The sequence below is a fragment of the Manacus vitellinus genome, unplaced genomic scaffold (genome assembly GCF_001715985.3).
Source record: "Manacus vitellinus isolate BGI_N305 unplaced genomic scaffold, ASM171598v3 scaffold_6_pilon, whole genome shotgun sequence".
Lineage (NCBI taxonomy): Eukaryota > Metazoa > Chordata > Aves > Passeriformes > Pipridae > Manacus > Manacus vitellinus.
The window spans coordinates 6,289,292-6,426,962 of record NW_021940750.1 but is presented as its reverse complement, the minus strand read 5'-3'; the positions used below and the strand labels follow the sequence as shown (position 1 = coordinate 6,426,962).

The 137,671-nt window shown below is 37.2% G+C and overlaps 5 protein-coding genes across 13 annotated transcripts in view; 2 read left to right on the top strand and 3 right to left on the bottom strand.

Annotated features, from left to right (window-relative positions):
* Nucleotides 1-308, bottom strand: part of ELMSAN1 (ELM2 and Myb/SANT domain containing 1) — a 60,183-nt gene extending 59,875 nt beyond the window's left edge. Inside the window, exon 1 of the mRNA XM_008926734.3 lies at nucleotides 217-308. The gene's annotated coding sequence lies outside the window, so the exon portion shown is untranslated. The remainder of the gene's footprint in view (nucleotides 1-216) is intronic.
* Nucleotides 309-16,297: 15,989 nt separating this feature from the next.
* On the top strand, nucleotides 16,298-29,507 carry PTGR2 (prostaglandin reductase 2). 3 transcript variants are annotated; one of them, XM_018082556.1, is made up of 11 exons: nucleotides 18,687-18,701; nucleotides 20,431-20,498; nucleotides 20,893-21,121; nucleotides 21,505-21,623; nucleotides 22,616-22,807; nucleotides 23,726-23,896; nucleotides 24,913-25,122; nucleotides 25,907-26,028; nucleotides 27,259-27,346; nucleotides 28,120-28,159; nucleotides 29,286-29,507. In XM_018082556.1, exons 4-11 carry the CDS (start codon nucleotides 21,621-21,623, stop codon nucleotides 29,348-29,350), a joined length of 891 nt encoding a protein of 296 aa, XP_017938045.1. In that variant the 5' UTR covers nucleotides 18,687-18,701; nucleotides 20,431-20,498; nucleotides 20,893-21,121; nucleotides 21,505-21,620; the 3' UTR covers nucleotides 29,351-29,507. The 3 variants fall into 3 exon arrangements, with proteins under 3 accessions (XP_008924972.1, XP_017938044.1, XP_017938045.1); XM_008926724.2 differs by lacking the exons at nucleotides 18,687-18,701; nucleotides 20,893-21,121 and adding an exon at nucleotides 16,298-16,338; XM_018082555.1 differs by lacking the exon at nucleotides 20,893-21,121 and having other exon boundaries at nucleotides 18,628-18,701.
* Nucleotides 29,508-34,038: 4,531 nt separating this feature from the next.
* Nucleotides 34,039-54,651, bottom strand: TMEM62 (transmembrane protein 62). Of its 4 annotated transcripts, XM_025896126.1 has the most exons (14): nucleotides 54,601-54,651; nucleotides 50,748-50,859; nucleotides 49,907-50,044; nucleotides 48,788-48,833; nucleotides 45,232-45,373; nucleotides 44,277-44,401; nucleotides 44,019-44,141; nucleotides 42,996-43,151; nucleotides 41,677-41,836; nucleotides 40,344-40,457; nucleotides 39,320-39,404; nucleotides 37,678-37,782; nucleotides 36,752-36,870; nucleotides 34,039-35,841 (listed from the first exon to the last, which is right to left on the bottom strand). In XM_025896126.1, exons 3-14 carry the CDS (start codon nucleotides 49,944-49,946, stop codon nucleotides 35,515-35,517), a joined length of 1,542 nt encoding a protein of 513 aa, XP_025751911.1. In that variant the 5' UTR covers nucleotides 49,947-50,044; nucleotides 50,748-50,859; nucleotides 54,601-54,651; the 3' UTR covers nucleotides 34,039-35,514. The 4 variants fall into 4 exon arrangements, 3 of the variants coding, with proteins under 3 accessions (XP_025751911.1, XP_017938043.1, XP_025751912.1); XM_018082554.3 differs by lacking the exon at nucleotides 54,601-54,651 and having other exon boundaries at nucleotides 50,748-51,040; XR_003212908.2 differs by lacking the exons at nucleotides 34,039-35,841; nucleotides 54,601-54,651 and having other exon boundaries at nucleotides 36,757-36,870; nucleotides 39,320-39,345; nucleotides 50,748-51,055.
* Nucleotides 54,652-57,921: 3,270 nt separating this feature from the next.
* UBR1 (ubiquitin protein ligase E3 component n-recognin 1) lies at nucleotides 57,922-125,373 on the top strand. 4 transcript variants are annotated; one of them, XM_029964110.1, is made up of 47 exons: nucleotides 57,922-57,956; nucleotides 70,073-70,329; nucleotides 72,359-72,437; nucleotides 73,691-73,801; nucleotides 78,732-78,862; nucleotides 79,471-79,609; nucleotides 81,222-81,284; nucleotides 81,617-81,740; nucleotides 83,592-83,699; nucleotides 84,148-84,236; nucleotides 85,045-85,143; nucleotides 85,822-85,979; nucleotides 86,591-86,690; nucleotides 86,991-87,119; nucleotides 87,335-87,515; nucleotides 88,414-88,475; nucleotides 88,696-88,806; nucleotides 89,711-89,776; nucleotides 89,973-90,074; nucleotides 90,662-90,725; nucleotides 91,124-91,248; nucleotides 92,437-92,489; nucleotides 93,500-93,602; nucleotides 94,157-94,205; nucleotides 96,255-96,409; nucleotides 97,360-97,459; nucleotides 99,076-99,185; nucleotides 99,667-99,756; nucleotides 101,303-101,490; nucleotides 102,627-102,832; nucleotides 103,971-104,064; nucleotides 106,376-106,528; nucleotides 106,950-107,047; nucleotides 107,626-107,719; nucleotides 109,003-109,151; nucleotides 111,634-111,689; nucleotides 111,990-112,086; nucleotides 113,300-113,367; nucleotides 114,247-114,397; nucleotides 115,237-115,324; nucleotides 117,016-117,149; nucleotides 118,378-118,486; nucleotides 120,562-120,618; nucleotides 121,074-121,151; nucleotides 121,792-121,962; nucleotides 122,160-122,261; nucleotides 122,734-125,373. In XM_029964110.1, exons 1-47 carry the CDS (start codon nucleotides 57,954-57,956, stop codon nucleotides 122,873-122,875), a joined length of 5,196 nt encoding a protein of 1,731 aa, XP_029819970.1. In that variant the 5' UTR covers nucleotides 57,922-57,953; the 3' UTR covers nucleotides 122,876-125,373. The 4 variants fall into 4 exon arrangements, with proteins under 4 accessions (XP_029819970.1, XP_029819971.1, XP_029819969.1 ...); XM_029964111.1 differs by having other exon boundaries at nucleotides 79,468-79,609; nucleotides 101,309-101,490; XM_029964109.1 differs by having other exon boundaries at nucleotides 79,468-79,609.
* A 4,035-nt stretch (nucleotides 125,374-129,408) lies between these two features.
* LOC103760911 (photoreceptor outer segment membrane glycoprotein 2) overlaps nucleotides 129,409-137,671 on the bottom strand; it is a 19,819-nt gene continuing 11,556 nt past the window's right edge. The window contains exons 4-6 of the mRNA XM_018082956.2: nucleotides 135,814-136,482; nucleotides 132,009-132,255; nucleotides 129,409-130,584 (exon numbers count right to left, since the gene is read on the bottom strand). Coding sequence (XP_017938445.1) covers nucleotides 130,318-130,584; nucleotides 132,009-132,255; nucleotides 135,814-136,394 — 1,095 coding nt within the window. The 5' untranslated portion in view covers nucleotides 136,395-136,482 and the 3' untranslated portion in view covers nucleotides 129,409-130,317. The remainder of the gene's footprint in view (nucleotides 130,585-132,008; nucleotides 132,256-135,813; nucleotides 136,483-137,671) is intronic.

The following is a 137,671-nucleotide window of genomic DNA, read 5'->3' as shown; positions in this document are numbered from 1 at the left end:
GCCAGCCGCCCTCATCACCTCCACAGGTACTTCTGCTCCTCATCCTGCACCCAGCACCCACACACAGAGCACGCACCACCACCCTCAAAAGAAAAGCCCCAGGAAAGTCACCCCTCTCTCCAAAATGGCAGGAAAACGGAAGCAAATCGTGCGAATTAAAAAAAAAATAAAGGCGCGGAAAACAGGAGAGGGAAGAAAGAGAACGTGCTGGCTCACCTGCGCAGCGGGGCACGGCGGGCGCCGCGAGGGACGCGGGGCGCCTGTTCGGAAAGGGGGGCGGGGGCGCAGGAGGAGGGAAAAAAACCAAACTTTGTTTCTTTCTCTCCGGGACTCAGGGAAAGCGTCACTTCCTAGTGCAGTAAGCGGGGAGGCTCCCGGGCCCGGGCTCCTCAACTCCTCCTCCTCCCGCCCTCCTCCTCCTCCTCCTCCTCCTCCTCCTCCCCCCGGGCGCAGCTCCCCGCGGGCTCTCAGCGCCTCTGCCCGGCACCGGCCTGGGCCCCCTGCCCTTGTGCACACATCTCGGCTTGACCTTCTGCGCTCGGCTGTGGCTGCTGGCAGGGAAGGAGGGGAAAACCCCAACGAGTGAGGGGCGGGCAGAGAGTTTGCAGCACTGATTTGGAAGCCAAGCCCTGCAAAGTACTGCCGTGTCCAACACCTGGCGGAACGCGCCGCTCTGATGCCGCGACTTCAGTGCCGGCCTCCCCAGCAAAGTTAGGCTTCATGGCTTTTCTGTCTAAAGAAAAACAAGCTAACACATTTCATTTTTAAGGAAGCATTTGTACCGGAGGAAAGCATGTTTTTCTGTTTCCCCCTTTTGGGCCCTTCTTTCACAGCTTTTTCAGAAGAAAAAGCGGAAAAACTGGGAAGGGAGAAAGGATTTTTGTCTAATGCAAATCCTCAGGTCATGTCTATACTGTTGGCTATTTTACCAAACACCTGAAATGTACTTTCACAAGAACACGTACTGCTGAGGTTTCTAAAAATGTTCAGCTCGTCTACTGGAATATGGCTTCCTCTGTTGCCTTGGTCCGAGAATAAAAAACACAGTGTGCTGGCTAATACAGGCATGCTACTCTACCCTACTAAGGCAGGAAATAAAGAAGCTGCTTTGTCATTGCTCCCTCTGTAGACTGCTCTGCTACTCGAGTTTGTTCACAATCGATGAAACTTTTAGATTATAAAATGACCTTTAGACAGCATTCACAGATTATACTCACATTCAGTGAAATGTGCCAAGCAACACGAAAATGCGAAACATTTTTCTCCAACGTGCACGTTGCCACGTGTTTACCTTCATCCAGACTCATATCATTCAGTGCACGCAGTAGCATAGCTGCTTTCTTTTTTTTTTCAGACCAGCAGGGCAGTTTCCCTTCCAGCATGTATTGCTCTATAGAGTGAAATACAGAAGTAATTTTTGCACTGCTTACTGTAGTTTGCATTTCTTTCTCAATAGTTCCTGCAGAACTTTTTACCAGGGAAGCTCAAGATGTGTGGAAACAGAAGCCCAGAGAAGTGACTTGCCCATGACTACAGGACATATCAGATGCATAACCAGGTTTCTCTGACGAGTCCCAGGTCAGTAGTCTAATTACCACACCCAATCTTTTCCTGTCACAGTGCAGAGAATAACAGTGAGAGACACATGGAAGTAAAGAGCAAAATAGTAGCCACAGGTACTACTGGTAAAGTTTTTTTTCTTTCTTAACCATGGATATCATTTGATGCAATTGTCTCAATAGACACTGCCTCAACCTTCAAGGAAAACTCTTCATATTACCATTAATTCATTTGCTCTTCCAAACTTCTGAATAGATAGGAGTAATAGGTCTATAACTATATAAATCAGTACAAAAAGAATATTCACAGGTGTTCACAAATTACCTAATATGTAAAGCAAATATAAATAATTGAACATATAATGACTAGCTGTAGTCAAAGGCATAAAACCCATTCTCTTAATTTGCCCTAGTAAAGATTGAAAAGACAGGTTTCATAAGCTGGAGTTATTTCCTCTCTGTTACAAATGTTAGGCAATCAGTGCCTCCCATGAAGCACATCAGATATTGATAAGATTATAATTGCTTATCTCACTTTTCACTGGAGGGAAAAAAAACCAACAAAACCAACAACAACAAACACAAACACCACCAGTCTTCTGCGATTGTAAATCATATTGTTACAGCAAAGTGTATCTCTTCCTTGCAGACAGAACAAATGCATGTTGTACTTCACCTCTTTGGAGGTTGGAGCAAAATGATGACCAGTGTCTTGTGTTTCACAATACTTAATCGTGTAAAAGCAGCAGACAATGGCAGAAACGTCATCATCCGGCTACAGCAGCTAACATTGCGCAGGCCAGGGAGTGTGCTGTCTGCCCTGCTCTGGGAGACATTCTAACATTGTTGGTTTTGATAATTGCCCCCTAAATAACATATAAGGTAGATAGGAATCCTGCTGAGCCAAAGAAAGCATAGTAACCACAAGGACAAAGCTGAAACACACTATAAGGTGCAAAATCTGTAGGAAAGGATGGTCGTATTTCCAAAACATACCAAATAGGATAAGAATAAAAACAAGTGAACTGGTAGGTACACCAACTAGTTTATAGACCTAAAATAGAAGCAGCACACTTAGACAACATGGTGTTTATAGAACTGTATGTTACTGTTTTATCTTACTGATATCTTACTGAGCAATAAAAGTTTTATGAAGTGTTTTGTAAAAATTTTGCCATTATACAGTCACTCTTAGGTGTATAATCTAGTTCCTAGACTGTTCCTCACGTTACACAGTCCCTACATCTTCTCTGGAACCAGCCATCATAATTTCTTCTTTTCAGTAGCAGCTTTTGCTATGCTTTTTAAGTTTACTTTTTCTTTCTCCTTTTCTCAGCAATTGCTGATGCTACATGACAGCTGCACTTCCATCAGTTTTACAGTAACAAAACTTAATACATACACATTCCCTGTTACGTCGTTATTTTATTGCTACATTGAGGAAGGAAGATTTCCTAGCTATCAGCATATAAAATCTCAGGTTTCTTTGGCTTGTACAGACACATCTTGTAGTGTAACAGCATCAGCTCATATCATTAATAAACTGGATTGCACTGAGTCAGAATTTGGATTAAAGGCTATGCTTTACATACTTAGGTTTGCAAAACTGGGCCACAGGCTCAGTAGGTGGCACTCTTTCCACCACGTCAGAGTAGAGCCAAGGTGTCATCCTCTTTCTAGCCCTCAGAAGCTGAACTATTGCTCCAGCATGATAGGAGACAATAAGGAGCTAGTAGTTCTCACTGAAATTCAGTATAAAATGAAGGTCTTAACCACTATGGCTAGTAAGAAAGTATTTACTCCCTTTGTAATAGGAGTTTCAGATTCCGATAAACCAAAAATTTCCACCTCACACTGAAATTTCCTCTAAAATTTCTATTGGATGTGATATTTATTTTAAAAAACTAATGTCAGCATAAGCCAGTAATGAATAGCTGCAATGTTTATCCCATAAATATATTCAATGCTCAAGGGCAGGGCTGTCTCTAGACAAGGTAGAAAATGGACTGACAGGAACCACACGAAGTTCAACACAGACTAATATAAAGCCCTGCACTTTAACCAGACTAATCTTTTGCCATTGCACAGGCTGGGACTGACAGGCCACCCAGCACCACTGAATAAGAGCTGGGGAACCTGGTGGACAGTGGGTAAACACCAGCCAGCAGTGAAGGCTCACAGCATCCTGGCTTGGATAAAGAAAAGCATAGCTAGGTCAAGGGAAATGGCTATTCCCCTTTACTCATCATTTGGTAGTCTGCATGTGGAATACTGTGTCCAGTTTTGGGCACCCCAATACAAAAAAGATGTTGATAAACTAGAGCCAGAAGGAAGCCAAGATGCTGAGGTGCTGGCAGATGTTCTATGAAAGGAGAGGCTGATGGAAGCCAGAGTTCTACTGTGGCAGGAACAGGTAAAAGAGACCTAACACCAGTCTTCTAGTAGCTGCAAGATTAGATCTTTTCCTACAAGAGAAGACAAAACAAGGCCCTTTGTTGAGGTACGCAGTGGGAGAAAGACAATTATCATAAATTGAAACAGTGGAAATTTCAATAGCTAGTGAGGATAGTGAAGCAATGAGCAATGCAGTCTGATTTCAGTGTTGACCCTGCTTTCAGCAGCAGATTGAACTGGTGACCTCCCAAAATCCCCTCCAACCTGAGTGATAGTGTGATTCAAGAAGCAAATCCCCTTATCTCATGTAAGAGGAGACTTAATTAAAAATAGTAAAATAGTTTGAAAAATTATCATAGGAAATACAAGTGATTGTATGTGTTTCAGGTTTGTTGGGCTTTAGTTTTGAGTTTGTCAATTTAGAAGACCATCAGCCTAAATACAAAGAAGCTCATTCCCTCATAGCCACAATTTTCCAGCATTATTACAGAAGAAAATGTTTATAAAAATGTTTTTTATACAAGATCAATTACTGTTTACTACAGAGAAATTTTAATTTCCCCAGTATCAATGTCTATCTCCCATCTCCGTCATAAGTAAAATTAATTACTCAAGATTTACATTTGAAATATTATTCTAGGGTACAACTTCTCTAGGGAAACTTGATGCAGACAGAGATAGAATGTTCGGAAAGAAGAGGTTTGCCTTTTCAAAAAGAGTTTTCAAAATGAAAAAAAAAACCTTGCACATTTATTTGACTCTTCATATCTGATTTTAAAATTAAAACACTGAGTTTACTTCACTAACTTGAGCAAGAGTCAGCTTCTTTGATCAAGGAAGAAAATACATGTATTTACTTATAAAGCATGTGTGTGTAAATACAAATGCATACACATCCACATACACTATCATGAACTGGCTCCCTGAGAACCAGGATTATACCTTTGTTACATGAGGGAAAGGGAGAGACACTGTGGTTTAGAGAAGAAACCACATGTAAAACAAAATTATTCACGTTGCTTAAATGCTGCTGAAAGAAGCTCAGACACTGGGGTGAGAAAGACAGTGCAAGAATCTATGAAGTATCAAATTATATGGCATGCTGAAAAACAGAACTATTGACCTTTCTTCCTAATTTTGCTAGCTTGTGAAGCCTTAAAAACTTTACAGTCCTTTCTGCATTTGCTATCACTTTTCCCAGAATCCCACATTATTTGTATACAAACAATAGTCTGTGGTAACACTGTTCACTGTTCATTACAACTCAGAAAAATACAATATTTGAAGAAGCTAAGTGGTGAGCTGAAGGCCACAGAGGGGTTCAATAGCTGAGTTTTGGTTAGCTCCAAATGCTCAAGTGCACATGTAAACTCATCTGTTACACTATACTTTTCCTGTATTTTAGGAGCTTGGAATGCAGATTGTACTAAACTACAACATGTCTTCTCATCTAAGTGTCAGTAGTCTACCAAATGTTTCTTGCTCTTCAACTGACTGAACAATGACACAAGTTCTTCTGAAAATTAGGTTCAAATAACCTTAAGCAGGATGATGTTAAAAAAACAACCAGCCAAACAAACAAAAAACCACTTAAAATAAGACAATTTTTTAAAAAGCTGGCTGCAAACTTCATCTAATTATTTCTTAAGTATTTAGAGATTTTATTTTCTTATCCACTGTGTGAGAGGAACTGTTAGAAAATGAACTAATTAATATACATAGTATTCTATATTAGAATTCTGAAAATGTTAAGCACTGTAAAGTAATTAGCTCTATTTAGCTATTTACCATTAAAATTTAGATAATATAAATAATAATACTACCACTTCAGAAAAAGTGCATGGACTAATAGATCTCAGCAAGATCAAGAATACTTCAGATCAGTGGAAATATTCCTGAAAAAATATGGTGGGCAAGAATTATCAAGAACTGGTGGGCATATGCATATTTTAAATTCTAATACATATTTTTAATGCTAGAATCATTAAATGCTTTGATGACTACTATTATAGCAGATTTCTTTCTGGAATTTACCTCTCATTATGCATTACAAGAGTGCAACACGTCTTAAAGGAACACACTGCTACTACAGGCCACATCCAAGAGCCTTAGCTTAAAGCAGCTCCCAAAAAAATATGGCAGAAGCCCCCACTGAGGCTTGTTTTGGCAGATGACTTCCAGTAAAGCTTATTCTGTCTCTTCTTCCTCAAGATAACCAGCTGTGCTTTCTTTAGGTTGGCTTTGATCCCAGGCAGAGAAACCCCCTAGAAGCACTCAGAGTCCCAACAAACAAAAGAAAAAGAAATATTGACAGTATGTACTGTGGAGTAAAGTCACAGCTTGGTTGAATTTAGTGTAATAACAGAAATAAAGACTGGAATTTGAAACTACTCATAACTAATGCTGTATTGTATATAAAGATTTGCAGGATTCTGGAATATTTCTATTATGTCTTATTTTTATGTGCAATTTTTATATATCCATTTATGTATGTGCATATGTAGAAGAGCATCCTTAAAATCATCTCTTAATCAACCAGGAACTTCTGAGGTTCAGTAGCTGATATATTACAAGTAGCAATCTCAAAACCCATTTCAAATCATTTGACACTTACAATCATTCAAGGAGCTTTCAGCACAGATTTTAGTGGCAATGACTCAGTACCATGGCAATTACATATGCAGTATGTTTCAAATCCAGGACCAGCAGGGGAATCAAAAAGCAAGCGTTTGCTAACATCAGGTTCCACAGGTAGCACATGGTACTCTGTCTCATGAGGACTCATTCCTGTTCCATCCCATAAATAAATGGTAGAAGGGCAGGGAGACATAAATCAATCATAGCGGGAGACACAAACATGCAAGATATATGACATGCATGTACCAAATAATCTGCAACCACTTAGTTATGCATCTTGATGACCTTGTCTGTCCCTCTACTCTTTAATCCTTCTTTACTGACACTCCGTGCCCGCCTGTGCTGGCAGTTTGCATTGGTGCAAGCCAGGCTGCAGAGCTTTTCCTGTCATCACTGGTATGCTGCAGTGTATTTGGTGAATTGCTGTGCAGTTTTTATTCTTTTTGAATTCGTGTGCAAGTTGCATCATACTGATTTCCAGGCCTGGACTCCAGAAGTATTTTGGCAATCCTCCAGATGCCTTCAATACCAAGTTGTGACCTATCCCAACTAGCTGGTCTGCTTGTCTCCGTGATCTCTGATTATTCCTTAGTTCTCTTTTAAAGTACATAGCATGTACTTGCCATTATAAGGAAAATTAATTCACTTACTCTCTGTGTGTTTATCACCACAAATGTCATTATTCCTCTTTTTTGTCTCTCCTTCTCTTTTTTTAATAGAAACCTGCTAATTTTTTTTTCTTGTCAACAGGAACCTCAAAAGCCTTGTACTCATAGTACAGTCTACAACTAGACCTATTTATCAATATCTACATAGGGCATAAAATGCAATTTCAAAGCAACAGTCCTAGTTAGGATGTGGTATTCCAAGGCAGAAATATGGGTGTGGTTATACTGGTATATTGTCCACTGAGCATTTGCACATTATTAGTGTATTTCTGTTAGCCAACAGAAACACATACCTTCATGCTGCCACGAGATTGCTAGCCTGAAGAGAACAGGGAGCAGCAGTTCAAACAGGCAGCAAGGATGTCTTTCATCAATGCATCTCAGACATTTTGCAAGTGCCCTCAAAACCCTCCCCTGCTATAAACTAAGCATGATCTTTCCTCTCTTGCAAATGCATGCTCCTCCCTCATCTCCCCCTGCCCCTGCTCCTGCAGAGACTTGTCTGGTTCCTTGAAGCCACAATGGACTGAGAAAGCAAAGGATATGAGCTGCTGGAGGATAGTGTAACTGAGATCTGCAGTAGAACAGACAGGAATACATATGACCTACAAAGGCAGCAATTGAAAAAATATTCAAATACCAAGCAAAACCACTTGCTCGAGTGTTCTGTCTCTGCTGGATTCACCATAGCCTCTGTTTATTAGATACTTGTAAGTTAGTTTATTTGCTCTTTCCTCATATGGATGAGAGAGGCATCCTCTGATATCACCACTGCCTCAAGCAATAAAAAAAGCAAACACTATCTTGCTTTCAGCAGAATCTCCTCCCCACAAGAAGTGCTCTGAATATGCTTATGTTGTCTTCATGGTGCCACTCTAACAAGAAACAGCAGAAATCAACCATGTTCAAGGCAAGGAGTAGCAAATCCATTGTCCACCAGCAGTCACTGTAGAAGCATGACATTGGGCTTTACATATCAAAGTGCATCACAGAAAAGATGGAGAAAACCTATCTCTTCTAGAGTTTCTCAAGAATGGGAAGTGGTTCAGGAAAATCGCATCCAAAATCTCCAAGGGAAAAAACCAGCCTAATTAAGAAAAAAACCCAAAACAACAAAAAATCCCAACCCCCCCAAAACAAACCAACAAAAAGCCCACCACAGACAACCCTCAAACCTCCTCTTATCTTGAAACTATGTATAGTAAGAAAAGTTATAGGATCATAATTCATAATATCTGCACTAGTAAGAAAACAATGTTACTGCTATTCAATTCAGGTAACTATAACAGTTGGGTGTTCAGGGATTTTTTCCTTTTTGTGAAAGATTAGTGGAGGCTCTTGAAAGATGCAGATTGGCTAAGGAGCAGAAGACATTATCAGAGGTTCAAAGCAACAGAGAGGACAAGAAAGAGGACTACCTAACAACAAAACACTGTCACAATTCATTATGACAGATGACTTTCTAATTGCAGGGTGGAGCTTTGCTGCATAGGGGGCACACACAAAAATGAACAGGGACATAAAAGAATCAGGTAATGGTGTTAAACAGGAACATATTTTTGGAGAGCATTGGTTTTAAAAATTGAACTCTCTCCTACTGCGTGTACTTCAGTCTTAGAGTCGTCAGCTGTGATACAAGTATCACCAGCAGACCCTCAGCCACAATTCTTCCAGTCTGTTCCAGAAAACAGCATCCTGATTACATTTCTCTGACATCCAAGCAAAATTCTGTAATGCCATTTCAGCTTCCAAAAAGTAGTGCTGGGATCTGTGAGAAAAGACTAATCGTAGAAATAGTGTCACAAGTTTATTTGGACAGCTCCTTGATTTGTAGACCTGATATCTCCAATTAGTCATGTATTGCTATAATTAAAATATCCAACATTTTTGCCAGAACTAAGATACAGCCTATTTATTCCTGTCAATTTTCATTCACCATTCTACCTTAAATTAATGCAATTTGCAGTGTTTGTAAAGCCAGTACCCACTAAGTGGCCTAGAGGAGTATCCTGTTACTACTATCCTGCATGGCACATCACAGAAAGCTGCACAAAGTACTCATTTCCTAAGAAGATGCACAAAAGTTTTCCCCAAAATGCCCTGAGTCAGTCATTTAGAAATGGTATGAAGCCACTTCACTGCCTACCAGCTACGCTGGTGAAACTTGGTGTGCAGTTTTGATCTGAAGCCTGTTTTGCTGAGCTGCCTCAGCCCTGCCAGCTATCAATTGTTAAACACCCTCTAAAAGACAACCCTCACACTTATCCTACAGCTGCTAAGCAGAGACTCAAAACAGTTGTCATCTAAGTTTCACATGTCAAATAAAATACTTTATCACCCATGATAATAAGGGCAAGCACAGTCTTAAAGAATATAGTAACTGGCATCGTTAATTCCTTCCAGGCCATTTGTGCTTACTGATCACTCTTCTTTTCCTTGGAGAAAACAGGTGACTATCTCTGCAAATTCTCATTTCCAGGCCAGTGAAATATAACAGATGATTTACTGATATTATAGTCATTAATAAGTGGCTGATAACAACCAAGTGCTGTAAATTTCCAGAAGGGAACATCCATATGCTGAATGGATGAGAAACTTTTTACTTCTATCCAGCAGCTCTGGAATAAGCCCTACACAGAGCCCCAAAAATATCCCTTTGGTTATCTTGAGACTCTGCAAATCTGCAAAGTCCTCTTCCAAAAAACAGTACTTGCTTTTCAGAAATAGCACTGCAGAAACAAGATATTAGTGCAAGGAAAGTTCCTTCTTCCTAATTAATTTTTCTCTGTCAACACCTGCCTTTATTCACCTTTTATCAGCTTCCATCTTTCATCTACGTCCCAAATGTGTTTTTTCATAAACAGATAGGTTGAAACATGGATTTTTCAATTCTACTTGATCAAGGATTAGCATACTGAGAAGTCTTATAAGGAAGCTATACCACATATACTACATGTAACTTCCCACAGCCCCATACATATTCCTCACATGAACAATTTTTTTCTGATTCTAGAAGACTCTATTCTCTTTGTGCTTCTATAAGCCATTAGCATTAGCTCTCGTAGCATTGGGATGCATAAATAAAATAGAACAGAGCAGTTTTACAATGAATTTTAATTTCAATTACAAAAAATAACAGAAATACTATGAAATATTCTATTAATATTAGGATTTCACCATGCAGCACAGTCTGTCACACACTGCTGCCTCTTGCTCTGATGCAGCAATTGATAGCATTCTCAACAAATGGTGTTCATTTGTTTTCTGTCCTCAGAAACATATGATAGTATGATATGTATGATGGTGTTCAAATAGAAACACTTGTCTTGACCATTTGCTGCCAGCAATTTTAAACTAAAGAAACATATCTTAGCACAATGTTTGATTGTAGAAAAATAATTTTGTGTTCTAAATAAGTAATTGAGTTTTTGTGACCACATTTCTTCCTTCCTCACATTTTTCAGGATGGTCTACTATCTTGGATCTCACATAATGCAGCTTAATTTACAATAATCTCAGTTCTTTCTAAATGACAAATTTAGTTTTCTTTTCAATAAATGTTTCAAATTTCCATTCACATTAGTGGGAAACAAGACAAAATAAGAGATCACTTAAATATAACAACTTTGTTTCAAATCTCGCAGCATATTTTAGACAAAGTGGAAAAAACAGCAGCAAGAGAAATACTTTCAAGATTATCAGTATTCTTCATTTAAAAACCCTTCAATCTTTCCTGTTTTGAATTACAATTTTGCATGACAAAGCATGTACAACAACTACAGGCCATGACAACAACATTCACATTTTAACTGTTCAGTGGTGTCTTTTCTTCTAATTTCCTCAACTGTTCTGCAATAAAAAATGAAAGATGTGATCCTGATATGATGCTGCACAGCAACAGGATAGTTTTCATCTACAATATGCTCAGGTCATTTATAAACAATAAATAAGTAGTTATACCAAAATGTAGCTTGGATTTAAGAAACTGTCACTAAAAAAATAAAGACAAAAGGAAAATCAGTCTCTGCAACAAGCATTTCAGTATTTTATTTCTTCTCTTAAGGATGAAAAAAAGGCACAGACATATAAGGAAGCAAAATTATGAATAAAGTTTATGATGGTCAAACAGTAGTAATCAGTATCAATTAAACTGATAACATATTATGCTCACTTTTTATGGTTTTAAAAGCTATTATTAAATACCAAATAGTTAAAGATCAGGCCCAACATCATTTATGGAAAGACCTTTTAAGCCTGTGTTCTCCTTACAGAAGCCACATATGAAGGTGTGTTACTGACATGTTTTTCTTTACTAATAAAAGAAGTTATTTACCTTAAAATGAATGTGATTCTTCAAGATGTGACCTACAGATAGTCTTCTGTGTAAATCTGTATCAAAATCAATAGTTCTGACTGGCAAAGTGTGTCTATAGAGCAAAGCTTCTTTACCATCACAAAAATTGTAAGCAACAGAGCAAATCCAGATCCTGCCTATGCCCTTCGGCCAGTCAGAACCCAGATGAAAGTTTTGAAATGATGACAAAGAAAGATGGGTTGGGGCATTCCCAATCATTAAACATCAGAAAAACAAATTATCATTAAAAGTAGCAATTGCTTCTTATCTGTATTCTTACCTGTACAGATGAAGCTCACTTTGTGATTAACCCAGCAATTAGCACCAGAAGACATTAGTCTCTTATGACAGCTAAGAGTCCACCTGCAAAACTTTCCCACAAACAACTCTGCCTCAAGCTAATGCTCAGTCCACCAGGGATACATTGTTGGATACATTGTAGGACATGCATAAATATGAACTGCAAAAGCAGAAACAATTCAGAAGTGGATGGCATAACTTGAGTCAGCTGATAACTTGCTTTCCCCAGCAGTCTACCCTTTCTAACATTTTCAGCTAACAGGTAGCTGAGCTGCTCATAAATCACTTTTAAACTGCACTCCATGACATGGGATGTCACTCTGAAGTGATGGCAGCTGAATAGCTCAATTCAACCTCAGCAGCTTTCTCAAGCTAAAATTTTTCCATTCATATATTGCATCACTTACACTGATTCAAATAGTCACTGCAAATGGCTGTAATGACCTATGGTGTTACTGTCCTCTGCTGAAGTTATTGCATCCACAGCTCAGCTGCCAGAATGAATCATCTGCAAACTCTTAAGCCGTTTCATGCAAACATGCATGGATTAGCTCAAACGACACTCAGCAGCACTTCAGGCTGTTGGCTGACATTTCATTGAGTGAACAAGGGAGGTCTCTCATTGTCTGGTCTTCTGGCTCAGCAAAGAGGGCACGAAACTTAACTGAAGACTGGTAAACTAATAGTTTAGAAAATCAGAAATATCAAGTCTACCACAGAAAATTTTGCAATAGTCTTTCCTACCGCAGCCTGAAACAGTGTTTTAGAATTTGTAGGACAAGTGAACTGATTTTGTTAGCCAAGAACATGGGGTTCACAGAGCTCTTCCACAAGGCTGCTTTGTAAATGGAGAAACACACCTTCTCTCAAGATACCTCCATCAACATTTCATCACTTCTCCAAAGAACAGTTTAAAAAATGTTTCTCTAACTTTCTGCACCCTTGGAAAAAAATGCTTCCCCACAGCAGAAGATGACATCTTGTTTTCCTATCATGAAAGAGACTTGTTACATCAAAAAGAAAGATTTAAATTGTGCTGGACTTGAGTAATCTAATTGATCATTCCTATGCACAGAATCCATGAAGGTTGTTTCCTGAGAGACCTCATAAACCGCTTCGCTCCCTAACACATAGGCTAAAGCGTCTGGTGTCATTTAAAGCTCATGCAAACCCCAGAGGATTTTGATTGCCAAAACCCACCTGCACTTCAATTACATAAGCAACATCTGTATTATTCATCTAGACAGATTTAAAGACTACTTATTATAGTGACATTTATTAAAAATAACAAAGAAAGGGCACACATCTGCCAAGAGCGAGTTACCCATGAACATGGCAATGTGTAAAAGGTGAATTATTAAGATGTAGACTCATCAAAATGACCCATGAGCCCAGCAAATCTTGGAAAATGAACAGGATTACTTTATACTTTAAAAACATCTAAGCCTCACAGTATAGGCAGAACATGTAACTTTGTTTCTATATTAAGGGCAGGTAAACAGGAACAAAAAGGTAATTTGGAGTCAGACAGTCAGTTAAAGAAGGCAAAAAAAAAAGAAATCCTGGAGACTTTGATTTTTGACTTCTATTTTAACTATTGCTTTTGGCTTCACTAAAATTGATGGCAATATGATTTTTACCACTGAACAAGGCAGCTGTTTCACTTTTACAGTTTGTCCAAGTTTACACATGATTTTGCGAGGTAATGACTTTGTATCCATGAGCCTTTTTTGGTTTTTGTTTCCTCTTTGTTCTAAAAGGATCAAATGGGACTAATTTTTTATCCCACTAGGTGACCAAGAAATGTTTTTACTTTCTCAAATTTGCCTGAAGTTGGTCAGAGAATACCTCGAGGATCTGTTCAGTGAAGTAAGGCTCAACTGAATGACATTCCCTATTTGGGTAGGCAGCAATAGTTTGTTGACAATTACCTCAACCATCTCCCAGCTCAAACACATCTTCCATTTCATCTCTGCCCCATCTCTGATTGACTTTAAAATTATTACATCCAGGTTGGTGTAGCCTTATTTATAAGTGGTAACAACCCTTAATATCTGTTATGTAACAACTATTCTAAAATGGCCTGCTTGCTTAGACAGTTTTATTTCACATAAGGGGTGAATTTGTGTGTTTGAGTCTGAGGTGCATCAAGCTGAACCACAAAAAGGGATTTTTAGAGTAGAAACTGTATCCAGAAGGCAAGTCAGTGCAGAATAGCTACTGCAGTGTAAGTACACACCTAAGCTTATTTTATAATAGCTTCACTTAACAATTACTTAACAAAAGAGACAAGGGGGAGGTGAGCGTGACCATAAGGGTTAAACAGCAAAATGCAGATGATTGCTGTAACTACCTTCCAGGATAACCTTGTTCATGGAGGAAACACAGCCAGTCTGCTAGGCAAGAGAATGTAGGGTTGTACAGAACTTTTGAAATACTATTTAATGTGTTTGGGTTTAGGGTTTTGGGGTTTTTTTTTTGGTATTTTTATAAAATACCTAAAGTTGTATTGTGGTCATATAATACAGAGGAAAAAGATAGGTACATGTGCCTTTATAGAGCATACCTTTTCCCTTTCCCCATTTTTCTTTCAATTATTACTAGTTATTGAGATACACAACTTCTAAATTAACTGGGTGCTCTCCAGTAATACATTCATTTTCCTGTTTGCTCACGTAGTGACACGTAACATTGTTTTCTGAAATAATTATTTCTGTAATAATTGTGCTGCTTTTTTCTTGCACAAGTATGAGGCAAGTCAGTGCTCATTCATTTGAATGCAGGCCTCCTACATGCAAGATATGCCCATCCGAAACTATGAAGACATATTCAACCCTGAAGACCTGCTTTCAGTGCATTGCAGTCACAATAAGTTGACCTGTCATTAGATCAACTGATTCAAGTTGGGGAAAAAAAAAAGTATGGAGGTATAAATGCCCTTATTAAGACTTAATTTTTCACCCCCTAGACCATCTCAGTTCCAATTATGTCATTTTAACTAATGTGAAATGCAAAGTTTTATATATTATGGTGGCACAAATAAAAACCATATTACAGTGCCATGGGTAAAGCTACAACAGAAAGGCTTTGCCTGCCTTTATGTGAGAGGCAGAGTACAAAGTCATTGGGATTATTAGTCAGAGCTTTTCCAGTCTTAAGTGGTCACTCCAAGCTTTGCAGTAATTGCCACCGACTCAGTGGCCACTTCACAGACCTGTTTGCCCTTCCAGCATGGTGAGTCACTATGACATAGGGCATACACATAGGAATCCTGTCAGGCAGTGCCAAGGACCTAAGCCCCATCCCAGGAAAGTTATGGCTCTTCCTGCAGCCTCTTTTTTGAAGAAAAATCGTGTATATAGTAAACACATTATATTGCACACAACAGCAATTTTACTGGAATTTTAGGAATGGCTATAAACAGCCCTATATCACAGCAATGAACAGAATCTCATCCACTGGAATACGCAAGGAGCAAACATCTCCTGGTGTTAACTGTGCTCTCAAAGAAAAAACCCTCACAAACTCTAAGCGCCTTTTCTCAGTGACTCAGTTTAATAAATTGAAGCGCTAGGTCCTGCACTTAGGTCACAACCACCCCATGCAGCACCACGGGCTTAGGGAAGAGTGGCTGGAAAATGCCCAGTGGAAAAGTACCTGGGGTGCTGGTCGACAGCAGCTGAACAGAAGCCAGCAGTGTGCCCAGGTGGCCAAGAAGGCCAATGGCATCGTGGCTTGTATCAGAAATAGCGTGGCCAGCAGGAGCCGGGCAGTGACTGTTCCCCTGTACTCGGCACTGGTGAGGCCACACCTCGAGTCCTGTTTGTACTGGCCCTCTCTCTTCAACAGGGACATTGAGGTGCTGAAGTGAGTCTAGAGAGGGGCAACAGAGCTGGTGAAGGGCCTTATGAGAAGCAGCTGAGGGAGCTGGGCTTGTTTAGCCTGGAGAAAAGGAGGCTCAAGGTGTAGTGAGGTGGGGGTTGGCCTCTTCTCCCAGGCAACAAGTGACTGGATGAGAGGACATAGTCTCAAGTTGCACCAAGGTAGGCTCAGGTTGACATCAGGAAGAATTTCTTCACGGACAGCGTTGTCAGGTATTGGAACAGACTTCCCAAGGAGGTAGTGGAGTCACCATTCCTGGAGGTGTTCAAGAAACGACTGGACGTGGCACTTAGTGCCATGGTCTAGTTGACAAGGTGTAGATCTGTCAAAGGTTGGACTCGATAATCTTGGAGGCCTTTTCCAGCCGTAACGACTCAATATGATTGTGTGTGACTGCGATTCAGACGACGAGCCGCCATCCCCCCCCAGCTCGGGCCATCGCCGCTTTAAGGGGGTGTCCCAGCGTTTCCCTGTTTAAGGCCCGCGCGCGCGCGGCGGGCCCGGGGCGGTGCCGGTTGTGGTCGGGCGGTCGGGGCGGCTCAAGGTGAGCGGGAATTTCGGGGGAACTGGGGAATGGAGCCGTGCCCAGGGTCCGCCGGGGGGAGCTCGGCAGAGTCCACTCGGTCCTCCTTCCCGGGAGTCGTTTCGTCAGGGATTAGCGCCTCCTCGCTGCGGGGCAGGCGGGGACACAGGTGTGGCGCTTGGAAGAGGCTGCTGGGATTGCCCGATCCCTGGAACGAGAGCGGGAATGGAGCTTTACTGAGCTCCGGGATGCCGGGGCGGTGGAGCGGTCACGGAGGAGAGGAGAGGAGCCCACGGCACCTCCAGATGAGCCCGCAGGACCGACCCCCCTGCGCTGCCTCTCCCCCTCTCGGTTTCCCTCTCCGGGGCTGTTCCGCCTGCAGCTTCTGACACTGGTCACGACCTGCCTGCAGGGGCTCCTCCACCTTGGGCAGCAGTGATTTCTAACGGGGTCTTTAGGCATACCTGCGAAAGTGGATAATCAGTGCGCTCTCTGGGATTGCTCTCACGTGGGAGCCTGCATACTGCACCATAGGCTGCCCCCAAAAAAATCCCGTCAGGTGATACACCTGCCTTTCTGGGAACAGTCTACATTCCTCATGTGAAATTCTGCTAAGAAAAAAATAGGCCTTGTGTATATATACTATATAAATATATGGTATTTAAAAATAATTTTCAGCAACTCCAATACAACTATTTATATATAAAAAAAAGCCTAAGATGCTGTACCTGAGAACTTTTAGTTTTGGGTTTTTTTGGCACCTAAATCTGAAAAAGTAAAGTTTATATAGTCCTATTGTAGGTAGATATGAATGTGTATACTTACTGGAACTTTTGCTCTGTATGTCAGTGAAATCTGATAAAAAGCTCAAAAATATTAGGCTTCTTGGAATATAAAAAAAAAAAAAAAGATGGCTGGATCAAGGTTCTACTACTGTGGTAATTCTTTCTTTTTCATCTGCTTCTTTCTTGGAGGAAAGACTGCATCTTTCCTCAGCCCTTAACAGTGTGTCAGAAAGCCCACATGAAGAAAACTGTGGGAGGAACTTCACACCGGAGAATTCAGTGATAAGACATAGAACATTAGGAAATCTGGATTTATTAGTTCAGTTCATGAAAGTACTCAACCTTTTTATGGCATGTGCTTTTCTCCATTCATGACAGTTAGTATTGATTCTGGCTTGTGATTAATTAATATTCATCAAATGTAGAGCTCCTTAGGGATGTGGTGAAGACTTTGGTACTTAATCCACTACATTTTCTTTTCCATTTCCATTTACCTCACCTTACTAGTTACACTTTTGTGTTTTTTTTTCTTTTTGACCAGTCATTCCTGTCTCCATTTCCTTGGTTCTGTCCCATTCATCATTCCCAGTTTCTTCAGTTCTCTCTCCCCATGCTGTTTCTCTTTTGTGTGCTTTACTGACCTTTAAGTTGCTATTCTTGCCACGTTTCTCTGTTCTGATTCCTAGTCCCAGTTCTTCTTCTCATCTTTCTTTCTTGCGCATTCCTCATTCAGAGTCATTCTTTCCTGAAATTTCTTTTCTTGAGTTTCCTCTGAGGATCCTTGCTCCAGCCATTTTAACACTGCAGTTTCAGAAGACTTCCAAATATTCTTGTCCTCTGTTTAAATTGACTGCTTTCTTCCTTCATGCTGCCTGGGCCTAATACAGGGCAACCTTCTCTTCCTTTTCCTTTTTTTTTTCTAACTAGGCTGCACGTGGCATGGGCTTTAACAACTTGAAAGCAGGTGAATCATTCTGGCAAAATATATGTAACTGAAAAGCGTGTCTTACAGGCAGTCTCAGAAACAAGAAGTTCTAGGAACCAAGCCTAGGACAAATGAACAAACTGGAGCATTTTAGCATTGAGGAATTTATTTAATGCTTTTAAAAGGAGTTGTTGTGTGTGTCTGCAAAAATGGGGAAAGGCAAGGGAGCAAAGGGATAAGAATAAAACTGGGCTAAAACATACTTATACTCCCATGCAGATACTGCTGTTGTGCTGCTTAATGGTCCTGTTGTACTTATAGTATGGGTCAGATAGTGTAAACTTGGCATAGAATGATGATGTTAAAACTTGCTATTGATTTTTACTCTATTTGATGTTAAAGTGTAAAACCAACTCAGATTGCTTTTGCTTGGAAAAGCTAAACAATGCTAATGTGTGTTGCTTTGTGTTGTCTTTTAAAAAAAACAAGAGTCAAAAGCATCCTTCATGTTGGCATTATGCATGTATTGGAAAAGATTGTGTATATGATACAAATCCCCTTTATTTCACTTTTAAAAAATCTGTTCTCTCTCTCCAAAAGCTTTCCTCAGTTTACAGTGCTAAAGGATGGTGCCTCTACTTATTTTCTTAAGTCACTTGTGTATTGTTTATAAGGTGAGGAAAGCTTGATTTACAGTATGCTGTGGTGTTAGTGTGACCATTTGCTTGCATAATGGTGTTGCTGACTTCCACTGTAAGTGCACTCATATTTAGAAATAAATGGTCCATCTGCAGTGTTGTATTTATTGTGACAGTTATCATAAAATGAGTGACAATTCACTTACCAGCTTAGCTTTCTGTCCACCCACTCACAATGTCTGGAAGATCTTCAAATTAAATTAGTACACATGCTCCTCAAACAAAAGCTGTGAGAATGACCAGGGAAATAAACAGCATTTTTGTTCCCTCAAAATGTCAGGCATTCAAAGAAGTAGTCAAAACTTATATTGGATACTTTTTCCACTCTTTTTCTAGTCTTTTTCCAGACTGTTCTAAATTGTTTTGTCCAAAGAACTCTGCAGGTCACTTATTTTTCGCTGATGTGATACTGTAAAGACACATTTGAGGTTCTTTCATTATAGCTTGTAGCCTCCTTAGGTCTTGAAATACTGAAAAGAAATTAACTCTAGAATAAATGTTGCCAAATAAGTAGCTTTTCAAGTGCAAACACAATCAAGTGCTCAACCTTTATCTTTTTTTTTTTTTTAATAAGATACTTGTGTTTTGAGTCAGTTGTGGGTTTTAGAGGAGAGGGAAAGGCCAGGGACACCTTTTCTCCTGATAACTCTTTAATTATGTTTTCAGGACTCCAGGCTGTAGTTTTTGATGGTTTGTGAGTGCTGTAATGTAAACGCTGTAACGATACAGAAGAAGGTTCTGTATTTTGCAGTGTTCAAAGAATAAAGGTGTTGGATAAGTGGTGATGACGTACTCTTTCAGGGCTCATCTTTTAGCTTCACTCCAATTTGCCATTCTTGTCAGCAAAATAAACATTATGACAAAGACATCAGCTATCATGTTTCATTCCATAATGTCCTTGGTTCATGTGGATGTTGTTTATTTATGACACTCTGCTGAGAACAGTAGTAACACTTTTATTTTGTATTAGCTCTGAAAGCATGTAAGATCATGATTTTTCTCCTGTTAAATCAGTTTAATTCCCTCTTAATCACTTTGCATCTCACAGGTGCAAGACCACAGATTTACAGTCCTCTTTTAAACAGTTTAAAGTCAAGGAAAAATTATTCTGTAGATCAGATCAAGTGGAAATCTAATTCTTTCTTATCTCTGGGCCAGACCATTTCTTAGGAGAAAATGCACTGCTAGTAGAAAGAATTACTGTTTCACACAACACATCTTACCCAACAATCTCTTTTTATCAAGTACCTGCAAACTGATATTCTGAAGTGCCTGTGTGCCTTTTATTGAGTGGCACCTGACTTTGCATGCAAAGCTGTCTCTGTGTCTTTTGGGTGGGAACAGAGTATTCTCAGTCAGCACCCGAAAGCGAATCAAACACATTTCCTGAAACCTGGTAGGAGGTGGTGATGGTCTTAAAGGAGCATGGGACAGTATAATTTTCAGTCTTTCCAGCATGTGCTACTGCAAAGTTGTATAAAATCTGGGCTTTAACAAGATATACAGGGAAACTCCTTACTCACACATTTATTTATTTTATGTGTGAGGTTGGTTTAAATGATTCCTTATATGATTCTTGGGCATGGATGCTGAAGCTGGTGGGGCCCGTGTTTCATCCACAGTTTCCAAATTCTTTTTTTGCCCCATATTCTTTTTTTGAAGAAAACTTATGTTTCAGTCCTTCAAACAACATTTTCTTTTGTAGAAATCCAGTGCGAAATTGCTGCAAAGCAGGGATGATTATACAGAGAGTAGTGCTGAATTCACGGCCTGGTATGTATTTCTCTCCGATAAAGAAGCCATTGTGTGTTATGGTTGCCTTATGCTCCAACATGGTGAGGGTAGAAACAGGCTCTAACATGAGATATTGGCATTTGAATGCCTTAATATTGCATGCAGCAATAAATAAAGTTTATTGTGAAGTGCTTTTTATTTAGTCCATATATACAGATTTCTAAACTCTTGGGTGAGTAAATTTTCTGTTGTAGAAGACATTAAGTTTTGCAGGGAGTATTGTATGCTGCTTAATGCCAATATAGTCCTAAGCAGTAAGAATTGTTGTTTGACCTGCAAATAAGTCTTTCAAAATGTTACAACAGTAGCCTGCTGGAGTTGTGCAGTCACTCTGACTTAAAATATACACGCGTGTCTGACTGTCTCCTTTTAGTGCCAGTGGTTCCAGTTGTCAGTCTGATTGATCTGCTGCATGTGGTACCAACCCGAGGATGAAGGCTCCAGTTCTGGGGCTCTTGGCACAGTTTTACAGGTGTTTCTGGGAAGCTTTAATTTAAAGAGGTCTGTCTGTATATGCAAAGGGATGCTCTTGAAGCATATGCATGTGCAGTGGCTGTGATCTGTATTCCCTCAATCCTGCTTGTGTCAAAAGAGGCAGAAAGGTGAGAGTTTAAAACTGGTTAAAATTTATGGTCATTTGCTATTGGCAGAATAGTGCATGATGATTTTGTTGTGTGTGAGAAGTCCCAGTGCATATCTTAGTTTTGACCACTAGGGGCTTTTCAGTGTATAAGAGTGTACAGAACCATTTTTAAGAATGGGAACAGTCCCTGATTTTATTTTTTTAAATTTGCCCTAATTGTTCATAACGATCATGTGTAGCAAACAGCATGGAAACTGAAAGTTGGTAGGTAGTTTTACACCTGAGTAAATATATAACCTAACTTACTCTAAAAAGGACTAACTTGAAAAAAGGCCTTCCTGTATTGATTAAGGGAAGCTCTATATTGAGTCATTTATTTGTTTGATTTTAAAATAATTCTAGGGAAGAATGGAGTGCCAGTGGCTGAAAACTTCCGACTAGAACAAAGTACAATAGCGGATACGGTCCAAGCAGGACAAGTGCGTGTTAAAACCCTCTATCTCTCTGTGGACCCTTACATGGTAGGTGACGGACTTAGGGCTAAGCCAGAATTTGTTTTATAACATACCTTCAACTCTGTACCTGTCATGATGTTTAACACTGAAGTTACTAATTATAGGACTCCAGTATATCTCTAGTATAACTTAATAATTGTATTCATTCTGATGGAGTTATGTTGGGAAGGAATTCGGCTTTAATGTGCCTTGGATATATGTAGAAATATGACTTTATAGAACCAGGAAGGGACTGTGAGCCCTGGTATACCATTACAGATTTGTTTGTATCAGCTTTTCCTTTAACCTTTAAAATTCTATAAGAATTTTGCCTTTCCTATATACGTATTTTCCAATTCTATACAATTGTAAAAATCATGTGGTTGGGAGAGTTGGGGTTGAAATGAAAGTGAAGGTGGAAGAAGAACCAAAGAGACACAGTCTGTAAAAGTTTGCTATAAAGAGAATTCTGAGCATTTATTACCTGCATAGATGGAGATAGTAGAAAAGTCTACGTTTCTGGAAAGTAGGTTTAGCTTGGGAGTTAAGAAAAAGTTTAATGATCCTGAAGTACTAACTTAGGCAACAGGGGGAGATGTAAAGAAAATACTTCTGATTTCAAGATGTTTCATTAAACAGATCTGTCAAGGATGGTCTACATATGTTTGACTGCATTTCAGTGCATAGGCATGGACTAAGTGATTTGTGGGGTGTATTTTTCAGTCCTGCATTTCTAAGATGCATTCAGTTAAGGAATGGAATTTGTAGTATTCTTGTCAGATCTGAGCCAGTTATCTTTGGTTGCATGGGTGCCTTTGAGGTAACATCTATAGAATGCGTTGGCTTTGGTAACACTGCCGGAGGAGAACAGAATGGTCCATCCTCCTTTTGTACTGAGCAAACAAGGGGAAAGATAAGACAAGATTATGAATATTTGGGGCTTATTGAGAGATTTTTGAGGAGCCCTTTGTGTTTGAAGTTTTACGTACATCTCCTCAAGTTAAAGCCTTGTCTTTCAGCGCTGCCGAATGAATGAGGACACTGGCTCCGATTACCTCCAGCCCTGGCAGCTCTCTGAAGTTGCTGATGGTGGCGGTGTTGGGGTTGTGCAGGAGAGCAAGCATGATAACTTCGCTGAAGGAGACTTTGTAACTTCCTTCACCTGGCCCTGGCAGACAGTGGCAATTCTTGATGGAAGCTTGCTACAAAAGGTAATATAAATGCAAAGCCCGGATTGTCTTTTACTATTTCTTTTACTAAACCTTTTTTTTTTTTCTAAATAACTGCTGATACTACTAGTGTTAACTACCGTTAATGATACTGGTTTTTAGTCAAAAACAAACCAACGTTATTCAAACAACTAGTTTTCAGAAGGCAGATCCAGTCATAGGTGCCAAAAGAAAAATTTAGATGCTTTTGTTGGTTAGCAGGCATGCCACTATTATTTCAGTTGTTGTTTTTTTAATAAATTTGCCTGAAACTCCTTCTGTTAATTAATTCTGATAATTATTCTAATTCTAGTAGAACTCCTGATCCATGAGAGTGTAGTTGCAAGACATGAAAAGCTTTCAACATGTTTAATTTAATTTATTTCACTCATATATGTTAGTAAAAGCTTTTACTTGAGATTTTACATCCACAGAAGAAAAAGTATTCAATATTAAGTTGAAAGTGGAGAGGGAACAGTGCACTAGATATATTGTGTTGCTCGTTCTCTTGTAACACAGAAAATTACTGTAGTTAGAGAATTTATACTTTCCAATAAACTCCTCCCTTTAGGGCTCTTTGCCACTGATCTGCAATCACAATATTTGATAAAATGGTGAATTTTCATTCCTTATAGGGATTGTTCACTTGCTGGAAACTTCTTGTCTCCCAACTGCTTTTTGACACTTTCATAATTTAAATTTTTGTGAGTGGCTTTGTTTAAAAACTTTTTCTAAAACTATGGAAATATAAAGTTTTTGTATGAACTTGTTGTTAGGATAGAGCTAGTCTAGAGATAGCTCCTCCCTGCCAGTTGTGCCTTGCCTGGAAAATATCCTGAGTTAGTCTTCTATCCTCAGGCAGTCAAACAGCAAAACTCACCTTAAAAGCAAATGAAGACCACACGCGTTTCTGTTTTGTAGCTTGTTCCACAGCTTGTAAATGGACGCCTTTCCTACTTTCTTGGTGCAGCTGGGATCACAGGACTGACGGCCCTGCTGGGTGTCAGGGAGAAGGGACACGTGGCTGTGGGTGCAAATCAGACAATGGTGGTGAGCGGAGCAGCCGGTGCTTGTGGCTCTTTGGCTGGCCAGGTAGGATGGGCTTAAGACACATGAACATACTCTGTGACCGAGTTTTGTCTTCTGGAACATGCTGAAACATGCTGGTTACTAAACACGTGGATAAAATCATTGTAAACATGAGTAGGTATAACCACATGGGAAGAGCCAGTTTCACAGATTTGGCACACACTCTCACTGGGAAAGATTTTAGATGTGAAACTAAGTGTCATGAAACTGGGATAGGAGAGAGCAGCCCATGGTGATCACTTGTTGCTAGCATAAGTAAAGTAGATGGTGTAAATACCTGTATTTTTATATATTTAAATAGTAGCCTGCCACCTCAACATTCTTTGTATTGACTAGAGACTTTAATTTTTTTTCTGTGGTCAGTAGAAAAAAATGTGGTAAACCCTTCTTTGTGCTGTGTTCTGTGACATTCTTTGTGTTTTGAGGTTTACAGCCGTTTTGTCCTCCTCAGTTTGCTTTGCACACTGTTGCAGTGTGTATATGCATATCTACAAATATATATATATAATACATACTCATATATACACAAACACAATAGCTATTGAGCAAGCTTTAGACTTACTAATAGAGAGAAGCTACGAAGAAACAATGCATAAGCAAATGGATGAAGAATGTATTTACATTCATTATTGTCTAATTTTTTCCCTTTTATTAGCTAAGTTATGTTACTTAGCAGATGTAATTGTATACTATATTTGGTTCTCAAGTACTACCAGTCATTGGTGACTCCACAAATTAAATCTTCTGCAGTCAGTGAGTTATGGAAAGATGGCAAATTGTACCTGCCCCTTATCTAGGTGTGAGGAGGGAGTGACAAGAGGCAATTGTGTCACATGGGATAGGGGCATGCACTGGACTTTGCTGCCTGCAGTTTAGTGGATGGGGGATAACTGTAACATTCTCTAAGGTCCCCTTTCTCCCACTGGTACCTGTATGCAGATGAATGGTTTGACTTGTCTTTATAGTTTGGGGGTTTTAGTTGGTTTGTTGTTATTTTTTTTTTAACTGTATGCCTACAGATTGGCCGTCTGGAGGGCTGCTCTAGAGTGGTGGGAATCGCTGGCACAGATGAAAAATGCTCCATTTTGGTCCAAGAAATGGGGTTTGATGCTGCTATCAATTACAAGAAGGGAAATGTAGCAGAACAGCTACGTGAACTCTGCCCAGGCGGCGTGGATGTTTACTTTGACAATGTTGGTGGAGACATCAGTGATACGGTTATTAGTCAGGTGATTATTCCAGCTGTCAGGCTTATTCTAGTTATTCTGCAGTGTCTGCATGCCCAGCTTTGAATCAATTCATACTAGAGTCCATCCTGTAATACAGCAGAGCAGATTTTCCACTTCAGTGATCTAATCCAGGTGCCGATCCTGGTCTTGAGGAGAAAGCAGATATTTGAAATCAGTATCTGTCATTTGGACTAACCTGGCAGTACAGTAATTGAAACACGATTTCTGCTTCTTGTCTCTCACATCTTAGGCCAGGAGACTTGGTAATATTCTATAAAAATTTTGTCTATCAGCACAGTAATCTTGTCTTTTGCCAGCTTTCGTTTTCTGGCTTGATGCAAGACTAGTTCTGCAGGGCCTCCATAAAGACTTCATTGTTAACATACAACCACTCTGTGTCGTGACAGGGAGGCTTCGGTGGCAATGCCATCTTTGGGAGTTCTAAATCACAGCTGTATCCAACAGCTGTATTAAATTTCTCTGTCCTATTATCCCTCTTCTGAAAAAAGGGCACACAGTAAGATAACAATTTCTCATATTCCTTTTATTTAGTGCCTTTTAAAATTACAGTAGGCTGTATAGCATTTATTTTTCCACTATTGCCTTACATTTACCCATTTGAGTGCTGTCATAGGTTGAATGAGACTGCATGCAATTTTCCCACTCTTTTACAGGAAGTGTGGTTCATGTGAAAGTTTTGCAATATAATCTATTGCATCTCTGAAAAATTTAGTTTTTGAGGCAGAGGAATGTAATTTTTCCCACTTTGTGCTGTCCCAAACAGATGAATCAGAACAGCCATATCATCCTGTGTGGACAGATTTCTCAATATAACAAAGATGTGCCTTATCCTCCTCCGCTGCCTCCTGACATAGAAAAAATACGGAAAGAAAGGAACATCACAAGGTACATTTCTCCTCCAGAACTAATGACCAGGTTCCAGGTCGATTGCACATGTGTTGTTGTGACTCTGATGTTTGGAAGGTAGTCTGTAGATCCTCAATAGACATGTGTAATCTGAGCAGTGTGTTGCCATGCCTAAAAAGGAAACTGTAATCACAATGTCGGTAAATCCCTTCTCTTACATTTATCTTTATCAGCATAAAAAATGGGAAGTGATGTTGTTACACATGCTCATACATATCTATTGTTACACTTTTTTTGTGATGGATAGATGTAGTCCTGGAATGTATAGCAGATTCTTTAGTACAAGAGAAGGTGTTGCTGTGGTTCTGTAATCTCCAATGTGCCTTCTCAGAGTGCCTTCTCACAAAGTGTAGTAATTCAGGCAGAGAGAAAATCAAATATTTTTTGAAGTAAGGATGCAGCTGATGCAGTTAATTTTATTGAAATTACATTTTTAGTATTTGGAGGTTTTTTTATATAATGGGACTGTAGGTGTGACATATACAGGTAAAACAGTTTTGTTATGACTCTGGGAATTGCTGAATCTCCTATCAGGATTCAGATGCAGCCAAAATAGAGATTGGGAGCCGAGTCTTAGGAGAGTTTTCAGTCATTGCATTGCAGAAAGTTGGGGAGACTTTTGATTTCTGTGCAAATGGATTGACCTCTTCTAATTAGAATTCTTTTCTTGTCCCCGTTACTCTTGTCTGCATTTCAAAAAATGGATAAAATTAGTAGAATACAGTGCAGAATTTAGTCAGTATGTTGCTAGAAGTAATTATGATTTTTGATGATCATTTCAGTTTCTTGATTGCTATAGAAAGCTGTGACAGCAGGATATGCAAAATTTTGAGTAGCCTGAAGTTAATTTATAGTCACCATCTAATTGCAGCCCCATTAATTATTCTCTCTACTACCAAAAAAAAAAGGTAAAAAATAATAGGAATTTGCTTACATTTTATGGACATTTGCTTATTCTGGTGATATCAGTTTTATTACTCTTATCTCTGATACTTTAACATAATTACTTGTCTAAGACAGATGTTTCTGTCAAGTTCCCACTGCAGGGAACTGTCACAACAAGCTGGCAAAGGTCTGAGCTACATCTCATTGTAATTTGTACTCATAACCCTTCAGTTTCAACAATGCTGTTTCCTGAAAATTTTTTGTAAATATTTTAAAATGTTTACCAGTGTTTTTTACATCAAAACTCATTCTTTTCTTTCACAGGGAAAGATTCTTAGTGTTGAACTATATGGACAAACATGAAGCTAGTATATTACAACTCTGCCAGTGGATCCAAGAGGGTAAACTGAAGGTGAGAACTTTTAGGTTTGATCTATGGTCTCTGATACTATATCCTCAGATCATGGTCTGACTACAAGAAGACCAATTTCTTTGTCCTTGGCTCTCTTACTGTGCTCAGAATTGGACAGACTTTCTTAAGAATGTGTAAGTATGATTGAAAGCTTATAAGATAGCACTGTTTTAGAAGGTACCTGTGAGGATGGTCTGACTAATATGACAGACTTCTCTAATTACATGCTGCTCATGTCTTTATTTCAGTTTTCTTTATTTCAGTATAGGGTGCACTTTTTACTTAAAGGATCAGGCCTTCAAAAATATGACTTTCAAATATCTGATCAGTTAAGTGTCCAGAATGCTTCTGAGGATCTTGTCTGATTTTTTATTTCAAGCTTTATAATCATCATTTATTATTTTGTGATAGGTATGTGCTTAATCTATACCTTCAGACAGAGGTCTGTCTGAATTAGTTTTTGTTTCTTCTAGTGATCAGTAAATTTTCCTGGGAAAATCCTGAGATGTGAAATTTTGGCAGAGGCAGGGATCTAATTGAAGAATTAAACAGTTCCTGTTCTGAATGAAGAATTAAATCACCTGCACACTTCTGAGAAAATATCCATGTCTCTCTTGATGAAAGAGTCTGGTCCAAACAGAGCACTGTCCATTGTAGCAAGAGAAACCTTTAGATTTTGGTAGTTTCTGTGGCAGTTTCTTGGGGTGTTTCTAAGAAATGTGAAATGCTAATCTTATTTGAAAGAAACTAAAAGGACTTGTTTGCACTGACAGGTCAGAGAGACCATGGTAGAAGGCTTAGCAAACATTGGTGGTAAGATTTTTACATCATTTTCTAAGAATAATAATAAGCTTACTAAATACAATGGCATTAGAGATTAACTACCTCCTTTGTTTTATTTGGCAATTCAGATTTTTGTATTTTTCAAAACCATGATTTTTGTTATAATATTTTTAATGAGGTATTAGTTTTCTGTAAGAAAATTAATTTACATTTATAAAATCACTGAATATAAATTTAGATTTTTTTTTTTTAGGCTGCTACCTTAGCAGCTGATGATAGTCATCCTGATCTTACTGGTTTAAAGTGCTGCCTGTTTCTTAGAACTTGTGTGTGGAACTTTTAGAACTTTTGACAACTTTGAAATTATAGTTTAAAAAAACCCAATATCTAACAGAGGTTGTTATTAGATTTGCTAACAAAAAATAAAATGAAATGACCCCAAGAAAGGGCAAAGCATATTAGAGATTGCTAAAGAAAGTAAATTTTTTTCAACAGAACAAAATATGTAGCCTGTTCAAAATATTTTAACAAAGGAAATATAAAAATAAAGGAGGTCTTGTGACATGAGCCATGTGATCAAAGATGTACTGTAAGAATGCTTCCCTGTCAAGTAAGAGGAAAGAGTATGATTTAATCCATTTAGTCTTTAGTCCCACAAGATTGGAACTCATAGAATTAAGCAATAACCAAATCTTAGAGATTCCAATTTATTCTAGTCATTGCTAATTGCTGCTTACTGGTATACATATGTATTTTGAAGGAATTTGGTCAAATACAGCAGTCATATTTCATACTTTCGTATTTTGTTTATTCAAGGTATATTCTTTTATACCAGCTTCTCACACTATCATACAATATTTATAAGCCCTTTCTCTCACAAAGGCTTGTAAACCCCACAGCATTTGGGGGCTCTCCAGTCATGCCTTGTCTCTCTTTGGTGTTTGCATGACATATTACAACAGCAGCAATGTAATTGTTAATTTGTATAGGGTCAAACAGTTGCTTATAAATCAGATTTTTTTAATTATGACACAAAGCTGCCCCCAAATGGGATCTCTCCTTTTTAGGGAGCTGTTTAATACATTTGCTTCTACCATTTTTGATTTCTTTTTTAAAGGTTACTTGGCACTAACTTATTTCATTACTTCTCTTGAAGCTGCTTTCCAGTCCATGATGAGTGGAGGCAATATCGGAAAACAGATCGTCTCAGTTTCTAAGTAAAAGTCACTGGTTTGAGAAAAATAATTGCACTCTGTCTCTAATAGTGAGGAAGCTTTTACTTATACCAATTTCCATTTTTTAAATAAACCATCAAGTTGTTCTGTGTGAATTGAAAGCAGAGATTTTGGGATGCTAATAAACTAAATAGAACTGCAAACAGGAATGCAATCATTTATACTCAAAATGAGTAATACATTCTTTGAGGTGGTTTTTTACAGTTGCCAGCTATAACCCTTGCATGTATTTCATGGGTATGGTTTAAAAGTTAGAAAATCCCAGTGTTGCCCCAAACACAGGCTCATCACCTGGTCTGTGTATGATGGCACTTCACACACCAAGGCGGTAACCCTCAAAGGGCTGGCTCACCATCATCAAAACTTTACACTGTTTACACGTTTTTAGCAATCAGCATTCATGGGTTACAATTTACATGACTTTTTCATTAGTTAGTGCTCAAACCCTTATTTGCTGGTTGTATCTCTTGCTTCTCATGCTAATTATTCTGCACATAAAAGTTGCAATGTCCTATAACATGCATTTCCCTATATATGGCATCCTCCAATCTATCAATTTTATTTCCATTTCAACAGTCTGTTTTGAGAGAAATGTCTTTTATTCTTCAAACTGAGGACTGTTCTCTTTTATTCCAGCCTGCTTGGAAGGAAGTATACATAGGATAGTATTCAAAGCAAGCTAATTAAATACCTGTATATTTTAAAAGAGACTTCGGCTATGAACTGTGGTAAGTTTGTGTTGTATGAATGTAAGAAAGCAACCATAGTAATAACCACTATTAAACAGGAGTTAAAATGTTAATTTTCTTTCACATGTTATGGGTGAAAGGCTCAGTTTAATATATTTATGTTTCCAGAGTTGCATTTGTTTGTCCAAAGTACAAATTTTATTCTTTTCAACCATATTTGCTGAAGAGCTAGTCCAGAGTGAGCTCGTCTCTGGCACTGTGAGTTGGCACACCTTCCAGAAGTAATCATCCTCTAGGAAGTTATTTTGCACAACTGAAACAAACTGTGATAAAATGATAACATTCCCAGTAGTATTATTTTTACAGCAATTGCTTAGTAATCCACACAAGTCATAAATCTATTAAGAGCTGTGATGTGAGGGGTGATCCAGAGTGAGATCATGCTGAGGTATTGATTCTTTACTGTAATAAAGGCAGCCTGACTGCAGCAGCATTCCTGGAGTTAGGTAAGCTATGGAGGGCAATACAAGTTCTAGGAGCATTAGTCAAGTGCCTTTGGGAAAAAAAAAAAAAAGATGGGGACAGTCAAAGTAAACTTCATCCTGATACCCCCAATGTTTAGGATTCTCACGGAAGTATTTCTTTACCTGTGAATCCTGGTTCATGTTGCCTCCTAAGAACAAACAAAAACCAAAGAGAGAAGATTCTTTAAACCAAGTGCCCAACAGTTATAAAAAATATTTTTTTCACCTTAATTTCTCAATTATTGTAATAGTGTGGCTCTGCAGCTGTCATATATCTTGTACTGTGAGAGGTGTCATATAACAAAGGGTAACAAATAACTGGTAACAAAAATCCAGTATGCTTTGGATGTATTAGATAGTTAATCACTGGCTCTAGAAGCACTAGTATTTGTAGAGTAGGAGTTGTGTGATAGTTGTCCCTAAAGTAGGGTTATTTCATGCGGTGTGCAAGAGCCAATCAATACACTGAGTCGAGATATTTGATTTTATTGCCATACTGTAGAATAGGATGCTAGGTATCTAACACTGTTGTCCCTGAAAAGTGGAATCTTTCACCTGGTGTGCAAAGCCAGTAGATATACGAGGTTGAAGGGGGTGCTAGGTGGTAACCCCCAAAGCTAGCACATCGAAGGCCAAAAAATACAAGCATATGTATACAGTTCTGTTGAGGCAATATGGACATGATGAATCAACATCATTATTTGGCTAAGCTGCATTTGGCTTAAATTTCTGTCACCTTGATTTAAAGGTGCATTCTAAATTCATTGTACAAGTTCACTGGGTAGGGGTCTTCACAGGCGGAGAGCCTCAGCTTCAGAGGTGTGGTTTTCACATTATAACCTGCTAAGTTCATCCAGAGGACACAATTTCTTAAGTTAGTTGTAACATTTTTAAACCCCAACCTTCAGAGGCTTGTTTGGGCTGGTGTAATTGTTGCTGGTTGTAGTCTAAACTAGACACATAGTCTAGTTTAGAAAGGAGACATTGTTATAATTTTTACTATTTATACATTTTAGCAAACAAAGGAATTAGTGTCCATTTGCTACAACCTGCATAGTCTCTTATTAATTACTTCTCTACCTTCTATTAATGATTCTCTTGCTTCTCATGGTAATTAGTCTGTATACTTAGTCTTTCTTTTGAGTTGGTGGGTTTCTTGGGTTGGTGGTCTGTGAGTCGGTGGTCACGATCTCCCCCTGCCAGAATTACCTTTTACCCAGTCAGAGCCGATTTCAGCACAGTTGCTGAGTTGGCTTAATTAGTTTCTTCCTTATCTTGGAGGTTCTGCATGTCCCTGTGGCCCGTAAATTCTCCATTCTTCGTGTCTGCCATCAGTGGTACATCCTTCTTCCCAAGCTTTGTTAACCTCCCACTGTGTCTGAGATCTTTCAAGCATGCCGAGCCCTAAACTGTCAAGGCCAACAAGTAATTTGTCTTTCTAGCACCTGGACATCGCTTAGAGCTGGCTTGTTCGCTGCTGTTTCTTGGATTAAATCTTCTTTCTTGTTGATTTGGTGTGAAAGTATAAAAAAGATTAAACATCAAAGAACATCTTTTCTTAAGAAAATTTTCATGTATCTCACATTTTGCACCAATAAGGCAGGACTCTGTGTCATAACCCTCTTCTCATTCCCTGTAACTCTCTGGGCAAATTGTTCACTATTTCTTATTCATGTTATGCATTTCACAGCATCTTGGATGTAATTCACCGATGAACAGAATAATTCCTTCATAAGCAAACAGAACAACATGAAAAATTACACATACTTTTTCTGAGGGACTTGAAAACAAAAAAGACAACCAAATGCATTTGGAAGACACTGTCAGATTTTTTTTCTTTCCAAATAATAATTTCAAGTGTACTTTTAGGTAATTTAAAATGGGAATGAACTACTTTAAGTGAGCTCCTCCATGCAGATTAGAAAACCCAACCAAAGCAACCCTAGAGTATTGTAATAGAAGCTTTTATACTATGAAAGATTGATTTGTCACAGATCATACTCATGTCCCCCAGCAGTACGTACAGTACTTCAGCAGTCTGGTTGCACGATCTGTCACGTGCTTTGCTCACATCACGTAGCTCTGATTTGTCCAATAAAGAGCTTGTAAAGGACTCTTGACTTCAACAGACCTCTGTATTCTCATGCTTACCCTGAAACATCAATACTATTTTAAACAAAAGAAAACTATATGCCAGAAATAATGAATGCCAAAGGCATTTGCTTCTCTTCGAATAGAAAAATCAATAAATGTTTTTATCCACTACTCATCCATAAACTGGGAAAAAAATGCCTTAAATCATGTAACACAGTGAGATCTTACACTGATGCTGACTGATGTAAATGCTAAGATACATTACAGCCAATACTGTGTTATCTTCTCAGTAAAAATGCAGCCTTTTAGAGAGCAGAAGAGCTTTATTTTGAAAGAAGACCAAACCCAGGCAATTCATCAGGACAGCCCAGGATCTGTTATCACTGGAATGTCTTGCTTCAGTCTGCTATGTTGATTTGTGCCTTCTGGGCACCACAGGCCAAAAGAGGAGCAAATCCAATTTTCTTTAAAGGGTGGATCCCAGATTTATCATAATTTATCTATTTATCTCCATAGTTGTCAGAGGTTTGTCCAGTTACTAGTAGTTCTTTAAGTGAGTGGTGATTCTAGGAGATGGCTTGCATTTTACAAAACCCATTTATTTTGTTTGAATTTGAAGGGAAAACATCCTGTGTTGTGCATTTAGTTACTTATAGTTAACTTGGGCAACCACTTGCCTACATGATAGGGACTGCTGAATTAGAAGAACAGACTAAGGGTTAGCCTCTAATAACTGAGATATAAAGAATTAAGAAACTTCAAAGACAGTATTGGTAAATAAAATCTTCCTGTGTTAAAGTGTACAGCTCAAGTAGGAAAGTTAGGATTTTCCTACTAAAGTTTTAGAATATTGGAAAACTGTTTAAGAAGGAGAAAATCTGAATAAACATGAGACAAAAGTTTTACTTGTCTTTTAGGCAACAAAAAGCTGCAATAGCTCTGTCTGTAGAGCATGAGGTCAGAGATGATTCCTGTGTAGGGTAGAGCTCTAAGCTTCTACAGTGTGCTCTTCACTGTGACAGCAGGACAGTAGGATAGCCCCTTCCTCTCAAAATTTATTACATTATTCTCACATACATATATAATTCACACATCAACCACATTAGGAGCATGTGATTCTTCTTTGGGTTGCTGGAGCCAGGGATAATGCATCTACAAACAAAATATCTTTGCTCCCCACACTAAGAATAGCACTGAGAGCTCTTTAACAGAATTCCATCCATCTACCAAACACAGCCCACAGAGCCAAAAAGTATTTGACAGACTGTAAGATTTTTAACTCTATAGAAATATGATTGCATTGAGATTTTTTTATGTTGCAGTTGACTGTTAACACCACCAAAAAAAAGTCTCACTTCAGAACACAGTCTTGTCACAGGGTAGAAATACGAAGTATTTTATTGCCAGTTCTTATGCTCCCTTATCACATAAAAGTAATTGTGAAATGTCATTATTAATTTTTCAGTAGCATTTCTCACAAATACATTTTGTGCCCTGCCTCTGATTTTCTAACAGCTTTGCAAAACAAACTTATGTAGCAACAAATGACATTCTGTATTGTCTTAACAGTGTATTTAACTTATGCAAATGAGAGCTCTATTATAATCATCAATCATTGAAGAACACAAATTAAAGAGTAGGAAAACTGTCATCTTTTAGAAATAACAAAAAGTCTTTGTTGTAGTCAACATTTTCTTCCAATTCAGTTTATTTTCCTATGTTCTACTACAGTCACAGGTGCCCTAAGTAAGTTACCTCTCCTTTTTCTTTTGAGGAGCCATAAATAAATTACTGTAAAATTACCTGAAGTATTTCAAATGTTCTACTCACAGCAGTCTTCTGTAAAGCAACCCAGTGTTTTCCTTTACAAATCAAGGCACCTTGGCTCTCTTGGCTCTGGATCCTTGCATTCTTCATAAATGTAACTAATTGTACTATCATTTTTGGACTTCAAAAAAAGTGAAAAGAAAAAAAGGAGTTCCCTTAGGTCACTCTTCAGTGCATTTGACTGAGGCTCAGAAACACAGGCCTGACCTGCTCAGTTACAGACATTGTAGGCACCAGACCACATAATTCCTCCAGGATCTCCCATCCTGAGGACATGGTCTCCATTGCTTTGACTCTGACTACAGGTGAAAATCCCAGCAACATTGATCTTTCACTGTCTTTTCACTGGTCAGGTGTGGGAGAATTGGAAACGAGCAGTAGTCCACAGCTCAGGTAAACATGACCACAAACACACATATACACACCTAACAGCCTATAATCTGCTTGTATATAGCATTATGCACTGAAAGTGTATAAGCATAGAACTCTTACTGAGAAGGCCACCATAGCACCTCTGCAACCACTATTACTTCATAAAGACATCTGGTCTAGTCTTGTAGTTATTCTTGTAAAAATCTTGTAAATCTTAAAATAAAAATCAAAGTTAAGCAAAAATCCTGAAGCTCATTATCAAGATTTATGCTCACTTTTCCCAGCATTATAAAAATAAAAAATTTAATAAATCAAAAATATTTTTCCATTCACAGTAATAGACAAACATGTCCAGACATATCCATGTTCTGTATCACAAAGAACCCACTATTATACATTTGACTGAATGTGAAACTGTATTGTATAACATATATTATACAGTATATGGTATAATACAAGAAAACTATGTACTACATCTTGTTGTACATTTACTATTTAATACAGTTCTGTAGCAGTGCAGTGCAGGTGCAACTTCAGATCTTACTACCTAATGGTTGAGCTGCATGGAATTCCAGCATCACAAAACGATAGGTTGTACCTCGACAGTTTTTAAGACAAAGAATTTGGAATAATTATACTGTACTTCAGGAGCTCTGACAGTTTTTCATTTCTACTATGTAAGTTCTGAGCTCAGATGATTTCAGCGTCCAGGTTTTATAAATGAGAGCTGACGTCAGTGCCACCAGCCACATTCTCATTGGGGAGAGGAAGAAAGCCAAGGTCCCGTAGGTTCGTTGTAGGAAATAGCAGGAATAGACCTGCCAGGCCAGGAGGAGTGCCATTGCCAGGTGAACAAGCACAGCCGTGAGGCGTCGGACGTGCCGGATGTGAGAGCGGAAGCTGTGACCCCGGCATCGCAAAAACAGGCACCAGCACAGGTAGGCCATTAATGGCAGGTTGAAAAACAACATCTGAAAAAAAGAGCAGAGAAAACTATGACAATGAGCCAGACAGGTGTTCTGGGTAGCATATGAAGGCATAGAAAGATATAAGCACATAAAACTGTCCCGTTCTAAGGGTTGAGTACAATTTCCAGAAATGGAACCTCAGGATGCACTTCAAGACTCTGCAGCTGATAGAGCTGATAGTGCCTGTGCCTCAGTCTCAGGCCAAGCATTCTTGTCCACTCCCTTGCAATGAGAGGCACTGAAGTGCATCTGACCTCTCTTGGAGCTGATTCAGGGAGACAGACTTGGCAAAAACTAGTATGGTAAAAATGGAGGATCGTTATATCAGTTCAACTCTCTGACCCAGCCTGCTGTGGTGTCAGACAAGTCCTAGCACTGGTATAAGGGAGGGAATCTGAAGGAGGAGGCAACACTGGCTTGGTCTGGCTTAAATGCCAAGGAACTACACCCTCTTTCAGATGAATGGCAGCTGGGGAAACCACTGCTGGGAAAACTGGACTTGTGTGCTTGGAGAGTGACACCTACTGATCTGAAGAGTTATTCAGGGTGTAAGGGCTGCCCTGGCCACTCAGTTTATTTTGCTTCGTCACTGCAACCTGTGCGTGAGCCGAGGACAAAACCAGAAAATTTAGAGAAGTGACTCTATAGAGATGGCCTCTAATCCAGACATCCAGGGAGTCCAAAGCAACATCAAATAGGGGAAAAGAGAAGTTGAAGAAAATAATGCACAACCTCCTTCCTTTCTGCCCTTTAAATTTGCAGAAAGTTAAGAAAGATCTGTTATAGTCAGGCATGGCCATTAATCTCCTCTGTCCTTCCAAGACTCCTTTCTTTATAAAACTATTAAAAAAAATTGGGAAAACAAATCCCAGAAAAATGCAATTTGTTAGCTTGAATTTTTATAAATACGTACCTGTAAAATCCCAACCACAAATGTCACACTGCCCTGTAAGAAGGAACCACCAACGAACACCCCAAAGGAAAAACAGGCCCCCCACTGGCCATCTATCAGTTCACCTACAAACCACGGTCCTGCAAGAGAGGAAGCCAAACATACAGCACCATCAGGAAACACAACACAGACATGGCTGTTTGCCACACGGCCTTTTGTACTCCTGAGCACAAAACAGTTTACTGGGGAAAGTGACTTCTCTATTGCTTGTTCAGAGTAATAAGCCTAATGTTTTCATCTTCAACAAACAGCAAAAGGGTGAACATCCTGGATGTGAAAATTTGGTATACCAGGGAGTTGTGGCATGCAACAAAAATACTTTTGTTTCATCTCTGTGACAATTTTCAACACCATATATAACATCTTCCTCATAAGAGAAGTGAAAAGGTAGATCCTTTCAAATGGTAGCTTTTTCCCAGAATTACAGTAAGACATGAAAAACGCAGTCACAAACAATCCCAGCGTGGCTCAGCACAGAAGTTAAAATAGGCAGGCTGTTCTATGTTATGCATACTACACTGACTGCCAAGAAAGTAGCTATTTTAGTAACATAATATCAGAGGAGAATAAGCTGAAATTGTTAGCATGAGAGCTGAGATGTCTTAGTGACACCTCATGTGAAATGTACTCTCCATATGCTCATTTTACACCAAGGGAGAGCAATTTAACAATTTAAATGTTTAATTAATTCAGGGATTCTAAGTTAGGATCTTATAAACAAACCTTTAGTCTCTTTGGACATAAACTTTTCAAGTTCCACAGAGATTTTGTAACTTAAGTAGATTTTTTCCTGTTCTCCAAAATGTTAGAAGTCTTAATTTTCATCAGGATATGATGTGTAATTTCAAAATACTAATTTATGTCCTCCAGTACTCTATGCTACTTACCCAGAATGGTGTATAAATTCAGAACCAGAATTGAGTAATAGAAGGTGTTTGTTTTACTGAAGACATGAAGAGAGTACGAAGTCAGAGTAAGTAATCCTGGCTTTTCTAAAGAGACAATATTTAAGAAAAATATACTTAATTTAGGTTGCAACCCACCCCCCCATATATATATATATATATATATATATATATAAAATACTGGTCTTTCTGAAACAAATCTGCACATTATGTACTTATTCCATTAAATAAGGAATATAGTAATAGTTTGTATGTCTACAGAATAAATGCAGAGGAATGCATTTCTCCCATTACTGTGATAACTGGAAGTAAAGAACTGATAAATACACAAATCTATATTAAAAACAGCGGAGGAAGCTGCCATTCTAAATGAATACACTTACTGTATGTAAATAAAATAGAAAAAACATTCTATACCCAAAAAATTAAGTTAGCTAGAATGAAAAACATGGACAAAGTACATATTAAATGAAAACTAAGAAAATCAAAACAGTAACTGTGCAAATCCAGAAAGACAGGTCAGCATGGACCAGATTAACTGGATTTTTTTTAAATTGAATCTACTTAGTAAGATCTGATAGCAACTCAGATCAAATGAAGGCTAGGCATTAAAATGACAGTATTCTGATAAGTGTGTTAGCAGAAAAAAACAGTATTAACTTTTAAATTGAAGCAGACAATTAATAGATTGAGACCAAGTGAGCCTTACAGAAGTTAGCTTGTGGAGTTTCAACTATTATGTGGCTGCCCTTCTCGAAAGAATTAACCCCTAGAGGGCAAGCTTGACATTTGGAAATCAACAGCACTAACAGACTTGTTCACTAATTTGTAAAGCATTTGTCATGGTCCACACGGACCTAGCTGATCACAGAGTCAGCTCTTTTAATTTTTAGTTGCTAAATTCCATAAAGGCAACAGAAAATCTATTCTTTTTCTATGTAAGCAGTTGCTGTAGTTACCTCAGGATGCTACGTGATTATGAGTATAAAGGAAGGGACAAACACCGGTATGAATAGGAAGGGAGGTGGCTTCCAGAAAAATCTCATTAGTAAGGCGTGGTTCAAATAATTGTTTATAGGATAAGCACACAAGCTTCACAGTAGTAATTTTAATTTACCAGATTTATCACAAAAAAATATCAAGTTATGATAGAACTGGCCTTGAGAAAGACCCAATCCTGTTCATGTTCTATGCAAAAATTAACAAAATTATCTTTGCAGAAGAAAATCTGTTTCTCCACTCAGGTGACAAAGAATTCTGTGACAACTGCAGTGAAACAAGCACACATAGAGAACTAAAACAAAATAAAACATTCATTTCCCTATGCATTGGAGAAAATTAAAATAAAACTTTAGACTTCAATCAATTGAATTTTTGTTTAAACAAAGATGCCTGCTTAAGTTTTTAGTTTTTAATTTACTTTATTTGATATATTGGAGGTTTTCCAAGTACCCTTAAAAGCAAAACAGCAGCTTCTGAGAAACCAATCGAACCCCAGAGTAGTAGATGCAAAACGCATGTGGTCATTAACAGCACAATTACTTACCTATTGTTAGCACACAGATAAACAGCAAAAAGTTTAGGGGAAAATGATTCTCTAAAACCCACAAACATTGGTTCATACCTTTGAGTACTGGCTTTTGGAGGTATCTGAAAACAACAAGCAAGGTGATCTGAATCAGCACAATCAGTCCAAAGAGCACACGAGCCTGAAAAGACAGTTTTGACTCTAAGCCAGCCACGGAGTAGTAGCAGCCTTGGAGCATTCCTTATGGACATTGAGAGAATGGTACAAAGATTTCTAACTGAAACACATATTCAAAGCTTGATGGTGTCATTGAAATGAGGAGTAAAAAGAAACAAGAGTTTCTAAGTTACTGAACTTGTTTCATACTGACTTGAATTCAGTTGAATGGCTGAAAGTGATAGACCTGAATCTTTAAAAAAATGGAGGTTGTAAAATACATCAATTGAAAAAGTACAAATACACTTCCTAGGCAAGACATTTTTCGAGTGCTGAAGAGAACTGCAGTTCAAGACAGTGTAGAACATCTGTTACTGATTAAAAAATCATAACTTTGAGCCAATAGTAATATGAATACAGTCATGTGGACTCTTATGTTGTTCTAAAAGTGCACCTAAACTATTATGACATGCATTCTTTGCATGTACTGAGCTGTAACATCTGGATATGACCTGGAACTTACTGAAGTCGACAGGAATTTTGCCTTCCTCTTTGCTGCAGCTAGCTATAATGTCAGCAGCTGGTAGTGAGAATATTTCCAGCATTCTTGCCAGAACACATATTGCAATAGATCACAGAGAATTTTTTTTTTAATAATGTTTCCTTTTCCTACCATGTGCAGTAGCTTCTTTTCAATTTCTTGCTTGCACAAAATGTGGGTATACCTATGCCCAAAAATGGAAATTGTGAACTAAATCCAGGAGGTCAACTGTTTGCACGAAGCACTGCTGTACATTTGTGGTTGAATCATGCAACTTGAGAAAATTGAAGTATTTTGGAATTCCAATTAAGTCATATCTGGAAAAAGTGAACTGCATTCGAGTCTACCAGGAATTAGGAAAATGCCTACTGCAGCTCTGGGAAGCCAAAATGGAATGACAGCTGTTATGATGAAAGTACTTACTAAAACATAGTGGTCAGTGAGAAGAATCACAGATGGCCAGAAGTCAAATCTAAGAGAGAGGTTTTCTTCCATAGCAAATATATGGCCCCGCGTGCCAATTCTTCCCGAAGCATCCTACATTGATATAATGTAAGAGAACAATTAGATACCAGTTGCACACAAAATAACAAGTTCCTAATTATCACTGAAGCTTTTCTAGAAAGATCTAGTTGATGCATGCATGTCTAGCATGCTGCTGTATTAAATACTTCTACCTACAAATGATTACTTGCTGTCGATTTTACAGTTTCAAGTAACTTCGTGATTATAAGATCAGAGTCTGAAAGTGCTACATATGAAGGAGAACTTGTCAGAGACTCAGCAACTTGTGGAAGACAGCGACTGTTTACTGATCCTGCTCCCCAGCCAGGTAAATCCCAGCCTGTGCTGCAAGCCTGGATTACGTTTTCTCAGGTGCAAGTTCTTACTTATCCTTGTTGAACTTCATAATGTTCTTGTTGGCACACAATTTGCCCTTGGTGAATCCGTGTTGGCTTTTCCCCATCATGTGCTTCATCTGACTTGTGATAGCCTTCCACATAGATTTGTTCCATAACTTCCCCAGGGACTGATGTAAGACTGATGGGCCTAAAATTTCCTGGATCCTCCTTTAAGCCCTTCTTATAGATGGGGGTGACATTAGCCTTGTTCTGTCTTCTGGGATGTCCCCTGCTCCCCACGACTTCTCCCAGGCTACAGAGAGCAGCCTCGCAACAACGTCAGCCAGGTCTCTTAACGCTCTCGGGTGGAAACTGTCAGGGCCCATCGATTTGTAGGGTCAAGCTCCCGTAACAGTTCACACACCAACTCTTCCTTCACTGACAGTGGGGCTGTGTTTGCATCAACCTGGACCCTTGTTTCCAAGGCCTGAGGCCCAACACTGCTGGTAAAGATGGAGGTGAAGAAAGTGTTGAGAACCTCTGCCACATTGTTGGTGACTAATTTACCTCTGCTGTGTAATGCTGGGCCAGTATTTTCCTTCTGTTTCTGCTTTTTATTTATGTACCTCAAGAACTCTCTCCTGTATTTTTGACATCTATGGCCAATTTCAATTCATGCTTGCTCTTCTGTCATGTTTTAATATATTTCTCATGAAAAATAAGAAATCTTTCTTTTGTCCAACTGCTTTATATTTCAGTGCTCAGCAGTCAGTGTCCTTTGGCTTTTTGTAATCAGACAAACGTGAAAGGAAATCTGTTATCATGTATTTTGTTCCTAGTTATGTGACGCAGAAAGGTGATGGAGAAGCCATCATAACAACAAAAAAAAATTATACAAAGAATGCCAGCCTCACCTGGACAGTCACATCTATGTGATGGTACCCTTCACTGTAGTTTTGTGGGCTCCACTTCAGCACATAGAGAGGACCAGACACCTGATGCGCATTCCCCAAGTGAACTCCGTCTATGTAGACTTTGACGGAGACAATGACAGAAGGAGAGAATGCCAGAATTCTAAGGAGTGAATAAAGAGCAAAATAAACAGATTTGTTACAGGACTTGCAGACTTCTCATTGCTTCCTTAAGAGAAGTCCCTAAGGATTTAGTACCTTGTACTAAAGAGTTCAAAAGATTTAGAAATTAAAACGGTGAAGTATCGGTAGGCTAATGGTAACATGGTAGTAGCTCTTTCCTACAGCTAAAAAATGTAGTTCTATATGGCACTGCACAAAACAACGGGATAGAAAACTGGCTGTGGAACACACAAAAAAGTGACAGAGATCATAAGTCCTGCAGAAATAATCTTAGAACCCTTGCTTTCAAAACATTTGCTAACACAAATGGGATGCATCCTCCTGCACATATAGACACAATCAAACACTTATAGATGGCTTCATTAAAAATTGCCAGTCTCTCTCTCTAAAGTCCTTTGTTGTTTGGTGTGGGTTTTTTCTTCTTCTTTTTGTCTCTTTGCTAGTCAGAATATAAACTTCTCAGTCTTTGTAACCACATTTATGAGACACAGAGTGGAATGCAAGACTGGTGTTACAGATCTCAGACACCAACAGATGTATTATCACTTGGCAGTGCTTATATTCAGAGAAATCAGTCATGCTAATGTAGACTTAAATTATTATTAAATTGTTATGTTGAAAAGGGCCAAGAAATTTGACATATAAATGAAAAATTAAATAGAAGAGGAAATGGAAAGATGGAGAGATTTAAAACCAATATGAAAATTGGAAAATCAGAAGCTTCTTATGTTTCAATATATAAAGGATGTAAAACTAAGACACAAGAGGCTGAGAAGTCTGAAGTGAATAGAGAAACTTAGAAAAATACATAGACAAAATCCTGAAATTGGCAGAGGCAACATGAACACATGACATAAATAACACAGATTTAAACAACACAGATTACATATTAATCTAACTCTATCAGCTTTGGTTACATAAAAAGTTCAATTGACTTGAGGGGAAATAACTGCATAAATAAACATGAATCACTTCTACACAATTTCTTTATCCCATATGCGATATGAAGAGAGTTCTCAGGAATAATCTTCCAGAGAAAAGTGAATTCTGAGAACAGTGGACACACATTTAAAAGAAAGCTTTGTGCATACACATATATATGTAGTTAAATATTGTGAAATCAAGAGACTACAGGGTACCTGATATGAGTGGAATGAAGGATTTTGACTAGCGGTTCATGAGTAGAACTGCTGTAAAGGAAGGACTTGGGATTGGTGATGAGAACTACAGGCCATTCTTCAAAGTTAAGATCTGCAAAACTAAGGAGGTCGTGGTCAAATGCAAGGAGCCGGTACCTATAATGAAAAGAAAAAAAATTTGTTAATACAAACAAATGAGCGTGCACAGCTCATTCCCATGCTTCTCAAGTTCCTAAACAGAACTTCCTTGATTTATTTTCCATTTATTCTCTTCTGTAGTTGATTCTATATCAACCAACTCTACTGTGCAGCTGGTTACCTCTGATTAGGTTCATTTTATTATAAATCACGGAAGCAGTACTCAAAATTAAAAGTGGCAAGATCTATGGAATTTTTCACACGAATCAGTTAGATGAACAATAAGTTAAATAACTCAAATATAATATACATTGCTACAGTGTCTGTGCAGGTACTCTAGTTATGGACCAAGACCCCACTGTGCCCTTTCCCTGTATGCATACAAGTATCTTCTTTGGATTACTGCAGAATAAAAGCTAATATACTACTATACACTCCATGTAGCATCAGATGTGTTTTGATATGCTGTTAAGGTAACATTTCTCATGTAGACTACTTATGCATCTAGAATTCTAACAGCTAGTGCAGAGCATGGGTATTTTGAAGTAATGATGCTGATTTTTTTTACAATTTATTCATCTACATTTGAATATATTTTTGAATATACATTTGAACACAACACATACTAAATGGACATTTAGAGGTCCCTTTTTTAACTTCTATATATCAAGAATTAATAAAAAATGATGTACATTATTAGCACACTGTTAGTATGGGAAAAAAATCCCAAACTTACACACAAAGACATTTTTCAAAAGCATTAATAGTAATAACCAGTCATTCTAATCTCATGCTCTTTTAAAATTCACCAGATGGCGTAAGAGGGAATCACAGTAGAGCCAGGTGGGCTTCATATAATAATTTGCTCACCTAGGCTTTACTTACCTTCTGTTATCCATCCAGTCTCCCAGTTCGAGTTCCAGAGTGCCACCACGGTGCTGACTGTGCAACACTGGCATAAGCCCACCCATTGTATGGAGATGTCCACATAAATAGGCTGTGGCAGAACTAATAAAAGAATTGTGATTATTTGGGTGGGAAGGAAATATCACTACAGAAAACCTGAAAAGTGAGAGATAAGCATGTTAAGTGAGGTGAGAAATGTACTTCAAATCGAAAACACACAGGATAAAAAGACTGTACCTCATTAATGTTCGTATTCCTGGGGCTGGGGAGATGATTGTTGAGGTGGTATAATGGCCAAACCAGATAGTATGGTTGCTGTGCAGACTTTCTGTTGCCATCAAAGATAGCTCTGCCATTTGATTCTGAAATGGACAGGTGTTTGAAAGACAACCAAACAAATCTGATTAACATTCAGGCTATTGTGAAAGAATAGCAAAAGGAAAGCAGAAAGAAACTAATGAAGAATGCAATTAATCTCTCTCTCTCTTTCTTTTTTCTTTTGTTACAGAGAATACTCTGAGTTGAGTTGCTTCAGGGACCTGTGTGTGAACAACTATACCACTAGATGTAACCCTAAAATCTGATGTTGGAAAAAGAAAATGAAAACCAGACGCTCAATGCCTTCTTTGCAATCTAACACAGGAAGAATGAAATGTAAAGATAGATGTTGGTAAACAATATTCTTATCCTTTCTACTGCTTATTTATATAGCAAAAAAAGTTAATTTTACAAACATCTTTACCTTACAATTATCGTCCTTACCATTTCTTGAGTTGCTAGACGGCCTTGTAGAGGCATGACAGACCACAGAACCTGTGCACCACATGCTTCAGTCATTTAACTAAATGAACTCAGATGCTGAATCTTAAAATATTACTCAGCTATTGCTGTTAAAGTTAAGTAAAAGTAACACTTTACATAGGAGGTAAAATTTCTCTCCTACTTGTTTGAATTCCAATATTAAATCAACCATTTAATGTCCAGAGAGTGTCCCAATACCAGTAAGGTCTCAAGATCTAATTTTTCTAAATAAATGTCCCACATTCATAATAATTTAAAAATGTAAACACTCTTTTAGACAAACATACATATTCAAAACAATTTTTCTATATAGAAACAAGTCAAAATTCCAAACAAACCACTACAGAAGTAAAATAGCCAGCAAAATGGAATGTCAAGACCTATACAATACCGTGTTTAAAATCCCAAAGAAATTATAGGGTCTCTTAGGGCCTGGGCTGAGTGTGGCATCCACGCAGATGAATGAATAGTTCCCAAAGGAGGTAGTGTGGATGTAATGGAAAGAGCCATCTTTACGCCAGGCAGAGTATTTCCTAACAAAATAAAGTGGAAATATTGCTGTTAGGAAAGCCTGTAGCAATGACAACAGTGACCTGCATAGTATAAATGCAAGATGCCTTGCAAGCATTAGATCTAGCTCCTTTTTGTTACTGCAGTAGTCTCTTAAAAGTCAATGGCATTGAAAAATCTGTACTTCAAAGAAGATGCATTACATGGGTTATGTGTTAAGACAAGCAGCAAGTTAGCACACAAACATTTAAAAAAACGTTAGCACAAATATGCTTTCCCTGAGCAACACAGTACTTTTTTATGGATAAAGGATAGGCCAGCAGTGTACAACAAACAGGTGAGATGACAGAACAGCAGGATCTTACACAATTCTTAATTAAAGGAGAACTACAAATTAAAAATAAAAATTGTCCTGTTTTTATCATGGTATCCAAAAGAATTTTTCCTTGCTCACCTAGAGCATATCAGGGACATCAAGTCTTGTCTCCGTTATTTTGTTAGATTTCTCTTAAGTTACTCTCATGTAGAATAATCAGCTCTTGGCTAATGGAATATGATATTGAAGCAAAGAAATGTTGAACTTTTTCAGTTATTTTCCAAAAGATGGAAAACAGAGACACTACATTAAATCTTATAAATACTAAAGAAGGCAGCATTTCTCTTTGCTGCTTCTTTTTTATTTCTTGATGTAGCAAATCTTACCAGTTCTCTTGGTAATGTCATTATCAGGTCGGTGGAATGTCATCAGAGTTCTTTGTTCAAAGAGTAAGAGGAGAGTAGAAAAAGGGTTGCTATTCTTTTGCACGTTACTGAATATTAATTGAACTCTTGAATCTTAATCTTCAAATACTCTAAGAAAGAACTGTGAATAGGGGAGGACTTAAAAGATGTCAACTAATTCCACCTTTTTTTTTTCTCCTGTGCTTTTATCCTAATACTGGTTACAATAAATACATATAATAACGTATACATATGTTTCTTTCTCTCCTGCCATTGACAACAGATAATTTCAGTTTTTCTAACTTATAAAATTGAAGTGCTTTTGATACTTTATGCTAGATGGGAATTGCGTACATCTTCTACTGGCAAAGACAGATAACATTCCAATGAATAGTAGCTACTAAATCCCTCTATTAAGAATTGAATTCTGTAACTAAAATAATTGTGTATAAATCTAAAATTAACTAAAACTCATTTGGTTCAATTGGGGGGAGCATTTTTAAATTTTCTTTTGGGGTTTTTGGCTGGGCTTTCTTGTATGGGTTTGGTTTTTGGCTTTTTTTTTTTAACTCCCTGCACGATATATAGAAGCTAAAACATTCCTGAGTTCAGATGATGACTATAGTTTGAACATAGAAATCCAGAAAACAGTTCATAGCATTATTCCTCCATCAAACAGAATAAACAATAAAACTGCCTGAAAAGTTGTCCTGAATAAAATAAAAGCCAATATATTAAATGCAAGTTTTCAACATAAAGCAATACTTCTAACACCATGGACACCTTCTCACAATGTTTATTTTCTTGAAGTTATGGTTACCTTTATGAACATCATGAATTTCAACAAGAAAATTGGAAAGCTCAGTATCATAATCCTAAGATTTCTACCTTTAGTCCCTCTTAGAATATGTGTAACAGTTAAATCATCCTCTGATAATCCTGTGGCCATGAAATAGGAACCCATGGTTTTGCGTAAAAATATTGTTGTATATCAATACAACCTGCTGCCTTCTTTAATTTTAATACATAATGAACACCAGAATGTGGTGGCGAATAACTGCTTTTTCCAGCTTCTATTTTTATAATTTTAATATTTTCATATTATTTATCTTTTTATATATAAAAAACCAACTCCATTTTAGTCTGCCATCTTCTCTCTCCTAGACCGAGACTAAACATTTTCTTAATATTTTTGTTCTAATTAAGTATTAGATTAACAAAATTATCCCTGTATGATGGTTCTGCTTTGAGTGATGCTTAATAGTTTTTGAGGACTTTTAGTGCCCTTCTTTCATCTTAGGTAGAAAGTATGATAAATCTTATGGAAGTTTCTTTATTTTGCTATGATGACAGACTATAATGGAGCAATGCCATCATGAGAACACATTAGTTTAGCAAGAGACTTAATTAATAAGCAAAGACTTTTTCACCTGACTAAGAATTTCACTCAAATTCCTAGGTTGTCTAAATTGCTTGAAAATTTCACCATAATCCTTTCCAATCCCTTTTGCTATCAGTACATCTTCAATGTGGATTAGAGGCAGGTGATTCATACATCTTCACAAAACAGCAGGCTTGTCCAGGACAAACAACAATTCAGGGATGATCCGGGGAACTGACTGGTGCAACATCTTCCCTTGTGTCTCACTAGGACTTCTGATAGCAGCCTTAAACTAGAGTGGGAGACTGATACTAGATTGTCATGGAGCCACAACTTTGGCAAAAGACATAGGGATGTGCTCTGCACTAGCACATACAAAAGACTTATTAGCACCAATCATCCCCTCCTGGTAAATGCCCATGTGAATTCCACGTTCTCCTGCAAATGCAGCTGCTATAGGATCCCATACCATAGAATTTGTGGGAAAATGTGTCTGCTCCTGCTGGGTCACAGGGAACTGAAGCAAGCTGAACTATCAGATGTTTTTGCAAAGAGGATGGCTCAAGGGCCTGAGTTGAAGTAAAATTTAGATTTCCAATTCCTCCTCCAGTTCCAAAGAGTCAAAATTGAAAGTGCCATCAATATTATGAGACAAGATTTTGTGTTCAGATGTGAAGGGCAAGAGAAACTGAGAAGTTAAACACAATTTACTACTGAGCCTACCTTTATAATGTACCAGCAATAGAGCTGGCTGAAGGGGGGAAAATTTCCTCACCCATCTTCCCATTTAAATCTCATATGAATATCCCTGAAGAATATCTGTCCTCCCATCATCATCTGCCTTCTTACTTCTCAACTTTCAGTCTTCTAAAATGACTCAGATGGGAAGAAACAGCTCAAATAAAATTAAGACCCATATGACATGAAAATCCCTTTGGGCGTACAGAAAGAATATTAAAAAAATAGAAGTTTTAGCTTGCTTTTTCTCCACCTATTTTAAGTAGGAAAAACATTCTCTGGAAACACCTTTTGCAAAAATCTATCACAACTTTTCTGAGGAAACTGAACACAACACACAGAACATTTTATAGACGTGAACAGATTTAACCCATTCAGTGTTAAACACAGAAGGATAAGAGATAAGTCTGCACAAAGAATTCTCTATTTTATCAACCTATTCTGCTCTACTAACTGACAATGCAAAAGACAGAGGGAATAGCAGATATGATGCTGGACTATAGGAAAGTCAGTGAAAAACTATGATAACTGGAAGCAGAATATTGTTTAGTGAGTTTGACCTTGAATATAACGGCATCTGTATGGTAAATAAAAGTACCTGTAATAATTCTGAACGCTATCCAGGCGTGGAATGTTGAATGAATCTGTAAGGAAGAGAAGAAGGAAATGAGGAAACTTTCAGATCAAATTGATCATTGACCCCCATATTTAACCTAGTAGTATTGAAATATAGTGATCTCAGCAGGTGCTGAAGAGCTATTTTTTTTTAAATGCATAATGGACAAGCAGAGTGTCTAACCGCAGAGAAGACATTATACACTTGATGCAGTTGACCTAAAAGTGGCAATAGTTTTCTCAGTTAAGTTTCAATTCAAAAGATAAAGTTGTTGTGGGAATGGAAACTGTTATTTAGTGGCCAACAGCTAAAGCTCTCTCCACTTTGACCACAGAGCTTTTCAGAAGCTTTTTGGTTTGGGTGAATTCTCTACAAGTAAGACCTAACTCATTCACAGAAAATAAAGTAGCAACAGCATCAGAGAATAGTGTGTGTAAATCAAACAGCAACCAGGGGAGGTTTGTACTTCAACTGGGTTCCATCTCTCCATTAAGGGTGGTAACAGAAGCCTGATAGGGAAATCGGTATATATGACAAAGCATGTACTTTTACCCACCCAGTGCTAGGCTTTCTCATTCTGCCCTTCCTGTAACAGCTGGTTTATGTAGCCTACAAGGTTGTTAACTTGAGTTTGACTGACTAGAACGTGGCAACAACTGTGATGTGTACAAACTGCCATTAGTCCTTTCTATTCAAAAGAACCCAAATTTTCTTTACCTGCTGGAGTGTTATTGCTACCTTTTTAACTTAAACCTGGGGTCTGGGGAGGTGAGAAATCTATGAAAAGTAAATTGAAACAATTTCTTCAGTAGGGTAAGGTTACATTTTGCCCTTCCGTTAATTAATGTGGTATATAAACTAATGACCTGGAATCTAACATCTGACGGTATGTTCTACAACTTGCCAGGAAAAAATCTTACTTCTCTGGTAGTAAAACTCCAGTAAGTGCCTGTAAACAAAGTGTGCCCTCAGTAGACACGTGGATGGCAAGCCCTTCTCGATTCATAATTACCACTAACACACTAGTGACTACTAACACTTTACCTCTATATTCTGTGATCTGCGATCACAGGAAAGACAGATGTTTCATTGCCTTCTTACCATGATTCCCTTTGATGTCTATCCACTTGGTTTTTTCCATGACTCTTGATCTCTTCAGGATTGACTGGTAAGTTTTCCACTCTTCTTCTACCTGCTCAGACCCCAGTTTATCTCTTGTCTTAGCATCTGTCAGGTCACCTGGAGGTGTACAAAGGTGAGATTATAACTAGAGGCCTACACAGCTTATACAACTACTGTAACTAGACATGCATCCCTGCCTCTGAGTGTAAAAAGCTGTAGGCCTACTGAGTACAATCTGGATGTTCCTGTATCTCGTCCAAGAGGTTACTATAAGGGGAAATGCCTTCTAATGTAGATGCAGCAGCCTCATTGGACATCTATTGACCACATCACTGCAACACTTTCACTAATGCCATGCCAAAACAAAACAAACTGTTAGGCATTCACTATATCTGAAGATTTTAGTCATAAGAGCTTTGTTTAACTGCACAGCTTCTGTATTGCCTCAAGCTCCAATTAAAGTTCGAACCATTCCCACTTCTGTTCACACAGTCATAGCAGGACAAGAAGGTAGGTAGTGGCTAGCAAGGACTAAGGTGTAGCAACAAATATTAAGAAAACAATATCCTGCATAATTGTGTCTGTTACATATAAAACACACTAAACTCACCATCAGACTCAAGACACTAAGCAAAAACTAATTCTCTTGAGTTGTTATTCTCTTCTGCTTCCAGTAGTCTATCTTCAGCTGCAATTTCATTTCCATTGCTTAAGACACCTTAACACTTTAAAGTTCTCTCTTGAGATCCTAAAATGTTGCTTATTTGCTCTTCCTTTGACAGCACACTCAACAGGAAATTCACACTTTTGAATTGCTTACCTGTTGCTAGAACAAGTGCGGGTTGAATTATGTCAATTGTTTCAGAACAGAATTTTTCGAAGTCGGGAGCTCGTTTGGGATCCCAAAATCTGCTGATATGAATATCTGACACCTGCAAAAGAGAAGAATGAAACATTGTCCCAAGTAGAGGGTTACTGCTACCCAGATTGTTCTGCAAAGCCAACATAAGAATGCAACATCAGGGCAATCATAGTGATTCACATCAGTATTACAGATACAGGGAGACACAAGAAGTGGATGACTAGGGCAGAACAAAAGCAGAACAGGCATATGATATTGCAACTCTAACCCCTAAATCACATAAAAAAATCACAATAAAAAAATTTCCTTAAAACTAAGGGCATACAATAGCTATGCACAGTAAGTTGTGCTGACTGTAAGTGACCTGCTGCCTTTCAAATTCTGTGAGTTTCTGGTGCAACGGAGTGGTTTTGCTGCAAGTGAGAACACAAAATAGTTCTGCAAAGCAAGAAGAGTTAAATTTTACCTAGGACTTGAAGTATACCAATAACTTATTTTGTACCCGGTGTGACACTTCCAGTACCTGGGTGAAAGGATTGTTAACATTCTCTCCATGCTTTTCAATGGATCTAATGAGTGTGTCTAGATCTCACTCCATGTGCCTTCAAGAAGTCAAAGATTGCCCATGAAGTCTTGATATGACTTGTACATAACAGTAAGTTGCTGTTTGTTTCTGAACCAGTCAAAGCCTTCACATCAGAAGAACTATTTGGGGCAGGATGGGAAAAATTAGACAAGTAAGATTTTTTTTATACTGTGGCTTTTCAGGGCTGTACAAAATAAATCTTGGGTGAATGCTTTCAATTCCACATTCCATTCCACTTCAGTCAATCAACTAATAAATTGTCCTCCTCTGTTTAAACAAATGGTACTTGATGCTCAAGAAACAGTAACACATGCCCATGCTCAACTGACAATATCACTTGGAAAGAAAAACATTACCTTTTACATTCAATTTAATAAACCTGTTCTTGTAAAGCCTTTACTTTTTTGAAAAATTCAGATAAAATACCTTGGAGACAAAATGCCTTACTTCTACTTATTCAGTCATCTGCATATGTAGAAAATATTACTTGTATACAGCTTTTTAATTCTGCTTAGGAAAATTCCCCATTTGGAATTACATGGAACTTCTGCCTAGATCAGAACTGGATACCAAAAAAGGTAAACGTTTTTAGACATAACCTTATATTCACTTCTATTGATATATTCAAGCTAGTGTGAATCAAAGAGCACAGTAAAACTACCTCAATACATCAAACCTCATTTAATCACTGACAAGGATACAACATCTTGTTTCACTTCTCTTCAGCCTGTGGATTTGCAATTCATGTATCTCAGCAATCAAACAGAAAAAATAAAAACTTCTATACTTTTTAATTTTGAAGAAAAAAGAAGTCTTATAGGAAACCTTACTCCTGCTCTACCGGTAACTACAGAGAATGTAAATTTGCAGCCTTACAGCAGAGCATGGTTGGGAAGCTTGATTTTCTACAAAGGGCTTCCCATTATGATATGAGTTTAAAATTTAGAAAGGGCTTAACTTTTAACTTCTAAGAGTTTCAGTGTCCTGCTGGGACTTCTGAGAGCTGGGACTAAGTTTCTCTCATCACTAAAAACCCTGAAATATGAAGATCTTGGGAGTGGATTGTTTGGTTTTTTTGTTGTTTTTTTTTAATTAACTCCCAAAGGTACCACAATAAAACAGAAGACAGCAGGAAGGGTGAAAAGCTTGTAACGCTCTTATTTAATTCTGTACAATGTAGGTAAAAAAGCCCACCTGCTGCACTTCTGTCTTTCTCCTCCCTCTGACTGATATGGTTACTTAGCCTCTCTCATTGCACCATAGGCAGTAACTTTCATCAAAATGGACTGGAAGAGATCTAGCAAAGATGTGGTTCAGGACAGGCAGGCATTAACAAGGGAGAATTATAAGGTCTAGAGCAACAGTAGACTGAATCTACCTGAGAGAAACAGGAGAAATAATTGTAAACTTGTCAAATGCTGAACTAGAGTGTCTACTCGGCACTGGGTAAGAAAGGAAATCCTGATATAAGAAAGGTGGAAGAGCAATTAGCAGAAGATTGTAGTACAAAGATTAAATTTAGATCAGTTTAAGAAAAGACAGTCCTGTGGATGGGAAGAAAAACAAGGCAAGGAACTGCAAGATTATCTTGGCCTCTATCCAGTGACCTAGGCTAGACCAATGGAGTCACCAGGGAGCCTGAAGCCTGTTTCCCACAAGATCATCAGGCACAATGCTGGATTTAGTGCTTGCTTAATTTCCAAGTTAGGTAAACGATAAAGCAGCTGCTAAAGGGGACGCCTGAAAGAGAATACAACCACTTGAAAGTAAAGCCAAGTCTTAAATTATCTGCGCTGTGACCTTGGGAGAACTGCACTTGAAGTAACACAACCAGAGAAAACATGGCAAGAGAAGCATGAAGCTGTGCATGCTGCTTGTCAGTATAGCTCTGCAGCTGCAATATGCTGCTGTAGTTGACTCTTCACAAGATAGCAACTCAAGATAGGGGCTTTACTTACATTAATTCAAACATACATCTTGTCTTGAAATCTACTCTGCAGTAAAAATAAGTCTTAAGTCGCTTAAGGAAAAATTACTGAAAAAACCCTACTTTGAAAATACACAGCAAATGGAGAGAACAAAAGGACTAATAATGCGCCAGCTCATGCACTAAGAACACCACTTGCAGTTAATACATTCGGACAAAGTGTTCTTGAGTTTGAGAATAAAAACAAAACAGTAAAAGCAGCTTATTTGTTCGAAGGAAATGCACAGCAACCCCTGTGACAACTCAGCTGTCCATTAACTGCAAATATGTAAACACCTTTGCAGCTAGTTCTACACTAAGTGCTTTGAGAATGCTCCGGGGAGAAGAGTCAGAAGAGGCCACAGAAGCACTCAGACATGACAATTTGCTTCCAGGACTATGCCAGGTTAACTTGGATTTTATGTTTAACCTGGAAACAAAGCTATGTACATTTAACCTTCTGAATACTAGTCTAGTTCGTTCTATTGCTAAAAATCAGCATAACTATTTTCTCAGCCACACAACCTTTCTGAGTTTTGGAAGAGGAAAGGGACAGGCAGAGCCTGCACTTTTCACCGGGATATTAGACAATACTGCATCAGGCAGTGATGCAATATATAGTGTAACAATTAGGTGATTACCAATTATCCGCTTCCACCTTATCTGTTAAGGAAACTTCCCTGTCCGACCATCCAGGAGCCACTCCGGCAATCACTCTCATACCACCCGAGCTGGGATCGAAGTCCCTTCACAGCTACGCACACCACACTCACAGTCAGACCAGGTTTCCTTATTGGCTCGACCCCAGGTTTCCCCAAACGAGAGTCTCAGAAGTCCAGATCCTTAAAATAATTTAATCGTGGTGCAATTACTAAATAACAAAATAACAGCTCGAGCTGGTGCCTCCGAGGATGGACCCCGAAAACAGGAACCCCTGGGGTTTTATATCCTCACAGTCCAAGTGGGAGAAGGCTGGGGGCCGTCCGCTCCCGCCGTGTCTCCGAGTGTCCGGTCACTTGGACGGGCCACTGGTCTCCGGGCCCTTTGTCATGGAAAGGGTCGCCAGGTCACAGCCTCTTGCCTCGGGCTCCCGCTCTCCAGAGCTCAACCTGCAGCTCCGCTGAAGCTGCACACCGAGCTACCGGCACTGAATGTATTCCATTACCTTTCGGGCAGCCCAGCAAAACACCTGTAACTCCGGTGGGACCGCTCTGCCCCCAGCTCGGCGGCCGCCCTCGCCCCCGCCCGGCCGCACTCACCTGCACGACCCACAGCAGGCCGCGGCCGCCGCGCCGGGGGCGGGATGCGGGGCCCAGCGGCGGCGGCTTGCCCCGCGGCCGGCGGCGCCCCCGTCGGCCGCTACCAGTCCAGCAGCAGCGCCACGGCAGGCTGCCGCCAAGCAAGCCCCGCCGCCAGCCCCAGCATCACTGTGCCGCGCCGCCCACGGGTCGCCCGCCCCTGGAGAGCGCTCCTGCCTCCCGCCCTCTGCCGGCAGCACCGCCGGCTGCGGCACTTCCGGCGATGTGTCCCACCCCGGCGGCCGGCGCCGCCCCGCGCTCGGCCGCGCGGCTGGTTCGGAGGACCGGTGCCAGCGGGGCCGCGGGTCGGCGCTTTCCTTCTCTCGGCCGTTTTATCCGGCGAGGTCGGGGGATTCCGGCTCTGCCCGCGCTCCCTCCGTCCTGAGCGTGCCCGCTTTTCCCCCTCCCAGGCGCAGAGGTGTCTGGAAACGCCTAGGTTAAAACAAAACAAAACAAAACCCAGTCGTACGAAGAGATCAGTGTCTCATCCTGCTATCTTCCGAGTACAGCATGTAAACTTTCGCTTTTTTTCCCTGACGATATTTATAATTCTACCTGCTCTGATATCTAGGCAACTGACCTTTTTTGGTCCCGACATACTTAAAGAGTCTTTTTATGGTATTTTGAACATTTCTTTTTCATATATACCATTTTAAACCTTGCTATAGTAACTGCACAGATTCATAATTGCTACGTTATTCTTTGCTATTAACTGTTTCCTAACTAGTGCCCACATTTACTGTTGACATTTTTTTCTTACCATCTTAAGCATAAGTTTAGCTGAAAAAGCTTCTGTCACTTTCTTTGATATTTAATGTAGTATTCTTAAACAACTTTTCAGATATCAGAAGTTTCTAATTCAATTATTGTGTAATTTTCATTATATTTTCTTATGATTTGCCATAGGATAAAGATTTAATTTTTTGCATTTTTGCATTTTAACTTTTCAGGTCAGTTAAACTTTATTAATGTAATACACCCCTTTTCAGATGTTCTTGATAATTTAGCCTCTCTTTTGCAGGACTTCATGTATGTTTGTTTGCTTTGATTGTTTTCAGCTGCCTTCCATCTTGATTGTCTGCTCCCTCTTGCTCCCAAAGAACACCCTGAACAACTGCTTCTAAATCAACAGTTAGCAATCAGTAATCCTGGTAATCTTCAGGAGTAATCTTGACAACTGGGGTTTTCTCCCTTTCTTCCTGGAGGTCTACCATTTTATTTTGTGTCTAGCAGGGCTGCCAAACTACAGCATTTTGTCTCTATTAAAATTGATCTGAATCCCTGTTTTGTTCTTCTTTCCTCTATTACTGTAGTATCCATGGAGATCTTGGTGTTTTGTGCCATTTCTGCCTGGGCAGTGGTGCCAACTTGCTTTTTCAGAGATTCGTTGCCACTTTCTTTGCTGTCTCCCAGCATGTGGGTTCCAAGTCTTTGTTTGTGTTATTTTGTTAAATAAGTCTAACTATAAGTCTTGTTCAACTAAAGCAGTTGATTTGCATCAGCATAAATTCTAAAAGTCACCACAGTATAGTGAAACCACACTGATAGTTCAGCTACAAGACATGGCCATGCAAGCTGCTTGTCTCACAGCACAGGGGGCTGCAGGCAGCCCTTCTGCACTTGACTGAGTTTGTTGCTTTCTTGGAATTCTGCCTTGCTTTTCTTGCTCAACTGTGTTGGAAGGTGGATTATACAATTGCTAGTGTTGATGCTAAAACAGGTGGAGGACTCCAGTAATCACAGTCTACACTTGGCTGTTGTGCAAACACATCTGGTTAGCGGTCGGCCGTGCTGTTAAAAACAATTGGTTATAGATCAGCAACATGGATAGACAAAATGAGATGAAGCTTTGAATTAATGGTTAAGTGGCTCAATGGCAAAATTCACTTTGTCTTTTTTACATCTCATGCCTAATCCTGTCTCAGTGATAATATCTACACAGTGATTTTAAGTGACAGATTTCAATAATGTAAAGAAGTCTGCAGGACTTCTTAAAATGAAGATGAGTGGTAGCTATGACAGAAAGGCTACATTCAGATGTTCCGAAGATATGAGAGAAGAGTACTTGATGCCAGATGCAGTGAGAAAAATCATTGAATATACTGAAAAAGTCACCTGTAAACTTTATCCCATCTGTACTGACAACTGAAGAACATGGAAAAGCTGCTTGGAGGATTGAAACAGGAAGACTACAATGGAAGGAGGCAGTCTTCCTGATAGAGATATCAGGCATTCGATAGGTGGATAGGTGGATATGTATGCCCCCGAGGTCCAGTGCTATGGCTGTTTGCCTATTTGCTCAGCCTTAAGAAGGTACAAACACAGGGAACTGTGCAATTAGACTGCAACAATCTGGAAAACTTCCAGCAGTGCTTAGGTCAGGTCTGTCATATATCAATCGAGTTCCTGAATGCCTTAATTTTCTGCAAAAGTAGCAAATGTGAAGTACAGTTATGATATGCTGTAGGAAGGAGGTGTGGAGGAAGATTTTAATCTTGGAGACAGGCCTTTGTTTAAAGCTACTTTTGCATCCTATACTTGTACCTAGTTTGTAAAATTTTGCCTTTGCTTAGCCCATATGGGAGACATATGGGAGCCAAGTCTGCAGAAGTGGTGAGACTCCATACCTGTATATATGAAATTACTTATGCTATTATCTTGCTAGCTAGGCGGGGGTCGGCCTCTTCTCCCAGGCAACTAACGATAGGATGAGAGGACATAAGCTGTGCCAGGGGAGGTTCAGGTTAGATATTAGTTAGAATTTCTTCATAGAGAGGGTGATTAGACATTGGAATGCCCAGAGGTGGTGGAGTCACTGTCCCTGGCGGCGTTTTAGGAAAGACTGGATGTGGCATTTGCGGCCGTGGTCTAATTGACACGGTAGTGCTCGGTCATAGGTTGGACTTAATTATCTTAGAGGCCTTTTCCAATCTAATCGATTCTCTGAATCTGTAATGGCAGGGCGCAAAGTGAACACCCACGCGGTGCAGTTTTAAGTGCCCGCGGAGGAGCTCCATCCATGTAACTCTGCACGCAGGACCAACGCGACCTCCGGCGCCGACCGTCCCAACGGATCCCGGGACGCGCCGTGCCCGGCGGGCAGCGGGAGGCAGGAGGCGCTGCCGGAACGCCGCGGCGGCTGCGCGCGGGGCGGGCCTGGGCTGGCGGCGCAGCGCCGGTGACGGCGGCGGCTCCTTCCGGGCCGTGACGGCGCCGCCGGCCGCTCCCTCGCTCTCAAAATGGCGACGGAGCGACAGAGCGTCCCGGAGGCATGAGGCGACGGCGCCGGGCCCCCGCGAGGCCCAGAGCGAGCTATGGTTGAGGCTGCAGCCCGGCGCGGCGCCGCGTTCCCCCTGCCTGCGTCGCGGGCAGCCTTGCCCTGCCGCGCTGCCGCCCCGGCGCTCGGGCGAGCAGGGCTGCTCTCCGGAGCTGCCGAGCTGGCGCCGCGGAGGTAGGGACGCGCCCCTGTGCACCCGCCGTAAGCCAGGCGCGGCGGCGGCACCGGCCGGGCGGTGGGGCCGGAGCGGGCGGCCCGCTCCCCCGGTTCTCGCCGCGGCTTGTGGGGGCCGCACTCGTCCCGGGGCCTCCGCTGGCTGCGGCTCTGGCGGCCGCCGGGTCTGCCCTGGGAGAGGAGAGCCAGCCTTGCCTCGGGCCCGGAGAGCCGCTGTCAGGCGGCCCAGAGGGAAGCAGCATCTCACACCCCCCGTGTCTTACTTGACCTCTACGTAATTAAGTGAGATCAAACTTTAGAAACGTTCAGAGACTCTCCTGCGTTCTTAAAGCTTTATGGTGTATATGTGCATCTTTTATCCTGGTCCTGCCTTTACCTTTCTTAATTAAAGGTGACTTTACTATGGAACAAAAAAGACCAAATAAGAAATTACTGTTTTGCAGAATGTGAACGGAGCAGCAAATAGTATTGTTTAGAAAGGATGTAGATGAAGACAGTTGTTTATTTGCTGAACAGAAATACCCTCTTTTTTTTCTCTGTAAATTATTTTGTTCATCTGTGGATTTAATATTCCATTATTGAACAGAATTTGATGTTGACCCTGTTTAGTGACATGCCTTCTGTACTTTCCTTCACAACCTTGTATAGTGATTGCTATATTCGAAACACTTTTGATAGAGGAGTTTAAAACTGAAGGCTATGAATTTAAGAAAGAAAGTCAGATGGATGTGTATCAGAAACCTTATATTTTATGTTCCATTTTTCTGTAACAGTCTGCGCACACAGTATAGTTTTGAAATTCTTGACTGCAGATGTTTTAAAGTTGAGCACTGGCAAGCCTGTAGAATAACTGCTTTTTGCATGATGCTACACAGCATTAATAAAAGTAGGAAGGTGTTTACTGATGGAACTTGTCTTGCATGGGGCAGCTATTATTTGTTGCACTTTTCCTCGGAATTATAAGGGTATCTGCATATCATTAGAAACAGCCCAGTCATCACAGACTAGACCCTTAAGTATATTTCTGTGGCCATAACAGGCCTATGTGTGGGGTTTTATTCTGTATTAGAAACGTTTCAGTTTTAAACTAGGAAAAATACAGCTTGATTGCGTTATAGTGTCAAAAATTGCAACCTGAGTCAGGTGATTTCTTAAGCTTGAGAGCCATGTAGAGTCAGAGTGGTACTGAGGGCAATAGTTGCAATCGGTAGCAAAGCAAAGCAATCAACCTTTTGTTATCTGGGGACGTGAGAGACTGAGTTAGCCCAAGCAATGCATAAAACTGGTAGTTGTGGTATTGTGAAAAACTCAGATGTTGAAGAGATCCCCAGCTGCTCAAAGATGATGTTGCTCCACTAAGGTGTCTTAGTTTTTATGTGGTTTCAGCCAACTGAGAGCCTGTGGGCCAGAATTACCATTATTCCAAGAGAGGTGGTTGGCCACCCAGACTGTGTTGTCTGCTGTATATCTGAGCAAACTGCAGGAATTTTGACAGGGAGTACGGGGTGAGGGTGTATTAAGGGAGAAGAGGAGCCTAGGATATGTACTTAGGTTGTGTCTGACAGCGTTCGTGATGTTAGATTGCAAACCTGGCTATAGTGATGCCAGAGACAGCTGCATTCTGGAAGCAGTACACCCAATTTACTGCTGTATTAAAGATGGTACTAGTTAGGTGGAACTAACATATCCCAACTGACCAGTGCTTTCACTGTGCACAGCTGGTCTGAAATGTCCTTTTGCTGTGGTGCTATAGGGAATTTGAGAGAGTGTAAAGCGGAAAACTGGCTGAATAGAGTGAGCTTTGGCCTTACTGAACTTGTCAAATTGGTCTCAGTGTCAGCCTGTTCAGACTGTCTCTTGCTCTCCTTGTTTGGGTGCTGTTGGTTGTAGTGCAGCACTACATCTGGCTGCAACCATCTGGCTGCAAACCTTCCCAGAGCACTGGGCACATGATGCAGGATTACCTGAATGATTCTGCAGGAGCCAGCCTGATTCTGGAGTGGATGGTGATGACTCAGGTAATAAACTCTTCTGAACCCAACCCAGCTCCGGGGTTTATTCTCTGCCCTTAACTTCAGCTCTTCAGGTTGGATGACAGTAGTTGGAAATACTTGAGTTGGTGTTTCACTGCATTAGTTAAGTCAGGTCTTGTTTCTGCCCCCTGCTTCTCCATGGTGGCTGTATTGCTTCCTGGGTTATCCTGAAAGAGAGTGGACTGGATTTGGGCACTGACCTGGTAATGCACCCTGTCTACCAAACTTAAGTTTACTTGCTTTCCTCTCCCAACAGGATCCACAGTTTTTTTGTCTGACCGATGGGCTGGACTTGGCTTTTCTAGTAGCTGGCTAGCAGGCATTGCCGGTGGCCTAACAAAAGCCTGCTTTGCAGGCTGAATCCAACCCTTCGGTTGTTTGTCCATCTGTATTCTAAACAAATTCCAGTTTGACTCCTGCCTGCTTTGGTGGCTTCTAGCTGGAATATATGAGCAGGGCTTAGATACTAAACTATTTCAAAGACTTTAATTTATACTAAATCTTCAAGTTTTTATATAGGTGTGTCTTAGTAATATTTGTGAAGAAAAGGGATTTTGTTTTTTGAAAGTCCTATGTTTTGCTATCATTCAATACTCCTAAACAAAAGGTAAGATGTAAGTGGGGTAGTGATGTACAAGAACAGAAAAGCTTTATTATCAGGATATTTCCTTTAAAGGCAGGAATATTTTGAATTTCAGTTTTGGGAAGTAAAACAGTTGTTTTACAAGCACAGGCGCTTGTGAATTCTGAAGTATTTCAGATCTTTTGGGTTGTTCAATGCTATTATATAGTTGAGAAAATGCATATGAGCAGTCTTGCTACTGTAGATGTGTTGTAATCAAGTAGTAATATGGAGGGGATATTCATGTTCGTGAGCAGGTTATTTCTTGAATTTAATGAAATTTGAGCCAGGCATCTGAGTTGGAATTGCAGTGACTTCTAGTTTTAAATCTAAACTTTCCTAAACTGAATCAACCTGCTTAGACAAGATGACGTCTGTATAATTTTACATCACTTTGTTGAGCTAAATTTGTTTAAAATCTCACCTTTAGGTAAACCAGCATATCCCTTAATGCAATTAAGCCCTGAAATGCATTTAGTCAAAACCACTGTATTTAGAAAGTGCAGCACATTAGCAGAACAGTGTAAGCTGTACATTGTGTGAAGTGGAGCCCATGAAAATTGCAACAGGTAACTGGAGCATTGCCCAGGTGCTATTTGCATCCCTGTATATTTAGCAATCTTCCTTATGGCATCGAGCAGTGCTGTGGATTTTTCTGCCTTGTCCCTTTCATGTTTACTCATACTTCTTGGTAATGTTTGTGGCTTTTGTTAGTGCAGGGGTGAGCTGTGATTGTAAAGGTATCTGTTATCTTTGCTCAAGTCCACATAAAGTGCCTAAAGTATGGTGCTGCAATACTGTTACTGTTACGGCTGTGAGAGGTACGCGGCTCCAGGAGAAGGTAGCTGCAAGCAAATGTTCCCGGTAGCATGCGACTTTCAGTGTCTTCTAAATGCCAGAGCGTTAGGGAAGTTAGGGATAAACAGGTTAGATTTGGTGTATAAGGGAGTGTTTGAGAGATGCCGAATGAGTACTAAATATGGATAGAATCACCTGAGTTTTGTTACACATTCATCCGCTGCAGAATTAGACTATGTTTACAGTGGATTGTAAAATTAATGATAATTGGGAAGTTAGGTGGTTGTAAGACGAATTTGAGTACATAGAAATTAATTTAAAAAGCTACTGTTGTTGTTTTCTGTCGTTGCCGTCCTCCCCCCGTATTAATGAATTACTTCTTTGTAAATATTCACTGTAGGTGCATGTTTTGAAGTGCAACCTGGTGCTAAGATATTTCGTAGATACCTTGTTCCTTTAAGGGTAGGAGACCACAGCATGGATGTTAAGGATCAAACAAGGAAAGAATCAAAGTATTTCTTTCCTTTGTTTCTCTAGAAACAAAAATGATCTGTAAATGAATAGTCATAGTCAGAACTTAAAGAAGTTTGAATTTTGTCTCACAGAATATTACAAATAACTCTGCAAAGATAATGATTTTGCTATTTTTATAGGGAGAATTACTTTTCCCCCCAAATATGTATTTTTGTCTACTGTTTCGTGATACTGAATTCCTGTTTTCTCTGTTGTTAGTTGTACATTGCTATCTACCACATGCAGGTTTGACCAAAAAAATTGGAACATGAGAGGTGATTAGATATCTCAAAGACCTGGAAATGAGTTCTAGCATTTCTGACTATGTTTTACATTTTGTACTTACTTAGTAGCATCCTGCTAATTTTGTGGCATATTTAGGGTGGAGTGTCCATTTGGTAGGGAGGTGCAATGGAGATGCCTATAGCATGGCAGAGAGAACTACGGACCGTGGTTTAACTCCAGTAGTCTCCTTGGGCACCTGTTTGCATTCAGGTGCTTACCCCCAGGAACTGCAGCTGCACTCGGGTGATTTTGGAGATGTTTGATTTAGAAGTGACATGGGACCTGCAGTTTCCAAGAGGTTTTGCAGCTTGGGTCTGTTTACCTTGCTGCAGGCATTAGTTTTAGCTGTCCAGCAGCTGAAATGGTAACAGATAGTGCTGGTGGTTACTTGTCCTTCTCTGGGGGTGGTCACTGATTTGCTCTGGTTCAGTGAAGCTGGAATTCATTGGTGACTACTGGAATTGAGGTAGATTCTGCTGTAGACAAAGCTTTAGTAGTCTGCGCTGGTTTTGAGTCTTATTCCCCATGGGCAAACACCTGCATCATTAAAGCATCTTTTAGCGTGAGTTGGCAACCCTGCTTTGTCACAGAGGCCAAAGTTTGAATGAATATAGAGATCAAACAGGTTTTTTTTTGTCTTCAGGTTAAAGTCGATGTTTTGTTAGGACAATGTTAGACAGTCTCGAGTGTTACCCGTGTTGTGGCAAGAGAAAATAACTTTTGAAACCAAACTTGCTTCTTTCAGTGTAACTGCTGATATCCAGAGCAGACCAAAGTTTGGTATTATGGTTTGATTTTTTAGCTATGTTGTATAAAGAAACTATGGGACTGATGTGTCAGAAACTAGAAATTTTGAGTTCTAAACAATCGTTTTTAAAGCTTAGATTCTCTTCGAAAACATTGGCTATACTTTGTTGGAGAATGTGAAACACATTATGAATGTGATAAAACAAGTGAGCAAGTTTCCATTTTAACTCCCTGAACCATGGCCTTTTAGAGATGGTAAAATTTATGTTCCTGAAAAAAAAGTTCAGTTTGATTTAAAGCAGGGAAGAAGAAATATGCTAATTAATTTCTAGTACTTATTTTTGAAGACTTTTCTTTGGGAAATATATGTCTTTGAGGCTGAAACAGATTGCCTTGTTTCCTTGTTATTTTTACTAAAAATAATACCTTGGTGTTCTGTACTACAGTTGGATCTTATTTTCAGTGCATTAGAAAACTGATAATTTTAAACCAAATAATGAGAAGGAAAAATTGAACTAAAATTTTAAAAGCAGAACCTAATATGAAAGTGTTAGTTTAAGAATGTTTTGAAGGTTCCTTTCTAAGGAAATTTTAAGTATTCTGCATACTTATAAAAGAACTTGTGTTTGTCCTTTTAAAATGTCTTTTATGTTTCCTCAATTGCTTAGACAATATCAGAATAAAAGTTTTCTGAGATCTGTTGTCCTGCTAATCTCTGTTTCACTAGTAACAACTGCTCTGTGCATTAAATAAAGCAGCCTTTTGCATTTGGTATTTATGTTGAATGGCACCTGCTTGAAATCGGTTTGTCCCCAGCATTTTAAGTATTTACTTCTAAAATGCTGCATCTATTTGCTGTTATGACAGGCAACTGGTATTTTCATCTCATGGTTGACAGATTTATGTTATACAAAACTAAGCTTTTTTATTCCTCCTTTTAACTGGAATACTGGACCGGGTGCAGGTTTTAGTTTGTGTTACTGGTAGTGTCTATTCCTTCATGATTTGTTATTTAATGTTTATAAATACTAACATTCATTCTTTTCACTGATTAGATTAATGTATAGATCTAAAAATACAGTCTTGAAATTTACTCAGTTGCTTGTGCACTAAAAGATCAGCTTGTCAATCTGTAGTTAAAGTAGAGCTGCTTTTTATAGTATTGCCTAATGAAAGCTGTTAGTTTGAAAAGACTTTAAAATTCAAAGGGAACTGTACTTAGAAGGTAAATCAAAAATTGTCATGGAAGCAATGGCTACTGAATTAGTGTACATAATAAACCTCTGCAATGATAAAGAAAGTCTGTCATAGTAGCAAGAAATCTCATTTGATGCTTGGTCTGCAGGTGAAAAGTGAATTGAGAGAGTTCGTTAACTTTTTTCTCTTTTTCCTTATATACTTCCCTAGCTCTCATTCATGTTATTATTTGTAGTATTCATAAATGAATGTGTGTTTGTGAAAGACAAAATTAGATATGGATATATTTTCTATATCAGTGATGAATATTTTATATTTTTATAGAAGTACGTGTAGGGAAATATAATTCCTCATCCTCTGACCTTTTGGCATGATGATTATTTAAAGGGTTTTTAAAAAGCCTACTAACTGTCCTTTTAAATGTACAAGAAACCTATGTGTTCGGTTGGAATTCACTTTTGGGAAGATCTCTGTATACTTACACATGGGAAGAAATAGTAGTCTGATCCCACAGAGGAGGACATGTTTCCCATGCAAGATGAGGTTATCACCTAATGATTCATTCTCAAGTGGTACTGTGAGGTACTGCTTCTCTCATAGTTTTCTTCTGAAAAGCCATTAAAGTTTACAGATTACAGCTTTTCTTATACAGCACAAATCAGGACGAAGTGGTTGCTGTGTCTCCTCTTTTGACAGAACTGCTTACACTTGAGAAACATAGCTTTGCAGCTCCTCCTGTCTCCCTTTTTCTTCCTCTTTCATGCAGTTTGAGGATTATCCTCATCTTAAAAAAGATGAATGTGACAGGAACATGTGATTGAAGGAGGAGAAGAGATGGGCCTGGAGAAGGTGAGAGTATAAAAGAAGAGACAGAAGACAAAACGTGTCTTTGACATACACTCTTGACTAACTTCAGGATCCTGAATGCCACCTTTGCCTACTGTTTTCAGTAGCTGGGAATGCCCACGGACATGGTATGGATGTTGCTCCTTATGCAGGAAAGGTGGTGGTGTGCCGTTGCGGTGATAACTCCCTCAGCTCATTTGGGTGGTTGGTTGTGGGGGTTTTATTTATGGGCCATGTGTATGTGTGTATGGGCCAAGTGATGGCATGGCTGTTTCTTTGGCTGACTTTCATTAAAAGTGAGGAAATGACCAAGCAACCCATCAAAAGAACTCTGCTAAGGTCACTAATACAAGTATTTAAAAGCTGAGAAATTTCAGAATTCAGATTTGAGATGAAGCTCTAATTTGCTTAAAATGTATGTAGAGGTGGTTTTTCCCTAAATTCAGAATGTTTTCCAGTGGAGTAGTGTCAGTTGGAGTAGAGTGTATTCAGGCCTGCTTCCTCTGGGCTTTACTCTGTTAACTGCAGTCTGTGGGCCACCCTGAGTAGAGTGTGAGTGCTGGCGGGCTGTGGAGAGCTGACTGATAGTAGTATTTTGGTTACATGGTAGTGTTTCTTCTTTAATTATGTTATCTCATGGCATCTGCCTCTTTCAGTACTCTATTTCAAATTTATTCTTGAGTGGAATCAAATCTGGGAAATTTCTTTTCTGTAGGGCTTATTTGTAGCAGAAATTGGAAGATTAATTAGAGGTTGAGAAAGAGAAATAAGATTTTTCTTCATGAAGACATTTGAGTCATACAGTGGTTGAGGCACCTCTGGAGGTCATTCTGTCTAAACTCCCAGCTCAAGCGGGGTCGCTTAGAGCAGGTTCCCTGGGACCATGTCCAGTTGGCTTTTGAGTGTGTTGAAGGATGGCAACTCCACAGCCTCTCAGGGCAACCTATGCCAGTGCTGGGCAGAAAGCTGCGGTACAAGCTGCATGTTGGCTTGCAGCTGTCTTGCACAGCTCTTACGCTTTTCTTTTCCAGCTCATCCTGTCAATAAAAGCAAAAAACCCTATCAATTTATTAATTTATGTTTTTTTCTATCTGTAGCAATTGCGCACTCTACAGTAAAGGAGTGAGTGAGGAGAGGGCAAGTGGGACTAGTCAAACTATTAGTTGAGGTATTCAAACTTGAATTTCAATATATATGTACAAGGTGACCAAGCTGGCATTGGATGATCAGTTATAACTTAGGGGTGTGCTGTATATGGCAGCTTTTGTATTGTTAGTAGTTTTGTATGTAATTTTATACAGTTGAATATAGTATGTTAAACAGATTTTTACAAAAGGATTAAGTTACTTCTCCTAGGAGGCACAGAGGCTGTGGGATAGGTCTGATGTTTACCCTGGTGCAGCTTTTAGAAATAAGAAAAATAATGTTCTTGTTTCTCTTGTGAATATAATGGATATTTCCTGGTTGGTGTATAGGTTGAGGATATATTCTAGTGGGTTCACCAGAAGACAGACAGCCTGCTTGAGAGTTCTCTTTCTTCCCTTGTTCCCCCTCCTTCTCTACTTCCTGTCCTCCCTTCTCAGGACAACATTTAAGCAGAATTAAAAGCTTTGCACAGGAATGCTTGAAATGCTTGTGAGTTGGACTGTGTGAGAACCCATTTTACACTTCTGGCAGATTTTCTGGAAAGCGCAGCCCTGTGTTTCTTAAAACTGTGACGTGCTTTGGACCGACAGCACAGAATGCAAACATACTATCTCTTGGGAACATGACTTATTGAGATAGAAGGGCTGCAGACTGGGATTCTCTTCTGCTTTGGAAAGAGAGTATGCTGAGGGGTCACATCCCACCCTCCCACATTTGAAAAATACAGTAACCAAATTGGGAGGGGAATTTGGTAATGCCATAGTACAGTATAGGTGAGATTAAAAAAAAGCAAACTACAGGAGGAAACATGTTTAAGGAAGAACATTGTATTATGGAGTTTAATTATGAAAAGAATAATTCATTTCCAATCATCTTAAATGAGACATATAAAAAAAGTAAACCTGTGATCAAGTAATTTATTTTTACAATTTAGTATCTTTATCAGAACCACCAGCTAAATGTGATATTTTTCTTTAAGTGTTGATATACAAGTATTTGATAAATTTGGATTTTATTTTCAGCTGCTTTTTACAAATTGGTACCCCAGGTAAACATAGTTTTTATTTAACAAAAAAAGTTGCTAAGTAATTGAAAAATTTGAACAAGTTAGTTAAAATAAAAAGGCAGCTGGTTCATTTGTTTCCTTTTCCTTTTGTTCCTTAGATCTGAATATGTGAAAATGAATATGTATCTATATTTGAGTGCATGTATGTATACAGATGTGTGTGTGCTAAAGCTTTTATGACCAATATGGTGATCACAGTGGTGCTTACTGCTCTGGTAAAATTCTAGAACAAAACCAGATTTATTTATTAGCATTGGAATTTAAATGAGTGGTTCTTTTCACTTTGTGGATTGATCTTCGTTTTCAGATATTCACAGATAGGTTGAATGCTTTGCGATTCAAGGATTCTGACTAGGCTGATCAACTTGGTCTTATAAAATGTGAGGATATCCTAGTATGGTTGTGGATGAATTTACTCTCCTGCTTGACAACATTATCCCTGGCTTATCTTTTCCATCAGCATCTGCAATGCATTTTCACCACGATAAATGAAGTAATGGACTACCTAAGGGTAATGCTGAGGAAGATTGATTGCCAAAACACCAGTAGAAGCCTCAGGCTAAAACTAAACCTATTAGAAATGCAGTGTGTCTTATTAAAGCCATAAAGGAAGTGTTTAAAGTGACTACAATGTGGAACAAATGTCCTTTAACAGATTACTTTTGGGTGATGGATGTTATTGTTAATCTAAGCTGTTTCAATATGGTATCGCATTTTTGTTTTTTCCCTTTAGATTTTCTATGTAGGCAGTTTTTATACTTGTGTATGTGAGATAGACATACAGTTTTCCAAAAAGCAAAGATGAGGTTTTTACACGATGTTTGCAGATCTGGTTTTCAGAATACTGGGATTGCAGCACTTCTGACTGCCTATGTTCTTGGATTCATTTCTGATTTTGAAGAACTCTTCTAATGTAGGTAGTAAATTAGGGAGCTGTAGCCTTATATTATTTGTTCTATTGTAGTTTAGAATTCTCTTATTTAGTCAGTTAGCACTGGAACAGGTTGCCCAGAGAAGTTGTGGATGCCCCATCCCTGGAAGTGTTTAAGGCCAGGTTGGGTGGGGCTTTGAGCAACCTGAATTAGAGGAAAGAGCCCCTGCCCGTGGCAGGGGTTTGGAACTAAATGATCCTTAAGGTCCCTTCCAACCCAAACCATTCTGTGATTCTATGATCTCTGTCTTGAGTCAGTTGATGTAGATTTTGTTGTAAATCAGAGTTGAGGATTTTTTGCATTTCATGTAACATGATGTGCATTTTTGTTCTTTAGCTTTATTTGAGCCTTCTCTCAGTCTGAACTCTTTGGTGGTTGCTTTGCTCATCCCTGCTTGCTGGCCTGGAGGAAATTCTATTTAAAGCTATTTATGAAGTTACGTACTTTTTTCTTTTTTTTTTTTTTTGCACTCACCTTGAGTCCTGTGTGTGGTTTTGGGTGCCACAATGTAAGGAAGATATAAAGCTGTTAGAGAGTGCCCGAAGGAGGGCTGCAAAGATGGTGAACGGCCTTGAGGGGAAACCATACGAGGAGTGACTGAGGTCACTTGGTCTGTTCAGCCTGCAGAAGGGAGAGAGGGGAAACCTCATCGCACTCCATGGCTTCCTCATGAGGGGAATTGGAGGGACAGGCACTGATTTCTTCACTGAGAGAGATCAGTCACTGGTGGTGACCAGTGACAGGACCCGAGGGAATGGCCCAAAGCTGTATCAGGGCAGGTTTAGGTTGGATATTAGAAAAAGATGCTTCTCCCAGAGGGTGATTGGGCACTGGAACAGGCTTCCCAGTGAAGTGGTCCTGGCTGTAATTCTGCTACTGTTCAAGAAGGATTTGGATAATGCTCTCAGGCATATGGCGTCATTCTTGGAGTTGTCCTTTGTTGATGTTCCATGTAGGTTCCTTCCAACTTAGGATATTCTGTGATTTTTGGACATAAACTAAGGTTGTGTATGAAAGGATGGTGTCTTTAGGAGCCTTATTATCTGATTTGCAATGGGGAAAAAACAAAAGTTATTTGTAAATAATGGGAATAATGTGAAGGAAAGAATATTTAGACTTGAAAGACAGAAATAGGACAATCAGAGAGAACAGTTCAGAGAAGTAGAGAAGATGCAAGTAAAATTAGGGACTAAGAACCTCAAGCCAAAACACAAGTGCTTTTATTATTTGTCTTATAAAAATGAAATTGCATTTTTGTCTGGTTTGCCAAGGACTTTCAGCTTATATAATTTGGGCTTCTTTCTCCCTCAGTGGCAATTGACCTCTGATGACCAGTTCAACAAGACTTTCAAAGACCATTAAATTGATACATGTTTTGTGACTATAAGCAGGCTAAGGAACGAATACCAAACTTTTTCCAACTGTGGCTGCTGTTCTTTCCATTTGTTTGCAGCTGAACAGATGTTGAGATTTGTGTATTGGTTGGCCTGTTGGGAAACACATAGTTGGAAATTCATTAGTGCACAGATTGCTCTACAGTAATATAGCACTTGCCAGCTCTTGCCTTAGAGTGTTTTAACAGAAGACTTCGAAGGAACAGAGGTTTCTGTCTGGGTACTAAAAGGAAAATAGTAGAGAAATTCTTGGGGAAACCATGGTTTCTTGGAATTTTTTGCTCACTGAACTGTCTTCTACCATGAATTCGGAAGTCTCTTCTGCATCAGAAGTGCTTAATCCTATTTTCTTCATATTTATTTATTTGTTTATGTTTATCTCTGGGTGTACTTTTTGTTGCAGTGGTGTGATGAAAGATTCGACTTCCAAGGCACATTTTTACAGTGCTTGGCAAAACATGTGCCAAATATTTATTCGGCTGAAATGGACCCCTTGCTGGAAAAACAAGAAGAAATGGTCCAGGCAGCAATATTATATCCCCTGGAGTGTTATTTGTTTGGGGAGGACCCAGATATATTCCTGGAGAAGCTACAACAGAGTGGAACCTCCCAGCTCTGTGGAAAGGTGTTCAAAGGAGGGGAGACAACATACTCTTGCAGGTAAGAATGAAGGTGTGTTATCATAAATGTTCCTATGTGAGTTAATGCAGCAAAGTCACTTAATTGCATATGAAAAGAGGGCTCTGGCAGAAAAATGGGGAAAGAAATGGAAAGGATACTAAAAGTACTGAAAGCCATTCGTTAAAGATATCGGATGGTAGGGTATGAGTATGGGGTCTGTACCTGAAGTGAGGGAGAAAAGGCATAAAAATCTCTGTATGGTACTGTACTCACTCTTTTGAAGTCTAAACCAGAATCCATCATTTTTGAGTGTCATCAGTCCTTTGCTTAAGCAAAAGCTGTGTGACAATGGTAATTTTTTCACCTTTTTTCTCATCCTGAAGTATATTAAAGGTAGTAGCTCGCTGGTTTGATAGAATTTATTTTATTAATTCATATTAATACAATTATATAAACAATGAGTATAATTAAAAAATTATATTAAAAAGCCAACAGTCTTTGTGGTGAATGTAAATATTGCAACTGTGCTGGCAATTCATGAGCATTAGTTTGATGCTATTGTCATAGTTTATCCTTTTTTTTCAGTTTATTTTAAAAGCCTAGAAAATTTAATCAGGAATACTGAAAGAATATTATTAAGGATGAAAAATATTATTGTGGCTAAGAAGTCCAGCCCTTAGAATTTAGGAAATGTCAGAATGAAAGCTTTCTGTAAACATTATGTTTATGAGTTATACTGTAAAGTTTTAATCAGTCACATACTCTGCAGCATTTTCTAAGAATAAGTTAGTGCTGTGTATGAAAGGAGAATAGTCTTGGAAGAAGTCCTTTTGGGTGTACTAGGAAGTGTGTAGTGAGTGTGACAATTGTATGAAGGAAAAGGATGGACAAGGCAGTTTAGTGCTGCTGTAACAGGAATAATTCTGTTCCTACCTCTGTGGAGTTCTTGTGTGATAGCAGGCAAAAAGACAAAGCTATGTATGTCAGAAGAGGTCTGTTTTTCTTAGTTTTTTGAGTTTCTGTCTTGCAAAAATGTGGTAGTATTTATACAAGATACTGTACATTTGTACTACTGCAACTGAAGCTAGATATACATTTGCTTTAGACTTTTAATATGCTAAAAATAATAGATACTCTGAAGTATTAAAGTCTAAACATCGTGAATTGGGCATTCCAATCTAGCAGGCACTTCTAACTTAATTTTTCTTTCTTTTAACTCACCTTTCAGTAGATTTATGTTAATAAATGAATGTTACTGAAGTATTAAATTATTGTAATGATTATTAGAATCTGAAGGTTTGAAAGGAAGTTATTTCTGAAATCAGAATCACCATGCTATTTTAATTGTATTGTAAAAGAGGCTTGAACTAAATTTTGAACAATGGTATAAAGTAAAAAAACTTGATATATTGTCATTTAGCACCTGTCATCCACATTTTGCATAGAATGAAACAGCATTTAAAGAAAAAAGCAACCATGTTTTAAGTAAAAATGCAATATAAAAAAAAGTATGTATGTGGAACAGAAAAAAACGGAATTAGATTGCCCGTGAGTGTAGTTCCAGATTTTTTGGTATTTAAGTGCATGACCGAAACTGTTGAGATTAAATTTCAAAGTATATATTCCTGGCTCATTTAATAAAGAATTCTCTTTATATTTTAATTTCTAACTGTTCTAAAAGTTAGAAACATAACCTAGCAGAAGTGTAGCAGAAGTTTAATTGGCAAACTCACTACAGATGTTGGCAGCAATAATAAAGGTTGATTCAGAGTCCTCATGGGTTTTAATAGCTACTCATTTTTAGCAAAACCAGAAGAAGTTAGCAGCAAGTTACAAAAGTGGAAAATGAGCATGATTTTGATGGAATTTGATATAACAGGTTTGAATACATAGTTCAAACCTAACAAGACTGTCATCTTTCTGTGACATAGAGTAGCCAATGTTTCTATAATTTGAAGTATTGTTAATCTCAATTTTTTTTTTCAGAGCAGCATTTTCTTTTGTGCATGAAAATTCCATGTGTTTGTTTTAGAAGGTTTTCCAGCTACAGTTATCATTTTTGTTGCAGAGACTGCGCAGTTGATCCAACTTGTGTGCTCTGTATTGACTGCTTCCAGAATAGCATTCACAAGAATCACCGGTACAAGGTAGGAAAATATTATTTTAAGAAATGATACTTGTAGCTTTAGAGAAGTTGTTTTTAGGATATAATGAACTGTATATAAACCATTAGTAATTTTATTGTTAAAAAAAAGAAATTGTGGGATTTATGAATTACTTAATCTCTCTCTCGTCTTTCTAACTATGTAAAGCCTCTTTTAAGAACAGTAACTTTCTAATTGAAGAACCAAAGGATAAAAGAGTGTTTATGAATGCATACATTGTTATTCTCTTTGGCAGTATCACACAAGTGTAAGTCAGAGCAAAAAACTGTGAATAAATATGGCAGTCATGTCCTAAGTCCCAGTTAGTGTTGTTGGCAAATTTAGAATGAATGTGCAAATAGAAGGGGCATTACTTCAGCACTTAGGATACAGGTTCTACATGTCCACTTTGTTCCTCCATTTAGATTTGCATAAACTACTTAGTGCTTTAGTGTGGACTACGATGAAGTGACACCAAATGTTAAGCATCGAATTTTTTTTTTTCTTTTAAATTGTGGAGATTGTTCTAGAATTGGATCATCCTTTTGGTTCTCTTTGAACCAAATCTGTGTTGTCTTTGAGAGATTCCCATGCTTTATTTAAAGAAGGTTCTTTAAAATAATTCTTAGATAACTTGCTGCCTAAATTGTTGTCATCTGATTCCTTCCCAGACCTCCTTTTTTTCTTACCCTTTTTACTGAGAACTAATTTCAACAGCCTTGGAAGCAGAAATGGAAAACAATATATTGTGTCATTTTTACAGCTGGACTAAGTCTGCTACAAGAGACAAGAAAATGTACAGAAACACTATGTATTCAATTTAATTATCTTTCATGGCCAAAAAGGGGAATACATTTTTTTCATTTTGGATTTTCTATTCATTGACATGGTATCCGTTGAAGAGATTTGGCTTCCTTCTGTTATCCATTGTTCATAAATCCCCTTTAAGTGGGTATGTTTCAACGAGACACAGTTTGGAAGAGGGTCCTAGCAATCTCAAAAATGATTGGTATTAAAGTATGATATTCTACCCCTCTATGTAAGTCTTTGTGTACTGATCTGAACATATATTGCAGATACTGACTCAAAGACGTACAAAAGTATGTGGGTAATGTGAATATAACTTCTCTATACTTATGCATGCACATGCACAGTTTACAGAGAGGTAGGATGAAAACCTTAAATAATGTGCATTTCTATTTTTTTTCTTGCATTTTATGTGCATATTTCATGACTGAAATACATGGTTTTTACAGATGCATAGCTCCACTGGAGGCGGTTTTTGTGACTGTGGAGATACAGAGGCATGGAAGGCTGGACCACTGTGTACTAAGCATGAGCTTGGATCATCGAGTTCTCCAAAAGAAGTAAGAATATTGCTTGAAGTGAAATAATAAATATTGTAAATATTGCCTTTTTATTTTAAAAGTGCTTATTCCTATATGTGTATTGTATAATTTATGTAGCAGGTTCAGTCAAGCTGAATTGGGATTTCTTTGGTCAAGGTGTTTGGAATCAAACATATATATTGGCATCCTTTGATTCACACCCCCCGTTTGTTTGGAGACAATTTCATCACCCTGTCTTGTGCATTTCAGGCTTTCATTTGGAATTAAAATTGCAGTCACTTGCTCCTTTCTTTGTTATGTTTGTTACTCAGTTCTTACTTGCAAATAATTGGTTTACCATTGGTTAGTAAATGTTTAGATGTAGTACTTGATTTTAATAATATTTTCTCTTTTTTACGTTACTAAACAATTGTTTTTGTGGGTTACTTCTGGTGTGTAATCTGTCACTGACTAAAATAAGTTTCTGTGCGTTGAAACTAACCTCTTATGCTGGGGTGTCTCGTGCTTATCGTACCTCATAAAGCAGCATTTTAATGAGAAATGTGCTGTTTTATAAGGAATTCTCAAAGAGAATGTAGGCTTATCGCTTGCTTCAGGTAAAATTGTGTGTTTTCAGAGTGGTACAGTCTGAGATAATCAGGACAAAAAAACCTTAGCATTTTCATTGCAAATAGTCCCCTAACTCCTCATGGTTTTGTTGCAAAACTGCTGTTATTTATGATCTGGCAAAAAAGTCAGATAGAAAATTAATAAAGAGCTCTGGATTTACTGAAAAATGAGACAAAGATTTCCTTCACTTGTTCATCCTTCAAAAAACTCATGATAATTAATGGATTTCAAAGATAAAAATAGTTGAAGCTTCATGAAGGGGTCATCTATCACTTGGAGCTTGTTGCTGCAAAGCTTACCTGCTTCTACTTCAGTAAAGTCTGTTTTGCCATGCAGTAGTACCTGGTGTTCTGAAGGAAAATAGGATTTTTTTCTGAGTGCTAGATTACTGGTAGTGTTGATAAAGACATACAGGAAGGTAGAGAACTCAAATCTACCAGCTTCAAATACCACCTTTAGATACTGTGGAAAATTTATGCTACAAGATGCTCAGTATCAGATTTCTAGCTGAGTGCAGAGAGGTCTCTATCATATCACAAAGAGAATTTAACAGTATTAACACAAAATGTTCATGTCTCAGTTGAGAATTAACTGTTTTTCCACTTGAGAACTAAGTGTTTCCAGATGAAAAATCTCCATTATTCCTAGATAAGTGATACTGCTTTTTCCTCAGGTCACCAGTTTGTCTTACAGGCAGTAGCTTGCATTCATTATGGATTTCAACTTTTGGGATGGCTCACAAAAAGAAATCGCATGGACCTATGAAGCACATCTCAAGAAATATAACAAAGAGATTCTAAACAAAATAGATTGTATCTCCTGCCTTTAAAATTTAGGTCTGCATGAGTTCTTCTAACGGTTGTTTCAGCACTTTACTTTTGAGAACAATATTACTTTTTGGTTACAACTCTGACCAGAGTCCTTTTTACTTCCTGCAGAGGAACATGTTTCTCTGCAAGGTATAGATTTTGATCTCATGGATCTGGTATTGGCCTCTATGACAGCATACTCTGCTTTTTACTTCCCTTTCCTTTAGAAGAGCTTTTTCATAGTAATAAAATAAAAAACAAATGTTAAGAAAAACACTGAAACCTTTAGCAGTTTTACCAAAAAAGCTGTTTCACTCTTGTTTAAAATCACACTGTCCAAATTTTGTGGGCTTTTTTTCAAAACCAAGTTTAAACAAAGCTTGAGGGGAAACTGTGTTCAGGGCTCCTCGGCATTTTGTTTGTTTGGATGAAAATAAGCTGCTCACGATACTCTTCAGGGCATTTGTGTACAATGGAGATAAAGTTAAAGGACAGATTGGATCAATAGTGACTGCAGCTAACGCAGTGTCTCTCTGTTTTCAACTTAATTGAGAACTATAATCATACCTGTGATCATAAGGAAACAGGGAACCTCCCATGCTTCTTCAAAGAATATTTCTCTACTAATCTCTGATAAGGTCTTTGGTTGGCTTGCAGTGAATTTGTTTGATCCATCACTTCTGTCATGGAGCTGTGAAAGTCCAAAGATATTTTACAACTGCTGTCAAATAAACTGGAACATACTCCTACATTAAGTGCTACCTGAGAGTTGTGAATGATAGAAAACATATAATGAGACAATTATTTGAATTTGAGGAAGTAAAAGGTTGCTTATTAGTTCTTTGTTGTCAATATATGTAGCTATTATGCAGCCAATATATGCAGACTTTGTAGTAAAAGAGTAGAAATACAACAACTACAGTAATGCAATACATCACCATATAAATATATACTATGTGTAACTATTTGGAAGATTACATTGCATGACCATCTTTCTTTTTTAATAAAAGACCTGTCTGTCATGGATTCTTTATGACAAAGAATCTTGTGAATGTTGGGATTACCTTATGGTTTGTTCTCTGTTTTGAGAATCAAGGAGATTCATAATGTAGGAATTTTCTCAGCATACAGTGCTTATTAAAAGAAATGAGTGGCAAAGCACATTTGATGCAGACATCTTGCATATTTGTTTTCCAGCATGTTTTCTGGTAGTGCAGAAGTGTTTATTCATGCTTGTCAAACAAAAAGCACTTTTTGCTGGACGATCCTAACCAGTATTCCTTTAATTACTCTTAACTGCAGAGAATATATAATTTTAGAAAGCCCACTCCAGGCTTTTAGGAGTTATCCATTTCGTATCGATTTCAAATGAATGACTTCCATATGCCAGAAATATAAAAATCTTTTTGCCTAAATATATATTTAAAAACAGCAAACTTTAATGATTTGTGTCTGAGATAGGGAAATAATACTTCCCAGGCACTTTTTTAAAAAAAAAAGATTGTTAATGATTTTAAAACTTTGGTACCTGAACTTACTTTGTTCATTCTTCCATGATTTTGGGTTTTTTAAGCTTTACCTTGAAGCTTAAACAATTGCATGGACATAGTTCTGAGACAATTTTATTTTTACCCTTTCAATTTACATTAGATGTATCTTAATTTCATTTTACTGTGACTTCTATATTAATATGGATAGCATGGGAGATGGCATTGCATCATTTAACTTTTCACTACTTGTATGAGTGCAAGCCCCACTTTTAATAATTTATAAATCCTTTGATGTGATTTCCTTTGATTTTTTTCTTCTTCCTTTTTTTTTTTTACAGACTGAAGGAGAGCAGCATGTCTTACTATAGAGTACCTGTGCACAGCTCTGAGTTTTCTCCAGCTCTTGTTGTTTTTTTCTCTAACATACATTAGTACTTAAAAAGCCAAACTCTTAAGAAAAACTGGAAAAAATTAGTATATTTACAACTCGGTTCAATTAGATTATGCTTAGCACTATAGCTTTTTTCATTCTTCTCCAAACATGAAGATTATTATAACTTTATCAGTCTGTGAAAAAAATAATTACCCCAGACATTTACATTCTTAGTTACGCAGATCTACCATGAACTTATCCAAAATTAAGTATGTACCCATAGCAATATTTATAGACCATGATTTTATTGACAGACATTTTTAGATTGCATGTCTGACTCTAGATTATTCTTCTGATGCTTAACAGGTCAGAAAACTGTTGTTCAGAGCTTTAGAAGTAATTGCTCATGTTAACACATTCTTCTCTTCCATTACACTTGTAGCTTTTCCATCATATCTAGTGCATTGTTCAACATGATTTTACTTTTTTTTTAAAAAAGCTGTCTGCTTCATAAATCAATAAATGTGACTGTAGTTGATGTAAGAATTTTTGAAAATATGGTTCTTAGTTGTATTAAAAACATTGCTCTTTCTGTTCTTTAATATTTAATTTGTGTCAGATTGTGTATTGCAGAAGTGAGTGCCCTTAGTACTTTGGGATTTAAAGTCACGTGTGAAAAGCTTTATTCCTGGAAAGTATCTGTGTTTCTCGTCTTTTCTTTCACTCTGGCACAAACATGCCTATTCAGATTTTATAGGCATTTTTAATGAACCTAAAATTATAGGAAACTTAATGCAAATACTGTAGAAGACATCAGCTTCTGTTTCTGTGTCATGACTGTATATGAAATTACTGGATTTGGTTGCGTTACCACTAATAAGTACATTACACACTGTTTCTGTACGTGTATACTGAAAGTGTGGCACAGGTCATCCAGGCCCTTGGATTGCAGCCCTCCTGTCATACATTGTCATTGCACTGTATCTGTTCTTGTACCTCAATAGTGATTGCTTCATTCTTAGGTACAGATTTGGTAATGTTTTTTTTTTTTTGCTTATAACCTTAATTTCTCTCCTGCTTAAATGGTTATAGAAATGATTAATGTTATGTGATGTAGACAATTCACTTGATGAGCTTTGTCGGTGTGGATGGGAAATACGTCAGTTCTCAGGGATATTTTGAATGATATCTAGGTATGGGATGGGATCTCTGAAAAAAATAGTTAGTATTCCTTGGATAATGCTGTTTGATTGTCAAAAATGTTTGACAGAATACCCCCACAAAAAAGAAAGCAATGCAGGAGAAAAATTTTGATCTGGACTGCAAACTTTTAATATCTGCATGTGTACAGAAAGCTGTTGAACAGCTTTTTTAAATGTAAGTTTAAAAAAAACCTGAAGTTTTCTAACACATGTGATGATGCCTTTTGTAATTTAGTCCTAGATAAAACATGGATACATAAACAAAAGGTAGGTGAAACTGTTGGAATACTACTGAGAGCCCTTCGGATGAAAAAAAGTTTGAATAGAAGAAATTAGGTGAGGGTAATTGGCTTGACAATCATAAAAAGTATGATTTCCTGAAACAAATATAAGTTATTCTATCAATGCCATTTTAAAATTTTTTAAAAATTCTTTTCCATATTAATATTATCTCATGTTTTACAGAATTCTGAATGTCAGTTGAATGAAGAAATTATGGAGCACTCTAGGAGGGTGTTTCCCTCTGTGATAAAATACATTGTAGATATGCTTATCTGGGAAGAAGAAAAGGAACTGCCTCCGGAGCTCACAGTTAGGTAGTGACTATTTCCAACTTTCTGTTCAGTCTCTTGATTGTAATTTTGCCAGGGATATTCTCACCCTTGTGCTGACATATTAGTGCTGAAATCCCTGAAAACAGCACTGTAGTATTTCTGACCTAGAGTTATATGGAGAAAACCTTTTGATGCTTCATGGGAAAAGTAGTGTATAACTGTGCTCCGTGAATCACCAAAGGGAACTGCTCCTGAGCCAGCCTGATCTGTAGTACAGTGGCAGGTCTTGGGGTACAGGGGAGGAAATGCCAGGGCAGTGGAGAGACCTGCCAGGAGCCAGTAGGAGACACTGATTGAGGCCTGTCCTAAGGGACAAGGGAGCAGAACAGAGCTGAGAATATCAAATAACTTAAAAACTCTTCTTTTGTACTTGATAAATTGTTTTTGTGGCTTTTTCTGGTATAGATGGTGGCAGGAGGCATGTCATTGTCATGAAGAACGTACTTGATTTTTCTTCTAAGATTTTTTTTTTTTTTTTATATTTGATATTCTTCTCAAGCTATCAAGTAAGCTGTTGCTTGTATTTGATAGGACACTATTTACAATTTTATTTTTATTTGTATGATGATATGTTACCTTTTTCCCAGTAGAGAGAAAGTAGACAGCTACTACTGTGTCCTTTTCAATGATGAACACCATTCTTATGACCATGTCATCTACAGCCTGCAAAGGGCACTTGGCTGTGAACTTGGTGAAGCCCAGTTGCATACTACTGCCATAGATAAAGAGGTTAGTGCCTTGGGATATGGGAGAAAGTCACCTTTTAATCATTAAGAATTGCCACTATAGTCACTTGTTTATAGAACCTTTGCTTCTTGGTTGCTGGAGCTTGAAGAGAGAAAGGCACATTGCAGAGTAACTACTAGTCAATGCCTGCTTTAAGAAAGTTTTGATTTTTTTAAACCATATTAGTTTGGGTTTTTTTCAAGACAAAAAGCCAGTTTCTTGAGAAAGGGAAGAGCTGATTTATCTGAAGTTACTCCTTTCATATTTAGCATATTTTCTTAATCTTTTTTTTGTTTCTCAGCTGCAATTGTTTTATTTTAGTAGTATTTCTCTGAAAAATATGAGTCAGAAATACACATATTCAGGTACATTTAATCAGAAATGTACCTTACACTTTGCAAGAGTTACTACTTGTTCTGACTCAGACTTAATTTGAACTTTTAACATTTTCAAAAAAAGGAAATAAAACGAGGAAGAATCCATGAAGCAATGTGGGGAAACCTGACAATTTTACTGCTGCATTTTTTGAATTAATATCCTGTGTAAAGACTTTATACTAGTAATGTGAACTTTTTAATGGGGCGGGGAAAAAAAGCATGACTGGTGTTCGAATTATCTGCATTGTAACCATATTTTTTTACCTCATGGAAGTATAAAAAAAAGTTTGCACTTGGAGAAACTTTGTCTAAAGCTGTATATACATTTGTTGTATATTTACATATAAAACATCTTACTAATATCAGAATCTTTTTTTAATCTGTAAAAACTGTTTTCTGTTTGTTTCTCTTTGTCAAGAAATGAAAATTTAGTTGTATTTAGTTAGCAGGGTCAGTCTTATGTAATTGCAAGTCTTGTTCTGTAGTTGCAGGTTTTGTAAAAAAATGTATCTACATATATTTTTTGTAAAAAAAAATGCATGTTTATAGAATAACTTTCAAAGATTTCCCTTACGAAAATTCCTTTTGATTTAAGTCTTAAGTTTTGGATCAAGAATTTATCAGGCTGTTCATTTTACTAAGTGCCTGCTACAGTACAGGACTAAGTTATAGCATTTTAATTTTAACAGTTCCACAACACAGAGTTACTTCCTCTCTTCTGGTGTGAAGTTCTGCTATGTGGAGAAATTGCTAACGAAGCACATACTTCTTGTTTTCTTTGAGTGGAATTTGAGGTCTAAGCTGGACCTGTTCTTGGCTTTATTGAAAGAGCTATTAAACCCAGGTTTACAATATACTGTGGTATTTCATATTCAGAGGTGAGAAATTGTAGGAAAGATTGTAGAAAAGCAATTCAGGATGAGTGTACTGTGTGCTAGGAAGAAAGTTGATATGGTTTGTATTTAAAGTAATATGTAGAAATCGTTCTCATCTGTTTTAATGTATACATGAATTTTCCTTATCGAATAATATGAACATACCTAGACTTTCTGTTGTTAATTTAAATAGCTTTTTTCTGTAGACAATTATGTTAATTTTTATATGCTTCTAGATATCTAATAGCACCATGAGTGATGTTGGTCTCTGTTTTTCTGTTATGTAAAAAAAAGTAATAGAAAGGGTCAGACTTGTCACCTTTTAGGTTTGCTTTATATTGGTGTCAATATTTTTTTAAACAGGGTCGTAGAGCTGTTAAGGCAGGACATTATGCCTCTTGTCAGGAAGCAAAAGAAGAAATTAAGGTAACTTCCTAAAATACTTTTCTCATTAAAAAAATCAACCTCATCAGTATTAATAGTGAAGACTTATTTGTCTGCTTTAAAGTCTTTAACTTAGTATTTCCATGGTTTTATAACTTGCCTGTGAACTTTTTAAAATTCAATTTACCCTGCCACATTTGGGATAGATAGATAAATATCTATCCATAAATATCTATAGATAGATAGATATCTTCAGAAATAAAGCATCAAAATGTTTTCCTTTTTTGGTTGGGAGAGATAGTGGGTGGTGAAGGTAAATAATGAAATGAATGTTATCTTGATTTTACAAGTACTAATATTTACCTGACTCCTAGAGGCATTCTGAAAATGTTTCTCAACGACCACTTCACGTGGAGGTTCTGCACGCTGATGTTATGGCACACCAGAAGTTTGCTTTGCGCCTTGGTTCTTGGCTGAACAAACTCATGAGCTATTCAAGTAAGTGTAACTAATTTTTGTTACAATAATGCCATGGCAGTATTTGGATGACTAATTCTCTCAGAAATATCTTTAGCCACGTTGTATATGATATTACCTTAATTAAAATACTTTCATGTTCCTCCTAAGTAGTAAATAAATAATACAGTAGCGTTTCAGCATCACACACCCTGTTATTTAAAAGCTGCTATCCCCAGTGCTGGTGGAAAGCTGCAGAACATCTCCATCAGTGAAAACATATATTCTCTGCTTGAATTAATTCCTGCTTCAGATTTGATAACTGTGATTAATTAGATAGTGTCAGTAAAATAAGCAAAATAAAGCCTTAATTGAAAACATTATGTAGTAGTGGAAAGTGTATTTTAAGCTTTCAAACATTGTTCTGGTGTTGGATGATGCTCATGGTTTTAAAGAAGATTTCTGAATCAATGTACTTTTGATTTCTGTTACTGTTTTTTTCATACCTGTGCTTTACCACACTAAAGCTGTTAGAAGATTTCTCTTCACAGTACAAATATGCATAGGTTAAGCTCTACTCACTGCCTATCCTCCTTCTTGATAGGATAAATCTGGCTTTAGCTTCTTCTGCAAGGATAATAAAGTGAATTTCTTATCTTTTTCTTGTCTGAACACTTGCCAATCTTTCCCTTGAAATACATAGATCAGAATTCTTTACGGTAGCTTACAAATTTTAGCTTTCTGTTCTTTTCAAATTTGTGGGTTTTTTCACCGTTCGTATTTTCTTACTGGTCTGAGTTCCTCAGTCCTTTTAATCAGTACAAGTTTTTGACTATGTGGTTTGTTTCAAAGTTTCTAGTGAAAGTTTGATTTTTACCCACAACTTTCTTCCTGGATAGTTTTTTATATTTTCAATTTCATGACGTTATCTAAAATGGCAACTGACAGCTCTCTGTGATTATAGGCAAGTTGGTGTCCAGTGCTCCAGCAAATCCCCAAAACTTTATGGTTTTAAGCATTACCTTTTTAGCTTATGAGCTAAACTAAAAAAGAGTGTCCCATGTTGAGTGTAGCATTTAGGGTTAGGAAATTGTTGTAGGTCAATGGACACCAGTATGTTTTTAAGAGAGTTTTTAAGTACAAAGACTGAAGTCAAGCATTCCTGTTCTTGTTGTTTGGGACTATATCCATAGAGGCTTTAAGAGCCTGAGGTTCTGTACTCAGATGGAACTTTTTTGTGATCTGGTAGTTCCTGTTCTTTTCCCATTTTTGCTGGAAAACAGGATAGAATTATGGATGTGGTAGAATATGGATCAGGAAACATTTTATAATGTTTATTTCCAGGTTGTCAGGAACTTGATTCGTGACACTTTTCCTTTTCAAATTAGTAATATAAGGCTTCCTTTCTGAATGTTAATAACGCACAGGTGACTGCAAATGTTGATCCCCAAAACCACTTCAGCAAGTACTGTATTTAGTGATAGGTGCAAGAAAATGTAAAATAATTTCTGAATTTCTGCAAAAGACTGACTTTCAAGGCCCAAGGCAGGGACCAGCCTAGACTTGCCTAGCCTGTGCATTTCTGTGCAGACATAGTGAATTCTTATGGATCTGCTTTGCAAAGCTGTCTAAACGATTTTAATTTTAAAATACTCTTATCCATCACAGGATTTATTAAATTAGCCAGATAAGAACATTTGGAAGAAATTAGTAAAGGAAAGGGTATGTGGGAGTATATTCATTGAGAAAAAACATTGTTAAAAATAATTCATACTGAAGTGCCTTCTTTTTTTCTTCTTTTAAAGAACAGAATTCTGTAGTTCTCGTTTTCTTGGGCCATATAATTTAATTATCAAACCATTCTTGTACAAATGAATAGTTTTCTCCCTATAGGTGACTTTCGCCAGATCTTTTGTCAAATATGTCTCAAAGAAGAAGCTGGATCTGAAAAGCCATGCTTTATAAGCAAGTTGATGCTATGGGATGCAAAACTTCATAAAGGTTTGTGTATCCGTGTTTCTCTAAACTGAAGAGGCAAATTTGTTACACGTTTGTGTGTAACAAATGGATAAAAGTAAGTGCTAAGCAGGTAGAATTACATTTCTTCATAGTTATTATATTATGGGTTTTAGACAACCTTTATTTTTACAGCTGAGTTAATTGATATTTGTGCTATATATTTGCCCCCTCAATTTTTCCTGCTTTATGTATTTTGAAAAATCTTTTCACAAGGTGTAGCCTTTGAGTAACTTGGTGCTTACTCAGTGTTTTAAATGCGTACTGATAAATGTCAAAACCAGAAAAGAATAATAACTTTCCTCATATACTTTGTAACCATTTCAAGACTTGTAAAGATTTTTAATTATAGTTTAGTAATTGGTTCCTTTTTTCCACAAAAAGCTGCATTTTAGTATGACAAAGTGATGTGCACTGTATTGGCTTTTTGCAGGGGCAAGAAAGGTTCTCCATGAGCTTATCTTCAGTAGTTTTTTCATGGAAATGGAATACAAAAAACTTTTTGCTGTGGAATTTGTGAAGGTAAATGGTTATTTAGTTTTTATACTATGAATTTGTACTAGCTTTGTAAAATTTCCCCCCAAACTGAAAATTGTTTCAATATAAATAATGAATTTTCAAAAAGCAGAGCTTTAATAACTAGCTCAGCCTTTATAGAATGCAGTTAATTAATTCCCATGTCACTGGTTTGTTCCTTAGAATCATGTGGGTATATATGCTTATTTGAATGCTGTTAGTATTCCATGTATTTTTTGACACGGCAGGTGAACTGGAACTGAAACTGGCCTTTCTTTTTGAAAATTAGATACAATAGTTTATAAACATACAAAACCTAAGACAACGTGTTTTTTCTTTTAAGGTGAGACCTTTTAATTCTGATAAAGACGATTGACATGTTATGGTTTTCTCTGGACTGAAACAAAGCAAACAAAGACTTGCGTTACTCATTGTACATGTCTTTTATAGACAGCTGTTGAATAACTATCCATGCAGCTCACTGGAGGAGGAAGATTTGTTTTATAATAAGTTAATATCTATATGGATTTTTTTCCAGATATTAAATGTCTTTTCTTGGGGAATATTGGTTGTAGGAGAAAAAAAATTTTGGTTCCAGTCTGACAAATCAGTTAAATTTGTGCTTATCTTCAGTATTTAGACAGTGGGGCCTGTACTGAATTGCTTTGATGCATTGAGGACATTGAGGACATTGTACTGTTTCTGTAGTCTAAACTGCTTCTATTAGGTAGGAAGAGGACATTGAGATGTAATTCAAAAAAGTAAGCATTTTTATTAACATTGGTTTAATGTCCCCAATATTATCTTTTTCTAGTATTACAAGGCATTGCAAAAGGAATACATTAGTGATGATCATGACAGAGTTCTCTCTGTGACAGCACTCTCAGTTCAGATGTTCACTGTACCCACTCTGGTATGTACAGCCTGCCTCTGCAAGAAATGCAAAACAAGTTTGAGAATTGCTAGCATTACCACCTTTGCAGACTGTTGTTCTTGGCAGAGAGTCTTTATGTATTGCTGAGTTTGAATATGAATGATTTTGGGATTTGTTACAGGCCTGTATGAAAGCAGGAGCTTGAGTTGATATGAAAATTCATTACAGAACGTAGAGGGAATGCAAATAAGTATAAGTTTTAGGCACATCATAGTCTGCATTAACTCTCTGTATTTATTTACTATTTACCTTCTTATGTAACCTTAAAAACGGGGCAAGGGAGTAGAAAATTGTTAAATGTCTTTTTGTGGGGGTGAAATATGGTAAATTCTCTGTGTATGTGGAAATATACCTGTAGGTTTCAAAGCTTATGTGTTTCTTGCCTAAAATACTAATGTAAAAGTTCTTTCCTACATGATCTTTCAAGAAAAAAACCCACATATCCATTATATATAGTTGCTGTCAGAGTTGAACAAACATACAGTTGATAGCAACTATATTCCTACATAATAAATACTGAGGGTTTTTTATCTTGGACTCTTTGCAAATGCTTAAAATAATTTCTAATCGGAAAGACTGAATTCAAAGGAAAAAGTATTTTGCCAATTCTCTTCAACAAAATAGTAGGAAGAAAAAATTTTCATTTTCTTCTTGCAGGCCCGACATCTTATTGAAGAGCAAAATGTAATCACCACCATTACAGAGACACTCCTAGAAGTGCTTCCAGAGTACCTAGACAAAAATGACAAGTTCAACTTCCAAGGCTACAGTCAGGACAAACTGAATCGGGTATATGCAGTAATATATGACCTCAGGTAAGCGTAAAGCTGAGATGCTAGAGCAATTCTAAGAAAACTGGTAGTAGAATGAGGTGTTTCAATTCAGAAACTGATGATAAAACTGCTTTAAAACCAAACCCCAAACCAAGTCCCTCAAAAACACACATGAAATTTTAATGGGGTTTTTTTTCAGTGAAAACTTAAAATACCAAAATTTTATTCTATAAAGACATATTTTGATTTTTACTGATACAATTGCATATAACACATTAATAAATAAAATATATCTAAGTATGGGAAATTTGGCTCCTATTCATTGTCATTCTGAGAAAACTGTATAATCCTTATCTGCATAGGATTTTCTACTCATACAGGTACCAAATTAGTCTAATAAATTGAGTAATGTAAAAGCAAGCCACCCCAAATACCTTGGAATTTAAAAAACCTGTTAATTTCAAATTATAGAGTCACACCAAACTACTAGCAACTCTAGTATTTGGTGAAAGTTTTCTGAGTAGTTTGAGGTGGGGAGGGTGATGTAAATGTGACAATGTGGTTGATTGTATTAAACCAAAAAAACACTTGAAATACAAGCATAAGCAGAAGAGAAGTCTGGCTAAGGATGATTATGTTTTCTTTGGGGACAGGTATGTCTTAGTCAGCAAGCCTACATTATGGACAGACCGCCTGAGGGAGCGTTTTTTGGAAGGATTTGTTTCTTTCCTAAGGATTCTAACTTGCATGCAGGTACAATGCATTTAAATAATTTCTTTCTAATATTCTATTATAGAGGTATTACAGCTTTTCTGTTTGTTCCTCTTTTTGTCCATAACAATATTGTGGATATAAACATGCAATTACGGTGGCAAATTCTTCAGTCCCTGTCTTCCGTGGGTGAGAAAGTTGTTTACTTTACAGAAATAATACCAGTTTTAGCTACATGTATCCAAACAACCTGGATTTTACCATTTGCTTGTGGGATTTCGTGTTGTTTTAGGCCTGTGATCACTGATTTAGCTTGAGTATTTTGTGAAATTTCCATTTCAGGGAATGGAAGAGATAAAAAGACAGATTGGCCAGCACATTGAGGTGGACCATGACTGGGAAGCAGCTATTGCTATACAGATGCAGCTCAAGAACATTCTTTTGATGTTCCAGGAGTGGTGTGCCTCTGATGTAAGTATATCAGTTTCCTGGGATTCTTACAAGCGTGCCTTCTGTGAATATTCCTCGGGGATTTTTAAATAGCAGCTTTTTTAAAAAGCTCACTATTGTTCAATATAGTTTTCACAAAAAAATGTGTCTGAGAGAATTAATCTACGGTGTGACAAAGAGAGAAAGGATGGACTGCATGATTTTTAAATATAACATGCATTTACTTTAAATTCTAGGAAGAGCTGTTGCTCAGGGCCTACAGAGAATGCCATAAAGCTGTGATGAGGTGCAGCACAAATGGTCGCTCTCGGGAAAAGACAATGTTTCACTTATGTGGCCATACCCTGGAGAGCAGACCTTACAGAGTGTCTGCAGATCCTGTCAGCATACATTTGCCACTGTCAAGGACTCTTGCTGGTAGGTGGTGTATTTTGATTGCTCTTTAAATTGTGTTTATCATCCATCTGTATTTCTTTACTCCAAAAGGCATTTGGATTCAGTGTTTCACAGATGAGTTGCTCTCTGACTTTCTGACATTCTCGTGATAAGGCAAATGTGTTCTTCATGTGTCCCACTGTGGAAAAGTTTTTCTGAAAAAAACATTTGCCATGGAGGCCGGAAAATTTTTTTTTTTTTTAAACAGGAGAGAGAGAAAGAAGACAAGAAGGAAAATTTTCCCTTTTTAATGTCATCATCAGTTTTCTCTGGATTATTTGAATTTATGTGGTTCTGTTTCTATTTTTCTATTTGCTTTGTCTAAATGAATATTCATTATTACTGTATCTCAAATTTATTTTCCAGCCATGTATGTCTTAGGACTGTTAAAATGCTCCTCCTAAAAGACATATGTTTGCACCATGCCAGGACAGATTTGCGGTCACAATACAAAGGACCACAACAGTGGGTGATCACCACTTTCTGTAGAAAACAAATCATATACTATTAAGCTGTAGATTCTTTATCACGTCATTTGATATCAAGATATACCATCTGTTAAGCCTTGTAGTCTTGAAATTCATTTACTACTGACATGTGATTTAAATGTGAAATAAAAATTTTGCTAATACTATTTAGCAACTCAGTTTAAATGGTGTTAATTAACTCACTCAATGAGTAGACTGGTGAGAACTGTTGTGATAATGTAGATCTTCTATCTTAAAAAAAAAAGTAAACTGTGAAGTCTCCTAAATAAACTGACTTTTTTCTGCAATTCTCTGAGATGTAGATGATTTAGCTAACTTTTAGAAAGAGTTGGAGGAGAACCTTCACTAATTTTGATTTATTTTCTAATTTTTCTTCCTGTTGGCTTTTGTAGGTCTTCATGTACGATTAAGCAAGACGGGAGCCATCTCAAGATTGCACGAGTTTGTTTCTCCTGTAAGATTTTTTTTTTTTCCCCCTCAAATGCTTCTTGTGATTTATGCTCTGGGAAGAAAAAGCTTAAAATTATATCCAGTAACCTTCATGGCTCACATACAAGTTATTTTGCAGCTGTCAATATGTCTTTGTTCACTAGAACTTACCCTTCTGAAATCATGAACAACTTATTGTTAGTTGATTTTTTTCTTTTTTCTATTTTTTCGTTTTTAAATTCTAGGAAGAATTTCAAGTGGAGCTGCTAGTAGAATATCCTTTGCGATGTCTTGTCTTGGTGGCTCAGGTTGCTGCAGAGATGTGGAGAAGGAATGGACTCTCTCTGATAAGCCAGGTACTCCCTTACCATATTCAGTGGCAAGTTGGTCCTAAGGTGTATGCAAAGGTTTCTCAGTCATGCTCCCAGGGATGGTTTCATCCAGTGCAGAGAGGGTTCACAGGGGTCACTCCTACACTAAATAGAAAGGTTTCTAGGTGGGAATTTAGATTACTTGGTTTTATTTCCAGCTTCAGTAATGGCTTACCTCCTTCTACCCTGCCTTAGATAAGTATTTTCATCGCTGTTATGACTGTTTCTTACTCTTTGAAACAGTAGTGATGTGACCAGTGTCTACTTGTAAGCTACTTTCAGATCTCCTAATCACTGCATAAGTACTGTTAGTACTGTTGTTAGAAGTTTCTCTTGGTGTATGGGAATTATTACATGCAAAAGTTAAACTATTTCAGTATCATTGTTTTGAGAGCCATATAGCTGGACATAGAAACATTTTCTAATACTTGGGACTTTTATTGCAAAACTAAACATAAAAGGAAGAGTCTAGCCTTGCATTTACCTACTTTGGCTTGACTTGGTTTTTTGTTTGTTCCTTTGATGGCAGAAATTCTCTGCTGATTTTGTATGGGACCCTTTGGTGAAATCAAAGTAAATATTGGTAGCACCCCGTAGAATTGTCTTTCTGAGAACTGGGGGAGAAGGAGGATCTTTATACTTTAATCAGTAGCAGCCATTAGAATTATGTTCTCTTGGAACGGGGTATGAAGTATGGCATAGACTTTCTCTGCATAGGTGAAAAACCATTTAGCACTTCCGTCAAAGTACACATTTATTTTGAAAGAAATATGGACTTTTCTCACTAATGATGTGGTACAGTTTAAAAAAGCCTCAGGGATTAACTGGTGCATATTTGATAGTGCATTACTTTATATCTCTACTTAAATTTTGTTTTCCTGTTTCTCAGGTATTCTATTATCAAGATGTTAAATGCAGAGAAGAGATGTATGATAAAGACATCATCATGCTCCAGGTATAATGTTTTGAATCATTGCTTTCTTGTCTTATAAAACTTTCATGGAATTTAAAAAAAATGTAATTTTTAAAATTTATATTAATTAAATTCGTATGATTTTAAATTTTTTGTCTTGGTGAAAGGCAATTTTTTTTTAATGACTGAATAACTGTAATAGTAACTGATGTTCTTATTAGTTTCGTTTTTTTGATAGATAGGTGCATCTCTTATGGATCCAAACCAGTTCCTCCTGTTGATGCTGCAGAGATACGAGCTTGCTGATGCTTTCAAAAAGATCAAACCCACCAAAGATCAGGTAAATGGCAAGTTTTCCTGATGAGTAGTTTGTCAGCTTTGAGTATACAAAACATTACTAAGACAGACTAGCTACTGTTGATAGCTGCATTTTTATGACCACACCAGAACTCAGTAAACACCGGAGCTAGTGGTTAGACAAATGATTTTGTATTTGGCATTTGTAGAGGCTTACTCAAAATTAGCAAACAGGTTTTGCTCCCTTTGACCTTTATTTCATAGAGCGTCTACCAAAATCCATGTAAATAACTTCACTATAAAGTTTCCATGTCTCTTAGGCTATGTTACGTGCTTTTATTTTGGCTGGAAGTTTCTTAGGTTGTTAAGCTACTTCTTGAGGCTTGAACTTTGATATAACCCATACTTTTTTAGCTGTTGTTTCTTTTCCTGCCTGTGAATCTTGCACTTCAGTTCTGAGTAAAACCTCCTCTACAAATGCAGACACTTTTTCCAGCTTGTTGGAAGTTTCTTCTTACAGTACGGTGCTTCACTGAATTAGTAGATCTGAAGGCTGAGCTCAGTGTCATTTGACGGATTTTCCTGCAGTTTTATGGGTTTTTTTTAAACTGATTTCTCTAACTCTTGTAGGATTTAATCAAACAATATAACATTTTAATAGAAGAGATGCTACAGATTCTCATCTATGTTGTGGGTAAGTTTCAGTTCTCTTGTTGTAGTAATATATTATTAATTTGACAAAATCAGCTTGATGACTTCCTTTAACATAGATGGTATGGAGAGTATACTGGAGAGTGGCCATTTTAAATATATGATTCAGTAACACAAATATTTGTCAACTGGAAACAATAGGGGTTGCATAGTGGAAAAGGTTGTTAAATAACATAACTGACATTAAAGTAGAATATGAAGAGAAAGTCCATCTTGGCCCATTTTGTTAGGAAGCTAGGCTTTTTCACTCATACAGTTGGGACAGGTTTCTGACAAATGGAAATACTGAAACATGCCAGCAATAGCATTATCGCTGCAGAAAATTCAGATTTGCTTTATACCTGTTATATTTGCCATTCTCCTTTTGATTCACTCTGACAGGGGAAAGATATGTTCCTGGAATCAGCAATGTGACAAAAGAAGATGTTATAATGAGAGAGATCATCCATCTGTTATGTATTGAACCAATGGCTCACAGTGCAATTACTAAGTCTTTGCCTGAAAATGTGAGTTCTGATTTATTTACTTTTTCCCTTCATTTACTTTTTCTTGGTTTGTCTTTCTTCTTTAGCTTTCTTATCTTAATATGGAGGCATTTTATTTCTGATTAAAAGCTTAAACATTGGTTTCAGAATTACAAAATAACATGACAAAGTGGCTTACACATGTTACTGATGGTAAATGTCATAATTTCAAGTATGGATGGATCTGGAAAGGCTTATATGGGACTTATGGTTTTTGATTAAGAGGTGGACTTCTTCAGAATATTTAGATATAGTTCATAGAATCGTAGAATCAGCTGGGTTGGAAAAGACCTCTGAGATCATCAAGTCCCACCATTGATCCACTACTGCCGTGGTTACTAGACCATTGCACTAAATGCCACATCCAGTCTCATCTTAAAAACCTCCAGGGACAGAGAATCCACCACCTCCCTGGGCAGCCCATTCCAGTGTCTGATTACTCTCTCTGTAAAAATTTTTTTCCTGATATTCAACCTAAACCTTCCCTGGCACAGCTTAAGACCGTGCCCTCTTGTCCTACTAGTTCTCCTAGATTCAAAAAGAAAAGTTTTAAAACTTTCTGTGTTGGCCCTATAGGACCATGGGACTGAGTTCCATTCAGCCCTATGTGCAATCAGTAAATTTGATCCTATAATTTTGATCATTTAAACCTGTGCAGATCAGTTCAAAGTCGGGTGTTGTACAAGTCTATTTGAAAACACAGATTTCCCGGTCGTTCTATTCCAATTGCTGAAAATTCAAGCAAAGCAGAGAGATGTGGATTAGATTTTATAGTCTGTGCAAGTTTTCAGGGCTGGCAGTTAATGCAAAAAAGCTTCAGTTTTCTTGTAAATTAAATACCCTGGCATATTATCATAATATCCACATTCACAGTTTTAAAATAACTGAACCTCCATTTTTCCCTCCATTGAGTTTGGATGAGCGCTACCCTGTTTCTAGAGATCAGCTCGATTATTAATAAAATTTTACATGATTAACTGAAAATATTATCCATTTTTGATACTTCCTTGGAACTTGTCAATTATGAATTTCTGCTTTCTGATTAACAGCGGGCAAAATATATTAATTCATGAATTAGGGAATTATCTAAATCTGTTTGCCTGTTTTTCTTACACATAGTGTAATACTGAAGATATTTATATATTTATTCCAAACTAAATTTTTTACCAGGAGAACAATGAAACTGGCTTGGAGAATGTAATTGATAAAGTGGCTACATTTAAGTAAGTTCTTAATGTTGTTTCCATAAGTAGCTTGTATGTGAAGTAAGATCTCTTAGATTATGTGGGTTAAACAAGCTGAACTGTACAGTCTCTGTTCAGCTAATATTTTGCTGTCTTGAAGTATATGTTTGCAAGCATGCATAGGAAAGAAAAGTGTATGGATTATCCTAAGGTACTGCTGCTTCTCTCCTTTTGCCACCCTTTTTCCTCAAATTCAGTTTGAGGAGTCTCAGGAGTTTAGTAGTCTCATGTCCTAGAATGTTCAAAAAGGTTTTGGGGTTTTTTTGTTGTTGTTTTTTCCAAAGATGGCTAGGAACATTAACAACTCTCATTGTACCCTTGACAATTGCCATCTAATAATTGGTTTAAATGTTACTTAGTTGCTAACTTTCCATTATTTTCAGGTGGAAGTTAATTTTATATACATGTGCATATGTATGTGCATGCAAATATAGAACTATCAATTGTAGTAGTTGAGAAAAACTAGTTCAAATGTCTGCTATTTTTGTAAGAAAATTATCTTGTTTTAATTATTTTAGTATACTTTATTTTAAATTTCATATGACTTGCTTTTTTATGTTTAATTAAGAACAACTCTAGATATACCTAGGCATTTTACTTTGAGAATTATATGGATAGTTAAAAAATATCACTGGAAAGTAGCTGTTTGTATTACTTGTTTTGTAGTTTGGTTAAAGAAAGGAATGAATTTTATACAATAACATCCAGTGTCTGAAATTCTAAGCCATAAAGTTTAAAAGAATTTTCAGAGGCTATATTTAGATGATAGACTAGAAATGGTTTGCTGCTTTAGGAATTAACAGTAGTAAACAGTCTTGAAAATTAAGGACTGATAAATGTACTCACTCCCCGCTTTTTGTAAGTTAATGAAGTAACCATCACTATTGCACTTGGGTTAGAAAATAAATTGTGTTACTGGTTTGTTTACATTTAAAGATGTGCTGAACATACATTACTAATTTGTATGTCATGGAATATTTCTCTATAAGGAAACCAGGGGTCTCTGGCCATGGAGTTTACGAACTGAAAGATGAGTGCTTGAAGGAATTCAATATGTTCTTTTATCACTATACTAAGACCCAGCACAGCAAGGTAAGCAGTGTAAGATTCACTCTCAAAGGTTAAAAAATAGCATACACTTATCAATGTCTAAAGAATTTTATTGTATCAAAGGAAGCAATGGAATGTAAAGGAACTGATTCGGTACAGAGTATACACTGCGAACTTTAAAACTAAATGTTTAATGAAGTTAAGATTGTCAATACAAATTGACAATGGTTTGCATTAGTATTTTGTTTGCAATTGGTATTTGGTTTACATTAGTGTTTCCCCTATGGTGACTCCTGTATTAACTCTGTTAACTCTTTATGCTAAGAACAAAATATGATAAGAATTACCTTTGTACTAGGAAACCCCAAACTTTGCTTTTGTAACTCTTATTGAGGAAGCAAATGTGTCCAATTATTTATCTCTACTACAAATTTAAATGCAAAATGCGATGTTGTTAAACAGATTTCAGATAAAATTCTAGTTAGACAACCAGGTATTCACTATATATCTTGCCAGATTTCTAGTGTAGGGTTTCTCATGCTTTCATTGTGTACTTCTGTAGAGGTGCTGATACAACGACACTGCTTTTTCTGTAGGCTGAGCATACGCAAAAGAAAAGAAGAAAACAAGAAAACAGGGATGAAGGTAAAAATTTGAAACTCATGACTCAAAAAATGTGATAATTTGGTAGTGTATGTACTTGTATGTGTGTAATGAGCTTTGGGAGATGTCTTGTGACTTAATTGTGGATAGTTGAGTTCATCTTAGATTTGTTGTTATTTGTAGTAATTGTAATTAATTAGCACCTGACATTTCTTTTATCATTTTTACTTATCTAAACTAGGAGTTTAGAAATTTTTGGTTTGATTTCCATACAGACAAACAAACAGATTGTAGTACCCACTGATAAACCCATGCACAGCTCAGAGTTTTTATGGTGAAGTAACAAAGAGGCAAAAGTTTCTAGATTTTTTTTTTTAGTGAGTATTTTCTTTAACTCAATGTTGAGAAATAATAATGCCACGTAGATTAGGTTGTTGCAGGAACTAGTGCTCATATCCATTCTGTAATACAAGAATGAGACTTTAAAGTTTAATAAATAAATTTTTTTATAAACCATGAATACATAAAACAATAAACCCCCGTGTTTCTATTGTAACACAAATATTATTTCCCTTCGAGTCTACTTGTACCCATTCAAGTCACAAGCATTAACTGAGTTGTCTTGAGGAAGACTTGATAAGCTGAACAAATAAGTACAACAAACAATTCAATAAAATCAACTATCACCTACTTTTGTGAGTTGCAACAGCTGTAACTATTTTTCTTCCCAGGTTGCCCTTTCAGTTGAATACCTTAACTTTACTTCCTACTCTAAAGTGTATTTTGATTTTTGTGTATGATCACAGGCACTATAGCATTTCATACCTAAGATGGTTAAAATTAATTCTTATGAATTTTATTTGCTTGAGGTTCCTTTCAGTTGAAAAACTGTGAAACTGAAAAAGAATACATTGGCATTGTCATTTAGGAGGGACACAGTTGAACTGGAAATCACATTCTTTTTGGAAAAAAATTTCTTTCAGTTGTAAGTAACTCAGAGGATTATTACAGCTGAAAACTGAGAGGGGAAAAAGGGGTTTGAATGACTTTTGGTTTCTTCCTCCACTGTTCATTTATACAGTTGACGCATTTTCAGCAGCACCTTCAGAATTCCTGCCTTCCCCTTTCACTTTGGCAACTCTAAGACATTATCAGGGGTATTGGTTTTGTAGAACTTTAAAAAAATGCAGTTATTTAGATGTAATTGTCATAAACTCACATTCATATAATTGGGTAGTGCAGTTCCAAAATAAAAGGAGAACTGTTTACATTTGATGTGTGTTCCCCTGAGGGTACATGTTCTGTTGCAAGCACTTCCTGCGTATTCTCTTATGTGACTGTGTTGTCTTTGTCAGTAACTTGTTATAATTCATTCAGTCTAAATTGTCAAAAGATTGATAGTTAGAGACACTGCATTCACAGAGGTTTTCTGAAAATAGGCATCCAGGTGCCAAAAGAAGACTTAAGTCAGTGCTTCCAGGTAGGAAAAGACTGTGGCATTAAATAAGCTGCTGTTGGTAAATGCTAAGATTCCGGGTAGCTTCTAGGAGAAGCTACCACATCACACAGTTTCAGTATTAGCTCAGAAAATGTACATAGCTAGAAATGATCAGAATTCCCCTGTAGAAGAAAGAATTTAGAGCTCCATACATGTGACACTGTAGTATGAGACTTTGGAAGCTCTACTGCTCACTTTTGTTTAATGACTTGAAGACGTTATATCTGATGCAAAACACTAACTATATGTTTAATAGTGATACATAAATCATAAGACAGTGCAAAGTATTAAAGATTTGCATTTACAGATACAGCTAAGTACTTGTGATCGATTGTTTAGCTTAGCTTGCCTGTGGTTTATATAAGAACTTAATTTTGGTTTATGTAAGTACTTAGTTGTGGTTTATATAAGTACTTAGCTTTGCTAAAGATGACAGCTGTCTTAGGTGAACAATTGTGTTTGTTGTGGTTTTATTAATTCAAAAGTCCAGTTTTTCTTCACTGAAAGTAGTATTTTTGTTCTCTCTACTTTTTGACTGCAGTCTTGGGTGGAATGCCAGCTCAGTAATATATTTGCACATCTCTGTTTTCTAGCACTGCCACCACCTCCTCCTCCAGACTTCAGTCCTGCCTTCAGCAACGTGGTGAGGATTCTGAACTGTGATGTTATGATGCACGTCCTGCGGACACTTCTTCAGAGGGCAGTGGAACTGGAAACCCACTTGTGGACTGAGGCTATGATTCAAATGGTATGGTCAGCCTTAGTCATCTTGCTATGGCCATTCCTGTACTGACCGTGTTAACTGCTTAGGATAGGATTAAAATACGTAAAGGTAACTTTGAATGATAAGGATTTAGTTTTTGTTCCCAAACCTGCTTTTATAAATCTTACTGATGAAGAAAATATTTCTAATTATCTCTCTCCATTGTAAAATAAAAACACAGTACACAATAATATTAAATAGGAAATATTCTCCAATTTTCTATTTTTCTTTCCTACCTTTGTTGCCTGATCACTGAAGCTGTTTCAATGCGTAATCCTACTTACCTCATCTTTGTCTTGAAACTTCATGTGCAATTAAGTCACCCTTTGATAATCTTAAAGAAATTGGAGTTGCTTCATTTTGTAAGCACATAAATGTCTTTGGGGCCTCAATCATGGAATAAAGTAATTTTTGTAAGTATTTCATTTTACCGCAGTGACTTTATGCTTTAAAAAAAAGGAATTACTGACACTGTTGAAAGGGGTTTTTTTGGGTGGTTGCTTGGTTTGTTTGTTTTTGGAAGTTGTTTTTTTAATATTTATAGAATTATATATAGACCTGAATTTACAGATTACACGAAATAATCGGTTTTGTTCATTAGAGTGCATGGATTGTTTAATTGCTTTGCCTTACCTGCTAATTTTTGGATTATGGAATTAACCAAATATAGATTTATATCAACAAAAAGACAAACTTCACATTTTACTACTGTGAAGAGTGTGCAAGTTTATTAATTGTAGTGCAACTAATACGCAGTAAATTTATATTGGGCATTTTTATTTCACTTACCATATATGATCTCTGCACTTTTTCAGGTGTTTTATCATGAATATAATCAGTATATCATACAGAACTATATTAAACACTCATTATATATGCCAGTTTTCCTTATCTCTAACATTGCATGACACTTGGTTTTTTCTCTTTTTTTTCAGGTGCTCCATCTCCTTTCTTTAGGGTTACTAGAGGAGAAGCAGCAGTTACAGAAGTCTCCAGAGGAAGAAGTATCCTTTGATTTTTATCACAAAGCAACACGTATGTTTTATTTTCTAAAATAAATAAACTAGAAGAAATTAATCAGTGATTTGAGTCAGAAAGATTTTACTTTTTGCTTTATATTAAAACCTGATAAAATATTTTTTTAAAAATAATCAAGTAACCAAGTTTGGACTAGCTTCCTTTGTTCCCAGTTGTCAGGTATATTGAAGAGGATATGTGTTTCTCTTTGTGGGAAAGAAATTGAAAGTAATATTAGTGTTACATAACTGAAAATGGTTTTCCCTTCACAAGAACACCATTGAAATGGAAACTAAGAAATCCTTGAAAAATGGCAGTGGATTTAAGTAAACTGTCTCCATCTTTTGTACTCCTGAGCTGTACCAGTATTGAATCACCTGCAAGTTACTCTTTTACTATTGTAGTGATAATAGAAACAGAAACTTAGTGGCTGTGGACTGTGCTTTTTTCTTTTTCAAATCCCGACTAAGCAGTTCCAAATCTTACACTCAAGACTAGTGAGTGGGCATTGGAATCTGCATTTTCTAAATAATCTCTCATTTTATTTAGAGTTTCCGCTTCACTGTGTAAGAACAAATAAAAAAAATCCATTATCAAACTAAACATAATTGTCACTTGTGAGGTGCAACAGAGATAAGAATTGTTTAGATTGGAAAAGACCATTAAGATGAGTAAATCCAACTGTTAACCACCACTGCCAAATGCATCACTAAACCATGTTCCTAAACATCACATCTATGTGTGTTTTAAATACCTCCTATGTGAATAAATGTATAAAACTACTGAAGTGCCTTTATTTAGTTTTTAAAAAATGTTGTGTTTGAAATGTGAGTTTGAAAAATACTCTTATTTCACTTTATTTTTTAATTTTTTCTTATTGTTGAGCAAAGAGAAGTGTCATCTTAAGTCCATCTTAGATGGAACGTATTTCCATTTAAGAAGCTTCATGTCAACTATAGGCATAAATTCAAATTAATTAGATGCTAGAGAATGCTTTGCCAGCTTTAGTTTTGCATAACTGGAAAAACCAAAATCCCATTTACATGTAAAGGATGCAAAAATAATCAGTATTTTTGTAGGAAGGCTCTTACAGAGAAGTGATTTAATTAAAAAAAAATTGGTTTCATAATGTATTTGTCTCCCTACTAAAAATGTGCAAATTAATTTCTTGTAGAATGTGCTGAAGTAGAAATATTGCTGAAGGGAATGGTCTCAATTTTAAAGCATTCTTGTGTTAGAGAAGGGCCTAGAACCCTATGAGCTAGTCACCAAGTTGTAGGGAAGGAAATAATTCCTGTAATAATGAGAGTTTGTGGGATGGAAATAAACTTTTGCAAGCTAAGCTGTTAGCAAACTTAGGTAAGCTACAAGAGCTTTATTGCTTCCTTTGGAAGTGAAAAGCAATTCTTTTTTAAGCAGAAATTATTAAGCAAAGATTTTCTAAAGCAGAAATTACTGATCTACAAGGGGATAGATTATACTTTACATAAATGAAATAAACAGATGAAATTAAATGAGAAAAGTAACTAGACAGGTTGTGTTCATGTATGCGTGTTATATAATTAGCAATACTTTAAGGCATGTCCATGGCTGTAAATATATGAAGTCCCTTTTCTATTTTTCACTTTGTAAAGGAATGGGAAGCTCAGCCTTAAATGCTGTGAACGTATTAATGCTTCTGGAAAAACTGAAGAGAGTTCCTCAGTTAGAGGCTCAGAAGGACACAGTCAATTGGATACTGCAGGTACACAAGGGAGAGATAAGTATGATCTGACTTCAGTAATGAAGAAAGCTGTTATGAAAGATGTTATGATTCCCACATACAATCCGGTGTTTACAGCTGCAGTGATTTCTCGAAGTTTAATGTATTGCACCATTTTTTTCCTCCAGACCAGATGGCTTCTTGAATACTGTGTTAACACTTAGAAGTTACTGTACTTGCTTTGCTAATTTCAAGAGCTGGGTCAATCTTTGCTTAGAAAGGGACCTTTAAAAATTATTTAGCTCCAACCCTCCTGCCATGGGTAGGGACACCTTCCATGAGACCAAGTTGCCCAGGGCCCCATCCAACCTGGCCAAGAACACTTCCAGGGACGGGGCATCCACAGCTTCTCTGGGCAACCTGTTCTGGTGCTTATATATTGCATTATTGTAATTGTATTAATCTATACTGTAGTAAGAGCCAAGTTGCATTTTGTTTTTAACATCTAAGTCTCTATTTTTAGATGTTTGACATGGTGAAAAGACTGAGGGAAAAATCTAGTTTAACAACAGTAACAGCTGCATCGACCTCAGAAGCTGCAAAAGGTGATGAGGTAATAATAAAAATAAAAGTTCAGTGGAAGCCTTGTATTTAATGTTTTAAATGGCTATTTTCAATAATGAGACTAAATTCATTGTTGCCTATAATGCAAATTTTTAAAATTGATTTCTGATATCTTGTCTACAAATAAGATTTTAGTTCCAATAATAATATTTTTAATAAATGAAATTTGTGCTAAACATGTTTCATGGAATTATCAGCAGCTAATGTGTGGGTTTGGTTGTACTTCCAAATTAAGTGAAACAACTGAGGGGGGTGAAGGAAGTAATTAGTGTTCATCTTTCCATTTCTTGTCTTCATGATCTGACCACCTTTTCTATTATATTGTCATTGTACAGTAATTAGAAATACAAATCCACTTAAAGTGATGTCTTGTAATTTACGTGCCCTGTCAAGAGGTTAATCTGCTTTGCCTGATTGTGTAAAGACATGAGGCTTAAGTATTTATTCTGTCGATCAGTCTCTTTGCACTTCTCTCAAAATAACATTTTAATCCAGTGGTCAAGTGACACAACGAAATGGAGATTTCAAAGATTACTACAGTCCCATTTTCAAGTTGGCAGTTGAACAGAAGAGAATCTAATTACCCTTAGACAGTATGCAAAGACAGGCTAGTTTGCTCTTACGCATTTTGTTTGGCGACAGCTTACTGCCAAACAATCTCTTGGCTGGTCATTGCATGCATAGCTCTAAATTATCACAGCATATGCTGTATTTCTTTTTTGAGGTAGGTGTCGTATAGTATCTGGTAAGGTGTCAAACAAAATACAAAAGTCGGTAAGAAATTAGTCTCTTACCATTCCACTGCTTGTGGAGCAATTTGTTGTTGTTTGATTTCCTCAAAAAGTAATGGTGTTGTCAATGGAAGCAATGTTTATAATGTTGAATTTGTCCCTTAAATAATAGAATAGGAGGAGTTAGATTCTATATGTTTTAATTAAGTCTACCTGCTTTTTGAATTCTACATTTCTAAAGCATAAAAATACCTTGTTTATAGTTTTTGAAAACATGATAGATGAGTAAATACTGGAAGAAGAATAGTTTTCCAGTGTACCATAAAGAATATGAAAATACAATACACAGATATATAAAAAGTTGCTACATTTGTTGTGTCATCGATAGTTCAAGGTAAAATTTTCTTCAGTTTCGTAAGGAAGATACTGAATATTTAGTATGGGTTTCGCTTATGGGGAGAATAACAGAATACTGGAGAAGGCTTGTGATGCTCGCCTCACTAAAATTTCTTAAGAACAGACAATTACTTAATTAAAATGGCTCAGGTATTATTGATCGTGTCTTTGGGCTAGGAATTGTATTTAGTGACCTTTTGTGGACCACAAAAGTACAGTCTTCTGGCTAGGTTCATTAACTTAGTCGCATTTAAAGATTTGAGTTTTGTTTATTTTTCAAATAGCTGTAAAGCGTTGTCAGTTAAGGAATTTGGTGTCAGTGGTTAGGATACCTATAGTTGAGGAAAGAGTCTTCTCATTTTTTGATGTTCTCAGTTGCCTGTGATTTCTTTATTCTCTTATTGTAAGACACAGAGCACTCAGGATAAAGAGAAAGCTGAGCGGAAGAGAAAGGCAGAAGCAGCAAGGTTGCACCGTCAGAAGATAATGGCCCAGATGTCTGCACTTCAGAGGAATTTCATTGAAACCCATAAGCTCCTGTATGAAAACACACTGGAGGCTCAGGGGAAAGAAGATGCTATTATGGAGGAAGAAAGGTGAGAAAAAAAGACATCCAGAGTTCTGGTGGGAAGAGTTCATTACCTGCTACATAAATTTGTTATGCTCCATAAAGTTCATAAGTAGGTTCAGGGGACAGATTGTGTCATTGTAGTCAACAAACTTGTGTCTCTATTTACTTTTAAGTCATCTTCTGTTAAAGAATTATATATAAACTAGCACGTGTGTGCTGATGTAAGAACAGTGTATCACTTTGTAGACAACATAAGATAAACTATAAAAAATATCAGTTCTTGAAATGGTGGATACTTATATTGATTAACATTTTAAAAAGTATCATTGGAAACCTGCTGAGCTGACACCACTGTAATCTTGGAGGTGACTGTCAACCTTATATGAAAATTGAAGTGTTTTATTTGGAAAGAATCTGAAAACCAATGTGTCTTAAGCTTAAGTTTCAAGAAGAATACATGCTTCTTGTAGCTCAAATCACTGATATTTCTGTTTGTTAGGTTTTAAAATCTTATTTCATACTGAAGATGTTTGGTTTCTGTTGGTTATAATTTTGTTGATATGGATTGCTCCTGTTCTAGAGATACTTCAACAATACAGCTCACAATTTTTGTGTAATTGGGGCTTCACAAAACTAATCTGGAAAATAGAGATAGCTGCTGAAAGAAGAGCACAGATCACTTCCATATGCTTTGGTCTTTAATAAATCGTCTTCTATAAGTCATTGTTGAACTTTGGAATAGGGAATATTTAAAAATATATGGAAGTTTATTGTGCCATGAAGCGTTTTAAGGTAGTGGCATTCATTTTCAATATGTTTTCTTCAAGAATGGAAAACAATTTTAATGTGTCTGTAAGATTGAAATATATTTAATCCAATCTACATTGAATATAGCTTCTTGAATTTCCTGCTGTCTGAATCCATTTCACTGTGTTACTTTATCTTAGCTGGCTTCCACTTTCTATTTTTAAAGAATGCTGCATTTTAGTGAGGATTGAGAAGTTTCTTCATTGCTTGGTCATCATTTGATTTTGTAAAGCAATGTGGTATAAAACCAGAAATATTAGGAGTGTATGACCTTGTTAGATACCTGGAAGAATTAAGTTTATGTAGAAAAAGCCACCTGATTATTTTCTGTCTGTATCACTTATGATCTTACAGCGTGTCTTCAGCAGTTGATTACTCCAAAATTGCTTTGGGTCCCAAACGAGGTCCATCTGTTGCTGAGAAAGAGGTTTTGACCTGTATTCTTTGTCAGGAGGAGCAAGAAGTAAAGTTGGAAAGTGCTGCCATGGTGTTATCTGCCTGTGTCCAGAAATCAACTGCCTTAACTCAGAATAGGAGCAGAATTCTTGAACTCTCAGGAGGTATGTGATTTTTTTTCTTTTAGACTACAAGCAGTACTGTACCTAGAGCTCATACCCTTTGAACTAATTAAACTCATATGTTTGGTCAGATTGCTGAATGGCTTACCCTTCTTCAGGAAAAGAAGGTGAAAATTTTTAAACTGTTCTAAAATCCGTGCTTTAAAACTTAAATGAGAAGTGTCTGAAGGTTTAGATTTGTTGCTGGGGGAAATCAGAAAATGCTTCAATCTCACAAGAAGATTTAATCGAACATGTAGATTTGGTAGGAGTAGTTGCCCTGGAAAAAATCCAGGACTGTTCACAGTTTGTGTTTATTTAAGTACAACAGCAAATTTTCCCAATATGGAGGAAATAAATGAACATTATCAGAGGCCAGTATGGCAGCCCAAAAAGGGTTTGGGTGTTTGTTTCCATTTGGTTTGTTTTTTTCCTCCCATGTGTAGGAAATAATAAAAGCAACAATATAAAAAAGTAGGAGAGTGTAAGCAAGGATTGATATCATCTGATGAATGAAAAAAAAATGAATACAAGAAAATTATACAAACACAAGAGTTAGATTTGCACAGTAGCATGTTGGTAGCAGGGAACACAAAGACCAACCACAATTCCTTTGTAAGTAGCAGTTGATTAAACATGATAGAACTTTTGGTCAGTTACTGAAGGGAAAGAAGAAAATAAATAGAAGTATAAGGGAAATTTAGTACTGACTTTTTTGCATTTTTCCTCTCTTTTTGACCAAAAGAAAAAAAAAAATTTCAAGTCCCGATGCTGTCGGCTTTTAATTTTAAAAAGAGAGAAATGCAGTCTGGAATAGGATAAAAAAAGTTGAAACAATACCTGGAGAGGGAAGAGCCCTTTTTGCTGTTCAACCAGTTGGCTGTTGCTTTTGAATTTTGTTGTCTCTTTCTTCATAATTAGTGGGAAACCTTCAGTAGTTCAAGTGGGTTCTGTCTTGTGATTGCTTTGCTGGATTATTGGTCTGGAAAAGTTAGCCAAATGTAGTTTTAATGTGACTGTGCAAACTGTAGGAAAATAAAAATGTTCATGTTCTATGTATATCCTTGTTCATTTCTCATCCTACTGATGGGAAGTTATGTTACTCTTCTTTTAATAATTTCTTTCTGCCGTGTCTTTCTAGATACAGTAGATCCTCTCTTCATGCACCCTGACTTACCTTGTGGGACACACACAGGAAGCTGTGGTCATGTGATGCACGCAGCCTGCTGGCAGAAGTAAGGATGTGTATTTGCAGCCTTTTCATGGTTTTTAATTAATCTATTTTCCAAATCATCTAAGTGCACACTGAAAACACAGTACAGTAAGTGGATATTTAATTAAGGAATCACAACTATTTGTGCTCATCTGAAAATGAAATATGGCATAAGAGGTGTTTTGACGTGGTGAAGAAAATCATCATCAAAAGTTTTTAAGGCCCTTTATGACCCAAAGAAGAATCTGTAAGGATTACTAATTTATGCAAATAAAACCAATGGTGTAAAACTAGTCAAGAATAAGAAACCATATCTAGTGAATTTTAGCAGTCCAGTGTGAACCACTAGGAATCTTCCTACAGGTAAGCGTTCAAGAGCAACAGTACTTTGAAGGTCTGTCACCAGGTCAATACTTAAAGGATGAAGCCGAGTTATTCCAGCGGGTCTTTAGATGGGATTCTTGCATTTAGAATAGAATAAGAGTGGTTAAATCTACCAGTAGTTTTTCGCAACCCCTCCCATTTGGGTGAACAAACCCTTAATAAGAGATAAGGACAAAGAATTGATACAATGGCTGTAAACTTTATACTAGATTTCTATAGGTTGGGGGACCCACAATTTAGATCAAGTGTGTTGGATTAGAATGCAGCCTCAATATTAAAAGACTGAGTTCCCTAGCTTGCAGAATAGAGTCATCCTGTATTTGACTCCACAAAGGTCTAAACAAGATAAATAGTGTGAAATAATAATAGAAATAATCCTGGTGAATTGTCAACAGATAGAGAGTTGGGTCATGCAATGACAGCTACTCTTAATTGTTGTGTATTATAAACAATCTCTTGAGGTTTGTTGTTTGTACTTGTGCCATTTTACTTCAAAAAATCTTACTAAACTTCTAGTGCTTACCATTTACTTTTCTATATGTGTGTATATATAGTTTTTTTACAATAAAACATCGGTACAGAATAAATAGGTGCACACACTTAAAATGATACGGAAGTATGTTCCTTGAGTATAATACATCTGCTCTTGGCAGATCCATCTACATCTGCGTAGATCTAAGTAGTGCAACACTGGAGCTCAGTTCCCTTGCTCTTTTTAAGAAAAGATGACTTGCTGTATGGGTTAATGGGATTAAAATGGACAACAGGCTCTTCTCATACGGGATGGCACAGAAGGTTTGAGTATAGTCTTTTATTTATTACATAACAGACATTCTAACTTACTAATATTGCTCCCAGCGATGCCTGCCATACTTCTTTATGTGCAGCCTAAAAATACTGCCAACCCTCTAAAACAGTACAAGTTCAAATGAATGGAATATTCTTGTAGTTGTGATGTATAAGGAAGGGTAGTTGCTTGCAAAAACATAGTTGATTGAATGTGAGGAAAATAAATGTATCATTTTATTGATAGTAACAAAATACATTTCTAAATAATCTGTGTTTATTAGAACTTCTGCAGATGTCCCTGCATACACATTTTCTCTTATTACCTAAATGGGATTTTATTTTATTCCCTTAAGATGTATGATTTCAAGAAAAAAAAAATCTTGTATTGCCTCGGTGCACAAGTTAGATTATTTCATATCTGTCTCTCAGTTGCTACATACCCAGTCAGAATGTTAGAACCGAATTTAGTTGCATGTATTCAGACAAGAAGATTTAAATGCTGGATCTTTTTGTTTGTAATAATTCCTCTGAGACATTAATGAAATTTGAAGGCTTACTGCATCCAGTGAAGGGGCAGAATTATAACGAAACCTGTAAAAAGATCATAGTTATTTCTTAGTTTCCTATTGAGTTTAGAATAGTTGAAATGCGATATCATAATATAAATTCTCTTCCTGTTATAGGAAGGCTACAGTTTCATTGTCTTGTCATGAGACTCAGTCATTGCAGAGTAGCTGATAAATTATTTGTGAATTGTTACCAGTATTTTTTCCTAAAATTAAATAACAATATTTGCAATTCCTGTTTCAAATTTACTGTAATGAGTTGCATATGAGAGATATTAGATACAACATTTCATTGTGTTGAAGATAAGAAGGAAGAGTAGAAAATGTAAGGACAGCTTATCTGTAAAGTGTTAATGAAATTTAAAAGGATTTTATAGGCAAGGGAAACTTGCCATCGTTTTTCCATCAGTGTATACCATGCATCTCTGCGCAAGTTCATCTGTGTGCTCAAAGATTTTATTATTTTCACATCCAACGAGAGACTTGTTTTTTCTCTTGCATAAGTGTTTACTGTATAATAACACTTTGAACATTTGTTTTCATGTCACATTTGAGCCATTCCACTTCCTAGTAATTTCCTTTTCAATGTTGCAGATACTTCGAAGCAATGCAGCTGAACTTTCGACAGCGCCTGCACGTTGAACAGATATTTGACTTGGAGAATGGAGAGTATCTCTGTCCACTTTGCAAATCTCTGTGCAATACTGTGATTCCTATCGTTCCATTGCAGGCTCAAAAAATAAACAGGTGAAATACCAGATTGCATAACTTTTAATTAAAAAAAAAAAAATTATTTTGGGACTGGTTGGGTTTTCAAACTCTTAGATGGAAAACTTGGTTTGAGCTTCCTAATCTGTATAAAAGACTGCATATCTCCTTATTGATTATTCAGCCAAATATACTTCTTTTGGCAGTCAATTTTTTATTTTTAAAAAAAGGCATTTTTTGATTGGCTATTCTTTGGAGTTGATATCAAATGAGAAAGTACATAGATTTAGTATTTAGCCGAACACTTCATTTTGTGCTGTTTGCTCAAAATGTACAAAGCCAGTAAAGCCCAGCAAATACTGAGTTCATGTGTTTGGATCTAATTGTGTCTTCTGTTTTTAAAGTTCAGGTGATTCTTGTGAGTGTTAAACTAAAATCTGATTTCTGTTTTTGTTTTCAGTGAGGATGCAGAGGCAGTAGCTCAAATCCTGTCCCTAGCTAGGTGGCTGGAGATTGTCACAGTCAGGATATCAGGCTACAGTGTGAAAAATGCTAAAGGTTTGCTGTCTTAATTTTTAAGCTATTCCATGGATATATGTCAGTACATGTTTTAACTAATACCAACAGAAAACTTAAAATAAAGAATACATTTGGATGTCAATCAAGACAGTATCAAATCAAGCTGGGGATAAAGTCATAGCCCTTTCTGAGCTGATGTCTTGATTTCACAGTGTCCTCACTGATTTTTCTGGTTTCTGTTAAATTCTTTCCATCTTTCCTGTAGAAAAAGTTATGTGCATTTGGAGAGGATATCAACAAACTAACGCTGAGAGTTAATTAAGCTTTTGTGTTGACTTTCATGTAGTAAAAAAGAGAAACTAAATTAAAAAGGCCAAAATAAAAATATGTATAAGTATTTAGAAAACAGAGAATCAACTACTGTTTTGGGGAATAGAAGCAAATGTTACTTAAGTAGGAATTGTACAAGATAGTCTGGCTGGTGAGGTGTGTTTACAATTATTTTCTAATCAATTTAAAGTAAAAAGTAAACTCACTTCTATTAGACTGCTATAAAAACTTTAACAACTTACTTGGGTTTTAATGTGGATCTATTTATTTGGTTTTTTTTCTGGAAGGAGAGAAGCAAAATCTTCCAGCTTTCGCCAACAGGGGAATGGGGAACTCTGCTTTGGAATTCCATTCCATCCTTAGTTTTGGAGTTCAGTCCTCGTAAGTGTTACTGGAAGAGTTCTCTGCATTATGTTAATTCTCTCTTAAATAACCTATATGTGTACTTCAGAATCTGTATTGAAGAAAAGACATATGATTTGTTTGCTCTAAATAATGACTTACTTATTCTTTTCCATAAGCATTCACTGAATATCAGGTCTTTGCAGAGCTAGGTGGATGTTTTGGTCAAATCCAGTCTGGTAGTTCTTATATTGTTGGCACAAAGCTAGAAGTCTGGAATGTTTTAATCCACAATCCTAGTGATTTGGATTACTTGCTGTGCCTCTAGGCAAGTTATTTACTGCCTGTCTGCCTTAGTTTTCCTGCTACACATCTGTTTCAGGCATAGATTACACTTTGTTTTGGATGCGATAATGCAATAAGGATTACTCAGTGGAATAGGACTGTGTTGTCTGTTTCTGTGCCAGTGGGCAAAAGCACTCTCCCACTAAAACAATGAATGGATAGCTGCTTTTGAAGTGTGCTCAGCTGCCTCTTTTTAGATCATGCTGTGAGTACTCTGCTTCTGCTACTTCTGACCGACAGGATTATGCAAAGTACTCACACGTGTCTGTTACTTACAAAAATGTCTTCAGAAAGTTGAATCAAATTTTTTCTTGATAACTGGTCTCTGTGGGAAAGATTCTTTAACAGTGTGGTGTTTTAGTATGAGCTTGAGTAAACTGCAGACTTTATGGTGCAATTGTTTGGCTGTAGACATATGGAGAATTAATACAAGTGTCAAACATTACTGTTAAAAAGTTCTGTGTGTGACTTGGACAAAAACCCACAAGCCATTAAAACTGCTAAACACTTCTGTACATAAAACTTTTCCCTTTATCCTAAATGCTAAAAAATGTGTTTTAAAATAAATTTGAATGTTTTAAAATAGATTTGAAATGTCCTTCTTTCTGTTTTTAGTGCCTTCTGATTTTTGCTTCAGCACTTACAATTCTTAAAATGTTTGTTTTCATTGTATTTTAGTTGGCTTTAAGTGGTTGTGTTTTTCACACGCGAATTATAAGGTAATATACTGAAATAATCTCTTCCCAGCCTGGCAGCTCTTAATCCCTCAATTTATAAAACCTTTTATGTCAAGGTACTTGTTTAATAGTGCAAACTGGTGATTTTTTTCTCCTCTGTACAGAGAAAGGGTCATTGTATTCAAGATTTCTTTCATAAATAGCCAGTTTGGACTTAGACTTCTTTAGTGATTGATTGACCAGTAAGGAATAAGCACTATTAATAATTGAGACTGAAATTATCTCATCTTGCTTTTGCAGAGCCAAGTACTCAAGCAGTATCAAGGAGATGCTTATTCTCTTTGCCACCACCATTTATAGAGTTGGGCTAAAAGTTGCTCCAAACGAAGCTGATTCGCGCATTCCTATGATGACCTGGAGCACATGTGCTTTTACTATCCAGTGTATAGGTAAAGCATAATTTGGGTTTATTCTTTCTCATTAATTGAAAATCTTACTGTTGCTTGATTGTATAATTTTATGCAATCTTACATAAGTAAGAACAATACGTAATAGTATAGCAAAGTATATTCTATGTAATTACATATATAATAATAGAATTATTATTGTTATAATCTGTAATCCAATATAAATAATAAGATGTTTTTATTAGATAGTATCTTATGAAACAAGGTATGGAATGCCAACATTGAGTTTAGTCTGAGACAACAGGGAGTTGTTCCACATTACTAATCATAGCATTAAATGTATTCGGTTAATATCTTCAGGCTGCCAAAGAGCATTGCCTGCAGGCATCACCTGTACAGCTAAGTATCTAACAGCAGTGAAATACTCCTCCCTCTCTCATTATTTGTTTTTTTTTTTTTCATCTGTATTCTCAAAGAATTCTCATGGAATTTCTGGAAGAAAGTCTTTTGCATTCTGAAATTGCTGAGTAGGTACCTGATAGAAAAAAACCAACCAACCAACCAAACCCACTGTAAAAAACAACTAAGCATTCTCTGCCATGAGTCTCTGAAGGCAAAAAAGATACCAGAAAAATTATTACATTTTTGGGGATAATGTACCTGTTTATCTCATTTAATTTTTGTACACAAGTAAGTTTGTGTAATAAACATGAAACTGCAGATAAATCTGTAGTGGCTTCCACGAAGGGAGAGAAGCAAGAGCTAAGTCTGAAATGGATGATGAAGGAATTGAGAATGTAATTGTACATCTCCATAAATATGATCTGCCAAGTGTAGTATTTTTTTTTGATGGAAGCTGTTGAGGTATCAGTGGTAGTCTACCTTAAATCTGTAGTGGACTAGACACAATGGGAATATCAGGACTTTAAAAGGTTTTCAGGGGGGATTGGGAATATTCTGATAAGGCAGGAATAGTCAGAAAAATAAATTGCATCTTTTTAGTGATGGATTCTATCAGGCTTTTCAAATGAATCGAGTAAATACTGGAAGCCACTCAGGTTTCTTAACATTAATGCACTTAATGCTGCCTAGATTGTTTTTGTTTGATATGTGAAAAAAGACTTTGGTGGCTGTCAGGGAGGAGTTTGCCAGCAAGCGCGTAAATGTAATAACTGTTATCACAGATATGATATTGAAGGCCTATGTCAGTAATAGAAAATTCAGATACCTTATGAGGACAAATTTTAAAACTAGAAGGATCACTGTGACAGTTTGACTTATCCTAGGCCACACTACTTCCTTGGATTCATTTTTGTTTGCAAATAGAGCAAGCTTCTGTGAAATTGTAAAGCAAAACTACCTACGTGGCTTCAGTATACCGATCTGGAGTCTAGTCATAGTGCATTATTAAAACCACTGAACAGGCATGTAGCCAAGCTACCTGGACAAGGAACTTTTAGCTATCTGTATTACTGGAGTCTCTAGAGGAAGTTCAAAGCATCTTTGACCCAAGGGATGTAAGTTGGTGTTACTCCCAAAAGCCAGAATGTTGAAAGTACAAATCTGATTTTTCCCATCTTTCCTCAGCAACTCGCATGTTGTTGTTAAACTGATGTATGGAAGTGCTAAGTTTAAAGGGCTTAATGTTTTGTTAGAAGTGATTAAAAGAAAAAAGGAAACAAACTAAAAAAACCCAACACAACAAAAAACCTCCAAATAAAAACCTCCCAATGAAAACAAATAGAAAATTTCCAGCTGTTCTGATTCATCTCTGAAGTGAATAAAGCACAAAAACATTTGAATGGATAACTTTTTACTCAACTGAGTTAATTTAGTTTCTTATTTTTATGGGTTAATTTTATCTTTATTATTCCTTCAGAACCAGTGCACTTAGGCAGGAAGACTAAATTGTATTTCAACTTGGGAATTTTCTTTTTGAAATATTTTTGTTAAACTACAGTCAAATGCAGTAGTGTGAATTTATCCAGGTTGCCCAGGGAGATTGTGGATTCCTCAGTCCTGGCAGTGTTTGAGGCCAGGTTGGATAAGGCCTTGAGCAACCTGGTCTAGGGGAAGGTATCCCTGCCCATGGCAGGGAGGTGGGAACTAGATGACTTTTAGGATCCCTTTCAACCCCTTACCTTCAGGTTTAGCATAGAAAGATAGAAGGTTAAGATAACTGTATAGCATCTCTGTGAACGTAACTTGGTGGTTTTGAGCATTGCAAAAGGGTAACTGGAAATAAAACTAAATCCACAGAATGAATGTGTTATCTTCATTCATGTGAAAAAGTGTTCCTTTAAATCCTTAGTTAGCAAGATCTGAAAATCTGAAAATTTTTAAAAGGCTCACTACAACCATTTATCTCTGAAACATGCAGTACTATTTAAGTTAGATTTCTGTCAAGAGAGTTCTCTTAGCAGTATGAAGTTGAGCTTTAAAAAGGAGTACATATACTAAGAATAAATTAATATTAGGTGCTGTAGAACAAAGCAACCTAATGTCTTCTGTGTTTAATTTTAAGAAAACCTCTTGGAAACGGAGGGCAAGCCTTTATTTGGATCTCTACAAAATAGACAGGTATGGACAAGTAAGATATGCAATATGTTTTAAACAAAAAAGTTTATATACACACACATATATAAAACTGTTGAAATTGCTGACCTCAAGATCATTCTCTGTTGAGAGAGATCTCCCAAAATGTTTAGATTGGTAAAGAACACTTTGGAAGAATAATATTTCTACTTACATGTGGGAATTGATATTAAATTAATTAATCAATGCGTTTTCTGTTTGTAGAAGTAGATATATTTTTACAATTTTATTTCATTATTATATCTATCCTCTTTTCCTGTTCAACCATTTTCTCTTGCGCTCTAGCACAGCGGCCTTAAAGCATTAGTGCAGTTTGCAGCTGCTCAGAGAACAACATCACCACAGGTCCTGATTCAGAAACATCTGATTCGTCTTCTAGGAGGTATTGTACTCCTTTTATTTACCACCTTTATATTACAGAAGTTTCTGTTTCAAAATGGCATACATGTTAATAAAGCATAGAAGCAAGGGTCAGACTACTTGACAAAAGTGCTAAATTCAGTTTCTCTAATGTTGCCTGAAATCACGAGGTGTTGATTGAACTTAAGTAATCAGTAATTCTGTTAACTAATATCACTGAAGTCCCCAAAAAGTCCTCTATCCCAGATTACATAGGCTGAGAGATACTCGGGTCTGGAATGTTTACAGTTGGTTAACAAACTGTATTTGGGAATGTTCAAAATTACTCAAATTCTGATCTAAAGAGGTGGATAAAGCCACAAACCAGCTATTTCTGTTTCAATTGTGAGACTTCATCTTCTCAGCATGAGAAGTCAGGTCCTTGGAAAGGCCATATTGTGGCATTCCAGTATCTTAAGGGGGCTTATTAAAAGGAGGGAGAGGGACTTTTTATATAGGTAGATAGTGACAGGACAAGGGGGAATCATTTTAAACTAAACAGGGCCTTTTTTTTTTTTCCATCCCATCCCTGGAAGTGTTCAAGACCAGGTTGGATTGGGGCCCTGGGCAGCCTGGTATAGTGAGTGAGCGGCATCCCTGTCCGTGGCGGGGGGTTTGGAACTAGATGATCTTTAAGGTCCCTTCCAACCCAAACCATTCTATGATTCTGTGATTTCTAGTACTTCCTAAAGGCTACTTGCAGCCTAGTTTAAGATATTTTGGTCTCAGGGAGAGCTAGTTTGAGGCACATAACTATCATCCATGTTTCATACTGATGAGGTTATTATTTTGGCCTTTGTGAATGCCTTCTATTTGATAAGATTCTTGGGTGTGGTACTTAGGTTTTTGTATTGGGTAAGGTTGTGAGACATCTAGTCCTACAGTGCCTAAGTACATTCACCCTTAACACCGTGTGCTTTATTAGAGCTCGAGAAATAAAGATTTATAAATCAGAACTTTGAAGATATGTGAATTAAAATTGTTAGCTGTTTGGGCATGTGGAAATAACTAAACAATCAATTAAATAAGTGGTAAGCAGTTCATTAAATAGATACTTCCTTAGTTCAGAGACTTGGACTTTGTTTTGGTAAAAACATTGAAATGATAGAAGCTGTAAAATCAGATTCTGAGACTTCAGTTCAATCCTAAAGAAGAAAATCTGTATCAAGTGTATAACCAATATCTTTGTTTTGTAGTTCTCCTACCAAACTTTAAAGTGGAGGACACTCCATCACTTTTAGAAGTAGATATGTTCCACATTTTGGTAAGCAGGTTCATTTTATTCTTCGTATTTTGAGCATAAATTTTTGTGTACTTTACCCTGTAGATAGTCCTGCATTATGTGTTCACTTGCACAAGTCAAATGATTATACATGAGCAGCAATCAAATGATTACATATGACTGCTATATATGTTTACTTCTTGTTCTGCTATTCTTCTAATTTTAAGTATTTTCTGTCTTGTTCTTACTAAATTTCATTCTTGCAATCTCAGTCTTCTTTTTATCACCTGCATTGTTATTAAACATAAAAAACTCCCAAGAAATGCATCCACTCAGCTTCTTTCTCTCAGTTTTCCTTTGTCTCAATCGGTATCTCATACCTTTTGATTCTTTCATATTCTCTCTTACTACCTTCTGTACTCTTCTTAGCATCTTCTTTCAGTTCTTAATAGAAATCTGTATTAGTTTCTTCTGCTGTTAAAAAAACCCAAACAAGCAAAAACCACAGAACAAAAAAAAGCCAATGAAACCAAACTCACCAAATAAAAATCTGTTTTGTCCTAGTTGCCTTTCTGTCTAATGCTTGGTCTCATTTCTCACTTTTTTCAGTGTGCTTTGTCTTACATCAAAGAACAGAAATTAAGCTTTTTAGGAACTAGACAGCCTGTCCTGGTGTATCTAAACTGCCAATTACAGTGGAACTATATCTGAGTTTTCTACATGCCAGGGAGCACAAATAGTTAATACTTTCCAATGAGTTTTTGCTACACTTTGAATTAAAACTAGCAAGATAAATGAGCATATTCAAATAGACTATAGAAATGAAATATAAATGTATAGTGAAAATATAATTTCTATTACCCGTGTAGTTATTACTAAGTTTTTGTTCCTTTAGTATTTGCCTCTTCCTTTTCACTGTAGGTGGGAGCTGTGTTATCCTTTCCATCATTATACTGGGAGGATGCTGTGGACTTGCAACCTTCATCAATTAGTTCAGCCTATAACCACCTCTACCTCTTCCATCTGGCAACACTGGCACACATAACGCAAATTGTCATCTCTTCAGCAACAGGTAGATGTGTATTTGGGTTGGATTTTTCTGGCATTTTTACACAGTTTCTGAAAAATAATGGATTGACACTGATAGTGTTTTCCAGGTATCAACTTTCTCATAAGTTACAGTGCTAGGTAGTAATAACTGTTTTCTGGTAAAAAATATACAGCACTATATAATTTTCAGAGCATTTTATTAAACCATTTCTGTGTGCTTAGCCTAAGAAAACAAAACAGTTACTGATATGTCAGTACTTGCTCCAGTCAGTCATTTCAGAGAGGTAACTTTGCTTCTCCTACGAGGAGTGAAGAGGGGAAACCTCTGCTGAGCAGCATCCCTGAGTTGTGCAGTGACAGTCAGTATGCACTTAGCAAATAAATTTTTCTTTACCCTTCAACCTAGTAAATACCCAGATCTGAAGTACCAAATCCTGTAAACTGATAGGAGATAATTTCACTTTTCTCTATATTTCATAATACTGTTAAAAACTGACAGTAACCTATAGGCTTTCTAGCTACTGCTTTCCTTTTTCTTCAGCATGATGGGAATGAAAAAAAATTAAAAATTTTTAAAAATTCCTGTAGCTTAAGCTGTGTAGGACAACTTCAAAAGTTCAAGGGAAGGAAGCAGTTCTTTACCTGAGGATGAGCAATGAGGGAGTTATTCTGATTCTTCCTTATAGAATGCAGTCTTAGGAAAACATTTTTTAGGCAGAAAATATTAAATAAAAAATAATTAAGCAAAATAAAGTGGAAATACTTCTGTAATGCAATAAAATAAAAAGGGTTCAGTATATGTAAGAGAGAAGTGTGCCACAATGGAATACATTTACAGTGGATTCATCTTTTTGTATGCAGAATCCTCCACTGCTTGCTCACCTGACAACAGTGAGGAGGCACAGTCTGCACAGTCTTTCTGTAGAGAGGTTTGCCAGTACACCAGTGGGTAAGTAGCAGTTCAGTTACAGCATTACATTTTCCTGGAAAGATGGCAATACACAGGGATTGACCTGCATGAACACAGAAGACAGGAAAAAAATGATCACTTTTGTATCGGGAGTTAGCACAATGCCCTATGCTTTCTTCCCATGTTCCTGAACACTGAAACTATTGAAGGAAACAGTTTCAGTTAAAGTAGCTACTTTTTGAGGAGAACTGAGTAAATTGTTAGTCTGAGGATTGAAAAATACCTGTATCCATTCTGGAGAGAAATACAACCAACTACAGTATTTTTTTTATTTTGCTTCGATTATTTTGTTTTAGATCTCTCACAGTATAGATGGAATCAAGAAAGAAGGAAATGATTCTACTATAAAAAGGGGAGAAAGTGTAAAGCTGAACACAGTTGCTCATTTGAATGTTAGAGCCCATCTTTCAGACTTTTCTGATAGGTATAGCTGCAGACTCTAGTACTTCAGTATCTGTGTGAAATGAAGTAGAAAATATGGATACACCCTCTGCAAACTCTTCTTTGATCTATCTTCACCAAGGCTAGTTGCAAAGATATGTTTCTCACTGACTGACAGTGCTATCCACTTGTCTAAAAGTTTAAAGTCTAAATTTTAAAATAGTTAACATTTGGTATTTAAATAACAGGAGAAATTTTTTTTGCGAGGCATGAGCTTAGAATCACAGGTGCTGTGCATTTTGGAAAATTAGGTCACTGTACCAAGATGTCTAGGTACAAAATTAAATTCCAGCGTTTAGGGAACCCAGCTGTGATAGTTTTAGTGTTTTAGTTTCTGTGTATGCATTTTTATCTTCTGACTCTGACCTGTCTGTGCTTGAACAGCACAGTCTGCATAATAAATTTACAATGGTCTGTGATGTTATAATATGGCTTGACAGGTTGTTACTCAGCAAGTACTGGTCAACATTTGAGTTAAATTCACATTTACATGAACAGGAAGTTCACAAAGTTTAAAATTTTGAGAAAACAATAACACTATAAGCAAGTTAAATTTACTTTGAAATTTAGACTAAATGCTCATATTGCGCAGACTACAATAATAATTACTGAGATAAGTATCACTCCAGTATTTTTTGTCAAAAATGGGTTTGGTATAGCTTTATTTTAAACAACCTGTGTGTTTGTTGTGATTTCCATAATGAAGTATGAGTTATTAATTTTTTTATTCTGTTGGTTTTATTGTTCCTGAAGGGTATTTTTGCTGGTTTAAGGGATTTTTTTTCTCATTTTTAACTGCATTCAAAAGACCAACTGAATCAAAAACTTTCACAATTTCAAAAAATTGCTGACTTTTGGTTATAAAAAACAACTGGTGTGAGCATCAATTGCTCTGTGTGATGCTATGTTGCAGTGTTGCACAGTTTATATCAGATTATCTTGAGTAACCTAGAGATGGACAGCAATGTATTGGCTATTTATTTTTTATAATTCTGAGAAAAATATAAGTTATCATGATTTGAAGACTTAATATAAGTGTTGTATGTAAACACAGTACTTATTCCTTAGGCAAAGGGGAAGTTGGGAGTTAAGTGCTGGTGGCCGTGTTTCACAGAATTTGGGGTCCATCAGTGTTGCTGCTACACAGCTGCCATTCTACCAAATTGTGAAAGTGCTAGAAGGATTTGCAATGTGAACTAATGCAGCTGTTTCTCATTTGTGTATTACAGTTGCTTTAGCCAGGATATTCCAGGCTGGCTTGTGTGGGACTGTGTTAAAAAAGGCATCATGCCTTACCTTCGTTGTGCTGCTTTATTTTTTCATTATTTGCTGGGAGTTTCTCCGCCTGAAGAACTACTACAAGGTAAATATGAGAAAACAAATGTATCTATGTCTGACTGGTTACTCTTTTCTGAAAGAATTTTAAATGGTCACAATAACTTAACAATAGTCAAAACATTAAAATAAGACTTGGAAGGTAAAGAATTACTAATCTGTACAGGTAGGGACAAGCATGAGAAAACTGATTTGTCTTGGCCTTACTTGCATAGAAGAGTCTTACTTCTGAGTATGTGGAAATATGTGAACTGTCAATGATATGAGGATAGTAAGTATTTGTGGATAAAAAGATACTGTGATTTAAGGATAGTTTTATGGATTTAGATTACATCACCTGAGAAGTAGCCTGGAGTATATTTTTAAAAAACCCAAACCTTTTCATGTAGTTGCTAATGATGGTAAATTCTAAAAATACAGGGATTGAGCAAAACAAAGCCAAGAAGAAATAAAGCACATTATAAAACTGAAACTCTTCCTTAAAGGATCCTAATGCATTGCAGATACTAAACCAAAAAATACTCTGTCTTCTGTCAAAATGCAGCAAAACACAGAATCATCAACTATTTGGAAAGGAGGACCAAAATTGCTATGAATAACTGAGACGAAATGTAACATGTACAAGAAAAATATAAAATTGATTTATATAAACTGTAAACTAAGTTTGCATTTTATTATGATATATGAATCAAAATCTCTGCACTTTGGGATATGCTATTATCCTTGGCATTAGTCTGGAACTTTGATTCTATAGGGAGAAGCCTTTCTGGTGAACCAACAATGCCATTTTCTGTAGCAGAAATCATAAATGCCTACCCAGAAAACTATTAAATTAACCCAGCTTTATGTAATCTGTTAACACTGACATGATATAGCAAAATTGAATATCACTGAAGGTCATAAGGATAGTGAAAAGCTAAAATGCAAGTAGAGAATCTACTGCACTAAGATGTGTCACATATTATGCAGTAATTTAAGCAAGGAATTCTGTTATTACAGTAACTTATGCGTGATTTAAATATTACTTAATATATGTATCAAATTTGTTTAAGCATATCCTCAGATAATCCAAATTACTATAGCTCTCATTAAGTCAGTGGAGTAACATCCAATAGTACTAGCTAGGAGCTATGCTGAAGCTGTAGGATACATATTATTCAATGGAAAAGGGATCAGGAGATCCCTAGTTTTGAGTGAATTATTCAGCAGTGCTGGAACACTTAAACAGTTGTTCATGTTTTCTTTTTCTTTTACAGATTCTGAAGAAGGGCAATTCAAGGCACTTTGTAGTTACCTCTCTCTACCTACAAATTTGTTCCTGCTCTTCCATGAGTATTGGGACACAGTAAATCCACTGCTTCAAAGGTACTAACTGGGGCTGGACAGGCCATGTTTTTCTGTTGTGATTCCCTGTGGGAATTCTGAATCAAATTTGTTAGTAAATAGCTGAGCTTAAATTCGTACTGAAGTTCTAAACGTTTGCTGTGCATAGGTACACCGAATCTCTTAAAGGCACTGAAAAACACAAAATGTTCTGTATTTTATGGTAATCCCAGTATTAAATAATTATAGTTTAAGGGACTAGTGCTTGCAGACCTATGTGAAACCATACAGTCAGAAAGAAGTTATTATAAACCTTTGCTTGTGCAGTATGCCACTTACTGTGTATCTGCCTATTTTTAATCTGTCTAGAGCAAAAATGCTGATTACATGAGCTATAAAATGAGAATATGGAAAATTAAGTAACTGGCAGAGTGAGGCTTTGTACCTCTTCTTGCATTTCCAGTGTTTCTTCTCTGCATTTCCAAAATGGAAATTGGCTTACTGGTTTAAAGGTACAGTTTGAGTGTTATGTAAATTGCCATCTAGAATCATGAAATCGAAGAATGTTAACGGCTGGGAAGGACCTTAAAAATCATCTAGTCCCAAACCCCCCACTGTGGGCAGGGACACCTTCCACTAGACCAGGTTGCTTGAGGCCTTATCCAACCTGGCCTTGAACACTTCCATGGCTGGGGCATCCGCAGCCTCCCTCACTGTTCCAGTGTCTCACCACCCTCACAGTAAAGAATTTTTTTCCCAATATCTAACCTAAATTTCCCCTCTTTCACTTTGTGAAAGAAAACAGCAGTAAAGAAAAAATTTGTTAAATTCTGCATTCAAAAACTCAAGCTGAAGTAAAGAGACACACCCTCCCCCATCCCCAGCTACGAATAATCCAGCTATACTGTGTTGGAGAATATCTCTGTGTATTTAATGTGACCATTTGAGCACCTGGCTGCATTTGTAATAATTCCTGGTTCTTGGCAAAATTTTCTGACTCTTACTAGCTTTTGCTGTGTTGTTGTTTGGTTGGTTTTTTTAACATCTGTTCTGTTTTGTTGTCTAGATTTTTTCAATTTAGGGACGTATGAAACTGTTGACTTCCAACTTAGAGTCCATATAGTTGACCTAAAGAATTACCTACATGCTATTATCAATTCCTTGTGTAGTATGTAGAATTACTTATAAATTAATAAATTAACTTTCACGGGTAAATTATTAAATAAGTTTGTCTTACTTGTTCCTATGTGTTTGCTCAAAGACGTAATGGTGCTTCAAAGAGAACACAGAAGTTAAGTACTTGTGAACATTGGAAAGTGATCACTAGAGGCAGGGTTAGCAAATAGCAAATAGCAAATTGCAGTGCTTCCAATCAGAAACAGAGGTTTCAAGTAGGAGGCTACATATTTAATGTAATAGTAACAGTTGCCAAATCATCATGCAAGTTCCCTTATGTTTTCTCACAGAACTTATTTCAGAAGACTGAATTTCATGATTGTTGAGAAATGTGTTAAATGAAGCATAGTAGATTGACCATCTGCTACAGTTGTCTCCCTTCTCCTTTTTTGTAGAAATAACTTAAAAGATGTCTTAAACATACCAATTCCTCTGTTCAGTAACTGGCCAATATGTACCATTGCTTTGGTAGACGTATTTGGCTATTCTAAGCAAGCATACAACATGCAATAAACCATTTTAAAATAACCACTAGGTGATGATTGTTAAATAAAAACAACAAATGTTTTCCTATTAGAGTGTATGATAGTTATTTACACTGTGTCTTTCGGCACATATTTTCCAAAAGGTGCTATGTATTGTAGCCCACTTTGAGAACTTGAAGATGTCTGAAGGCTGCTTGCATTTAACTCTGTTAACCCTGTGTTTTCATGTGCATGATAATAACTTTAAGTGTTCTTTCACATAGGTTTTTCCTCTTGTATACAAGCTTAAAGTCTTCTCCTGACGCAAAAGCATAAAAAAAAGCTGTTTCTCGTTGTGAGTTCTTAGCTAAACTATCAATGCTTTATCGGTGTTCTAAGTTTGCTTATCACTTAGTAGTTTAGTTTAGTGATCCTGAATGTATATTTTTATCAAATGCAAATGTTTGTTTGAAATAGGTGGTGTGCTGACCCAATGGTGTTAAGTTGTTTGAAGGGGAAAAGCATTGCAATAAGGTAAGCTTATTGTTGTTTTCTTCTGTTTTTCACCCAGAACAGTTGAAAGAACTTGTTGTGGACAAGTTAAAGAGCTTGTGTTTTATTCCTCCTGCTCTACTACTAAAAGTACATTTATCTTTAAATGATTGTGTATTGTGTACATTCCCTCTCCGTTGGGAATGTACAGCATTGTTAGACAAGTAATCTAGCCTGCTGTAGGAAAAACAAAAGCTAACTGAAATATGGAATGTCTTCATACCTGTAGGTTACATATGAAGTTTAATTTCAGCACCTTTTCTGGACTGTAGAAATGTTGAAGCTCCCATGTGGAGCCTCTCACTTGGGATTCCAAAGCTGAAGAATTGCTCTGGAACTGCAGAAGTTTGCAGAAAGGACCGAAAGCTTCACAGGAATTCATGGTTACTTGCTTTGATCTTTGTTATTGTCATAATAGTTCTTTTTCACTTACCCAGGTATCCTAGGAAAAGAAATCATTTAATAGAGCTTCCTGAAGACTACAGTTGCCTTCTGAACCAAGCCTCTCAGTTTAGGTAAGATGTGACATATTTAGTTGTCTTCTTAGGTGTTTTGCCACTTCTAGTGACTTTTATATTCTTGCAGTTACTGTAACTGGTGTTAAAACAATCCAGAAATTATTTTGTAGAAGTGAAGGCACTGTTATGGATATACTGGCCAACACTAGCACATGTTCACTTTAAATCTGAAACACAACAGTAGCAAGTGAAGTCACTTGTGTTTGATAAAATAGCATATAAAATTACTATAGCTTACTCCTGGTCATTTTTCTCCAGTGCAATTTGGTTTGGCCATAGGCCTGAAAATTATTTTTTGCACTGGACGCAACAAGCCCAGATGATTGGTACTGTTTTATGCCAAAAAGAGTGAATCATAGGATAATTCAGGTCAGAAGGGACTTCAGCTAATTCAATCTCCTGCTCAAAGCAGATATCTTGCAAATAAAATATTTTAAGCAATGTAATAACACAGCTCAAAGAGGCAGATATGTGAAATGATTATGACATAGTTTGTCTTAGGTTTTTGTTTGATTGTGGATTGGGGTTTTTCGTTTGTTGGCTGGGTCATTTTGTTTTTTAAGGAACATTATCCGTAGTTAACATTTCTTTTAACATTGTAATTCCTGCTGTAACGTTCTGGTTACACTTCTTTTAGATGTCCACGGTCTTCTGATGATGAACAAAAACATCCAGTATTGTGTTTATTCTGTGGGGCTATGTTGTGTTCCCAGAATACTTGCTGTCAAGAACTGGTGAATGGAGAGGAGTTGGGAGCCTGTACTTCTCATGCTCTTCAGTGTGGAGCTGGAGTCTGTATGTTTCTCAAGTAAGTAGCTGGCCAGAATTTAATGTGTTAGAGAGTAAAGAGAAATATTTGAAGTTCAAAAATCACAATTTTTCAAAGCACTTAATTCTTTTTATCTGAGATGAAGAAGCGTTGCTTTGATGTAAATTATAGCTCGCCTAAAAAGTGAAGGATCTGCTTGGAGTTGTGTTTTAAATATAGCTTTTTTTCCCCTTAAGAATCAGGGAATGTAAAGTCGTCCTTATTGAAGGTAAAACCAGGGGCTGCTTATACCCTGCACCCTACTTGGATGAGTATGGAGAAACAGATCCGGGTCTAAAGTAAGTAAATGTTTAACTTTCTATATTTCTATTTTTGTATCTCTTTCTTTCTTATACCCACTGGACAACATGTTCTTCCTGCTGTCATGTACAGCACTGTAATACATGTCTTGGCCTGGTGAGCTTGGTTAACTTCAAATTCCTGATGGCAGTTTCCAGTCGTGAATGGATAGTTTATAATGGGAAAAAGCAATTTTTGGTACTGTTAAACTTCCTTACTTTTCTGAAGAATACTTTGTATGCTGTTCATCAGAAACATGCAACAACTGCTGTTGCTGAAATGTCATCTTGGAAATGATGATTGTTGCTTGTCACACATAGAATTTTTTTTTACATTTCCAATAGACTTGTTGAAATTGGTTTTCATACGAGTATTTAATATAGTCTAGTGTTAATGTTAGATTATTAATGGAACAGTTTGCAATTGCTATTTTTATATGCTAACTGGTTATTTTTTTTTCCTTCTATGAAGAAGAGGCAATCCCTTGCACTTATGTCGGGAGCGTTATCGAAAGCTCCATCTGCTATGGCAGCAACACTGCATCATAGAGGAGATTGCCAGGAGCCAAGAAACCAATCAGATCTTCTTTGGATTCAACTGGCAACTGCTCTGAGTCTCTTGATTTTTAGTGGAAACTCTTACCTTTGGCAGTGCTTTGGAAAAGGAAAGGAGGGTGGCAGTAAAAAAAACCTACTCAAGTGAATTCTGTAGTTCAGACACAATTGGTGGATTCTCTAGGTTGGATGTATCACTGATATAATGAAACAGAATCTCATGTCATATGTTTTCCTTGTATTTTTTTTCTCCTTTCTAAAAGGAAAACCACATTCAGTAATTATTACTGAACATTCATGTCCAGAAATATTTCCACTTTTTTCAGAAGTTGTAATTATTTCATGTATTTTCATGAGGACAGCTTCCCAAATGCTGTGCTTCAGAGCACACACTACACTTCTGTCTCTTCCATGCCTTGAGAACATACCAAAATGGTGTTGCCAAGGAAAAGCCTCCTTTACTTTCTCTCTGGATTCTTTTCCCAAGCTTTAGTGAAGCTTTAAATAGGTCAAGATAATATTGGAGTGGAAGTGGTGCCAGGCCTTTAGTCATCTGTAGCAACAGGTACAATAGAAAGTAAATTTTACAGAAATAGTCTGCATTCAGCTATACACTGGGATTTAATGAAGAGTTTTCATTAATGAATTCTTCACATGAGAAGTGTGGGATAGAAAGTGCATGGTGGGAATTACCATCTTGCTTGTTGCATCAAAAAATTAAGTCTGTGCTTTTTGCGTTGCCAGAACTGCACTTTATCTAAAGAATTTGTCCTCTATTAGTGTTGTATGAGGTCTAGGGCTACAGTATTTGGCTAGGTTGTGGTTAGTTTTACTTTTTTACAGTTTGTTTTCTGAGGTTTTCCCCAAGAATCAAATGTAAAAATACTGCTGCTGGGTAGTTGTAGTGTAGCTCTGCAAGTTATACAAGAGCCAGAGACTTCAGTAAAGTAAATGACCTTCAAAGCTATCACTGGACTAACATAAAGTCCTGAAAGCAGCAAGTTTTAGAATCAGAAATAACTTTTCTCATATTTGAGGGGTTTTCCACTCTTCATCCTCTGTTGCTATTGTTTGGAGCATGTTTTGGAGCCTGCATAAATGACATGGTGTGTTTTGGGGAGCATGTTCAGTGATTCAGTGCCAGGTAGACCAGAAAAGGGAAAAAAAGGTGGCTAAGTCTGTTTCTTTGCCCTCCAGTTAATAGCACATTGTGATTGAACTCTCTCTCAATGATACGTTATTTTGCTTTAGTTCTAAATGTTTGTTCTGTATTCTGAATTTCAACCATAATATACATGAGAGAATTTTTAACGTGATGGGTAAAAATGCTTTCCCAGGAAATACCATTTCCATGTGAAAGTCTGAAGTTTTCATTACCCTAAATTTCCCTGCCCCTTTGCTGTTTGGATTCTTTTGTGCCATTTTAATAAGACTTTCAAGGGGAGGTTTTCAAATTAATGCCTGAGAGCATGTTTTTGTATGGTATCTTTTTCATTTTGCCACGATTGTATGTGAAATGGTAGAATCACAAATAATGATTTAGATTTAAATGTTCTTTTCTCCTGTTTGTTTTTTTTTTTTAAGTTTTTTGAGTATGTATGTATAAGTGCACTGAACAGCACCATAACTAATCTAAAAATGGAATACCAATTAATTCAAATATTGTTCTAGTTTCAAATACTACTTAAAAACTTTTGCTGTAATCCTTCCCTGGTGATACAAAACGTTTGCTTTGGTATATTTTTAAGGTATTCTGTTTCTTTAAATTAAGACCATTCTCCTTATTTTGATTCTATTGGATTTTAAACCTGAATATTAAACTCTTTGAAGACAAACATTAATTCTGTTAGTCTTCACATACTGAATTTAGAACAGTTGTCATGAAAACTTGCATGCACTGATGATTTTTATGTCATCAAAACACTTCTTACCAACAAAAATATTGAATTAATACTAGCAGATGTATGCCTCATTGATACCAAGCTGTATTCTCTTACTGTTTCCCTCTGATATTTACTAATTCATTTATCAAAAAAACTTTCAGTTATCTCGCACTTCACTGATGCAACAATTCCATTGTCAAATATGCAGTGAGATCACTTTATTTTGTTTTCTGTCTGAACTGTAGTATATAAGAAGAGGAGTTGGTATGAGCAGGTGAGCTTGTTTAAAGCTCTAGAAATCTCTTTGTAGCTGAAGAAGTGGGAGAAGAAAGTTGCATCTTTCTGCACGTTTGCACATACTAATTTAGCAAATGGGCTCCCATATCATTCATGGACTAGCGTGGTCATCTTTCATTTCATAAATTACTATGCAGTTTTGTTCACTGTGAGTATAATCTGTATTTAGTGATTGCAAGATGCTTATGCCACTGATTTCTGTTCCATCCAAGCTGACAGAAGTTATTTGATAATGCACATACTGGTATCTTTAATTGCAAAAATGTAAATTTGAAACTTGTATAATGTTCTTGTGCTTTTGAAATAAAATATCTTGTATATGTATATTTAAAAAAAAAAAAGAAATAAAGTAACTTCTCGTAGATTATTCAATTTTTATTTGACACCTCACAGTTCTTTTTACAAGAGCATCATAGCGGTGTCTGTCAGTATGAAAAAGGAGAAGGGTTAGTAAATGGTTGGTAGACAATACCAGTTACTCCTGTAGTCTGTATAATTTTTGTACCATTAGGAATGATGCTGTGCTTTTTCTTACATAAAGAAATATGCCACTTGAAACTTTTCCCAGTATTTTGTAGATGCAAATTCCTGCAGTGTCTACCTCAATTTGTAAAATAAGTTTTAAGTGCATAATTTAATATTTTGATGTCCTAAAACCAATTGAGTTGAGTGATTCTGGTTTTGTATCTTGTCAAATAAGAACTGTTTGTTAGAACAACCTCTAGAAAGGGAAGCCTTGTGGTGTTGGTATGGTGTGCTGTGTGATACATGTTAAAAAAAAAAAAAGGTGTTTTATTATAGAGCTAAGCAAACGGTCAAGAAATCTTTCACATAGAAATGGCCAGTACTTCTTGCCCCTTTTTATGTTGCAGGCTGCTGACTGTCATCACATCCTCTGCTGTTGTAGCTTTGGGCACCATTAAGCTTACAGAATTTGGGTGTTGATGGTGTTGCTCTTTATGCTTATTCTTAGTAAAGCAAATGTGTTTAAGAATCAATTCCTGAAAAGGTAAAAGGTAGAGGTAGATAAAGTCTACTAGTAAAAATGTTCTGAAGAATATTAGAACAAGAATCCTGTTAATTAGGAAAAAAAAGAAAAAAGCCACAGCACTATTTCTTGCATAGTAAAAATCTTAGTGTACAAAAAGTATAGAGGAATATTTTGGCCATCATGTGCTTTGCTTTATGGTTGAAATACACTTTATTTTCTAGCCAATATCACTGAATAATCTCCATTGTAAACTAGTCAGATTCATGATACAACATTTAAGTTTGTTACTTAGATTCTTCTAACCTATTACTTACCAAGATCTTCAAAGATACTTTCTTAAGAAATGGAAGTTGTTTCATTTCTGTGGCACAAATCTCTTTGTTAGTTTTCATGAGTATTTTGCAGGTAGGCTAAATTTGAGGGTTGATACAGGAAAAAAATGGCTAATAATGAAAATCCACTCCTATAGAAGTCTCTCAAATCTAGTTATTCCTAATCCTAGCTACATTTCTCTAAACTTACACAGCTTTGCTTTCGACCGTACTGAATGTAAAGGAAATGTGCCTTGAAGGAGAGTGAGCTGAAATTCCAAGGGACTATATACATGATTTCATGTAGTAATAAGAGGAGACGAGGTGTAAAGTTAAACATGAAACATTAAAATGGGACCTGAGAGTTTTCTTTTATTTCCTTGTGACTGTTGCTCATGAGATCAGTGTAAAACAACTTACAGTCCATCAAACTTAATTTTAGGAGGTTTTTGGGCTTCATGCTTGAGTGAATAAGCTGCAGCAAAATGCTGTGAAGCACAAAGCGGGGGCTGTGGATTTTATGGTTGTTTTGAGTCCTTGCTATGTTTGTGAAGAGCCGTGGTTAATCTTTTTCAGTAGACTGCAGAACCTTTTGTTTCCTCCTTCTTAAGTGTGCCTAAAGTGTAATGTTGCCCTTTTGAGGTGGGTACAAGCGTTGAGATGCAGGCCTAGAGCTCAGAGAGAGCTCATCCCAATGTACCAGAGTTCCTGCTTGAGCTGTGTTCAGTGTTCATTTTAACAAAACCCTAAATGTGCTACATTTTTATATTTCTTGCTAATTATTTTTTCTTTACGATCAATGTAGAGTGTTTTCAGTGGTAATCAGAAAGCTTTAGAGTATTGTAATTGCAATTTCTATAGAAGCTATCATAGTGCCTTCACCAGAAACTGAACATTACAGTGTTTATCTTATTTTGTTTTAATTAAGAACTTGATAAAGAAAATAGTTTTATGCATAGATGAATGCCCTACTCTGGAAGTTGCTGTATCGTTATTAATTCTGACTGGATTAAGCATTAATAATAAGTAGGATAAGAAGTGTCCCTCAAGTTGTATTTATTTCTGTATCTGAGCATATGCCCTGGCTTAAAGGCTTGACTCGCTAATGCCATCTTTGTCTTTAACAATTACAGAGAATTAAGGTGGAGTCAGTGCTGCTGCCTGAGCTTGTTGTCTTGATCCAGTGGCTGTGATGTTAAATACTGCAGGAAATCCCAACTATTGTGACAGGTGCTGTAAAGGAAGCTGGATGTATATCAAGGTGCACTTCCACATTCTGGGGAAACCAATAAATACAAAGCAAAGAAGAAAGCATTTATTAAGAAAAGTAAATTTTATCCTGATTACTGTGAAATGAGCTATCATCTTTTTGTAATGTGTCTATATTGGTGGAGACTCTGAATGCCTAGACAGGATAGGAATCAACAATTTAATGACTTAAGTAATCACTGGTAATAGGCCAGACAAGGACTGTTCCCTGTGAAATGTATTCTGAAACTCAGTTAATTTCAAAAGCAACCACATTCCACTGCTGCAGTTTCTGGCAGTTGGCTGAGAGAGAAGGTTAACTTGCTAAATGCTAACTAGTCTTTTAGAGTAAAATGTGTTTTCTTCATATGCAAGTAAATGAGCTTGTGTGGGGGCCAGGGAAGATGTGTAGCTGGACACTTACACCTCTGTTCTTCATGATAATGTTTTACATCAAATACCGCTTGACATTTCTGTGTCTTTAAAGAGATGCTCAGGCTGGATGATCCGTTCACTCTTCCTTCCAAATCTGTCTTGACAAATCCGTCAACTAGAAAGTTATCAAAGGAGTAAGTTCACTGTTCTTGTAATTCTGCAAGTTAAGACTTGACCAAGAGATTTTTAAGTGGTGCAAAATGTCCGTTGTCATCTGTTTCTACAGTTAAATGTGTTTTGCCATTAGGAAATATGGAAATGTTTCCTAAAATACAAAGTAAGATTTTCTTTCTTTATGCTCTGATATCCTGATTTACAACCATTTTCATCACGCTGAACCATTCCTCTCTTTTTTAATTGTTGAAAGCATTTTATTTTTTAGAATTTGCATATTCTTAGATCTCTTGATTCAATTTTTTCCTAATTAAAAAAAACTCTACAGGAGTAATTTCTGGTTTTCTCTGAATTATTTCTGATTATCTTACAGCTTTTGGTTATTGAGATCTGTTTTTCCAAATGTAGATCAACTGGAATTGTTTTGAGGAAGTGACTGCTATTGACTGACACATGGCACTTTGCATACTTACCTGAAGAAATATACTGCATTTAAAAAAACCCCATATGCTATTGGGAAATTTGATTAATTTGCAGTATATGACTGTCCTTTTCCTTGATCTCTCAAGGAAACTGTATTAATTCTTTTCCAGTCTGTATCAACTAATTATAGAGCAGCTGGTAAGTATTTTTGGCTCTCGGAAGTAGCTGAGGGAATTATGCACCAGTTAATTTTTAATTCCACACTGAGCAAAGTGATTGCAATGAAGACTAGAAATATAGAAACATAGGTAAATGCAATGCAAAGGGAAGAGTTAATGGCTCTTGTGGAAGGTAGTCTCAGCTTACAAACCTAGTTCTTTGAAGGAATTTTAACATACTTAAGTATAGGCCTCAGATGTTAAGCAGTGAAGCAGTTGCATTTGAAATTATGATCATGCATATAGCCTGCTTGAATTGCACTACAGATCATTACATTCCACAATTTATTTACAATATATCCTTACGGTATAATCCTTGCATTTTCTAGTGTTACAGAATACAACAGTTGTTAGGTAAAGGAATTTTTACTGTTACTTCTTCACAATTTCAAAAGCAGGAATAGTTCTGCTTTGAATATCCCAGTGATATATCTTCTTTTACTTGACTATCCACAAAGAATGCACTCACAGCAGTAACAAGTAAAATACTTTATTTTGTCTTTTAACCTCTATTTTGTATCGATATGTTTTTCCTCCTTACTACTAATGATGAATTAGTGTCATAACTAATGTAACTACAAGTGTCTTGGGCATTGAAGGCTTTCACTCCAAGCATTAATAAAGTTCCTGAGCTCTGTTCTAGGAGTGTGATGGGAGAGCTGTCAGTCTGACTTTGCCTTCATTGATTTCACATAGTCCCTTATCTTCCTGCCCCTGCATCAATGTAAGTACTTTTGAAATGAGGAGCTTGTAAGTATCTAGCATCATCAGTGTTTGTTTTAGGGGAAGTATCTACTTGTTTTTAAACTAGGGCTATCACATGCTACTTGGAATTTCAGATATCCTTGCAGGAGCTGTCAGTTCCTTAAGCAGAGAACTCCTTTCAGCAGTACCCTTTGACTTACAGGGAGGTGTGGCAGCTGGCTTTGCCTAGACTATGGAGGGGGAAAAATGAAGACACACTTCAGACTTTTTGGGAAATATAAATGAAATACATTACAGTAACTTTCACTGCCTTCAGTTTCATCTAGCTAGTAGGTTCTCTTAGAAGGGCTGCAATGTAGGTACATTTCAGCTAAAAGTTCTCCTCTCCTATCTTGGACTAACAGAGCTTTCATTTCAGTTTTTCTCTTTTTTTGTAAAGAATCTTATCAAGTGTAATAATTTCTTTGGGAATTTCCATTGCTGGGATTTCTGTAGGTGTAATGACAGTAAGGACAAACTTTGGTACATATTAGACTAATGTGTATGTTAGTAGATGTGGACTCATCCTCTCTGGAACATTTGCTTGTGCATAGTGATTACTCTGGCATGTTCAGACCATGACAGAATTCTGTAGGTAAAGAGAGAAAGTGGGAAAAATTCCAAAAGTTTTGTGCGGTGTTGAAAATCAGGGATTTCACAAGTAAAAATGCATCCATCCAAAGAAGTATCAGCAGTTTTGGAGCTGTCACCAGTCTGTGGTTTGTTCAATTGTCTTCATTTTTTTTCCTTTTTTACCCCACCAGTGAAAAATCTGGTAACTGTAGTACTGTAATACAGCAAAGCTAAACTTGTGATGTTGTTCCTTCAAAGGTTTGCCTACCTAGCTGCAGGGATAGATTTTGTTGAAACATTGGTTTTGCCACAGTCTGTGTTTTGAACATTAATGTTAGGGTCATTCATGCCTGATACAGTGGAGATCTGGTTGGCTTTGCCGAGGTTCTTAATGATACTGATGTTGTATTTGGCAGTTTCCACAAAACTGTTTTCTAGTAACCAACCATCTGATTCACCCTCCAGATCTCCGAGCAGAAGGACATTCTTCATGGCTGTTTGTAGGTACCGAACACCAACAAGTACACAGAGCTGTAAGAAATAGTTAGGGGTTAAACAGCAAGTTGAAATCACAGCCTCAAGCCTACCACTAAGTCAGCTTTCTGACTTGTGTGTTTACAGGCCTCATAACTAGTATTGAGTAAAGCAAACAAACTCTGTCTGAGCAATATATCTAACCACTTTCCCAGTTAATTGCATTTTTTTAGAAAGAAAAATACAAGGGAGAGATGGATTGATTCTCTCTTCGTTCTTCAGGTAACAATCCCCCTTGCATGTTACTAGCATAAAAATACCTAGAATTACTTGGGAACCCTGCAGCCTCAGAGACTGCAACTAATTGATGTAGAATGGATGATCAATTAGTGGAACCATCAGCCACTGGGAAAAAAAAAAGTACTATGTTAATTTCCATGGATTTTTTCCCCACTGACCTTGATTAAATCAATAGTTCCTCCAAGGAGGTTTAATCATTCATATGTAAGCCATATGTATCCTACATGCCAAGGTATGAAAATTAAAAAGGATAGCCTATAGCAGAGGCTCAAGTATAAGTTTTGGAAAAAGCCCTGCTGTCATAGTTTCTGTCACAATCAAGATCAGTGTGCCCAGATTGTCAATATTTAAGGGAGCACAGAGAGCCAGTTCTCAGGTTTTTTCACATGCTGCTAAAGGCCTGTTATTTCTGGCACCACCACCAAGCACTGCTTGAGGACTGTGAACTATTTTAATTACAGTCCTAATATTTATGTAATGGAGCAGTAATGAGAAAACTAAAACTTATTAAAAAGATGAGAAAACTCTGTTGTAGCCTGTGCCACTGGGGGTCCTTTACTTGTGGATGACAACATCCAGACAACTCTCTTAACAGACATTAGCAGGAAGACTGCACCTTTCCAGGGGTGTATGCTTCCCTGTGATGTGCTTATTTTGATTGCATTATCAGCAGCATAATCAGTGCCATATTTGCAAGTACTGTTTATATGGTGAATATATAATGTAAAAAGGAGGCTTTGAGATATTAATACTTATGCTCAATTTTAACTATAAACAAAATTTTTCTATTAAGCCAAAGACCTGCTTGCATTTTGTATATTCTTTGCTAAAACTGAGTTAAAACTACCCCCAGACCTTCTCATGTAATTTCCTTGCAGTTGTGTGAGTGCATATATCGTCTTGTATCTGATCCAGTAGTGCTTCAGTGAAGAAAATATGTTGTATTCTATTGAAAAAGCTCTGTAAAAATACAGAATGATATACGTAATTCCTGATAGTCCTCAAATTCAATGAAATTTGCTTCTGCTTTGTGGACTTTGGGAAAGTCCTGTACTAAAGGAAGTCCTGCAACATTCCTGAAGTGCCTGTGGACTTTGGTTGCTGAGGCACTTTTAATGTTACACTATATTTGTTTCCAAGACTCTGATTAATCTGACACAGACCATTTTTGTGAGACTTACCTCAAACAACCAAATAAGCAATGCTGCAATGCCAATCGATCGCATAATAGTGGTGTAGTAATCCAGCAGGGCCTCTCGGCACCCCTTCACCCAGATATTGAGCTCCTCCGTCAGAAAATCATAGTTGTAGTGAGCACTGTTGTTGGTCAGCTGGTACTGGATGCAGGGCCGTGGGGAGCTGGGGTTGCAGCAGCTGAAGGGTACTCCATCCACCAGGAACTTCCCATCAACATTGCTCTTTAGACGGCTGCAGCAGGACAGAAATTATAAAAGTCGCATCAGCAGCAGGCGGTGCCTGTGATTTCAGCAAAAGAAGTAATGCAAGTCTGCTGCAATGTAGGCCTCTCCAATGTAAGAAAAGGAAAATGGGGATATATTTTCAAGTGGAAAAGTTGCTTACTACAGGAAAATGGAATTTTTAATGGTCTACATTTAAGTATAAGCACCTCACCTGATTTGTGGTACTGTGCCACAAGACATGAGTTCAGTGTTCATGGAGATGTTGCCTTTTTAGGTATCTTTGTGCTGAAAATACTAAAGACAATTTCTGAAGGTGTTTAGCTTGGTGGAACTCTAATGGAAGTTATGTCCCTGCAAATCCTGTTTCACTACTTCTGCATGGATTTTCAATTCAGTCATTGCTTAGGAGAGAACCTAATACAAGAATAACTTTGCATACCATGAGAACCACTGGAAATTGTCTGCTGGCCTCTCATCACTGTACCCATTGCAATGGCTAGTTCAGCACATATTCTGAAACTAATTCACAAGCGAGTTTCTGCTTCTTCAAACTATACTTTTTGTAACTTTAAAAATAGTATTGATTGCTAAAAATTATTCCTTTCCCTCCCCCATAAGATCAGGAGGAAAACATGTGGAGAAAGAGGAAAGATAAAATAGGAATAAGAAAAAAAATGGAAATGGGATTGGAAGAGAACACAGTCTCAAATTAATCATGATTTTCTGGGACAGTTAAATGAATCTGTGATATCTGTTTTCCTTGTATTACCTTCTCTTTAGCATGAAGTCTTCAGTATTTTCAGCACAAGGATACTGCTTGGAAACAGAAGTCCACACAATGACTTCTAGTTAAAGAGAAGTACTTTCAAATGTAACATAAGCTTCTAGGAAGCTCAGTATTTGTGGCAGTGCTTTGATGGCAAGATAATTGCCTTTATTTTATTGCTGTGAGCCTGCTACATACAACCTCCTATCCCTCCCCCCCCTCCATTTTTCTTCTTTCCTCAATTTTTCCTTTTTTTTTTACCCCCTCCTTTTTTTTCCTCCCCTCTTTTTTCCTTTGTTTCTCCTCATCCTTTTTCTCTTTTTTATGTGGGTGATGGTGTGTGTTTTGTTTTGTTTAAGGTACTCTCAAAACCATCTTTCTCAAAGATCTTTCCAAATAAGTCAGCAAGTGCATCTGCCATTTCCCACCTAGGAGTGGGATAGGCATGAATTCCTCTCCATTTTTAAGTGTAGCTCTTCACTTTGTGGCCATCATATTTCTGGTAATGGCAGCAGAATGAAACCAATGCAAAGAACCCAAATAATGCACTGAAACTATACTGAAGTGTGTGAGCCGTGTCATGGGCACAGGCAAAACCATGTGCTGAAAGGGAAATAAGGAATGGAGCCAGAGAGGCACAAAATGGAAAACTTGAATGCTGGAGGAGAAAAGAAGACTCAGAGGGAGGAGAGGAAGACTGGCACATTATGAAAGGAAAGCTTGTATCTGCTTCAGGAAAATGCCCTTTGTATTTTAGGGCTTTATGTATGTTTAATGACCCAGATACGGTACAGCATCTAAAATGGATAAAATACAATCTCTTAAACTGGGTCTTAATCTTTTCTTTTGATCCCAAGCATCAATTCAACTTTTTTTTTATTATTCTTCCTACCATACGTTATAAAGGGGAATCTTTCTAATGCCAACAGCATCAGTTTCCAGACTTGGGCTATGTCCTCCTGTGATTGTGTTTTCTCTGTCAGTGGCAAATTAAAGAATGTTGGTACTGTTAGAAGGTAAGACCTCAGTGACTGAGCTGAGTGTGTGAGGCATTCACTGCTGTTTGTTGTTGCAATTCAAAGTTGTTATGGTATTGTCAAGCAAAAATTTACTTTTAAGACTGAAAAAAAAGATGACTTTCACCTAACAAAAGCAATAACAGGATTGTACTGCTGTAACCTGCCTCATCTTCCGACCATTCCCATTGTCTGTCTCCATGCCTTGTCACATTGAGGTGTTGGCAGTGGAGCTATAGGAGAGAGGGGAGGGAAGAGGGTCATGAGGAAAGGTGAAAAGTTCAGTTTTACAGAGGTTACAGGTAAGTGGACAGTATGTCAGTTCTCAGCTGCTTTGCTTCTTAATCTACCAACCGACATACAGTACAGGTTGAAACCAAAAAACAGTTTGATTCCTTCTCCATCCTTTCTGAACATTACCAGCTGGGCTTTGCTTCCAATGATTTCACATTAATTAAATGTTTCACTGCCAGACTTTTAGAAATCATGGTATAATGTGGTTATGCAGCACCAACTTGCATTCTGGCAATCCAGATGAAATTAACCAATTTATACACAGCAAAAAAAGTTCTGAAATTACTTCTCTCACACACATTTCACTGTCACCTTCTGCCAAAGTGGGACAAAAATTAACTGACAGTGTATTCTCAAAAAAATTTGCAGAGCACAGGTGACCCTGCAGAAGAAAACAGTTTAGTTAAGACCCTGGATAAAACATTACTGTTTCTGCATGCCTCACAGAAATAAAAGGCAGTATATTTTACTTTTGAACCTCACAATAAGATACTACTTTCAGTTCTTTGTTGTCATGTCACTTTTCAGTGGGGAACCAGGATTGAAAAAGTCTCGGGGTCAGTCTGTTCTATGTGATACTTCCTAACTTCTCTCTTGAGAACACTTGTAAATCTTGTTTTATTTCCACAGACAACTGTCTTATGCACGCTGATAACCTCTTATCTGTATTCTCCTAGGTCCTGCACTCTGGCATATTTGCAACTCTGTATATACACTTTGCTATGATAGCAGTTTCAAGTTGCAAATTCTGATAAAATAAGATCTTTGGCCTCCCTTACTCTGCCTTTATTGTCACCTATTTTTGAGTTCAAAAAAACAAAGCACTTGACAAATGCCAGTCAAACTCTTTGTGTTTGTCTTTCCAAGGAATACAAAGCTACTACACTCCTGTCAGTGAGGACTTTTTTCAGCTTTAGAAGAATTATTACATACTAAATTGTCTTCTTACATAAATTTTAATTGTTACTTTTTCTATCTGTAAGTATTACCAGACTCTTCTTTTTGAACATATAATTCCACAGTTGCTACATCATGTGAAGCACTACCACCAAAAAAAAAAAAAAAAGGCTTTTTCTCCTTTTTTATTCAGTGTACGTCCTGTTTGGCACTTTCTCACATGTGAACATACAGATTTGAACTTGGCTTTGCAGAATCTAATACCTTGAAGGAGAAAGTTCTTTCAGTGTTTAGGATTGACCGTGCAATCCTTTTTTTCTTTCCATTATCAGCTCACTGCAACTGAAATTAAATTTTTGAGGTAGCTAACTCACCACATAAAAAAAGGGAAAGGTACATCTTTGCTTTGCTTGGCATCCCTAAAAGGTTAGCAAAAGGCAGCTTTTGATTGTGCATGTTGGTAGCGTATTTTGCGAGTAATGTGGTCATTCTGCAGTTTTTTGATTAAGATACAAAGATCCAGTAAAAAGACTTTGCCTTCTTGAATGAATTTTTCTCCTAGAATTTTTTGTTATGACTAGTAAATACTTACTCTTGAACCTCCTTAGAAGCCATATTCAGATAACGAGCAGATACCCACTGAATTTCAAACCAGTCTCTAAAGCCATTGTTTCCACAGCAGTGGAATCCAATTTGTAACAAATCCACTGTTTTCTTTAAGAAACATCGTCCAGGAATGTCTGTGTCTTTATAGAACTTAATAGCATCCCTCAGTCCCAGGTAGAGAGACTCTTCCAGCTCATTCTTCATGGTGTAGCACATGAGAGCACCCACCAGGATGCAGAAGGTAAAACAGAAGGTACATACGATATATGGCAGCATAACAAGTTTCCATCGAGAGAACTTGTTGGCATCTGAGCAGTCATAGCAGATTTTTCCACCCAGAAAGTTGATGATACATGCTATGACCCCCACAGAGATCAGCATGTTGGGGACAGAGTTAATGTCCCCTTTTGCCATCACTTCATTGCGCTTCTTGATCTCTATTTTCAGAAAGAGGCCAAGACTGAAGAGAATGATCCCGCTCACTACAGAAACCCAGTTGAGTATCCATAAGATCTGGGCCAGTTTGTCCCTCTTAGTTTTGGTGAATTTTACTTTGAGGACAGCCATAGTCAGATCAGCATTAGGAAAAGAAGCGTAGGTCAAGGGAAGCTCGTAAGCTGATTACGGGCATGTGTCCAAGGCAGGCAGTAGCAATCTGAAGGAGAGAGAGAGAGAGAGAGAGAGAGAGATTACCGTCTGTTTGACCAGATATTTATAGAGACCAGAGAACTTCCTGTGCAGCCTCACGCACTCTCAGTCCTGCCCAGGGAGTGTCCCAGTGAAATTTATTGCTTAAATTTCATACACTTAAAAAAAAAATGAAATTCTAAGGACCAACTAGAGCAATTGAAAACAAGTGAACAGTACAACCAATGACTCTAGATTTCTGTGGATTTTTGTCAAGGGTAATTTTCTGTGCAGGCCTTCTGATGTCTAGAGGTGAGCTGGGCTGCTGGCTTTCCTTCCAGAACACTCACAGTGTTTTTTCCCTTGAACTTGTTGCCTGTATTTTCTTGATAATTATAGGTATTTATTATTCTTAGATTACTGTATTATTGCCAGGTTTGTGTTAAAAAGTTAAATAAGCAGGACAAACACAAATATATACAGCACAATCACATAAGCCTTGTTTCCCTATAGAAAAAAATGCGAAAGTAACACCAGAAACACAGTATCCTATGAGTAGTTTTAGTAATTTCATTTATTATGTGCAGTAAAATGGGATTTTGCTAGCAAAAAGCAAGTATTATCCCTACACGTACAGTACTAAGATATGATCACTCTGGCAAAAAAATGCAGGGGGAAAATTACTGCAGTTATCAACAGAGACAAAATGTTATACAAATAGTTAAACGATCAATGACTGTGCTGGTTTTCTGGAAAAGATTATCAAAATTTTATTAAGTGTTATGACCTGAATATATTTTTGGTGAACATCCTCCACTGCATTTTTCCACTTCATCTGGCATAAAAGCACTACCATTTTTATGTGAAATAACAAATCACCCTACAAAAAAAAGCAGAACATCTTCACACGTTAAGAAAAAAATCAGTGTAGGATGTTCTATTTTTTCTCTATCTGATAGACCCCCCTTTCTTTCTGGAAGTTCTTATTAAAAAACAGTTCTTGGAATAGCATGATATATTAAATAAGGCCTATTTAATCTTCAGGGAATCTCCATTACTGTCTTAACCTCTGCTCCTGCAGCTGAAGTTCTTTCTCTTTGTCTTGAGAACTGTGACAATCACACCTTAATCCAACCCTCCTACCACCGATCATAGACTGGTTTTCTTTCTGAGCCCCTCATATTCCAGTCAGAATCCTAAATGTCATTCCCACATGG

Bases quoted from the DNA above. Each gene is read 5' to 3' on its own strand.
- UBR1 (XM_029964109.1), top strand. The intron at 88,476-88,695 runs GTAAGATTTTTT...TTTAAATTCTAG, and splicing joins TGCACGAGTTTGTTTCTCCT to GAAGAATTTCAAGTGGAGCT. The intron at 99,757-101,302 runs GTAATAATAAAA...TCTTATTGTAAG, and splicing joins AAGCTGCAAAAGGTGATGAG to ACACAGAGCACTCAGGATAA.
- PTGR2 (XM_008926724.2), top strand. From the start codon at position 20,462: ATGATTATACAGAGAGTAGTGCTGAATTCACGGCCTG. The intron at 25,123-25,906 runs GTGATTATTCCA...TGTCCCAAACAG, and splicing joins GTGATACGGTTATTAGTCAG to ATGAATCAGAACAGCCATAT. The intron at 28,160-29,285 runs GTAAGATTTTTA...CTTCTCTTGAAG, and splicing joins AGGCTTAGCAAACATTGGTG to CTGCTTTCCAGTCCATGATG.
- TMEM62 (XM_018082554.3), bottom strand. From the start codon at position 50,934: ATGTTGGCTTTGCAGAACAATCTGGGTAGCAGTAACCCTCTACTTGGG. The intron at 48,834-49,906 runs GTAAGAAGGCAA...TCTTCCTTACAG, and splicing joins AGACATCAAAGGGAATCATG to ATTCATTCAACATTCCACGC. The intron at 35,842-36,751 runs GTACGTATTTAT...TCTTTTTTTCAG, and splicing joins TTGTGGTTGGGATTTTACAG to ATGTTGTTTTTCAACCTGCC.